General features: G+C 39.9%; 1 protein-coding gene across 1 annotated transcript; it reads left to right on the plus strand.

Moving 5' to 3' along the window:
• The first annotated feature begins 17,668 nt into the window (after positions 1-17,668).
• Positions 17,669-99,129, plus strand: FAM120A (family with sequence similarity 120 member A). Its single transcript, XM_083352227.1, has 18 exons — positions 17,669-18,708; positions 25,124-25,370; positions 33,141-33,223; positions 61,720-61,848; positions 62,151-62,250; positions 64,784-64,881; positions 65,011-65,291; positions 67,873-67,960; positions 71,865-72,089; positions 73,400-73,574; positions 76,181-76,430; positions 77,596-77,710; positions 82,251-82,460; positions 83,894-84,074; positions 92,160-92,297; positions 93,610-93,751; positions 96,537-96,633; positions 97,222-99,129. The coding sequence occupies exons 1-18, from the start codon at positions 18,235-18,237 to the stop codon at positions 97,531-97,533; spliced, it is 3,345 nt and encodes a 1,114-aa protein (XP_083208353.1). The 5' UTR covers positions 17,669-18,234; the 3' UTR covers positions 97,534-99,129.
• The last annotated feature ends 22,767 nt before the right edge of the window (positions 99,130-121,896 follow it).

Raw genomic sequence — 121,896 nt, forward strand, 5'->3', positions numbered from 1 at the left:
ATGTTTCCCCAAAAATAAGATCAAGTCTTTTTTTTTTCTTCCAAAAGAGGCACCAGGTCTTATTTTCGGGGGATGTCTTTTGTACTCACCACCGGCACCGACAGCCCCACCCAGCTGGTCCACTTCTTCTGCGGCCAAAGGAGCAGCTTCATTCTGCAGCTGGGAATGGAGCTCTGGCCTGCATTTTGCAGTCAGGCCTTTTTGGAAGGCCACTGCAGCCAATTCAATCCATAGCTTGGTTCTCGGCTGCAGAGGCATTGCAGAACTGAGCTATGAACTGAATCCATAGCTTGGTTCTCGGCTGCAGTGACCTTCCGGAAACGCCTGTGACTGAGAAATGCAGAAGATACCACAGAAGTGGGCCGGCAAGGAGAGGCCTGGCTGCAAGGTAAGTGGGTGTGGGGTGCATGGGGCAGTTCCACACCCTCACCCTGCCCTAGTTTGATTTTAACTAGGGCTTATTTTGGGGGTAGAGCTTACATTAGGTCCAATCCCCAAAATCAAGCTAGGACTTATTTTTGGAGTACGCCTTACTTTCGGGGAAACACAGTATATAGCCTATGTATATATTTTATTTATTTATTTATTTATTTATTTATTTATTTATTTATTTATTTATTTATTTGATTTATATACCGCCCTTCTCCTGAAGGACTCAGGGCGGTGTACAGGGCAATAAAATAAGAATACATTAGTTAAATAATTTTAAAACCCAAATCCATCAGGCCAGGCCGGCTTGTTCGAATAGATAAGTTTTTAGATCATGCCGGAAGGAGCGAAGGTCAGGGGCCATACGGAGTTCAGCTGGTAAGCGGTTCCAAAGGATTGGTGCACCCACAGAGAATGCTCTCCCCCTGGGGGTCACCAGCCGACATTCTCTGACCGGTGGTACCCCGAGGAGGCCCTCTCTGTGGGAACGTACCGGACGGAGGGACGTTGACGCCGGCAGTAGGTGCTCCCGCAGGTAATCCGGACCCATGCCATGTAGGGCTTTGTATGTCATCACCAGCACCTTGAATTTCACTCGGAAGGCAACTGGAAGCCAGTGCAGCTCACGGAGCAGAGGTGTAATATGGGAGTATCGGGAGACCCCCAAAAGAACTCGTGCAGCTGCACTCTGTACCAGCTGAAGCTTCTGAGTGGTTCTCAAGGGCAGCCCCATGTAAAGAGCATTGCAGTAGTCTAGACGAGAGGTCACAAGTGCATGGGTGACTGTACGCAAGGCATCCAGGTCCAGATAGGGTCGCAACTGGCGCACCAGACGAACCTGGGCGAAGGCCCCTCTAGTCACAGCTCCTATGTTATGTATGTGTATGAGTAGATATATACTTTCTTTTGAGACCAGGCAATAGAATTTCATTTTTAATGGGGACCAGTGTGCTCATAGTAAAAAAAAATGACAATAAAGCTTATCGATCTTATCTTGCCCTTTTCGGTGTCCTTTGTAGAAGAAACCTGCTCAAGATCTGTTTTGGGATTTGTTACCGGCCAATCACTCTGCTTCATTTTTTGTTTAAATCCTTAAGAGATTTGCCCTCTCTCAGTGAGTCTTCTGAAAGCCTGGTCAATCTGAATTAATCAAGATTTTAATTTGGGCAGTTAAATAAGATGCCAAGTTATGCTGGCACTGCTGTTGCCCTTTTTGAATCTGAGAGCAGCATCTGACACACTGGACTATTCAATATTGTCTAGTTATAGTCTTTGGGCATCATATGCTTGTTTGCTTTGAATTTTTGTCTTCTTGTTCTTTTGCAGTATTACATGATGGGTCTCAGCCATGGGAATTTCCTCTTGCAGAGGTGTATGCCAGACATTAGTCTTGGGTCCTATTTTTTTATTCTTGATATGCTTCCCTTTATATGGGTGCCCTGATCCACTATCAGGGCTTTCAATATTATTATTAAACTGATGATATTCAAGTCCATTGATCTTCTGTGGCTTTTCATGGTCAGTTGTGTGATGGAATGTCTTTTTCTTGGATCACTGCTTTAAATTAAAAGTGGACAAGAATGAGCTTGCTGTATTCAGTCTGTTCATCTTTCCCGTCCTCAGCTGTTTCCCCTCATTTGTCTGCAGGTCCCTCAGACTGCTCATTTTCTCTGCCCATTTATTGATTTTACCGCTAAGTTTGACAAACTTCCTGACACGGCTTTATTGGTTCCTGTCATGGTTCTCTTACGTCTAGATTATTGTAATAGTCTTCCAGTGGGTGTTCTCAGTTAGTTCATAATAGTGCTATTTGCATGTTATTCTCATGTGGCCTGGAGTTTTCACGGACTCCCAATTCAAGCCAGGGATTTGTTCAAATCACAAATGCTTGTTTAGGGGCCTCTGATCATAAGATTTATGATCAGTTTATTTTCCCCTACAATCCACTTTTAATAGACCTCTCAGCAGTGCCTTCCTTGGATTCCTTACTCCAGGGTCAAAATTTCCAGGGTTTGGCTTCTAGGCTAGTATTTTTCAACCTTGGCCACTTTAAGATGCATTGGCTTCAACTCCCAGAATTCTCCAGAGGTCCACATACCTTATAGTGGCCAAATTTGAGAAACGCTGCTTTAACCCTGCAGTTCTGGAATTATCACCCTTTCACTCTTGTGAAATTTTCACCAGGTTAAATGGGTTTTAGAAATATTTTATTCAAATAGCAAACTAATGTAAGATCTGCTTTCTCCACCTTATTCTTATATAATGTACTGGTAACATCTTTTAAAAAAATTTATAGACTTAAAATTTTAATATAGTGTTGCATTGATTCAGTGTTTATTGTTTATGTACTGGGTCATGACATAATTTTATTTGCATTTATTTTGGGGGGGTTATTTCTACTACATCTTGGTAAAATGTGTAATTGTTGCTATTTCTCTTATTATTACAGGGTTTTGAACTACCTAATCTTATTGGTAATTCATTATTTTAAACCACAAATGGATGGTTTAAACCTGCACTTAAAATTCCTAAACCAAGGTCAATCAAATCAATCAAGGGAATGAATATTTCTGGCATTCACCATTATTAGATATAAACAGAAGAGCATCAAGATCTTGCTAAACTAAACAATGTGTTCAATAATTTTGATCAAATAAAAAGTACATTTGATGAATTCATAATTAAAATATGCTTATCATGATTTGACACTTTATTTCATTGGAGATTTTTAAAGAACTGCTTGGACAGTATTATTATTATAGCTCATTGCAGTCACTTAGATGTTTAGCTTGGATTTCTCATTTTTATCCACCTATCAATCTTCCCAAGGACCTGGGATAGACATATGGTTGATGTTTGATGGTGTTAAAGGTATCATCACAAGATGTAAACTGTTCCAAGTAAAGCTGCCTTTTAACTGGAATTACTCAGGTGCTAATAGTCTTGATATTATTTCTGTCACTGAGGGTTAGATTTTTAAGATCTTCCTCAGTCTTCTGATGTACTCACTACTATTTTTTTTCTTGACTTCAGGGTTCTTGATGTTGCCAAGTCTGCACAGGTACATATTTGTAGTGATCTCCATCCAGACTTTTGATCTTATTTCCCTAAACATCTTGATTCTTTCAATTTTTACTCTTTTTCCCTTATTGATTGTGAGAGCGGCGCATTTGTCCAGTCCAAACTCCTTTGTAATAACCTGGCTATATACATTGACAGTGCTGAGCATCAATTATACTAATATTATTTTAATCTACCATTTCATATTTCAAACCCAGAGGAGAAAAAACACCCAGCAGATGCCAGTTTCCAGCTTGTTTAGCCTTACTTTCATAGGCAGAAGACAGATGAGAGTAATTTCCTTCAGAACCAGAAGATAAAAGAATGTTTCCCTATTGGGGAAAAACAAATAACCACTCTAATGAAACCATACAGTAAAGTAATAAATGAAAGGAAGAAAGGAAGAATGGTTCTTATATGTTCTTCAGTTCTTCTGAAGTGGCAGCATGTGGGTATTTACAGACACCAGCAGCATATCAGCAGGTAAGTTTCTAAAGGCAAATGAGGTACAGAAGACGAAGTTCACCATCATCCAGCACACTTGCTGAATAAGATCTGTGGCTGTCAGGAAATTGCTTTGCTATTTTATAGTCTTATCTTGGGACATATGGTTGATTCTTGTTACATCGGCAGGGAAATAGTCCAACCTCTGTCAAAATCTGTCTATTTTTTTAAGATTAAGTAGGATCCCTTGCACACTAAACTCTTAAATATAATGTATTTCAAATACATGTGCAATATCTATAAATCAGGTCCACCTAAAGGCTGTACTTGTACTTGGTCATTTGCTCTAAGATGCGTAGATGGAAGTCACGGCTAAGGGAGACTTTGCCTAGTTTTGGCTAGTGCACCAGTTGCAGTCCTAATGTGTGGAAGGCCATGGTGATAGTACCCAATGATTTTATCACCACCCAGAAGAACGAAGCCTGCCTGAAGACCATTCAGAAGATATAGTTAATGGGAAAAAGCTATAGCCAGCATGCTGGTAGCTGAAAGCTACTACAGCTATATAAAACTGGTGTTGTGGCCAGCTCTGACTGCCAGTAGATTTTTGTGTGTAACCAAAGGATCTAATTTTAACTTTTAAAATCTTACATCCTTTGGCATGTAGGAACCTTCAGGTGCTGCAGACTGAAAGTATCTGTCTAGTATACTTATCTGAGGTGGAGAAACTTAAGCTGTCTCACAGTCATAGGGCAAGGGGAATGGGGGGCTGAAATCAATGCTTCTCTGTTGTGGAACCTCTACCATCACCATTTGGGTTGCATCTACTTTAGCATTTTTTAGAAAGGCCCTGAAAACAAAGCTATTCCCCAAGGCATCTGAAGCCTAATAATTTATGAATGAATTGGGTGGCATCATAGATGCATAAAATGTAGTATTTTTATGTTTGTATTGTAAACTGCCACAAATTTAATAACTAAAATAAATATAGAAATTATTCTAGAATACAATTCTAAGTTTTACATAGGATTCAGAATTGGCTTAGATAACCCTAGTTCTGGCACCCAATGTATGTGTTTACAGGAAAATGTTACTTTCCTCCTAATATTTAGACACTAAGTTGGAAAATAAGGCTACTTTGCATGATGATGTCTAAGAGCATGGTCACATATTTGGATATCAGCTCTCATTCAACTTTATTCTGATATTATTGCACATTTCTACAATAAAGATATAGATAAGAAAAAAAGAAGTTACTTCAAGGACACAATAGCTGTCAGACTTAAACTGATTTAATGAGGAAATCAGTTGTATCTTTTTGAAGTAGACAGCAGTTGTGCATACTATACAGGTATGTGATCACTTCCCTTCACTGACCATTGGCAAATACAATTTTGCTCATGCAAATGGACAGCATCCTATTGTCACAACTTTTTCCCCTTAAAAATGTGAATCGTCAGAGGTAATGAAATAATAAGAGAAAGTTCTCTGGTGTCTTGCTATATAAGACATCTGTTATCTCCTTCTGTACTGTCAGAAGCCTCAAAGGATGAATTGAAAGCCTTTAAAGAATAGATACAAATTATAGCAATGCCAAAAAACCCATGTCTTTTCTCAAATCTGCAAGAATTTGCAAAAGTTACCGTAACTTCACATTAACAATTATTTGTCACTGGGGGCATGTGCCTTCTGTACTAGCCATTTATTTTGTTTTTTATTTTATTCAATTTCTATAGCCACATTAAGTCAACCAAATGACTTTGTAACTCTCATAACAAAACCCCCACTGAATCATATCTTAGGGCAAAATTCTCTCACCTTACTGTTCTTGCAGGAAATCCTTAAGCAAGACATGAACACCACAGCACCACTATGCCAGTTCCTTTCCAAACAGAAAACAGTGGTTTAATTGCCTCTGGTATTTGTATTAAACTACAATGAGTATATAAACTGTAAACTGGTATCTGGTATTAAACTATAATGAGAACATGTAAAATTTACTTTGATGGGGAATACTAACACGTTCTTAAGGTGGTCACTTGTTTATGATCATTTGCTTAGTGACAGTTTGAAGTTACAACAGGCTCAGAAAAAGTAAATGACCCATCCTTGAAGTTATGATTGTCACATTACCCCATGATTACATGATCACAACTGTGCCCCTGGCAACTGGCTTATACTTACAATGGTTGTTTTGTGGTCATGTGGTCATGATTTGTGACCTTCCCAGCTTCTGACGTCAAGTAAGTTGGGGAAGCTGGGTTCACTTAATGATTCACTAAGGACTTCAGTTACAATGATTATAAAATGGGTCTGATCATGTGATGAGTTACTTAACAACATTGCTTAGCAACTGAAATTCTGGTCCCAGTTGTGGCTGTTGTTGTTAGTTGCAAAGTCGTGTCCGACCCATCACGACCCCATGGACAACGTTCCTCCAGGCCTTCCTGTCCTCTACCATCTTCTGGAGTCCATTTAGGCTCACGCCTACTGCTTCAGTGACTCCATCCAGCCACCTCATTCTCTGTCATCCCCTTCTTCTATTGCCCTCAACCTTTCCCAGCATTAGGCTCTTCTCCAATGAGTACTTCCTTCTCTAAGGTGGCCAAAGTATTTGAATTTCAACTTCAGGATCTGGCCTTCTAAAGAGCAGTCAGGGTCGATCTCCTCTAGGACTGACCAGTTTGATTGCCTTGCAGTCCAAGAGACTCACAGGAGTTTTCTCCAGCACAATAGTTCAAAGGCTTCAATTCTTTGGCGTTCAGCCTTTCTTATGGTCCAACTTTCACAGCCATACATTGCAACTGGGAAGACCATAGCCTTAATTATACGCACTTTTGTTGGCAGTGTGATGTCTCTGCTTTTTAGTGTGCTGTCTAGGTTTGTCATGGCTTTCCTCCCCAGGAGCAAGTGTCTTTTAATTTCTTGGCTGCAGTGATCTTGGAGCCCAGGAAAATAAAATCTGTCACTACCTCCATTTCTTCCCCATCTATTTGCCAGGAATTGAGAGGAACGGATGCCATGATCTTGGTTTTCTTAATGTTCAGTTTCAACCCAACTTTTGCACTCTCCTTATTCTGACTCCGACTGTTCTGGGTGATATATCCCCTTGCTGAGACCCCTGTGCCTGGCCTGTATAAGTGGATACTATCACTGCTGACAGCCTTTACCAGATAGCAGAACTCATGAAATTACCTTTTTATCATCCACAAGGACCTTTATTTCCATGCAGAGATTACAGCAGACAAGATGTAGTAGATGATGAAATGGATGGTATTTCAAGGTCAAAGACAGTAATAGTCCTACCATGAGAGCAGACCACATGTAAAATGGTGCCAGGAAGTGATAGAACATTCAGGGTTAAGGAGGAGGAGGAAGTACGTCACAAATGGGAGGGATTGGCTGAACAAATTAACATAAATGTTGTAGTTCCCAAACAACCACATGGTGGCAGCACAATATGCACTGAATAATACTTTATGGCTGATGTAACAGCACACTCCTTCTTCACTCGCAGTTGTGGCTATAAGTTATAAATCTGTGTTTTATATTATAAAAATGGTAATCATGAAATGGAACCTGAAATTAAAGCTTTTTATACTCATTGCAGGGAACTATAATGATTCAGTGAAAATTCATCACTAATGCCAAATCATTCCAAAGAAAGCACTATTTGATTATTACAAGGTAGACCAGCTCAAGAAATAGACTCTACAGGAAGATTAGAATTAAGCTGTACTATGATAGGTCATAGTAACAAAATCTTGCAAGCCTTATTGTGTTTTATCTCCTCTCCCCCTTATATCCATGTGAATCAGGCAGACTCTTGTATGGGTCTCCTCAGACTACTATCTTCCTTTCCAGGACTTAAGGAATATTTCATCCTTCTTTGCTTATTCCCTTCAAAATTATTTCCTTAACTTGCTAGAGCCATCCAGTGCCATTGATGAGTGAGAAACCTAGAAACTGAAATAATAAATAAAGGCAGTAGACTACAGAAAGAAATCTCCAATTAAAACTATAGAACTGTGCAAACTGGTACTTAATATTATAGAAAATGTTCGGCCACAAAAAATAGTGCAGTTGTAGTGCTATGCTACATGGTTTCTGAAACTACTATTTTAATTAATGATATAGAACCAAAGCCTAAAAATCTTAGAAGGAAACCACACCAGAGGAGGTTAACTGGAACTCTCATGTCCAATCAGATCTGATTGTTCATATTCAAACGGCTCTGTTCCAAGTTCAGAACAACTATCCTAACTTTACATATATAAAAAAGACCGAAGGCTGAAATAATTAACTGCTTTGAACAGTTATAATAGTGATGGATTATTTCTGGTAACAAACCATTTTGAACATTAAAAAACTGTTTTGAGGTAAAAACATTTTGAATTAGAAACATTTTACACATTCTTATTAAAATGACTATGTGAGAGACAAAAGCTCTCTTTGCACTGGCAGTTAGCTTCCATATCAGTGATTCAGAATGAAAGAAAGCAACAGAATGAATTATATTTCTAAAGCATACTGGTTTGGCTGAAATAAGCAGACCTTGCAAATGGAAAAAATAGCTTTTATTTATAGCTTTTGCAAATCAAAACTGGGACAACGTTAAAGATGAATGAGTAAACATTCATTCTAGTTGCCAAGGTGAAATATGAAATATGAACTTGCTATCTCTATAATACAATACTTGGTTAGTTACAATTAGATCATAAAATCTCTTTTTTCTCCAAAATTCTACAAGTTGATTAACAAAACTGAAATGCTTCCAAAAATTAACTTGGCATTTATTAGCTTTTTTCCCCTGTAGTTTCCGATTTGATATAATTTAAAGTCTCATTCCTATGTCAGATTCCTGGTGAGCTGACGGACATGTTCATGTCGCTTTTGTGGCAATCGTAAGAGATTTACCATTGCCTCCCTCCGTTTTTTTTAAAAAAAACCCATTTAAAAAAAAACCCACAGAGTAATTTACGAACCTGAGATTTTCTGGTGGTCTCCAAGAATAATCAAGTTCAACCATGCTTATCTTAATGAACCACTGGGAAAAAAAGTAGGAAGGGATTTTTCCATCTCATTTCAATCTTCCACTAGTAGATTTCATAACATTTAACTTCCAGGCTGATAGCCAAGTCAATTACTGCAGAACAGTCAAAACAGTATTGTTGCATTTTAAGGATATGCTATGGTTATTGGACTAGACTCCCTTTCAGTGGATAACGAAAAAGTTTGCCACAAACACAATGTTAGTCTTTGTGTACCACAAAGCATTTTTTCCATTAAGACTCATTTTAATTGGTTCAAAAGCTATTGTACTGTAATAAGATGCAAATCTATCTAGAATTAAAAAAAGTTCCCAGTGCAAACAACAAACTCTAACCTTGATAAAAAAGTTAATATTTCTTTGAACTGTTCTATTTTGAACAGTTCTGTTCTTTGCCTAATTGTTGTCTGCTATGAAAAAACATATACACTCCACATTTTAATACAGCAAATCAGATCAGATTTTAGTATAAAAGAGGAAGGCAGATGGATGTTCTTGCCTTAAAAGATTGCATAAAATGGTCTTTGAGCCCCCTAGACACCTTGCTTTAGAAAACCGGAAATAATTTGAGTTGAAACCAGAAGTTATAAACGATTATGGCTTTATATAGGTCAACCCCCAATCAGAGAATACATCAATGAAAATATCAAACAATCCAAATTTGAAAAAAGATATAATATCAAACTAAGACAACAAAATAAGCTCAATGCAAAACTAAAGGTGATTATAGCAAATGTTATCCCAACAGAGCTGGTTTATTTACCATTCTGGCTCAATACACAGGAAAAATAAACAGGTTCCGGTATCTAGATAACTTCTGGTTGTTAGAAGCAAGAGTTAAAATAATATCTACAATAACAGTAGTGAAAAATGGAAGCTAGTAGTGTTAAACAATATTCCCATGCTGAATTCATCTCAGCAGGAGGGTTAATTTTACGTTTCTAACATTTGTGACATCTAATTCAATCTATGACTATAATAAATAATCTTCATGATTTCTTGATTTGTTACAATAATCCTATTTTAGATAATTAGAACATAAAATTCTTTGAAACACTTTGGAATGCATCTTATATTAATGTTTATGCTATGTAATTTTGAAAGGGTTTATTTCTGTAGTCTAGTTTCACCTTGATATAAAAGTCTTACTAATTAACTTACTAAGAAGTAATTGTAGGCATCCATTACAAAATGACTAATCTTCTAAGCAGTATTTCTTAAAATTTGTGAAACTTCATTTAAAGTGTGTAGGGGAGTAGAAAGGGAGACATTTTCAATTTTTAATAGGAAAATTATCAAGGTGATTATTTCTTTGGAATAAAATATTAGTATGGGATATCAGGAGACAACATTTGGTAGTAGTAAGATGTTACAATACACTGATATTACAGTGATTTTAAACGGTGTGCAATCACAATACCAGGTGCCATCTGCAGCTTTATCTAAGCCATGTGGCTGAAAGTTATCAGCCGTGATATTGAAAAGAGTTACAGGAAAGGCTGATAGCTCTGGTTATTAGCATCAATCATTGAAGAATCATTATGCTAGAAGGAAATGAGCCTGTTCTGGGCTGGGTTTTTTTTTTAGGCCTCAAGCAGTTTTTTATCTGGGAAGTTCACAGGTGTTATTTTTATTTATGAAGTGTTAATTGTAGAAATTGGTTGAATACACAACCATTCAGCCACAGCCCTGTTCAGAATTTAAAATATGAAATTAGATGAGACATAAGAAAAATAAAATAAAGAAGAGAGCCATGAAAACATGATATTTTACGACTATCTTAGGAATATCAAGCCAGAAAACATCTTAGTGGAAATAGGGAATTTTGAATCATGAAAACTGACAAAATATGGCCAGGCAGAAAACATCAGCAAAGATGGAGGAGAAATAGACTTTTAAAATGTAAGATTTTGAAAATTAAGTTCATGAGAAGTTTTAATAAGAAACAATTACATAAAGTTAACTGTAAAATGTAATGAAACTATGTTGGACATCAGTGGACAGAAACATTTCACAAACTAGTTCAAGATAGTCTTGGCGAGAAGGATAATTTATTTATTTATTTATTTTATTGAATTTGTATACCGCCCTATTCCCGTAGGAGTCAGGGCGGTTTACAGAGCAGTTAAAACCATGAAATACAAAAAATTAAAATCAATTAAAACAATTAAATTAAATTCAAGCCCCAAAAGTAAATCTAAAACCCAATTAAATTAAAAACCCCACAGTCTGGGCCAAACAGCTCAAAGAGCCAAGTTTTCAGGTCCCGGCGAAATGAGCGAAGGTCGGGGGCAGTCCTGAGTTCCGTGGGAAGTTGGTTCCATAGGGCAGGCGCACCCACAGAGAATGCCCTTCCCCTGTGAATAACCCGCTGGCATTCATTAGCCGGCGGTACCCTGAGAAGGCCCTCCCTGTGAGAGCACACAGGACGATGGGAAGATGATGCCAGCAGCAGGTATTCCCTTAGATAGTCCGGACCCAAGCCATTTAGGGCTTTATAGATCATTACCAGCATGTTAATGTTAACTGCTGCATTTTAACAGGAACTGAAAGTTCATCAAGAGAAAGATTGATGGTTGCACTAGTTTATGCATGAGAATGATTGTACTACCAAAGACTGTGAAGACCAAATTATGGAAGATGTAACTGATTTCTTCCCAGATGCCCCAAAGCCAAGTGTTCCTAAAATGATTTTCAATACTTATTTTAATCTAAAGAAAAAGAAAATAGAAAATCATATTTACACTTCATTCAATTGAAATCAACATGTACAATAAAATAAAATGTGTTGTTGCTGATTTCATACATTTATGAAAAAATACTCTAGAATCATGATCCTCTACCTGAGCACGGACCTCCACTCCAATATTCTATACAGCCCCAATGCCATGGGATACAACCCTACAAAACCTTTCTCTATGTTGTCACCCCCAACTGTTAAAAACAGTTGCCAGGAATAGCACTAAATACATATTATTAAATATTTATTTCTATTTCTTTATCTTGGTCCTATCTGTTTTTTGCAGTATGGCCCCTGGCATGCGGCTTTAAAGTCCAATGTAATATTACTTTCAAAAATACAAGATAAGAAAAGCATGAGTTTGTTTAAAAACATGAACATCAATGATGTTGGTGAAAGGAGTTTTAGGGTAAAGATGTTAATCAGGAAAAAGGCCAGATACAATTACAATTTAAGTTAGGAACTGAATTTCTTTTTCTTAGGCCATCTTGTTCCTTCTTGTCATTTCTTAAACTGATAGCTTAAGGGCAAGACCTACATATTTTGTATTATTTTGCCTATCAATGGATGCATGCAGTTCAGTTGTTTAAATAAATGCTAATATTATTTATAATGCAGATAATATACACAGTAAATAAACTGGCACTGCAGAGTGTACATGCGTATACATTTTTGGCAGATATCAATGATGAATGCCCTGAGTGTATACTGACAGAATATATTCCCAGTAGGCTCACCTAAGGCATCCTAGAAAAAGCAAACAGGAACCTATATCGGGCAGGGATCACTTTACAGCATACTATACAGCAAAAGCCAAAAATACAAAGTGATTGGCAGTACAGAGCCAAGTGATGGATGGCACCCAAACACCCCACTGAGGAAGATCTGAGGATCTATTGGAGTTTATGGTATTTATGAAATGAGTAGGTTAATGTTTTCAGGATGTATAAATGCTGATGTTGTAAGAAAAGAAAATTCAAAGTAGCAAAGATAGGATTGCAGTCAGAACATGGAGCATATGAAGCAAGAATATGGGAAACTTAATGCAGTAAAATAAATTAATTTACTACTCATTGATTTCCTAGATGTGAATGAACTGAAATGGGTTGATTTTCAACCAGAAGTGAAATGAAGTCAGCTTACACTTGAAGACACAAAAAACAAAGAGTGCTTTTGTTTGATTTTTGTTATCAGATTTTGGCCATGTCAATCTGGTTTGGGGGGAAAAATGGAAAAAGGAAAGGGAAGGGGTTCCTATTATTGCATGTTACTGCTGTTTTAGGCTGTTTAGTCACTACTTTTTAAAAAATTCATTCTATAGTACTGTTTTCTATATTCATAGATTTCATTAATACTCTAATGCCAGTCTATATAAAATGCAATGCAAAATTTCATTTACGTTCATGTTTTCCCTCCAAATATTTTGTCCCCCCCCCCAGAATAAGCCAATTGAATTGCTTCAGTAAGATATTCAGGATTTCCAAATATGGTTTGTCCAGAATAGGAAGTTGTCTGCAGTTTTCTGGATGTATTAACATCCACAATGTGCAAATGGCACATTTTCCATGTCTGATGGTGTTTCGATCCTGTTTCCCCGATGATGTGGACAGGATCATGGGAAGGCTGAGCTCCACCACCTGTTTGTTGGATCCGTGCCCCTCCTGGCTGGTTTATGCGGCCCAGGAGGGGACATGAGGCTGGTTCCAGGCAGTAATAACTGCTCCTTTGAAGGAGGGTGTCTTCCCCGCCGCCTTGAAGGAGGCGGTGGTGAGACCCCTCCTCAAAAAGCCTGCACTGGACCCGGCTGTTTTAAATAACTATCGTCCAGTCTCCAACCTTCGCTTTCTGGCGAAGGTTGTCGAGAGCGTGGTGGCGCATCAGCTTCCTCTGTTCCTGGAGGAAACTGATTATCTGGACACGTACCAATCAGGTTTCAGGCCCGGGCACAGCACGGAGACGGCATTGGTCGCGCTGGTGAATGATCTCTGGTGGGCTCGGGACAGGGGTTGCTCCTCTGTCCTAGTCCTATTAGATCTCTCAGCGGCTTTCGATACCATCGACCATGGTATCCTACTGCAGCGTCTCAGGGGGTTGGGAGTGGGAGGCACCGTTTTACGGTGGTTCTATCTTCTGGGCCGCTCGCAGTCGGTGTTGACGGGAGGGCAGAGATCCACCCCGAGGCCTCTCGTTTGTGAAGTTCCTCAGGGGTCGGTTCTCTCGCCCCTCCTGTTCAACATCTACATGAAGCCGCTGGGTGAGGTCATTCGTGGTTTCGGGGTGGGGTATCATCAGTGTGCTGATGATACCCAACTTTTTCTTTCCACCCCGAACCAACCCAGCGATGACCTCGCTGCGATGTCCCGTTGCCTGGAGGCGGTCCAGGTCTGGATGGGGAGAAACAGGCTTCGTCTCAATCCTGCCAAGACTGAGTGGCTGTGCATATCGGCATCTCGGACTAACCAGTCCATCCCACCTTTAACGATGGGGGGTGAGGTGTTACCCCCGTTGATAGGGCTCGCAACTTGGGCGTCCTCCTGGATTCACGGCTCAATTTTGAAGATCATATAGGTGCCGTGACCAGGGGGGGCTTTTGCCCAGGTTCGCCTGGTGCGCCAGTTGCGACCCTACCTGGACCGAGATGCCCTACGCACAGTCACTCATGCGCTCGTGACCTCCCATTTAGACTACTGCAACACTCTCTACATGGGGCTGTCCTTGAGGACCACTCGGAGGCTTCAACTGGTGCAGAATGTGGCCGCGCGAGTTGTGATGGGGGCTTCCTGATACTCCCATGTAACACCTCTACTCCGCGAGCTGCATTGGCTTCCAGTTGCCTTCCAGGTGAGATTCAAGGTGCTGGTGATGACCTATAAAGCCCTAAATGGCTTGGGTCGGGGATATTTGAGGGAACACCTTCTGCCAGCATCAAGTTCCCTTCGTCCAGTGCGCTCACACAGGGAGGGTCTTCTCAGGGTGCCACCGGTAAGACTGCCGGCGGATAACACCCAGGGGGAGGGCCTTCTCTGTGGGTACGCCTGCCCTCTGGAACCAGCTGCACGTGGAGCTTAGGACTGCCCCTGACCTTCGTTCATTCTGCCGGGACCTGAAGACCTGGCTCTTTGAGCTCTCTGGCCCAGGCTGAGAATTTTTAACTGGGCTTTTTATTTTAAGGGATAATTTAATCTTTTTAAATTGTTTTTTAACTTTTGTATTTTGTATTGCTGATTTTAAATTCCCTGTAAACCGCCCTGAGTCCTTCGGGAAAGGGCGGTATATAAATCTAATAAAATTAAAATTAAATTAAAATTAATGGTTTATTTTGGTTTTTCTTCCCTTCAGATTGCTAAAGATTCTGGAGACTGTTGTGTAAATAACCACTTGTAAGTTCCTTTATTATCAATGAAGTTCACAGAAAGCCAGTCAAAAAGATAAAGCATTCTCTGTCCTAATGTCCTTTGGGGCAGGTATTGCTTATAGAGTACTGTATTGCACACTGGATAACTGGGAAAGACAAATATGTTTAAAAAGTCAGCACATGCTTCATAGATTATGGAAAAAAATTACTTTGATCAAAAACATCAGACAATGGAATGTGCTTAGAAAAGTAAGAATCCCAAAACATTATCCCAATACAAAACCTATACATAGTCATGAATACGATAAGAGATTGATTCAAAGTTTCATACACTTCCCTTATTCAACCTTCAATGTTTATATATGAAGAGAAGCTGGATTGGAAGAAATGTTACTGTTCTCTAGTTGAGTGTTTGAAAAGAGGCTGCCATATTTATATTCTGCTAACTAGTGTTGGTACTCACAGTTATCTTGTAAGCCACTTACGACATGTAGAATTGGGTGATATAGAAATTCTTATACATAAAATTAATAAATATAGCAAATAATTATATTTTTCCCTGAATTTCTGGTTTCCTAGTTGAGGGAAAACCAAGAGGAATGGTGTTGTGGTGGTTGCAGTAGTTTCTGGAAACATTTAAATATTAATATTGGCACATCTGGTTGATTGCAGGGTCTTTGCTTTTGCTTGCTATAGTCAGCCAGATGTTTAGACTGGATTTAGCTTTTCTTCTCCATCTATTGAGTCCTTTCCAAAGACCTAGGATAGGTAGAACCTGTTGTTTAATATTAAAGATACTGTTGCAGGATTTAACTGTTCCAAGTAAAGCTGCCTTTTGCAATTGATTGTGATTTTGTCAATACCAATAGTGTTCAAATGGTGTTCCAGTTGTTTTGGAATATTATTATATTTTTATCCTACATATTTATATATAACTCAAGGCAGTGGACATAGTTAATACTTCTGCCTCCATTTTCCCACAACCACCCTGTGAGGTGGATTGGGCTAAGAGAGGGTAACTGGCCCCAATCACCTAAGGCATGAAACTATCTCCTACATCAGGCATGTCAAACTGCCGGACCACAGGCTGGATGGGTCACACCAAAACCACACCCACCCCATTGCTGGCAATGGGGAAAAAGTTGTGTGACGTCATGTGACATCACAAGTTTGACATGCCTGTCCTACATGGTCCTTAAGCTGTTTGATCCAAATACCCCTTTTCCCAGTCTTGAATATAGATAAAAAAAATCACAAACATCTCAGCAGTGGCAGTCCCAAACTGGATACTCAACTCACAAATAAGCAATTACAAATTGCTCCATAACCCCCAGGATATGCCAAATTATCCCTAATTTAACAGCCACTACATGGAAAATTCTTGGAAGGCAGTGATTTTTTTTTAATATGCAGTTCTATCCTTTATTTCTTTCAACAGTCTTAGCACAACTATGGTATTCCTAAATAGATATTCAAAGCAGTTGGATGAGCAGAACCAGAGGGTAGGACCAGTACCAATAATTAAAGTTAGATTATTAGGAGGAATTTCCTGATGATAAATTTTGTTAGCTAACGGAATAGACTGCCCCTTGAACTGGCGGTCTTCGACTAAACTGCGTAACATCTATCTGAAATGTTTTGCAAATCTTGCACTAAACTGGGTTGGACTAGATGATCTTTGACGTTATTCCCAACCCTACAATTTCTCGACTCTTTTTAAGTTTAGAGAGCTCTTTATGTGCACCACATACACACACACACACACATATATTATTCTTTAATCTTGTGCTTTAAGCTTCCCCTTGATCTTATAAAAGTATTTTGAATTCATTTTACATAAGTAATGAATTTACTCACACGTAACCCTGAATGGAACTAAGTTGCCCAATGTGTGATACGTTATTGTGCATTAACTGAGGCGTGCACTTTCACGGAGCGGGGTTCATGTTCTCAGGCGCAAATGCAGTCGCGGAAATAAGAGTTCGAAGTGAGGGTTTTTGCACGTACAATAAATATTAGCACTCGTACCCGTACTTATCGGCAGGAAGCCTCGCAGAGCAAGGCTTATAGAATTCAGGTCGACCGCACGGCCGCAGGTGGCTTGTGGATTTCCAGCCACCGAACGCCCGCTCCTCCTCGAACCCCAGGGAATCCTCACACACGCACCCCGCACTACCACGTCCCCCCCCTCCTCCTCCTCGCCGCTCTCAGGTCCCCTTCCTTCGCATTCCCCGCAGCCACCCGCCATTCACGCACCTACCCCTCCCTCATTTCCGCTTGCGCGCCCTGGCTGGTCCAATCCTCCTCTCCGCTTTCTTCCCGCCTGCCTGGCCGCGCGCATGCTTGCGTTATGCAACAGGCCATGCGCCCTAGCGTCCCAGCTGCAGGGCGGCGGCGCTGGGGCCGTTTTGATTGCTAGCCGAGGCTTTGTCGAGGGCGGTGGTGGAGGTGGAAGAGGAGGCGGAGGAGGAGGAGGAGACGGAAGGGGGAGCTGGCCTGGCCCGGCCAGCCTGCCCTCCCGCTCTGCCATCCAGGTGGAAGTGGCAGCGTGGGCCGTCGGCCCTCATCCAGCTGCCTTCGGCTGCCAGAGCGAGCTGGCGGGCGGCAGTGGCGGCCTGGGCACTCTGGGCCAAGTCCCGCCTGTTCCGCGACGGCTAGTGGGCTGGCTTCCTGCACGTTGTGCCGCTTCCCCCCCTTCTTCTTTTCCTCCTTTCCCTTCCTCCTCCTCCTCCCTCCCTTCCTGCTCTCTCGCTTTTCCCTCCCTCCCTTCCTTTCCCCGGCAGTCGGAGCCGCAGCGGCAGCAGCCACAGCAGCAATAACCCGGATCCCCTGAGCCATGGCGCTGTGAGAGCAGCACATGGCGGGCGCAGCAGCCATGAATCCCCCAGTAATCCATACAACTCCCCCCTGAAGAGCCACCGTGTAACTGCAGCCGCCGCCCGCACCCGCTCACCCATCTACCAACCAACCAGTACGACTTAGTTGAATAATATTAGACCACCAGCACCATCTCTGCCCAGCACTACCCATCGCAACTGCTCCTGCCGCCTCCACGTCCGGACCGAAGACGCTCTTCTCAGCCAGCTCTTTCCCTGCGCCGTCGCCGCCGTCGCCACCTAAGACCCCGCTAACAGCCAGCCCGGTACCACCGTCGCCATGGGAGTGCAGGGCTTCCAGGACTACATCGAGAAACACTGCCCCAGTGCCGTAGTGCCGGTGGAATTGCAGAAGCTGGCCCGGGGCAGTCTGGTGGGTGGTGGTCGCCAAAGGCCTCCTCAGACCCCTCTGCGACTCCTCATCGACGCCGACAACTGCCTGCACCGACTCTACGGCGGCTTTTACACGGACTGGGTGAGCGGCGGGCAATGGAACCACATGCTGGGCTACTTGGCGGCGCTGGCCAAGGCCTGCTTCAACGGCAACATCGAGCTCTTCGTCTTCTTCAACGGCGCCCTGGAAAAGGCCCGGCTCCACGAGTGGGTGAAGCGGCAAGGCAACGAGCGCCAGACCGCCCAACAGATTGTCAGCCACGTCCAAAACAAGGGCACCCCGCCGCCCAAGGTCTGGTTTCTCCCGCCTGTCTGCATGGCGCACTGCATCCGCTTGGCCCTCATCCGCTTCCACATCAAGGTAAGGGAGCGAAAGCAACGGCCTACTCAGAGGCTGCCCCTCGCCGTCTGAGCTGCCCCGGGGTCCCCTTGCGTGCCTCGCCCTGCCCCACGACACCAGGCCTCCCTTGCAGCTCCGATCTGCCCTCCAGCCCTGTTCTGACCCTGCCCCTGCTTTTCGCTCCTTTTTTACTCGCTTCGCACTATCCGGTTCCCCATCCGTCTGATGTGGGGGCCCTTTAGCAGGAGCCTGACGCCCCTCGGGGACCGACTCCAGAGCTGCCGTCTTCCTATTCATGGAAGCGCCTCGGCACCTTACTGGGTTGCCCCCCCCCTCCCTTCCCTGAGGTGGACAGAGGGGCAGCGTTAATAAAGATGGCAGCAGACTTTTCCCTCCCGGTTATGGTTTCACTAATTCCAGAGAGAGGCAGGGAGGGAAGTTCTGTTTTCCCATATCCGCAAAATGTCGTCGAAAACTGGCTGACTTCGAACCTTGGGCGGGTAGACGAGATTTCCTGGGATCGAGCGTGTTTCCCGCTGGTCGTTAATGATCATCCAAGGTTGGCCCGAAAGTACTGTACGGTACTGCGTTTGTCGGCTACAACTCTCCCCTCCCAGGAACAGAATAAAAATAAGTAAGTCTCGCTGCGTCCTCCCTAAGAGGCAGGGAGGTACAGGGTGCCCGAGCTGGCATAGGAGAGGACTTAGTAAGCAAACTGATGTCCTCAATCTGTACAGGGATTTTTCTATTTATACATAGAGCTTTCAAAATCAGATGAGAGGAACCTGGAACATCCAAAGGCTCCCGTCCACAATGTAAGAGGCCCTAATGAGTTGCTGAGATTAAACATTTCAACTAATCATCATTTTCTTGTTCCATTGTGCCTGAACTTGGATTTCTGGCTTGTTAATAATGCAAGTTTTTTTGCCATCTTTCCTCAGACCTTTTAAGTATAGGTCAGGTCCATTCTTTCCCCATACTAACAGCTATAAACTATAGTTTTAACTATAAAGGAAGATAATTGGTGATCATTGTACTTGATCCAGGAGTGAGAGTTGCATTGCCAGTTGGGTGGGGGGAATCCATCATTATATTTTTGTTCTGGGTTCACTCTAATTTTTTTAATTGTGTCTTTTGTGTTCTTTTTTTGAAAACAACAGGTTCAGGTGTTTTAATTCCATTGTTTTGATCCCTCAAATAAGCAAAATGACCCTTGAAAGTAGTAACCACTCTGAATCAGTTATTTTTTATCCAGTTGTTTGTTTTAAGTAGAATTATTTCTATAATTTGTTTAAATCATAAATGGGAAATTAGATATTTATCAAGAAAATGCACACAAGAAACAAGCTTTTTTAATGTATGATTTAGAAGGCAAGGAAACTTGTTTTAGACTAATACAACCATTGTAAATAATTTAATTATACTTTTGTAGAAGATACTAAGTTTTAAATTGTTACTATAACCGTGAAACAACACAATTAATTATATATGTGGTTGAATAAATTTATAATATGCTTTGATTTACAGACTTTATTGCATGTTGATCAATGACCATAGTTATTCCTCCATTTTTTCTTAAGTTTCCCCCCCTAGATAATTATATAGTATTGTTCTCATGATAATAGTTGTAATAGCATTTCATTTCATTTTATTTCATTTTGTCCTTAAAATAAATCTACTGGTGAGGTATCCTGCTTGAACTCTTAGTTCTCCTAAGTGAAGAGTTTTGTCAATTCTCAGTTGAGTAAATATGCGACCTTTACAGATAATGTATAGTTTAGTAATTGGAAGTTGGTGTTAGGAGGCTCTACTTTCTGGCAGATAAATCCATAGCTGTAGAGACAAAGGATCCTCCTCACTCTCAGCCCCAGAATATTTTTAGACATGGATATCAAAAGTTAGTTTTTAATAAGTTCAGTGAAACTAAAAACATAACACTTTTTTAAAGTGTGGGTTAAATTATTTTCTGACTGAAACTTAGCAGTTTAAGGCCTAGAATTCATTCTGTGTTATAGAATGGCTGTGATACTTCAGACTAAGTTGCTAGTGGAAGTCCCTCCCCTTGTTTCCGTTGTAACTGGTAAGAAATTTAGTAAGCCTACATGTCGACAAATCTGGTGTAATGATTGGCTTATATAAGTGACAGACATTAAGTGTAACATCATAGCAAACAAGTTAGATTGCTCTGTTCTTGTTACTCATCTGAAAGCTGCTAAGTGCAATCATATTTCTCTAAATCAGATGTGGCTTACATTTCTATTTAATACAGCTAGAAACCCATTTTTTCAGTAGTATTTGCAGAAAAAGGATCAGTGATTTCAAAGAGTATTGATGTTCTGAAATTTTTCCTAAACATTTTTCTTTCCAACACTTAATAAGAATTTTTCTTGTAAAATGGAAATAAAAGCAAATGTTATATTGTAATGCGAACTTTTAAATCCATTAGCAACAGTTCTTCTTACTCTAAATTTACAGAAAGTTGCAATAAGATATTTATTTCTATGCAGTAATCCTTTAAATATGAACTGGCTTAACACCATTACATCTAGTGGAATAAAGTTCTAGTGAACTATACTAAAGATAACATTAAAAATATAAGATAAATTCCATCATGATGACCGTTTATGTTATAATATGTACTGGGATTATTGTCTGATTAATGAACATAATTCACATTATATTGGAATCTCAAGTGCATAATTCTAATAAGTTGCATAAACAACAGAGAATATCTGTCAGTCTAAATAGTAAGAGGATCAAGGGAAGTTTTATTCAGAACACCTAATATGTCAATACATGACACATGCATTGTAACTGCCTTTCAGATTATAAATACATAAAGCAATTTTAAATAATTTTCAGTGAAATGCTGTGTTTCTGTCATTTGACACTCAGCACTACCTATTGGACTTTTTCTCCAATTTATCCATATGTGTCAGATTATACATTCTGTCACCTATCTATTCTGACCAAAGTTTGTACTTGATGAAGATTATAAGAATTTTATGTTCCATTACTGATAGAAAAGAATGTTTGAACTGTGGGGTATTTGGTGTTCTCTTGAGCTTGGTTATTTAGGCCAGGGCTTTTCAACCAGTGGTACGGGTACCACCTGTGGTACATTGACACCTAGCAGGTGGTACGCAACCATCCTAGAAAAGTGGTAGCAGGGGAGGGGAATGAGCTGAACCGGCGGTAGCACTGCACAAGCCTGAGTGAGAGATGGCTGGAGCTGCAGGGCTGTCAGGGCTCAGTGGAAGCACCAGGATCAGCGCCAGGCTCCAGCTGGAGCTCGGCGCTGATCCTGGCGCTTCCACTGAGCACAGAAGAAGCGCCGATCAGCTGGAATGTTGCAGCATCTCCAGGGTCTTGTGATTTACATTCAGATGCTTGGCAACTGATTCATATTTATGACGGTCACAGTGTCCCAGGGTCATGAGAAGTAACAAAAACCTGCTACACCCACCCAGCAGAGGGGGGGAATAAAAATCAAACAATCCCCCCACCCCCACTGCCAGTCCTCAACAGAAATGCTCACAACAATGAAAACCTTGGACAGGAGGAAGAGCGCCACCAGGAGGGCAGGCAGGTGTCTTGCTTGGCTGTGACTTGGGGGCACTTTTTTCAGTGTCATTGTAACTTTGAACAGTCACTAAGCAAACTGTTGTAAGTCGAAGACTACCTGCACTTCATCGCTTTTTCCCTTTTTGGTAATCAAGTTTTTGACACCTTGCTAGGTGACTGGTGGTACTCGGATGTTGCCATATCCTAAAAGTGGTACAATGGGTGAAAAAGTTGAAAAGCCCTGGTTTAGACATCCATGAACACCATCTAGGAGTCTGAAGACCTGATGAAAACTCCTTAATTTCACAATTCGTGGACCATAGTTTCTTGGAAACTCAGCATCATAGACCAATCTCAATCTCAATCTCAAAAAATGCTAGAGAATTCCTGGAAGCCTGATATTCCTTACAGATCTGCCATCCACCATCATATAGAGATAAACAACATCTACATGCTGTTCAAAAGAGATAATCAAACAGCCAAAAAGAAAACAAAAAATGAAAATACTTCCTCACCAGCAATCAGCAGAGATTAAAACCAAGATTAGCACTAGACCAGGGGTCGGCAACCTCGGCTCTTTTATGACTCGTGGACTTCAACTCCCAGAATTCCTGAGCCAGCTATGCTGGCTCAGGAATTCTGGGAGTTGAAGTCCACGAGTCATAAAAGAGCCGAGGTTGCCGACCCCTGCACTAGACCAACAATCAAGAAGTAAACAGTACCCCAATCAAGGAACCATCAACTCAAGCAAACAAGCTAACAGTAAACAACAGCCTAATCAAGGAACCACAAGACGACTCCCACCTATACTGACAGGGCAAGCCACTAGTATATAAAACAAGAGCAAACATTTTTTAGTATTGATGATGTTTTCTTGTTTGGTAATGAAACCAAGCAACTAAGCACAGTGAGCCCCAAGGACCCTACATAATCTATTATATTTGAAGGGGATCAAATCTGGGAGACCTAATATTCTAAAGGTATTTTGAACCAAACATTTAGGATATTGTACACAATATATTTGCTTTATTTTTCATGATTTTGGAATTCTTAAATCTCTGAGGAAAGATGTAATACTGGATTCTTTCAATTGCTTTGGTATTTTAATTAGCATTTGCTCATAAGATTTGATTTACCACTGGCCATCCCCTCTTCCCCCCAATATTGGTTGTATTGTGTGGGTATCTACTCTGATGCTCACCACCAAATTGGCATGCTTTTTTCTGGGCAATTGAGCAAGAATACTGTTTTTCTACCTATATATCATTTTAAGACATCTAGCAGTCTAGGGTAAATTTAACAATAAACAGTTAAATACAGTAAATTGCAAATATTAATTCAGCTTTTTAAAAAGATTGGTGAAAAAGGTGGTTTTAATTTTTTTAATGAATTTGTAGAATCTAAATGTGGAAATCAGTTCATAAATAAGAAGCAATGCAAGAGAAGCCCCCTGTTTGCTTGCCACAAAGCTGGACAACTGACATTGAGGCATTTTTATGGAAGCTTCTCTTGCTAAATGCTTAGTCAGGTTATTCTGAAATTCCTATGGCATGAGAGAATGGAAATTGATAAAATGATAAATAGGGTCTCGGAATCATTAAATGAATCCATGTTCATAATCATATCCTAACTAGCTACCTAGGTATAAACATTTTCCAGAAATGTAATTAGAAAAAAAATGCTATTACTCAGAGTTGACCAGCATTTTGAGGAAAATGGAAATATGAAATACATATTTTTGAAATGTAAAGAGTTTAAGATAAGTTGTGTTAATTTATAATTGTATGAAATATACTAATTAAAGTTGTGTTCTGTACAGTGGAGCATGTATTTTTATGAGAAAGTTAATGTTAGTTTTTTAGCTAGTTTGAAATAATTTAAATGTTGATAAATTCTAAATAAATAGAATTACAGATAGTTGAATTCTGAGAAATATGGAATCAACTTACCTTTTCTGGGCAAGGAGAAACCAGCAGCCAAATAGAAAAAAAATCACCACCACTATAATAAAGCTTTACATTTTTAATATATGCAACAAATATTGAAAGCACATATTTTCAGGAAAAAATATGAGAGTAATGTAGGAAAAAACCCCAAAGTTGAGAATATTTGTTTTGCTATATTTACTATCAGCCCCCCGTCCAGTATTTCTGGATCTGAAGTAGACATCTTCAGTTTTACTTACCCATTATATTTTTAACCTTTTTGAGAACTAAGGTTTTGCCTTTCTTGAGAAATTCCTCCCTACCCTTTCTAGCTCTAAATTATTTTGTATAACAATTGTATTATGTTTTTTTTAAAAAATAGGAAATGCTTCATAACACCTTTACAATTTTTCTGCTTTGAATTATCTAAAATAGATCACTTTCATTCCATAGAAATTGACCTAGTTCAAGTTTCAGGGTCATTCTGTAATGAGTAGAAATAGAATTGTAAGTGAATTTCAGGAAAAGTTGGTCAAGCTGTCAACCACAGAAAGCCATTGATTATTCTACCACCAGAAGAGTAGGCTGGAATATGATCAACCTATTAAGGCAGCTTTTCTCAAAAAGTAGGTTGTGACTTGCTAATGGGGAACAGGTCATAAAGCATTGGATGAAGCATCACTATGTAATGTTTTTCCTTACAAGTTCTTTCTAAACAAGCTTACTAGTTTCATCCAAAGGAATTGTGAATATGAAGCAGTGTGGTGTTGAAGGGCGCCCGAGTATTATTTTTCGTTTAATTGTATAATGTTTAGCAAGTTATAACTTCGTATTCTATATATGAACTTTTTAAAACTTGTGGTATTAATGTAGACTTGGTTTATATGTACAAATGGGTGTGCTAACTTTTAATATATTCTTTTGCATCTCCCTTTTCTTTTGTGTAGGTTGCACAAAGTATCGAAGATCATCATCAAGAAGTAATTGGTTTTTGCCGAGAAAAAGGCTTTCATGGTTTGGTTGCATATGATTCAGATTATGCATTGTGCAACATCCCTTACTATTTCAGTGCCCATGCCCTAAAATTGAGCCGTAATGGGAAAAGCCTCACAACAAGCCAATACCTGATGCATGAAGTTGCCAAGCAACTGGACCTGAATCCAAATCGATTTCCTATTTTTGCTGCTCTTTTAGGTAGGTAAAATAATACATGACAGTCTGTGTATACATGTGTGTGTATATCCTGAAAATTTGTTAAAGGGAGACTTGTATGTTTGTAATCATAAAAAGTGAATGTCCTTAAAAATTCCATTGAATCTGTGTTTTAGCTATTTGGAAATCAGCCTGCTTTAATTGGAAAATTGTCAAGCCCAAACCAAAATTTTCATATCACTTAAATTGAATGTTATATGAAATCTACCTGCAATTAAAATTTCTTAATTTAATTGGATGAGATTTATAAATGCAACCATTACTATGAAGGAATTGAATGTTATATGAAATCTACCTGCAATTAAAATTTCTTAATTTAATTGGATGAGATTTATAAATGCAATCATTAGAATTTTGGTCCTGAGTACTTTTAAAAATGGAGAATGTGTATAGCAAATTCTAATATCCTATAAAATAATTCTAGAGTAAAATAAGATTAATAGGGAATGTCAGCAAAATAAAAACTATCCATTAAAATAGAAATCTTTAGAAGGAGTTGTCTATAGAAGGAACTACAGATGTGTGGGATTTTGTGCTGATTGCAGTAAAAAAAGGCAGGAGTGTGCTGCTTTACATACAGACTGAAATATTGTTTAACTTATAGTTAGGTGTAACTGCCACCAAATTAGCTAGAAATTAAAGCATTTTATGCACTACAATACACTCTTGTTGAATAGACACTTAGTAAAATGTAGTATTACATTCCTATATATGAATAGCTTAATTCTAATCAAAATCTAACTGAATAAGACCAGAAATAGTGAAAGAATGGTTATTCCAACTATATATAAATGCTAAGATAATTACTAAGCTTACTCTAGTATCTGCAGCACCAAATTTGTGTACACATATAGTACATAGAAATTGAGATAATGATTTAGCTTGCTATAATGCTAATCAAGATGTATTTGTTTGCATATAATTTATTTGAAGATTTCAACAGGTATTTTATTGTTGGCAACCCTAATTTTAAATAATAGTTTCAAGGTACTTCTCAGCCTTATGAGGTATACAGACAGGAAACACAACCATATGAGCTAATTCTATTTTATTATAAGGTTATATTAACAGAATATTGCATGTGTGAGAGAAAACCCCATCTTTTTACAGCCCTAAAACTAGACAAGGTGCTTATTGAGTCTCATGCCCTACTCACATTCCTGCTGTGGGACAAGCTGCCTTTTATCCGACTGTTCCCTTGCCCTGTGTCCCAAAGGTTATTCCCACATACCATTATACTACATCGATGGACTGATTTATTAACAATATTTGTTAACTCACCCCAATCAACATGAATTCTGGGCAACAATAGTGTAACACAAGCTTCAAAATTCAAATTACATACCAGTGAAAATCAGTAAGTAAAGATACAGGCAATGACAGATTGCCAGATTCAATGAAAGACTGAAAGTGTACCAAATTGCTTTAACTTGCTTATGGAATATAAGGAGAGTTGGGACTGATACAGTTCTGGGAGAAGGATATCTCATTAAGTAGAAAGCACCATTGAGAAGGCCTATTGTCAGATCTGCATATTCCTTGTGAGGAGAAGGAACACACTCTAAATGTTCTTACCACAGACAAATTCTATTTGGACAAGTCTCACACATATCACAAGAAAATAGCCAATTCACAGAAGAGAAATCAATGATGCTTAGAAAAACTTATTTATTTATAAAACATATTGTTCAAACACATACATAAACATATACAAAATGAGAAAAAGGCACTCATGGACCCTAAACACAAAGACAGTCTTTTTTGCTCCATACTAAGAGAGTCATCCTACAAATACACCCTCTAACAGACTCTGGTTCAGATTGTTTGGGTAACCAGTTAGGTATTGGCAAAAAAAAATAAAGGGAAAAATCTTAAATCAATTTAAATCAATTTTTGATTTAGTGTTTGAAAAGGCAAGCAGCCACCACAAAACTAGATATACACAAAGATTGCTTTCAAATAGATCAGTTCTTCAGTTTTGTGTTTTAATAGATGAAGACAAGAATGATAACTGATTGATGCTATTAGCAAAGAAGATGGAATTTGTAGAAAAGCCGTACAACGTAGCTTACTTTGTGAATCTAGTGAGTATAAGGTTTGTAAAGCTCTTCTTGACTTTAGGAGCTCTCCATAGCAGCAGTGATACTGTATATCCTTTTTCCTGGAATAGTGACGCCATCTGGATTACTGAATTTAGCATTACTCAGTGATATATTTCTTATTTAGCTGTTTTCCACAAGAAAATGAGGATCGAGAAATGTTTTAGTACAGGATTTCCTGACTAAGAAAGCAATACTGTATTGGAGCTGAAAATATCAGTGACTCCGGTATCCCTACTAAATGTACAGTATTGCTTAAACAAAAGTGTAATTTTTGTATGATTGATAAGGCTTGCCTTCCATCTTATTTCTGTGTTGATCAGTTCTGTCTGTTTTTCCAACAATTGCTGAGTACTTTGATGGAAGTAACCAGTAGCATTTCAGTATGTTTTGATTTGACTGAAAGTACTGATTCAGTAACATGTTTTCTCTTAAACTGGAACATCTTTGACAGTGAACTTAAGTGTCTTGTATATTGTCTTCTTCATCATCATCATAGACCTCATAGCCATTTAGCTAATGTTTATATTTCCTGTTTTATGGGATGGTCTATCTCTATATTGCTTTCTGCCTTCTAGAGTGACCCCAAACTCTTAACAGAAAAGTTCTTACAAGTGTGAGAAGAAGACAAGATTGCAGTTGGTTTCAATATTTTACAATCTGAACCTACACTGTTTGCATGGTAGAACAACAATACCATGAGGATAGTACATAATGGAACTATGAGTATCATCACGTTTTAATCAGATAGATTTTTTTGAGATGTTAACATAAAAGTCGAACATCAGCATTTCATCTTTGCTGATTGGCAGTATTAGAAAGTTATCCATTAATCCCAGAAGTATGGGTAGATCACATATTGGAATGCTGTGCTGCCTGTTCTTATACTGATGCAGAACCATAATTTAGACTTTGCTATATCACCACCCCAGAAGTACAGGTATTGGCAGAAGGGAGGCTTGTGTGTCTCGTTTCCTTCTTCCTTCCTACTAAGATGCTTACATAGCTTGGAATGGTCTGAAAACTATTCAGTTTTTGCCTTGGTGAACCATAGAAAATCTTTAGATGTTCAATTTTTGTTTTATGATTGTTGTTTTTGTTGTAACAGAGCCCCTGTTTTTACATTATGTAGCTTAGGAATTGTTTCATTTTGTTGAAGTGGTTCATGTAGCAAGTGATGTCTGAAGATCTTAACTCCTAAACATTATTACTTGGAAATAGGCTTCAGTGGTAGGGATTTTACTTTCCGATAAACATCCGCAAGAATTAGAAGTGATATTAGAAAAAATATAGATTAATTATGTCTATTAGCATAATGGCATTCCATGATTTGGGAGTAGAATTTCAAGCTAATCTATCCAGCTTCAGTAATTCCAAACACTTATTTAAGTTAAGGCATATGCGGAGATTCATCTAACTATATAAACATACTTAAAATAAATTACCCGTATATACTTGAGTATAAGCCGACTCGAGTATAAGCCAAGACCCCCCAATTTTACCCAAAAAACTGGAAAAAGTTATAGACTCGAGTATAAGCCGAGGCTGGAAAATGCAGCAGCTCACGGTAAATTTCAAAAATAAAAATACAGGTAGATAACAATAAAATTGCTTTAATTGAGGCATGTGGAAAAGAGGGTCAACAAAAACAATATATTATCAGTATATTCTCCGCTCTGCCATGATGTCCCCGTTTTGGTCTCCTGGTGACGTGGGGCTGAGCCGGAAAAGGGGGAGGGGGAGACCGAGGGAGGGAGGAAGGAAGATAGAGAGAGAGACGGAGCCAGCGTCAGCCAGCGGGCTCACGAGGGGCAGCAACCTCGCGAGAGGCCATGCGCAAGCCATTAGGACGCGCGCGAGCCCTTGGGGAGGCAGGGCGGGAGCGCAGTCTGGCCGCTGGGCTTCCTTTCCCTCTTGTCCGCATCGCTGCAAGGAATTGCGTTGTTTGGGGACGGCGACGCTCGCCCATTCACACGCTGTCCAAACGCTGGTCATTTGCTGCGGGGCTCCCGCTTGGAAGGGAAGGGAAGATTTGTGAGGGGAAGATGTCCTATCGGGGTGGACATAAGGATCCTCCTCCTGAAAAATGTTACCCCAAGTATTCAAGCCAGTCTGTCCCAATAACCTGGGAAGCCTTTCCAAATCCCAGGCTGGTTGTAGTCAGGGTGACCTTCACGCATCTGGAAGGCACTGAGAGAGCGTTTTTTGTTGAATTGGAGCCATGGGCTAGTCGTGGTTAAGGCACTTGTAGGCGAAGCAAATCACAAAAGCCCCCAAATCCTTCTAAATGCAGCCCACGGGCGAGCTTCCCAAGTTGTTTTAATTTAGTTTGCATGTGGCAATAGAAATAAGCTTTTTTCCTCCTCAGCGGATCGGTGCGGTGAAGAGGCTGGGCTTCCTTCGGGGGGCCTTTCATTCCTGTACAAGGGGGAAGGGGAACTCTCTGCTTTTGTGTGTGTGTGTGTGTGTGTGAAGGAGAAGCGGGATACTGGTTGGGTGGAGAAGGCAGTGGCGGCGGCGGAGGCGGCCGTAGCACCGGCAGCCTTCCGCTTTTGCCGCTTTTGTGTGTGTGTGTGTGTGTGGCCTATCTGCAAAGCTGCCGAGGAAGGAGAAGTGGAGGAGGCAGCGGCGGAGGCGGCCGCAGCACCGGCAGCCTTCCGCTTTTGCCGCTTTTGTGTGTGCGTGTGTGTGTGTGTGTGGCCCATCTGCAAAGCTGCTGAAGGAGAAGTGGAGGAGGCAGTGGCGGAGGCGGCCGCAGCACCGGCAGCCTTCCGCTTTTGCCGCTTTTGTGTGTCTTTGTGTGTCTCCTTCCTCGGCAGCTTTGCAGATGGGCCACACACACACACGCACACACAAAAGCGGCAAAAGCGGAAGGCTGCCGGTGCTGCGGCCGCCGCCACTGCCTCCTCCACTTCTCCTTCCTCGGCAGCTTTGGAGATGGGCCACACACACACACGCACACACAAAAGCGGCAAAAGCGGAAGGCTGCTGGTGCTGCGGCCGCCGCCACTGCCTCCTCCACTTCTCCTTCCTCGGCAGCTTTGGAGATTGGCCACACACACACACGCACACACAAAAGCAGCAAAAGCGGAAGGCTGCCGGTGCTGCCTCCGCCGCCGCCACTGCCTCCTCCACTTCTCCTTTCTCGGCAGCTTTGGAGATGGGCCACGCACACACAAAAGCGGCAAAAGCGGAAGGCTGCTGGTGCTGCCGCCGCCACTGCCTCCTCCACACGCACACACAAAAGCAGCAAAAGCGGAAGGCTGCCGGTGCTGCCTCCGCCGCCGCCACTGCCTCCCCCACTTCTCCTTCCTCGGCAGCTTTGGAGATGGGCCACACACACACACGCACACACAAAAGCAGCAAAAGCGGAAAGCTGCCGGTGCTGCCTCCGCCGCCGCCACTGCCTCCTCCACTTCTCCTTCCTCGGCAGCTTTGGAGATGGGCCACGCACATACAAAAGCGGCAAAAGCAGAAGGCTGCCAGTGCTGCGGCCGCCTCCGCCGCCGCCGCCACTGCCTCCTCCACTTCTCCTTCCTCGGCAGCTTTGGAGATGGGCCACGCACACACAAAAGCGGCAAAAGCGGAAGGCTGCTGGTGCTGCCGCCGCCGCCGCCACTGCCTCCTCCACTTCTCCTTCCTCGGCAGCTTTGGAGATGGGCCACACACACACACACACACAAAAGCGGCAAAAGCGGAAGGCTGCCGGTGCTGCCTCCGCCGCCGCCACTGCCTCCTCCACTTCTCCTTCTTTGGCAGCTTTGGAGATGGGCCACACACACACACGCACACGCAAAAGCGGAAGGCTGCTGGTGCTGCGGCCGCCTCCGCCGCCGCCACTGCCTCCTCCACTTCTCCTTCCTCGGCAGCTTTGGAGATGGGCCACACACACACACACGCACACACACACAAAAGCGGCAAAAGCGGAAGGCTGCCGGTGCTGCCTCCGCCGCCGCCACTGCCTCCTCCACTTCTCCTTCCTCGGCAGCTTTGGAGATGGGCCACACACACACACGCACACGCAAAAGTGGAAGGCTGCTGGTGCTGCGGCCGCCGCCACTGCCTCCTCCACTTCTCCTTCCTCGGCAGCTTTGGAGATGGGCCACACACACACACGCACACACAAAAGCGGCAAAAGCGGAAGGCTGCCGGTGCTGCCACCGCCACCGCCACTGCCTCCTCCACTTCTCCTTCCTCGGCAGCTTTGCAGATGGGCCACACACACACACACACACGCACACACAAAAGCGGCAAAAGCGGAAGGCTGCCGGTGCTGCGTCCGCCGCCGCCACTGCCTCCTCCACCCAACCAGTATCCCGCTTCTCCTTCACACACACACACACACACACACACACACACACACAAAAGCAGAGAGTTCCCCTTCCCCCTTGTACAGGAATGAAAGGCCCCCCCAAGGAAGCCCAGCCTCTTCACCGCACCGATCCGCTGAGGAGGAAAAAAGCTTATTTCTATTGCCACGTGCAAACTAAATTAAAACAACTTGGGAAGCTCGCCCGTGGGCTGCATTTAGAAGGATTTGGGGGCTTTTGTGATTTGCTTCGCCTACAAGTGCCTTAACCACGACTAGCCCATGGCTCCAATTCAACAAAAAACACTCTCTCGGTGCCTTCCAGATGCGCGAAGGTCACCTTGACTACAACCAGCCTGGGATTTGGAAAGGCTTCCCAGGTTATTGGGACAGACTGGCTTGAATACTTGGGGTAACATTTTTCAGGAGGAGGATCCTTATGTCCACCCCGATAGGACATCTTCCCCTCACAAATCTTCCCTTCCCTTCCAAGCGGGAGCCCCGCAGCAAATGACCAGCATTTGGACAGCGTGTGAATGGGCGAGCGTCGCCGTCCCCAAACAACGCAATTCCTTGCAGCGATGCGGACAAGAGGGAAAGGAAGCCCAGCGGCCAGACTGCGCTCCCGCCCTGCCTCCCCAAGGGCTCGCGCGCGTCCTAATGGCTTGCGCGTGGCCTCTCGCGAGGTTGCTGCCCCTCGTGAGCCCGCTGGCTGACGCTGGCTCCGTCTCTCTCTCTCTTCCTTCCTCCCTCGGTCTCCCCCTACCCCTTTTCCGGCTCAGCCCCACGTCACCAGGAGACCAAAACGGGGACATCATGGCAGAGCGGAGGAGACACAGGAAGCGGATCCAGGTACCGGGCTGGCTTATCTCCTCCCTCTTTTCGCAACTGCTCTGCGGGATGAGTTTCCCTTTTCCTTCTGGCTCACCCCCTCTCCCCCACCCGGTCACCCTTCCCTCCCTCCTCCCCCTCCGCCTCCTCCGAGGCCGCCGCCAGTCAGCATCTCTCCTACCGTTTTTGCGGCTTTTCCGCTCCCCCTTCCCCGCGTAGCCAGCCGCATCCAGCGCCTTCTTCCTCTGGAGGGAAGCACCGAAGCCTTGGCCGCACGCAAGTCCTCGGTAAATTCTTTTTTTTTGTTCACTGGAGTATAAGCCGAAGTGGATTTTTTCAGCCCAAAAAGTGGGCTGAAAAATTCGGCTTATACTCAAGTATATACGGTACTTTCATATTCCTATAGTTTAAAAAGTTACATTGACCTGGTTTTTTAATACTGTAAATAGGATATTTTAATTTTCCAGATATTGATGTAATTCATATGTGTATGTATTGTATTGTATATTTTAGGTAATCACATTCTACCTGATGAAGATTTGGCTTCATTTCATTGGAGTTTACTTGGTCCAGAACATCCACTGGCCTCTCTTAAGGTAGAACTTCAATACAATTAGTTTCATTTGGGGGGAAAAAACAGGATACAAATAATCCATAATGTGAGACATCTTTTATTATTTTTGGATATTTCCTGAAAAATAGTCTACTTAATTAGAAGAAGTGACAAAGACTTATAGAGTACTAACGTCGAGATAACAGATTAAAACGGCAGTTGCTTGCTTTAAGGTTTTTTTTGGCACATATGCACTAAATTCTAAACCCTGTTTTTTCTCATTTCAGTTCTCATTCTCTCATTCTAGATAGAACCAGCAGTATGTTTAGACCTTTTGATTTTCACTTTTACTCCCCTTTTATTTAACAGTCTGAAAAAATGTTTTCACGTATACTACATATATTTTTAAAAATACAAAATTTAAAAGATTTGTGTAACTATAAATTATCTTATGAAGATCCAAACACTTTAAAAATAGAGCACTTGTATGTTGATGAGTCAGAGTTCACGAGTTACGATATTTGAAAGAACAACTGTGGATTGGGAAGAACTGGATTTGACTGGTTATGCCTCCCTTCTAATCTGGTTTGGCAGCTAAAGGATAAGTTAAATTAATTCAGTTAGATTAAAACATTTTAAGTATTTTTCCTGTTATCTATAACCAACATTAAAAAAAACCACCAGCAAACTGGTGTTTCACAAATAATTTGGACAAAGTCCTTTGAATCCTGCATGAAGACTAGCGCCTATCTGCTACTCATTAAAGAAGTCTATTGCTTTCTAGACTTCTAAGTGAACCTGAAGAAATCGCAAGTATATAGGAGTCATATTTACATTAACTAATAGATTTTTTAAAGCAGCTGCAGCTTTTTCCCCCTATCCTCATTTAGTAATTTGAAAAATAATAGATTTCTTTAATGCATAGTAGTGAACTGTACAGAAATTTTTCTGAATTAGTTTTCAAAATACGCATATTTCTAATATAGCTAGTTTAATTCAGATTTTGTAGAATTTTCTAGTTTCTCTACTGGGCATATTTTTACAGTGAAGGAAGTACTTATGGAAAGAAAGTGTAGTAGGAACTAAAGATCCCTTTATGGCTTTTAGATTCTCTCATTCTTTATTTCAGTTTTTTAAATACTATTATGTTGGATAATGGCCATTTGTACCCTGAGGAAAACTTCCATTTCAAGAATGATTTTTAAATAGGATATATTGGAAACACCAATCTTAATTATTAATAATTCTCTGTTAACATTTACTTGAAAATAAGTACTATTGATTATAGTGAACTTGATTTCAAGTAATTGTGCTTATTATAGTTGCCTAAGCAATCAACACAAGTTGAAAAAATATATTTTATTTTATTTTATTTATTCAACCTTAACAAAAAAAATCTTGGAAGAAATAGAATAGTCTTAGACCAGTCCTCCAACATCACAAGATCACAAGCATGATAAGCCATGGCATCATATGTAGATAGGATACTTCAAATCTGCATGCAGGTTGCTTAACTTGATTTTACTATATATTGATGGGGCAATTTACTTTCTGATTAAAAGCACCAATAAAATGCTTTTATTGGGAAATTCCACACAATGCATTGTACTGAAAAGGGGATCCAATACGTGCAAGATTTAATATATCTGTCTTGTATACCTTATTGAGTCAGCAAGTTTTAATCACTATCCAGCAGCCGATTGCCTTTTATTCTTTTGTAATTTTGAACAGAAAAGAACACCAGTTCCCATGTCTCAAGATGGTGGGCCAAACCTTTTGCAACAAAGTTCTTAACTCTTTGTCAATGAATTTAAGGAGTAAAAGCATGTTTTGATTTCTAAGTAATTTATTAATTCAGAGATTCAATTAGAAGAAATATGGACAGCTTTGTATATATGTTTATGTCTCCTCTGATGTACAAAATGGAGTAGAGTAAATCTAATAGCAGCAAAGAGAGATGTTTGTTTTAAGGGAGTTGTATCCTTCCCAGTATTAACTTTTGCAGTTATTTTGCTGGGTGCAATTTTACTTTGAGATCATCTGATTTCATGAGTTAAATCTGTGCCCATAGATGTAAGCAAGGTAAATAAGCAAAAGTAACTGCTCATTTCCTGTATCGTCATATTAGAATTTTATGCCACAGAGGTCTTAATTTATAATTAAATATGGATTTAGAGGTTTACATTTATGGATGGCTGTATTTTTCAAAGATGAAACTTGCCTAGCAAAAGCGTACGAGGTTGTAGAGAAGGCCTGATACAAAGGTATTAGTATTGCAGCAAATTCTTTTTTTCCATTATAAAATTAACAAAAAAGGAAAATGCTAAAAGGAATTTATAGCATTTGTTTCACTCCATTGTTTTTTTAAACTTGGGATCATGTAGACAGAGAATATAGAAAAATATTTTTTAAAAAAACTAAACCATGGGGACTTGAGTTTTTATATATTGGTTCTTCAAGAGGAAAAGTGGAAACTTTAGAAAACTAAATGCAATCTGGACTTCGTCACTTTAAGAAGATAAAATGAAGTATGCATAAATTATATTAAAATTGAAAATACATATTCTTCAAGCCACAATAATTATACTCCCAAGGTTACTATGCTTATATTTTACTTAATCAGAATTTTGTTATAAATATGGATGAATAACTATTTCTGCCCATTTATAGGCTGATTATAGTTTGAGATTGGGATATTTGATAGAATTGATTGTGCTATATGTATTTGTTTCATTTATCTTACAGTACTTTTATACCACCCAAGAATGGAAGTTCTTTGGTTTGTTTAACAATAAAAGTTAAAATCATAAATAAAAATGGAACCAAAATTTAAAAGAAAAGCAACAACATAAAAGCAGCATATGACAGAAATAATAAATGGTATATTTGGCTTATGTAGGCAGCAAGTTTACTCACCCCATCCGTTCTGTCCTCCACCCAATACAGCAGAGAGCTATGTAAAATATAACAGCTATTAAAATGATTTTTAAAATTATAGCTTTAGATTTTCCTGTTTTAGTATACCTCAAAAACAACATTTTTTCACTTTTTTATGCTATAACAGTGTTAACATCAAAAAAATGGCTTGATTCACACTTATTAAATATTATATGTTTTTAGTGCCATATGTGACTACAGCCATTGTTGTTTCTAAACCAAAGTTTATAACTTAATATATTGTGTTAACCAGATCTCTAAGCCTTGTTTGAATGGACTAGCTCAGAAGGAACCATGAATACAGCCATTGTCTGATATCTGAATTACTTCAGATTTTTCCATTCAAGATCAATAAGATATTTTACTGTTTTGCAAACCTGGATAATTTTACTCTTACTACTTTTACTGCATGGCATATTTTTCTATATTTGCTACATATAATGGGTTTCTACATTTACAAAAGAAAAAACACATACCGTACTTGAATTTAGCAACATCATGAAGCATTTATGAATATATATATTTGCTTATAAAGGGTCTTGCTGGATCTGAACACTTAGTGTCTATGAGTTTGGGATACTTTGCCATACTCAGTACTTTATGGGCTACTGTAAATTGACCAGCTTTCTTTTGGCACATCCTTCTCCACACTAAAGTCTATAAATATTTCTAAAGTAAATAAAACATATTAATGAATAGAACTGGTGCTGCAATTTGTCTGTCCTCTAACATTACTGTGAAGTTCTTTGTAATGAACAAATGACATTCTATTTTTAGCAACATTCTCCTATGATTTGGAAAAGCATGAAATAGCATGCATTGATTTTCATGCCATCATGATAAGATCATATGAATCAGTGCAGCTCTTGTTTGACTGATTATGGCAGTTCCTGCTATTGTTGAATTACTTATGGCTTTCTCAAAGTTCCATTTTTATTGTATAGTAAGAACATTGTATATGAAATTATGCAACCTGTATGTAGATTATCATATAAAAGTTATACAAGCATGTAACCTTTAATCCTCAATCTTCAGTTCTAAAATTAATCCATTTTGTCATTGGTTGTATTATATTAGTTTTCCTTAATATAATCTCTTGGTTCCCTTTTCTTTTTATATTGTTTTTAAGCTTCTGTTAACTTCACAATGATTTTGTTCTTTTGCTCCTCTTTATTACCCATATTTTTATGTTGTTGCCTTTGTTCCTCTAATACTTACATTCTCTGTAAACTAAATATTCATTCTTTTTGTGTGTTTTACGCCTTGCTGCTTCATTAGAAACTTTTACCACTATAAATATGTCTGACTCCTTCCATATTTTTAAATGAGTGATGAAAACTCATTTCTTCACTGTGCAATTCTTCTGCTGATCTCTCATTGTTACCGTTTTTTAACCACTGCCTTTTTCCTCATCTGTCTATTTAGGCGTCTACTGGAAAAATTTAATGCTTAAGTTGCTGGCACATAATGCCATTTGTTTAGACACTTTGAGAAAAAAAAGAACTATACTGTATATGCATTGCGATGAAATATACATATATATGTCTACACACCTATATATGTAAATTTTCTTCTTCCATAGTGTCATTGCTGGAAATGGCTCTTGGGGGAGTCCTGCTGGTCAATTAATGTCCCAGTGGATTTGCATTTAGAAGGCAATGCAAATGTTTCCATTCCTTAGCAGGAAGTATCTTTCTGTAAGACTTCAGCATTTCACATTGCAGATGTGGCATTTTATGTTTCGTATCTTCTTCCATACTCAAGATGTTCCCTCTACAAAATAATGTAAAATGAAACATTAAATTAGAAATCTTTCAAACCTGTAGCTTTGTATGCAGAATTATTTATATGAAGAGATTTACAGAAAATGAAGCCCACTATCTAGAGTAATACAACTATAGCATAATTCTATAAAATGAAGTCAGATGAATACTATAACGTGCTGTTTCTTGTAAGCAGGACAGGAAAAGTTGGATAAATAGGGAAAGTTATACAAAACAAGAGAATGAAGTTGTATGTAAAATATGCTGTTAGGAGATAATATAGTGAAAATGACTGTTTTTGTCTGTGAACATGCTTGCTCATTAATTTTCGCAGAAAAGGAGAACAACACAACATGTTTGAATTAAAGATTTTAATTTAATAAATTAATTTAATTAAAGAGTTTGAGATCAAGAACTTTCTAGTTGACCTTTCTCCCTCAACCCCCCCCCCCCGCCACTCTTGTGCAGAGTAGAAGAGTTGCTTACTCTTGTCAACATGCGTATTGAATTAGGAAACTGTTAGCAAATAGTCTAGTCAAGGCAAGAAGACATAATGATTTTTTTGAAACAGAAACAAAATAATATTTGGTATTGGTGCAGTGATTAAATATATTAAACCTTACATAAATATAATCTTTGGGGAGTTCAACTCAAATGAGCGGTTTGCAATCAAATTTGTTTCTCATTGTTCTTAAACCACATTTGTTGTAGTTTGCTTTCCTGTTTTACATTTTAGACTTAACAATTTTGGCTATATTCTCAGTAACCTTATTAAAACGTGACATTCATTTTAAAATCATCTAATGAGCTTAAACATCAGCATACTTGTGTTTTTTTTTTCTTTGAAAAATCTGTAACCATTTTCTTTTACATGATCTTCTCTTTGGCTGTGCTTTTATGTCCTTTATGAACTTCAGAGCATCCTCATTGTGCTAGCAGAACTTTTTGAGGTATTTCTTCTAGTAGTTATAGAATAAAACTCTATTCACTGCCTGTCTTTTTCAGCCACTTAATCTGCTGCTGCTGCTACTTTCTTTTGTGGACTTCTCGGTTCCAGTTACTGGGTAAAAAAATTAAATCTTCTCCAGGATTGCAGAATTCTCCTTTCAAACTTCCATTGTCCAGGTGTGATGTCACTTCCTCCACCATAATTATAGTGCTACCCAGTTAGATTTCTTTTTTAAAAAATAAATCACTACCCATTTACGTATGCTTTGTAACTGACTGCTATGTATTAAGTGCTTTTGTTACAGCATCTCTTATGTTGTGGCTGTAAGAACTGTACCATAATGAATTCTGCCTTTCAATTTCAATAGAAATGTGTTTTCAGAATTGATTACAATACGAAGTAAATCTAAAGTTGATGACTGACAAAAATTGTTATCTATGATGTTGAATTTCTGATAACTGTAATAATGGACAAAGTATAGGTATCTTTTTAAAATTAAAATAAAAAAACTCTTAAATCAGTGAGCATTTTTAAGTGGTATTTCATTAAAAATATCCCAAATAAAATTAAAGTCCAGGTTATTCCCTTCCTATAATCTGATCACAGTAATACTTGTTATAAGTTCTTTTCCATTCATTACTACCTTATTTTGGAGGTTTTAAAAAAGGAGAAAAAGAAGTGACTTGACAATTAAAATTTTAAAACTTGTCAGCCTATAATTTTCTGACAAATACTGTTTAAAAAGAGTTTATATTAAATGCAGTTGGTACTATTCAAATAGTGTGTTTTTGAGTAAAATGGAGTTAGTAACTGAAATGGATTTATCTTCCTGCATCCTGAATGAAATACGCCCTCTGGAACAGAATGTGAAGGGAAAGAGACTATAGGGAAGAAAAGCTGTGGAAGAGTAGAAGCCACTTCATTCAATGTTTGATATCACTCAGTGTGGCTTTGGGTTTTTTACCTTTCTTTTCTTTAAAAAATAGTTTCTTCACCTTATGTTATTAAATAGTTTTACATTATTACATTAACTGTTTAAAATTTCTTGTACTGACAGAATTTACTTTATTCTACACTTTGATTAAAGTTCAAAATTGTACTTCAACCAATTTTGATTTTTCAGCACACTTGGTAATAATTTTACTTTGTAAGCATAAATTCACATAGGAATCACACCATGTTGATATGGCAAAATAATTTTGCAAATAGGTATCCATAGAATATGTTCCAAGAGTTCATTGAAAAGGTAGCCTTATTAGGCAGCTATTGACAATATGATAGAACTTTTAGATTATGTTAAAACGTTCCTCTAAATATGTGCCAAATTCCAAAAGTTTGAAATTATCCTAGTTATATCACCAACAGTATTAAAGAGGATTTGTAAGATTTTGTGGCTGTTGTGAGGCCTGTGTCTTAAAAATGAAACTGTGTTCCCTTTTGCTTGCTGTTCTGGAGAGCAAGGTATTTCTCCCCACAATCATCTAATGTTTTAATAGCTCTTTGGTGTATTTTTATAGGTCAATGCACTTCACTTTTTTGCCTCCTTTTCAAGTTATCCATCTGAATCTCCAGTTGCTGATATGAAAAACTAAAGGTCTTTCTCCAGGACCCCGTTTTCATAGTAATATACTTCATTACTTGGCAAATGCAAGATTCAGGCTCATCAATTTAGTCAAAGGTCACCACCATTGGCAGCCTCCAGATTTTTTTTTCTTACTTTGCAGATTTTTTTTCTTTTAATTTTTGCTGGAAGTAAACTTTCATAAATACCTGTGATAAGACATTGTGATCACAATTCTCCTTGATATGAGAGATATTTTCAACCTTACTACCCATAGTCTATTTATTCATGTTTTCAGTATGAGCCCCCTTTTCTAATAAAAGTTATAGTAAAGATACCAAACTATTAGAGAGTGATAGGAGTAGACATGGTATTGCTTAACGTAAGCACTGCTTCTAAAAAGATATATGCATATTTGGGTTGAACAAAGATAATTTGTCTCTTTCATGCTGTGCTTTAGGAATTCTGCCTACGTTACTTTTTATTATTTTTCAGGATTGTGCTATTAGTTATTCACTTCGATATTTGTGAGATTTCTTCCACATTGGTTTAAAACTTCAAAAATGACACTTAAAAAAGAACTAGATTTAATGAATTACACAAGATTTGGAAAGTTGTGCCAATATGGGGAATGTAGATATTTGTGTACTATGAAATTGTTTAAGATGATTCTTTGGTTAACAAGACTGCAATTGGTTTGTGGTTTTGAAGTTTCTTAAATTTTTGTTTAAACTCCTGGGACATCTCTAATATAGCCATTTGTCTGAAATGGTATAGGATTTCCTGCCTGAGCAGGGGGTTGGACTAGATGACCTCCAAGGTCCCTTCCAACTTCTTGTTGTTGAAGGTTGTAATATGCTGTATATATAGTGCTTGTCAACCACAACACCGTTCTATAATAGCAACTTCATAATACGTCTTTCTTACATAATTTGTATATCTTTTCTTGACTGAGGAGCCCATGTAAATAAAATAGATGAATAAAAAAAACGTATAATCCCATCATTAGAAACATGACACTCATGACAGAATTAATATATATATTACTCAGTTCCAACTGCTTGTAGAAAAGCCAGGTGCTTTCTGTTTCAGTGTAGAAATTAGATGACATCTGGCTGTCTTCGTGAAGATTGTTCCAGAATGGCAGAGACACCACTGAGAAAGATAGCTTCCAATCATACCCACTAATCTTTCATAGAGGAGACCTACAGCATTCCTGAAATTGGCCTAGCAGCACAGATAGATTGCATTTGCAGTGATCCTTTGGGAACCTTGTCCCAAACCACATAGAGCTTTGTAAGTCATCACCATCACCAATAACTTGAATTGTATTTGGAAACTAAATAACAATCTATTGTTTTTCCTAGCATTTGGTCTGTATGTTTCAGGATCTGCTTGTTTTTGCATTATGCTTGCTTAGTTCTTAGGGCAAAGCTATCACTGAATTATGGGACAAGAGCTTTTGATTGTTAGCTGGCTTGTGATCCTAATTAATGCTGAGAAGTGACTGTCCAGTGGCAACTGGTATAACTTCCAGAATATTGGTATTAAGTGGCTTTTATTTCACAACATGCAATCTGTTGTATTTTGAACCAGCTTCTGAGTAATATTTAAAGACATTGCTAAATAGATAGTTATGGTAATCCAGTTTTGAGATAACAAGGGATGAGTATGGCCCACAGGTAGTAAAAATCATTCCAAAACAAACCCTATCTATTACAAGTAGTCTTCGACTTACAAATTCATTAAGTGACCAGTTTTACAATGGCACTGAAAAAAGTGACTTATGACCATTTTTTACAGATATGACCTTTGCAGTATTCCCATGATCATGTGATTGAAATTCAGATGCTTGGCAACTGGTTCCTACTTATCACCATTGCTATGTCCCAATGCCATGAGATTATCCTTTGCACCATTCTGACAAGCAAAGTCAATGGGGAAGCCAGATTCACTTAACAACCGGGTTACTAACTTACCAACTGCAGTGATTCACCTAATAACTGAGACAAGAAAAGTCATAAATAGGGCAAAATTCACTTAACAAATGTCTCACTTAACAGAAATCTTGGGTTCAATTGTGGTTGTAAATCACGGACAACCTGTATTTAATCATCCTCAAAATAATCCCAGATGATCTTGCAAACAGTCCTAGCTACAGTAGTCCTTGCCATATACCATTTGTTTAGTGACCGTTCAAAATTACAACGGCTCTGAAAAAGGGACCTATGACTGTTTTTCACACAAGATCATTGCAGCCACTGTGTTGTCATGTGATCAAAATTCAGACACTTGGCAACTGGTGTGTATGTATGACAGTTGAAGTGTCCTGGGGTCACATGATCACCTTTTGCAACCTTCTGACAAGCAGAGTTAATGGGGAAGCTAAATTCACTTAACTGTAGTGATTCACCTAACAACTGTAGCAAGAAAAGGCATAAAATGGAGAAAAATTCACTTAACATCTGTCTTGCTTAGCAATGGAAATTTTGGGATCAGTTGTGGTCATGTTGAGGACCATCTGTACTTTATTTGATTGTGCAAAGGTGGGTCTAGGTAGAAGAAAACCCAAGTAACCTATCTGTTTTATTTATTATATTTACATGCTGCTCCCTTCACTATTTAGAGAGTCTGAGCAATAAGCATACAAACATACATACTTATCTTTTTTATATATAAATAACTCAAGGTGGTGAGCATACCTAACACTTCTTCCTCCTATTTTCCCCACAACAACATCCTGTGAGATGAGTTGGGCTGACAAGAGTGACCAGTCCAAAGTCAGCCAGTGGCTTTCATGCCTAAGATGGGACTAGAAAGCCTACCAACTTAAACTGCTAAACCAAACTGTCTTTCAAACCTCATCAGAAAAGGCTTGAAGAAAACTTGACTACTGTCATTCCTAAAGAGAGTGCTAATCATAATTTTAAGCAGATAACGTTCTTACAATATCAGGTCTGATGGGCCACGTACTGTTTAGTTTATTAAAACTAACACAGAGCTTGTGGTTCGCCTTCCTTCCTTCCTTCCTTCCTTCCTTCCTTCCTTCCTTCCTTCCTTCCTTCCTTCCTTCTGAACTAATTAACTAACTAACTAACACCCAAACAGAAAGAACTGGAATTTGGATAATTGATTAGAGTTTTGTACTGTATCTCTCAATAGCTGGGGATGGGGGGAGATCTTATTTTATAAAGGGAAGCTTACAAATAAAAAAAGTTAAAGACTAATGTAGAAATGAATCTTAAAACCTTTATATTTTTGCTGTCAAAGTCTTTATCTTCATCTTTTGTCTTTTGTTACTGGCTGGGCTCCTTGATTTTTCACCTCTTCTTTGCAATCTTTACTCCATATGAGGGAAATGCCTTGAAGAACTTTTACCTCAGGCCACCTATAATGGAAAGGAGCAAGTGATACATAATTCTTTGTGTATCATTTGTCCAAGTGCTCTCTGGTTCATCAAGGTACTAGTTGCTTCAGTTTCAGCCAAAGGACAATGCAATAATTTAAAATTTGCAGCTTGGAGTTAATCTACAGTACCAGTATAAATGTAAAAAATGCTAAAAATCCAAACACTCCTATCACCTTCAGCCATGATCTTACAATCTATAAATTTGATTTTCCCTATAGAAAGTGATTGCTATTGTAGACTTTTAAAATTACCTGTTATCTAGTTTTTACCAAAAAGTAAACTGAGTCATCAGTTGGTTCCTTTAGACTAAACCAGTCAGTTCATGGAAGTGACACTATAGTACTTCAGTAACCCTAATAATTGACTTGTTATAGTTCATAAACTGTCACAGATTCACATAATTTCCACTTGGTGTGGTTATGATTGAAGATTCTAAAATTTTGCCATCTGGACTTTTTTTTAAACAAGTTTTATTGATTTTTTAATATTTACATATACATGTATTTGTGAAACAATATGGTGGTTGGGTAGTTAAAATAAGAAATAACCAGTTGTAAATAGTTCAGGTTACATCAACAGAGATGCCCTCTCTACTTCCCTTAGTTATTACATAGTCAAAATAGGCAAGTTAGTACATTTCTAGTTGTAACCTAGTCAATCAACAAAACTTAAAATATATTTTCAGTAATACATATCAATATCCTGTTTTTAAATTTTATCTAATTGCAATAGAATATTCTGGAATGGCCTATAGTATATAGGAAAAGGCTTGATTTTTGGGTGACCCGCAATTCCCTATTTCAATAAAGAATAATTCTTTTGTCTACAAAACTTACATTGTTCATTACAAAGCATTCTTATGTTTTACCATTAAAGTCTAATTTTCATCTTAACAAATCACCAGTTATTAGAAGTATGTTTTTTGCCTTAACCATTCAACAATTATTAAAATACTATCTTTTATATATAAAATTCTAAATTCTATACTATGGTTCAAAGGTAAAGGTTCCCCCACACATGTGTGCTAATCGTTTCCGACTTTAAGGGCTGGTGCTCATCTCCGTTTCAAAGCCGAAGAGCCAGTGCTTGTCCGAGGACGTCTCCGTGGTCATGTGGCCGGCATGACTAGACACCAAAGGCGCACGGAACGCTGTTACCTTCCCACCGTAGTGGTCCCTATTTTTCTACTTGCATTTTTACGTGCTTTCGAACTGCTAGGTTGGCAGAAGCTGGGACGAGTAACAGGCGCTCACTCTGCTACGCGGCACTCGGGATTCGACCTGCCAAACAGCCGACCTTCTGATCCACACGCTCAAGTGTGCTAACCCACTGAGCCACCGCATCCCTTTTATGGTTCAAAAGTAACCACTAAATATTCTATAAGTCATCTTAACCATACATCAGTTATTAAAATACTATCTTTTGATATGTCATTCCAGGTTCTAAAATATAGTTCGGAGTTATAGTCTAAAAGGTTACATTTGTTTTCCTTTACAGATCTAAAAGCTAAATGTAAAATCAGTTATATTTTTTAGGGATTCCCCTTAATCCATAAAAAAGATAATTTTATAGTCTATCTTTAGGAATCCCAAAAGCGAAACAAGTTCAGGTGTTTTTTTTTTAAATCTAACTTGCTTTTGTGCCAATCATGCTTCCCTTTTGACATCTTTAAAATTTTAAATGTATCTTTCTTTCTTCCTATACCCCTTACTTGAATCCAGGGAGCGTATCCAAATGTCAATTTTGCAAGGAAGATGTCCCCTTTGTAACCATTGTATTTTTGCTTCGATAATTCAATTCTCGGACTCAGCATAGCTGCTGGGATCACCTCTCTCCGCCGTTGAAGGATGGTTTGGACTGGTGGATGGACATTGGGGAGAGAATGTTTTGTTCTCCCCCCCCAGACTGGCGGTGTGGGCTGGCGGTGTGAGGATCGACAGAGGCCTGGCCTGCCTGTTCCTTACTTCTTTTGTTGACAGGCAGGCACTATGGCTAGCTCCGTACCTGATGGGAATTAAGATCTCCCTATGGATAATCCAGTGTGGACGGGACCGAACCGTGGTGGGAGGACGGTTTTGGACTGGTCAGCGACCACCTCACTGGTGTGGGAGACCAGTTGGGGTGGGCCTGGCTTAGGACTCCCCTTTTCTCTCTCTGCTCCAGTTAGACTCCTCAGCCGGAGTGAGAGGACGGCTGAGGTTGTCCCTTGGAATTCCATCTCAGGTGAGAGCTGAGATGGCTTTGCAGATTGAGAGATATGCCCACTGGACCTCTTCTTTTTCCATCTTTGTACCATCAACGAACAATCCTTTGGCCATATTTACAACATCGGCCCTAAGAGACTATTCGAGCGCAATATGATCTATCGTTATTCCGAAGCGGACTTGTATGCCCTTAGGGCGGTTCCTGCTTCATGGGCGCAACCTGTCGCCTGTTTCCATACTCCCCTTAATGATGGGCCCAAGCTTTGGGACTCCGAGAGGTGGTTGGGCTTGGATAGGGGCCTCGAGTTAAGACGCGCTAAGAGGCCCCTGATCAGATTCTTAGCCGGTTATTTTAAGAGGTTAGGGAGGGGGAGGGAGGGGGGGTGGGGAGGGAATCTGTAACGGGCACTCAGTCTGGACCTGTTAGAGGTCCTGACGGGACGGGGTCGGGGGAGGTGGCTGCTGACGCTGGGAATGTGGGGGTGGGGCATCAAATCCCCACGGCGATAGGGTATGGCAGCAGGTGTTTGCGCGGAGGGTCATATCAACATCTGGGATCGCGCCCCCGCTATCTCCGAGCGGTGGCGCGCTCCAACCCTCGGATTAGCACCCTCTTACCCGGGGATGAGGGTGATCAGGCCCCTGAGCTCAGGCTGGTCTATTTTAACGCTAGATCCGTAGTTAATAAAGCTCCCCTCATCCGTGATCTGATCGAGGAGGAATGTGCGGATCTAGCGTGCATCACGGAAACTTGGCTGGGCTCGGAGGGAGGGGTGCCTCTCACCGAGTTATGCCCGCCGGGTTTCTGGGTGCTGCACCAGCCACGGGCTCAGGGCAGGGGTGGTGGGGTGGCAGTGGTTATTCGGGAGACTTTGTGTCCCCGGGAGGCCACCATTGTCCAGATGGCCGGGAGTGAATCCCTCCTCTTGAGGTGTGGTCCTCGGGTTCAGTTGGGCTTGTTGCTTACATACCTGGCGCCCAGCTGTGTGGCAACAGCCCTGCCCGAACTGCTCAACACCCTCTCAGGGTTGGTGGTGGAGTTCCCCAGGCTTACAGTCCTGGGTAACTTCAACCTGCCATCACTGGGAGGGTCGTCGGAGTTAGCTCGGGAGTTCATGGCTTCCATGACAGCCATGGGCCTGACCCAGGTTATTGAGGGCCCGACTCATGAGGGGGATCACACTCTCGACCTGGTGTTCCTGTCTGGACAGTGGTTGGATGATCTGGGAGGGGGTTCTCCATCCATCACCCCTCTGTCATGGTCAGATCATCACCTCCTGAGGCTGGTTTTCCGTCATGCCATCCCCCGCCGCTGGGCGGCGGAGCCGACCAGGTGGTTCCGCCCCAGGCGCCTAATGGACCCAGATCGGTTCCAGAGGGCGCTTGGGCCTATACCTATCACCCTTACCCACAGCCCAGTCGATGCCCTGGTGGAGGCCTGGGAAACGGCAGCCACCAGGGCACTCGACTGCGTTGTACCCATGCGACCTCTGACCCGTCGCAGATCCCGCTGGGCCCCATGGTTCTCTGTGGAGCTCCGGGAGATGAAGAGTCGGAGACGAGGTCTAGAGAGCAGTTGGAGGTCCAGCCGATCCGAATCCGACCGATTGCAGTTAAGAACCTTTATAAGGTCTTATCTTGCGGCGATAAGGACGGCGAAGTCTAACTACTTTGCCGCCCTTGTCGCGTCCGCAGATAATCGCCCGGCCGCCCTGTTTAGGGTGACTCGCTCCCTCCTTAATCAGGAGTTGAGGGAGGATCCCTTGCAGGGACGAGCCGAGGAGTTTAGTCATCATCTGGCGGACAAAATCGCTCGGATCCGGACCGGCTTGGACTCTGACTGGGCAGAGTCTAATGTGGAGGAATCAGGCGGTCTTGATCACGTTATCTGGAATGAGTTCGACCCTGTTTCCCCTGATGATGTGGACAGGATCATGGGGAGACTGAGCACCACCACCTGTTTGTTGGATCCGTGCCCCTCCTGGCTAGCTTATGCGGCTCGGGAAGGAACACGAGGCTGGTTCCATGCAGTAATAACTGCTTCCTTGAAGGAGGGTGTCTTTCCTGCCGCCTTGAAGGAGGCGGTGGTGAGACTCCTCAAGAAGCCTGCTTTGGACCCGGCTGTTTTAAACAACTACCGTCCAGTCTCCAACCTTCGCTTTCTGGCGAAGGTTGTTGAGAGCGTGGTGGCGCATCAGCTCCCTCTGTTCCTGGAGGAAACTGATTATCTGGACCTGTACCAATCGGGCTTCAGGCCCGGACACAGCACGGAGACGGCATTGGTCGCGCTGGTGAATGATCTCTGGAGGGCTAGGGACAGGGGTTGCTCCTCTGTCCTGGTCCTATTAGATCTCTCAGCGGCGTTCGATACCATCGACCATGGTATCCTACTGCGGCGTCTCAGGGGGCTGGGAGTGGGAGGCACCATTCTACGGTGGTTCTCCTCCTACCTCCAGGGCCGCTCGCAGTCGGTGTTGACAGGAGGGCAGAGATCCGCCCCGAGGTCTCTCATTTGTGGAGTTCCTCAGGGGTCGGTTCTCTCGCCTCTCCTGTTCAACATCTATATGAAGCCGCTGGGCGAGATCATTCGTGGTTTTGGGGTGGGGTATCATCAGTACGCGGATGATACCCAACTTTTTCTTTCCACCCCGAACCAACCCAGTGATGCCCTCTCCATGATGTCCCGGTGCCTGGAGGCGGTTCAGGTCTGGATGGGGAGAAACAGGCTTCGTCTCAATCCCGCCAAGACTGAGTGGCTGTGCATATCGGCATCTCGGGTTAACCAAGTTATTCCATCCTTAATGATGGGGGGTGAGGTGTTACCCCCCGTCGATAGGGCTCGCAACTTGGGCGTCCTCCTGGATTCACGGCTCAATTTCGAAGACCATATAGGAGCCGTGACCAGGGGGGCTTTTGCTCAGGTTCGCCTGGTGCGCCAGTTGCGTCCCTATCTGGACCGAGACGCCCTACGCACAGTTACTCACGCGCTTGTGACCTCCCGTTTGGACTACTGTAACGCTCTCTACATGGGGCTGCCCTTGAAGACCACTCGGAGGCTTCAGCTGGTGCAGAATGCGGCCGCGCGAGTTGTAATGGGGGTTTCCCGATACTCCCATGTAACACCTCTACTCCGTGAGCTGCATTGGCTTCCGGTTGCCCTCCGGGTGAAATTCATGGTGCTGGTTATCACCTATAAAGCCCTACATGGCCTGGGTCCGGGATATCTGAGGGAACACCTGCTGCCGGCATCAAACGCCCTTCGCCCAGTGCGCTCCCACAGGGAGGGTCTGCTCAGGGTCCCGCCGGTAAGAGATTGCCGGCGGGTGACACCCAGGGATAGGGCCTTCTCAGTGGGAGCGCCTGCCCTCTGGAACCAGCTACCGGTGGAACTGAGAACTGCCCCCGACCTCCGATCATTCCGCCGGGGCCTGAAGACCTGGCTCTTCGAGCTCTCGGGCCCAGGCTGAGGAGAAATTTTTAATTGGGGTCCTTTTTAATTGAGTACAGGGTCAATTTAATATTTTTAATTGGGTTTTTAACTTTTGTATGTTGGATTTTTAATTCCCTGTAAACCGCCCTGAGTCCTCAGGGAATAGGGCGGTATATAAATGTAACTAAATAAATAAATAAATTTTTGATGGTTGATATAATATAATTAAGTCAGTCAGATCTTTTTGTTCTTCCAATTCTATCTGGGTTAGGTAGAAAGTGGTAGCTGGTATTATGATTGTCCTTTGATTAATTGAATTCTCAATATATTGTATTTGAAGGCCTTTAGTGTCTTCAGTCTTGGTGTTGTTTTCTTCAGGTGCTGCTGATTTTTGGGTTGCAAGTTTTGTAGTTGCCATTAAAGTTTGAACTTAAAGGTCTTCTGTAGGTAGCTTTTGTTGTTCTTTGAAATTTCCTATTTTAGTGTTAGTTTCCACTTCTATTTGATTTTGGGTTATCTTTTCCTCATTTAAAGCCAAAAATTGATTTGGTGGCTTTTAAGTTGTCAGATTTTCTTGCAGTTTGGCTTTAATTTGCTCTGTCATTGCCAATATTGTGTCCAGTATCAGTTTATAATCAAGTGGTGGGATGTATTCATCCATTTCGTTGTTGTTTGTAGTTAAATCTTCCATGGAGGCTGTTTTAATAATAGTCATTGATTTTCCACCTCCTGAAGAGATGTATTCAGTGCCAGGTGTTCCCACCCTTATCTTAGTTTCAAGGACAGCTCTGTTATTCAGTGAGCTCTCACAACAAAAAAAGGAAATTTACTTGCTGTACCAGGTTTCGCCACAAGATGTCATCAGTAACATATAACATGCAATGTAAGAATTTTCTTTTTCCAAATTAATATAGAACTTTTGTAGGATTAGTCCAATTTTTTTCCTTAATTCACAGCTTAGAGAAAGGATAGGGTAGTGGATTCCCAGCAACAAACAGAAGCTTTTTAGTAAATACAGATGAAATAACTTAATTTCTTTGCTGAATTAATTAAAGTTCTTTTGTAGTTTTGAGGCTTTAAGATTTGTTCCCAAAGTGAATATTCGCTGTTTTCTCAAAAAATGGGGAAGGAGATTTTCAGGAAAGTCCCACAGGAAGATGGTTAGGGAAGAAGAAAGGTACAAGCTCACCCAGGTCTTCCAGATTGCTTCTTAGTGCTAGGTAGTGCTTTGGCATTGGGCAGGGAGCGGCTTACTGATCGGCCATCTTTATGGCCGGTCTCTTCTTCTTCAGGCCAAAGGAGATGATCCTGGATTCCAGCGGAGGGCTACCGCCCTTCCACGATCGCAGGAAAGTCCTCCTCTTGGTAATTGCCCCTCCAGGGCGATTTTTGACCCTTTTCAGGGTCCTCCAAACAAGAAAGAAATGGACAGCAGGAAGCAGGCTGTTCCTGCACATCCGGAAGCGCTGCGCGCGCAAACCAAAAGCCACCATCTGGACTTTTAAAAGGCTGCATTTACAATTTTAAATTTTAATTTTAATTGGTTCGCTTCCAGCTGCAGTTCAGGGTGTTGGTAATCAACTTTAAAGCACTTCATGCATGGGTCCAGAGTACTTGAAGGACCATCTCATCCCACTGGGATTGGCCCGCCTCACCTATGCCAGCAGAGGAGGAATGCTGCAGGCCCCATTGGCCAGGGTATTGCAACTGGTGGGGTCCAGGAGAAGTCCTTTCTCTGCCATTGTGCTGGCCCTTTGGAACATTTTTCCCCCTTCCCCCCCACCGGAGATTGGCTCCAATCCTTTGACTTCTTCAGGAGCGTGAAGACCTGGCTCTGCCAGTTGACTTGCAGCTTCAGTGGAGCAAGGTGGTTGATAGATTAACAACATTCCACCCTGTCTTCTCATGATTCTTTTAACTAGGTTAATCTGTCTTTTAATTAGGTTAATTATCAGGTTTTTATAGTATTTATACTATTGGGTTTTGTACAGTTTTAATTTTTAATATTGTAAACTGTCCAAAGTTACCTTATAGTAAGATTGGGAGGCTAATAAATTTTGCAAATAAATAAACTTATTATTGTAACATATGCAGTTGGAAAATGGGAAGTAGAATTGCTTTCTTAAGGAAAACCAATTTCTTATTAATGTAAGTTCCTGGATTAAATTGGTCATAAATCTTTATCTATTTTTCTAACATGGCGAAGATGGAAGCAGAGAAAGTTGCTGTTTTCTTTAAAAATTGCTGTGTGACTCATCACATTCTTATATAGCAACTTTCAACATGTGAAGGCATGACTACTCAAATGCAGGTTTTAAGTCTTGAATGTATAAAATTGTGATCATTGCTTGTTGCTGAATATAACCACTAGTAGGTAATTTGGGGTTCTTTCTCCTTGCATAATGCAAGATTCTGATTACCATATGTTGGCAACTATAATTACTAACAGGGATTTTTTTCCCCTCTGGGCATTAACTTTGTTCTGGAGCAACTGAACAGTTTTATAGCCACACTAAGCTGTTTAAAATGCAATCTTACAGTAGGCTATTTTCTATGGAGAATTCTTTTCTTAAGTGTGAATAGCGGTTGCCTTGCCACTTAGCTTTCTAAATGGATTCTAATGTTCCCTTTGCTTTTCAGGTAAGATTTTGCTCCTAGGTTTCTCTCTCCCTCCCCCCCTTCTCTCACACTAGAATTATAGATGTTTTAAAGGTCATTTTAATTTACTTTATTTTACATTCTGATTTCCTACACAATAAGTGTTGATATTTCTTTTTACAAAGATGGAGTTATTTTCATAACTTGTACATTTTTGAGGCAATGAATCAGGGTTAGAATTGAAAAAATTTCATTTCTGAAGCATATCTGACTAGTTGGAATAAATTTAAATTATTATTTAAATATATTTTGTAATATTTTTATCAGGTATCAAACAAATAAGCAAAATACAGGTATTCCTTGATTTATGACTACAATAGGACTGGAATTTCTGTTATATGTCAGTGCAGTCACAAAACAAGTTATCACGTGAGCAGATCCAATCTTATTACCAATTTTACCATGGTCATTAAATCTCATAGTGTTAAATGTGATAGTATGTGTGCCTGGACAATCAGTAGATAGGAATTTGTGCAACACAAAATTTTCTCAGAGAGAGGTCCAGATTAAGGAGACTGTGCAGTACCAAAATAGATGGAGTAAGAGCTTCAAGGCAGCCATACCCTAGAACAGGGGTCCCCAGCCTCTAGTCCATGGACTGGGCTGCACAAACAAGCAAAGCCCCATCTGCGGGATGCAGGCAGCACACAAAACCACGCTTTCTGTCCGCGGAAAAACCTCTCACCATGTAACCGGTTTCTGGTGCCCCAAAGTTTGGGGACCCCTGCCCTAGAATCTCTCAGGATATTTATAGTAGATTTGAAGGTTATAGCTTTAGTTTGGCAATATTCTGCCCATTAGGTATAAGACAGGCATGTCAAACTTGCGAGATCACGTGACGTCGCACAATGTATCGCAACTTTTCCCCCATTGCCGGCAATGAGGTGGCCGCAGTTTCGGCGTGACGCATCCAGCCTGCAGGCCAGCAGTTTGACATGCCTGGTATAAGCAAATAAAAGGCTAGACTCAACTGGATTTTGCTGTATTCTTTTTGGCCTTGGGCCTGACATTAAACGAACTATATAGTCATTAAGCAAATCTTCCTGTACTGACTTTGCTTGTTGGAAGCCAGCTGGGAAGATTGCAGATTATCATCGCCTGACTGCAAGATCCTCCAACCATTGTTAAATGTGAATGGCAACCAAATTACAAAATTGCAACCACCTGACCATGGGGGTGGTAAAACAATCATAACTTCAAGGAAAGGTCATAAGTCACTTTCCAAGACCATTATAATTTCAAGTGTTGTTAAAAAGTCGTAAATCAAGGACTAGCTGTACTCTTGTATCTGTCTAGTCAACTATTATTTTTTTTCAAATTAGCAATGGCTATTCCTTCCTGGACCATTATGGCTACAGATATTGGAAGTTTTAATCTAAATATCTGGAGGTCATTGGTGTAGAAACAATGTAGCATTGGTGAATATTGTATTTGTAAATTTTTGTAAATATTTTATTTGTAAAAAATATATATTTCTAATACATATTGTTGCAGAATTTTCTATCAAAACTTAAAATAGCATCTACAATTATATTTATTATGTATTTTAAATACATTTTAACAATTATTATGCCCCATTTTCTTTGTTACCCCCAGGTAATTAAAATAATTGTTAACACCAAATTACTAAAATTAAGAATGCCATTGCTAAACAGTCTTATTAAAATTAGTCATATTTCCATAAATCCCTCTGAAAAAGAGACTGTTTGTGACATTTATATGAGCTTTTTAAAAGTAAGTTCTCCATTTTTTTTCTTTTTATGACCCTGTATCAGGGTGGAATCTGGGTGTCTGAATGGAGCTGAGCATTTAGTGGTTGGATGCCCTTCCTGACACCTACGTGGAGTTCACAACAGATATTTTATCTTTGTGCCTTGATAGAGTAAATTCTCCAAATACTTTTAAAAATTTCAATAAGTGCTTCACGTATTCATGCTATTTTAGCCACTATCCATGCAATAATTTCATGAACGAGACATCACATAATGATTGAGCAAAGCAGTCAGGCAACTGTAATTTTACGAAATTACATGGATATCTGCACAAAAAAATATTTATGATGGGGTTTGGTCATATGTTAGCTGGAATTTGTTTCAGAATCCTAGATTATGTGGAAATTAACACAAGAAAGGGTCCTTGAATACGCTTCTTCAGTACTGTTTTCAGGTGAACATATAGTAAACAGGATCAAGATTGACAATTCAGCCCAGTTATTAGACAGACCTACATAGCATATAATGTATATATTGCCAAAATTATAGTAATTCTGGAAACAGAATTTTCTGCAGGTGTTGAAGTGAAGTCATGTAAAGTAAATGCTGCCGATAAAATATATGGTATGTGAGGAATGATAAATTCTAGTATCTCTAATCTATTTGAGAATCATCTTCATTTGCAGATACTGTAGTTTCATGTTCTTTTTATTTGCAACTTCTCAAAGGGAGAAACAACTTTGTATTGCATTTTAACACTAGATTGAAAATGACTTTATCATTCATTCATTCATTCATTCCCATTGGTTTTAAGAGTGCCCTCTTGTGGTTTTATATAACTAAAGTAGCACTTGTACAAGACATAAATTTTTAGGACTGAAATAAAAAATTGAAAGTGTAGACCAGGGGTCAGCAACCTGAAACAATGAAAGAGCGACTCGGAACCGGTTCCCTCACAAAAGGAAAAACTGCACGTACATGCGCACATGCGCAGAACAGGGTTTAACTGAAGAGTGGAGCCAAGGCGAGATATGCACCTACCCTGCATATTTGAATTGATTGGTTGAACTTTTTTACTCCCACTTTTTTTGGGGGGGACTGCACATGGCAGAGGACTGGGAGCTGCAGGAGACGGCTGAAAGAGCCGCATGTGGCTCCGGAGCCGCGGGTTGCAGACCTGTGGTGTAGACCTTTTCCCTTGAAAGAATGTATCACTGGAGTATGAGCAACCATATAAGACTGTTGCTGAACTTGTTCAGCTGGTACAGAAGGCAGCAGTCTATGTTCTAATGGGTGTAAATTGCTTGAAGCAAGTTATTCTAATTAGAATAATGACTGTCAAGTTCTTACCTTAATTCCAGAGTATAAGCTTTTTATTTAGAACTCTCCGTTGCATTGGATCCATCATGAAATCTGCCTCCTTTTCAATGCCATGTAACAATCTATACTGTTAACTTAAGCTCCCCTCCCCTCACTGTACGTCTCTGTGCAGAATCCATATGACAGAGATGCAGAGAGAGGCATTCTTGGTGGCTGCTCAACCAGTTACAGAACTTTCTTCCCTTGGAGACTTGCTAAGTTCATGGACCTTTCGGAAGCCTTGTAAGATGTTTTCATTTGGTCTGGCTTCTAGTGACTGGGGTTAAGCCATTAATAGGGTTATTAAAACTTACATTAAAACAACTTGAATGTAAAAGTAATATTGCTGTGTCTTGATTTTTTAAATATTTTTTACAAATGTCATACTGGGTAAAACTCCCTTTTCAATTTTCTGTGTCTTAAAATCTGATTTGGTGCAGAAATACAATGCTTGAAATGTCTACAAAAAGATTTCATTGCAGTCCTAAATTTAATATGCTTGTTTTGAAATTAGGTAAAATGTTTTCTAGGAAAAAAAGCCTATAGAATTTATGATGTCAGGCAACAGAAATAATCAGACGTTAAAGCTGTACCTTGGAAAACAAGAAGCTTTCCTCTTTTTATTTAATTATAAATGTATTTGTCACTTGGCAATTTTCTTTTGAACAGTTTAGCAAAATAAAAAACACTGCACCAAAAATGTAATACTAACAGCTATAGAAAACAATAACTACCGTATATACTTGAGTATAAGCCGAATTTTTCAGCCCACTTTTTGGGCTGAAAAATTCCACTTCGGCTTATACTCCAGTCAACAAAAAAACTTGCCGAGGACTTGTGCACGGCCGAGGCTTTGGTGCTTCCGGGATCGCGCGCACCTCTCCCAAGCCACCACCGTCCGGAGACCTGCCGAAGTTTGGGGAGGTTTGGGGAGGTGCGCGCGCACCTCCCCAAACCTCCCCAAACGTCGGCAGGTCTCCAGACCTCCGCGCCCTGCCTGCCTGCTTCTTTCCGCTGCGGAAGCAGGCAGGCAGGGCACGGAGGTCCGGAGACCTGCCGACGTTTGGGGAGGTTTGGGGAGGTGCGCACGCACCTCCCCAAACCTCCCCAAACTTCGGCAGGTCTCCGGACGGCGGCGGCTTGGGAGAGGTGCGCGCGATCCTGGAAGCACCGAAGCCTCGGCCGCGCGCAAGTCCTCGGTAAGCTCCGGGCGGTCACTTGCTTCGCGTCTCCTGAGGGAAGGGTGGGCGACTGGAGCGGGCGTGTTTCCTCGCCTGCTGGGTGCCGCAATTTGCCCGGGGAACGCGTGGGCCCCGAATGGCAGTGTGGAGCGAGGAAGCGGACAGCCAGGGCTTCCCCGAGAGCCGCGGCCACACAGGGTATTCCTGTGTATTCAGGCTTGCAAAATGGCGGATCGAGCCTCTGCTGGCGGCAGAGGCTTGCAGAGCGCGGATCCAGCCTCCGCCGGCGGCGGAGGCTTGCAGAACGGCGGATCAGCTTATACTCGAGTCAATAACTTTTTCCAGTTTTTGGGGGTGAAATTGGGGGTCTCGGCTTATACTCGAGTCGGCTTATACTCATGTATATACGGTATATTTATTTCAGGCCTGGAACACTAGAATGGCCCTTGCCTGTCATTCAAATAATGATTATCTAGGTGCCTTTAAGAATTCTGTCTCCTTAGTCATCACCCACCACATGTCATTCAGTGGAGAGTCCTCTAGTAATGATGTTTTACGGTATATCTCCGCTGTTTTTATATCTGAAATTTTAAAAAAGTTTAGATGCGTTACCTTTATTTTACAATAACTCCCAAAAAATTTGGTTGATGGACAACTTTCCTAAAAGACAGTTTGGATGCAAAAAATTAATTATATTTTCACACATAACTTACATCATTTGCAGAATCTAATTATGATGGGTTTGCTTTTTCTGATCAATTCCCCACAGTTTAATAAAATTATCAGATAAGTATTGGGAGTTGCTAGGTTAAAATTGTGAATCACATTTCTCTCTCTTCCCCAGATTTTTGCAGCCATTACTACAGAAGGCTGTTATTAACATACAAATAGGATTATTTATTATTAGGTAAAATAATAACCAGCTGTGAGAAAACAGCAATAAATGCAAGTTTGGGATTATCAGATGAATGTGTGTGTTTGTGTGTGTCCTTACTTATTCTGGCACATAGTAATCTATGGTTTGATTTTTTAAAAAACTTATAATACAGGTAGTCCTTGACTTATGACCACAACTGAGCCCAAAATTTCTGTTTAAGTGAGACATTTGTTAAGTGAATTTTGTCCCATTTTACAACCATTCTTGACACAATTGTTAAGTGAATCATTGCAGTTGATAAGTTATTAACCCAGTTGTTAAGTGAATCTGGCTTTCCCACTGACTTTGCTTGTCAAAAGTTTGCAAATAGTGATCACATGACCTTGGGACGCAGCAAGGGTCATAAATATGAACCAGTTGAATTTGGTCATGGGGATGCTACAAAGATCATAACTCTGAAAAACAGTCAAATCACTTTTTTCAATTCCATTGTAACTTTGAATGGTCACTAAATGGAACTCTTGTAAGTCAAGGACAGCCTGTACAATCCTACATATCTGCCCACTAAGTTCAGTGAAACTTTTTACTCTACCACTAATTGTGTAGGAATGCATCCTTATGGTTCTATTTTTTCATGTTTTTGAATAATAAAAATTATGCGTAGTCCAATGAAATTTTACAAAATGTGCAGTGTGTTAAAATCAGAAATGTAGGGAATATATTTATTTAATATATTCTTAAATATGAAACACTTTTCTATACTAAATTTCATTCTGATTTACATATTTTATCAGCAGCAATTAACATAATTTGCTGTAAGGTTTACATTTGTAGATTATCAAAGTAAGAATAACTCTTTTGGTCAAAATTATTAAATTGGACATATGTATGCATGTGTATACCTGTAAGAATTAGTATTCCGTTGTCTCTGAAAGTGTTGACCATTTTATGAATTTTGATATTTAAATTTTTACATTTACAAATAGTGTGTCTTTCTCAATTTTAAATTCAGGTTTTCATTAGGTAGTTAATATATTTCCTGAACAAATATGCATACTCTAGTTGCTAAAATCTGTTAAAATTTTGTTTGAAATGAAATAATAGAATTTAGGAATATGTACTAAAATCTTTGGTCATATATATGCAGGAATTGTAGAATTAGATTTCCTTTGATTTGCCTTATATTCAATTGGAACTATATTTAAAAAATTACTTACCTGTAATTGCATGCTTGTTAAAGAAAGCGAGACAGTTGTTTTGTAGGAAACATGCATAGGATCCAATTGTTTAGTATCCAGAACTTTCAGAAGCAGTAGGAAAATAGCATTTTTATGAGAGGCATTGGGAAATTATAATTTATTAAAATGTAAACATGAAGATAAGAGGAAAAATTCACTCTCATAAGTTCAGAGACTTTAAAAATTCTATGGCATTGTACTATAGTACAAGGAAGTCTTAATACTGCTACTGCTAAGCTTGTAAGCCGCCCTGAGTCTTCGGAGAAGGGCGGGATATAAATGGAATTAAAATAAAAATAAAAAAAATAAAAATAAATAAATCAGCTAGGGACTTCCGGGTGGCTCTTCAGCAGCACGGACGGTTGGGATCGACCGCCAGCCCCTTGATCTCGTTAAAGCCGCAGAACAGCGACGATCAGCTGTTCTGCGGCTTGAAAACCCTTCCCCTCAGGCGAAGAGGGTAAGGGGAGCGCTCTGGGTAGGGGTAGAGCTCCCCTAGAGCCCTAGAATATTTATTCTGGGGCTTGAAGGGTGGGAGCTTCCCCGAAGCCCGGAGTTACTCGGATCGGGAGGACTTCTCTGCTATAAGCAGAACAAGACGCTGAATCCATTCCTGCTGGATTTGATTGTTATCTTGAGCAACTGAAGCAGGCAGAGCGGATGCGGGAGCTGTATAAATAGCAAGTATAAGACTTTAACTCTGGAATTTCAACTTTTTTCCTGTTTCAACGATCGTTTTAAAAAAGAAGGGGAAGATGGCGCCTGAGTGATTTTTTTTGTAACAAGAATTGAAAGTGGCTGGTGTTTTTTTTCTCAAAGTGAAAGTGATTGTTTGGATATTGAGGAATATGCAAAGTGGATTCTCAAAACTTTAAAAGATTTTGTTAAACTTTGGAGCTGTTTAAAAGTGATTATAAGACTTGGACATTTAATAGTTAAACTATAATAGCAAGTGGGGCGGAAAAGTGAAAGCGTGTAACGAAAGTTAATTAGGTGTTAAAATGGCTTCCAAACCGCCTAGAATTCACGTTTCTAAAAGTCCGGGGGCATCGCCTGTTCAGCAATCTGGAATTCAATCTTTGATGTCACCTTCTGCAGCTGCTGCACCTGTATTGACTTTAAAAGATTTACAAGATTCTTTAAAAGATGCCTTAAACCTTCAGTCTGAAAAAATATCTGAGCAGGTGGCAGAACTTATTGAAGAGAAAAATAAGGAAATACAGGAGGATATTCTGTTGGCATTTCAGGGGCTCTCATGTTGTATTGAGAGTCTGGATGAACGTGTGGAAGAAGTGAAACAAAATAATCTGATGCTGGAGGCTAAAATGTGTGAAGTTGAGAATAAAATGGATAAAATTGGTGATGAATACAATATAGAGACATGGAGTTTGCCCTGAGGATAAGAGGTTTAAAAGAAAATCCACATGAAAATCTGGAGGAGATGTTGGTGGATGCTCTGGCGCCTGTTTTGGGAATTCAACCGGAAGATTTTTTTGTGGAGATAGATAAAGTATTCCGTGTTAATTTGCTTTTTGGATTAAAATTTGGTGGAATATGCAGAAGATATTTAAGAAAAAGATAAAGTTTTCTCCACAATTATTTTTGCTGGGTATTACTATAGTCTGTACTGCTATAGAAACTAAATTGATGTTGAATTTAATAACGGCAGCAAGACTTTTGGTAGCGCAGTATTGGAAGAAGGAGGATTTGCCTACTATAGAAGAATGGACTTTAAAAGTTTCGAACCTGGCAGAAATGGCAAAAATTTCAGCATATTTGAAAGACCATTCGCAACAAAGATATATCTTGGAATGGAGAAGATGGATTGATTACATTCAGAATAAATATGGGACTAAAAAGTTTCATTTAGCATTTGAATAAGTATTAGATTTATAAGATTTATTATTATTTAGTTATTTTTAAGGAGAGTTAAAGTGCAATAGGATTTAAAGTGTTATTATAGTTAGTTAGCATATTATAGTTTAAGATTGTTAGGGTCAATACCGTGTATTATGCTCTGGAAAGTTGGGGGGAGGGGGAGGGAGGGGAAATTGGGTAGGGGTGGGGAAGGGATGGGTTTTATGTTTAAAATGTATCTGTAAAACTCATAAATCAATCAATCAATCAATCAGCTAGGAAGACCCCTGTTAGTAATGCAGGTAATCCTTGACTTAACAACTAATTGTTCAGTGCCTTTCTGAAATTATCATGGTGCTGAAAAAATGGAGTTAACGACCTGTGCCCAAGGCAGTAATGCAAGATGGCCAAAAAGGCAGAGATGGGGAGTTGGGGTCAGGAGGGAGCTGGAGGCAGTGCTTTTATTTATTTTGTTTATTTATTTATCAAATGTATTGGCCACCCATCTTACCACAGGGTAACTGGGTGGCTTACAATATAGTCCTTTATTGTACTGAGGCTCAGGCAAGGCTAAGAGGGACCAAGTCAAGAACGGGTGGATGTTCACTTAACTACTTGCAAATCTGAGTGAATGACCACAGAAGGAAAAGCCAGGCTTGCCCTCAGAAGTCAGTGTAGTCATGTGACATCTTGCTTTATGACTGTGCCAGTTTACAACAGAAATTCCTTTTCCGGTTGTCATGAGACGAGGACTACTTGCACATTTTTATGTGGCTTATTGTGCCAATTATATTTTTGTCTGTAGAAATTAGATGTTCCCTGTGTCTTTGTGCCTCTCCTTTAAAAGAAAAGTAGCTTTTAATAGCTCTTTGTAGTTGGCTGAAATTAAAAGATATTTAGATATTAATGTGCTCTCTGTGTATTTTAACTCCATTTTAAATGAAGTAACTTTAAACAAGATACTGTACAATTTAAATGTTAAAATCTTTTTTTTTAAAAAAAAAGCATTGATTTTATCTGGTTTGCAAACTTTCATAATGCTCTTTTTCCATTAACTGTCTTCTTGCTCATTGCCATCAAGTTTTAAAATGTGGCTCCACTTGATTATGCTCACATATCCCTTATGGAAATACTTCAGTAGCTGCCATTTAATTATCAAATTACTACTGTGAATATAGAAACATGCTTCACATCTGCCAAATCAGAAGAATAGCAACAATATAATTTGCTCTCATTTTAAAAAAATACTGCAGAAATATCTCAAATGATTTATTTATTATTTATTAAAGTTGTCAATAGAATTCCTTGTTAGCATATTCTACAGTGGAATTTAATTCAAACCCCATTGCTTGTTGTAAATGTGAATGTGAGTAGGACAATTCTAACATGTGTTTGTGTTTCTAGGTACGAGCACACCAGTTAGTTTTACCACCTTGTGATGTAGTGATCAAAGCTGTAGCTGACTATGTCCGTAATATTCAAGACACCTCTGATTTGGATGCCATAGCTAAAGATGTTTTTCAACATTCACAGGTAAAAAAAAAAGTTCATGGGTACGAACTTGTTGTGGTACTTGTGAATTGCCTTACATGAATATGGCTTTTATTTTTACTTGTGTTTATTATTCTCTTCGTGAAAATTGCTATAGATGATCAAAACTTAGGAAAAAAATTGCTTATTACTTATTACTTATTACTTGTTCATAAAAGAAACCCTTAAGTTGGCTGATTGCCTTTACACAGTTGCAAAAAGTTTATAACTATAGTTATGCTGGTAGGACTGATGATAGTTCATTTGTGTATTTAATTTTAATGTTCATTTTAACATTCTTTTAGTCTAGAACGGATGACAAAGTTAAACGATTTAAGAGAGCAGTTGCATATTATTCAGCAACTAATAAGCCTATGCCATTTCATCCACCACATCATTATCTAGGTAAGTTCTTATACTCGTGTAAGTTATTGAAGGATTTTGGTTAAATATGAGCTGTTTCTCCAACCTGGCAACTTGCAGATGTATTAGAACCCCAATTTCTAGTGATCAGTCTAAATGAGAAATATTATCTTATGACATGTAAAATAATAGATAGGTTATAAGTTGTACCATACTAATCCTGTCAACTAGTTGACCATTACTAGTATTTTAAATGTAGTAATAGTGTGAAACGCAGTGTCAGAATCCATTTATATCACATTCATAAATGTATGTTTAAAACATCCCCCTCCCCGATGGATTCTGCCATCTCCCGAGGAAGGAGGAGCGCTTGTGGATTCAGCCTGCCTTAGGTTATTTCAAAGACCAAGGGAAACCTTTTGAACTGGGGGAACAAAAGGGAGGGTTAGAGAAGAAGGCATCTGGCCTGTGTCTCCATTTGAATCTGTAGAGCAGGGGTGTCAAATTCAATTTCATTGAGGGCCGCATCAGCATTGCGGTTGCCCTCAGGGGGCCGGGTGGGTGTGGCCTGGGTGGGCGTGGCCTAGGTGGGCGTGGCCTACTGGGTGGGTGTGGCTAAAGTGCGTATGGCCTACTGGGTGGGCATGGCCAGCTCTACATCGTTCGCATCAAGGGTGCCTATGGGGGCCTGGGCAGGAGTGGGACAGATCTGAGGGTCTCTGGCAGGAGGAGGGTCTCTGGGCCAGGGCCAAGGCAGTGGGGGCCGTTCCCTCACTGTTTCCAGGATGCCTTCGTGGGCCGCATTAAACCACTTTGCGGGCCGGATCTGGCCCCTGGGCCTTGTGTTTGACATGTCTGCTGTAGAGGAAGAAGGCAATAACCATAAAGATTCGAAGTTCCTTTTTCCCACAAAACGGATGACACGAAATAAAATGATGGGGGGCTGACCAAATGGGGTTGAGGGAAAGGGGGGTTGAACCAGGAACTCTTTATAAAGTTTCAATTTGTAAAACAATACCAAGTCGTGTCTTGTATTTCCACAAGCAAGCATGTCCTAGTAAAATTCATTTTGGACTAGAACTAACTCCAAGAGTTTTTATTTTCCTAAGACGTAGATTGGGGTGGGTCCTGACACGCAGTATATATTTGTATTTGAACTGTATGTATGATAAAGCAGCCATATTGGCCTCACTGGTCAGTGTAGTACCTCAACACGAAGCAAAGGAATGCAAACAATTTTATGTGGACTCAGAATGAACTCTGTTATTAATCAAGACAGAACATTTTTATTCCATATAACCATACAAAAATCTAAAGCTAGAGCTTTTACTATTAATTGCATTAGTAGAATAAGTTTTTTTTAAAAAAATAGAAGCACAAAACTAGAGCAAATGAGTAAATGTCAGTTTTCATTGGTTGATGATCTTACTTCAGTTAACAGTTCAATTTGCAGTCACTGAAACTTATTCCCAAAGGCTAGTAGATATTTTGACATTTGTCTTCCTACTTCACAATAGTCTGGTTATTCTGAGATTTATTTATTTAGTGTATTCTGAGTTAAGTCACCATGACAAAGGATGCAATGTTGGTTTGTTGCATGGATTGTCTTCTGTATCTCTTAAACCAGGGGTCCCCAACCTGTGGGCCATTGCCCACTAGTGAGCTATGAGGGATTGCAACCAGGCCGTGGTAATGGCCGATGAGCATGCGTACATGTGCATCCTCGCTTGAGCAGTGGGCAAGCACGTGCAGTCCATTCGTGTGAGCGACAGGTGTGTGTACACACCACTTGCACATCTGGAGCTGCGTGCACACTTGCCAGCTACTTGTGCAGAACCATCCCCTCTTCCCCCCTCCCAGCAGTCTGCAATGCCAGAAACATTGGGGAACTCTGTCTTGAACTGAAGACTGGAAGAACAATCTTCTGTTTATTTTCTTTGGAGTGAGACCTATTTTTTCAGCTTTAGTGGATTAGTTAAAAACAAAAACATCAGTAGCTATAAAAATACTGCTTGATCACGGTATGCAAAAGGAGGTCGTCTTCATGTGCTTTATTCTTTGTCATTTTAAATCTTGATTTCTGACCACCGTAAGATAATGTTATTCAACTCAAGAGAGTTATGAATTGTTTACTGCTAGAATAAACCCCCTAGATTTTATGTTTCTATTTCTGCTTCTAGTTCTAAAAAAAAACAGAATCAGATGCAGTACCTGGAAATGCGAACAGTAGAGGCTAGAATGGTGGGACTAAATCTATTATGTAAATAGAAAAGGGAAGTGTTTTGGAAAGAACATGATGAGATTGCCAGAAAACTGGCAGTCATCATACAAAATGTTTCCTGAAAGAGGCAGTAATGAAACAGAAATTGACAAAAGCTCTGAAACTGAAGTAGGAAAAAAAAAAGAAATATCACTTTAATCAATCAGGTCGGAATTAAAAACATAAAATAAATGCTTGACATCATGACTTTGATCTTTTGTTTTCATATTAAATAATCATCCAGATTTACGTTTCTACCACACTTCATGTAAGAGAAAAACATCTTTTTGTTTCCCCCCCCCATCCCCCAAACAGGCAGACCAAATCAATTGGGAATGCCGGGTATAGTGCCACCATATGTGTCTTCTCAGATGCTTAACATTCCACAGTCCGCCCTGCAAGCAAAGCAAGCGGCAAGTACATCCCCCCTCCCCTTTCTGCTTTATAATCCTTCTGCTGTTGGAACTCATGATGCATGTATATGCGTGTGGGCAATGTGCACAACTTTAAGAAAACATGGCCTAATTTATATTTTCTTTTAGGCCCAGCCTATCTCTAGTCATGGTAACGCCCAGGGTCAGAGCACATATCCTTATAGTCTGTCAGAACCAGCCATCACATTGGACACGAGTGGAAAAAATATTTCTGAGCAGAATTACAGCAACATTCCTCATGAAGGAAAACATACTCCATTATATGAGCGATCTTCTCCAATAAACCCAGCTCAGAGTGGGAGCCCCAATCATGTTGATTCAACATACTTTCCTGCCTCTTCTACGTCATCTTCCTCAGATAATGATGAAGGCAACGGAGGTGCTGTGAAGTAAGTACAACAAAAGACAGCAGGATTGGCTAAAACAACCTGCTCTTGGCCTCACATTTGCTAAGATGGATCCAGATCTGGCCAAATAACTCTCTCGTGTAAAACTTCCAAGCTGTCTCCTCAGCAGATCTTCAGCATGAAAAATATTAAAAGAGTAGAAGAGGGATCTTGGGGGAATAGTAGGAGCTGAAGAATTTGATGAAGATAGAGTGGGAATTGCTTTATTAGGTGATCTTTGACGTGTGCCCTTTGGCTTGAAATAGACTTTTGAACATCACGCTGATATAGGTAAAACAGAATAAAGTGTGCAAGATCACACTGTGCCCATCTGTTTCTGTGAGATCCCCCTGTTGTATATTAATCTATATTTATGCAACAATTTTGCATATGGAGATCTCTTTTAATTAAAAAAGGAGGATAATTTTTAAAAGTGGCGTTTTCCTAGTTGTCTCATCAAAATATTTTACCCTGGTCCTATTACTGAAAAATTATGTAGTGTTTATGAAGTATTTTATATATTTTAAAAGAATATTTTGCTCTTAACTGGTTGAGGTGTCAAAAACTTTAAACTTTGGAAAAAAACAATATTAAACTAAAGCCTTCAGAAGATTGGGAGCAAATTTTAGAGTAATGATGACATACCATAGTTTGCTCTGTACTAAGCAAAATAAGTTAATCAGTCAATCAGAACAGAGCTGGAAGGGACCTTGGAGGTCCTCTAGTCCAACCCTCCTGCTCAAGCAGGAAACCCTACCATTTCAGACAGGTGGCTGTCCAGTCTTAAAAGCCTCCAGTGATGAAGCACTTACAATTTCTAAACACCAGCTGTTCCATCGGTTAATTGTTGTCGTTGTTAGGAAGTTTCTCCTTAATTCCCAGGTGCTTCTCTCCTTGATTAGTTTCCAAGTATTGTTTCTGGCTTTTATTAATAAAGTTAGTAACAAATAACATTCATTAATTCAGCAAAGGGAGAAAATCCTTTCTAATGCTTTTTTGATTATTTGCATCCATAATTGTGACTTCTAAAGCTATTTTTGTCTTTTCTTTCTTTAATTCTTTATAGATATTTATAATCCATCCCCCTCTATATTTTCAGAGTACTTTACTGAAAATTAATATGATGCCAACAAATCATGCAAATGTGCAAAAGTAGCCATTCTAAAAGAGCAGTGTAAAACAAGCATATTAAAATCAATTTTAAAAAATTACAAGAACTTACCTGGCATTGTCATGTCATCAGCTTGGGGGCAAAATACCAAGAATGGTCCTGAAAATACTATTTCACCTGCTGGCTAAAACTCGAGCATAGGTAATCCTTGATTTACAGCCACAATTAGAACAGGAATTTGAGTGGCTAGGCAATGCGATCATAACACATGAACACATTGCTTAGTGACAGCAATTCTTGCAGTCCTAATTGCTGTTGTAACTCCAGACATACCGATCATTAAGAGACAGAAGACCAGGTAAGGGGAACAGGACCACCGTAGGGGTGAGGGAAGCTAGTTGGGATACTGCAGTACAGTTGATCTCCGGGAGGCTGGGGAAAGAAGGTGTTGAATCCTTGCCAGTGTTCCAGCGCAGGAAGACTGGAAAAAGACTTTGCTGCTGCTCATGGGTTTCTTGGCACTCTGCAGCTCTCAAACTCTTAATAAGAGTCCCTGAACTGCAGCATAATATGATGCCTAGCCCCAGCCTGATCCAGCAGGTGGCCAAAGGGGCTTCTTTGTCACTCTGGGAAGGGCGCCGCTTCCAGCCCAGACCAAGCTGCCTTTACCACCTTGCACTCCAAGGGCCCTATTGCCCTACTGCACTCCGCTGTCCCAACTGACCTTTTCCATTTCTTTCTTTTGCTGCTGATGAGGTGTGCCTGGCTTGACCCTTTGTGAAGTAGCTGTTGGCCACATAAGGCCATCTTCCCTGATCTTGCAAGGAAACTACTGTGCGTGACCTTGGGAAGAAAGCCTCCTGCGAAGGGCTAGGCCAGGCATGCCTCATTAGCAGCTGTACAGCGAGAAGGCAGCAAAGGGCAGCTAGCGTTGTAGGGCTTTGAAGTGCAGGGTATAGATGGGAAGTAGGCAGGTGGGGATAGTTAAACAGCCTCACTGGTAAGCAACCAATTTTGAACACATAACCGTAGGGTTGCTGCAACAGCCATAACTTTGGAGACTATTTTTTTTTATTTTATTTTTATTCCATTTATATCCCGCCCTTCTCCGAAGACTCAGGGCGGCTAGTCATGAGTCATAGTTCAACACCATCATAACTTTGAAGAATCATTAAATGAATGGTCATAGATCAAAGACTATCTGTAGAAAGAGAATTCTAGGGCTTTTCAGTATGCTGCCACACATATTGAAGGAGAAAGAGAGAGAGAGAGAGAGCCCTTTTAGTTACCCGTAATCGAGCCATCACAGTCTTTTCAAAGAGAAGAACACATTACTTTATCTTGAAATAGATTGGAGTCAGCACAACACAAAAGGAATGTGTGTTTTGCCTGGATACTTTTTATAGAATCTTGCATTATAATCCTGACTCTCAATATTTTGTTTGTGTGGGCTTTTTTTCTCTCTCTCTTCAGTCATGTTGGTGGAAACAAATTGAACTGGGAAAAAATAGGAACTCAGTCAGAAAATCAAGTATGTGGGGATCCAGGAGACCAAACAAAGGTAACTTTTTGAGCACAATAGTTTTTGTAAATGAGACTTGAGCTGCAATATTAAATTTGTGTATGTATTTTAATGATTATTTGGTTGATAGTAGAGGACCTGGAATCACCAAGAAGATGCACTCATCATTTTTCCTGGATGACACAGTGAAGCAATGTTTTTGCTTCCTTCTGTGCAAGAAAAAATAATCTTCTCTGACTGCTATTTGACTAGTAGTTCAGAGCAGAACAAAAGTAGTCTCTAGTCTACATAAATGCTTAGAAGTCTGGGCGAGTTGTAACCTAAACTGCCAATGAAGTAGTTTTATTAATGTGATAGTTCTATGCTTACTGGTGTAGAACTTTAAACTCATTGAAATCTGTTGTGTTTACTTCTGAGTAAAAATATGAATTAAGTTGCCTGAGGTAAAGAAGAATGAGGTTGCATCTAAGTGATATACTTTTCTGGGCATAATAATGAATGTAATTTTAGCTGAAGTGAAGAAATGACTTGAGATTCTGATACATATTTATTCTTTACGGCACCAAACAAATAACTGCAGTATGTAACCAGGTTTATTTTCCTTTTCCTGCTGAGAATAATGTTTATTGTGGCATGGGCACAAATGGAAAAACAAAGTACAATACGTTCATTCAGAAAATGTAATAAACCAGTTTTCTTTAAAATTTGGCTTATCTAAGAATACTAGTTTATGAAATTGAGTCTTGTTAGGTGTCCCAGTTCAGCTGTTCCTGCTAAAGAACATGATTAATGCAAGTTTTTAAAATCAGTTTTTTTACTGATAAGAAAATCACTTAGCCAAGATATCTTCTTTAAAAAAAAGGAAGGCTTAGTCTATTATCCGAAAAGGCTGTGGGAATTTGACCATGATTCACCATATAGAAATACTTAGTATAGGATGTATCATCACCACCCCTAGCAATTGTTGTTGTTGTTGTTAGTTGTGAAGTCGTGTCCGACCCATCGCGACCCCATGGACAATGTTCCTCCAGGCCTTCCTGTCCTCTACCATCTTCTGGAGTCCATTTAAGCTCACGCCTACTGCTTCAGTGACTCCATCCAGCCACCTCATTCTCTGTCGTCCCCTTCTTCTATTGCCCTCAATCTTTCCCAGCATTAGGCTCTTCTCCAGTGAGTCCTTCCTTCTCATTAGGTGGCCAAAGTATTTGAGTTTTAGCTTCAGGATCTGGCCTTCTAAAGAGCAGTCAGGGTTGATCTCCTCTAGGACTGACCGGTTTGATCGCCTTGCAGTCCAAGGGACTCGCAGGAGTCTTCTCCAGCACCATAGTTCAAAGGCTTCAATTCTTTGGCGCTCAGCCTTTCTTATGGTCCAGCTTTCACTGCCATACATTGCAACTGGGAAGACCATAGCCTTGACTATATGCACTTTTGTTGACAGGGTGATATCTCTGCTTTTTAGTGTGCTGTCTAGATTTGCCATGGCTTTCCTCCCCAGGAGCAAGCGTCTTTTAATTTCTTGACTACAGTCCCCATCTGCAGTGATCTTGGAGTCCAGGAAAATAAAATCTGTCACTACCTCCATTTCTTCCCCATCTATTTGCCAGGAATTGAGAGGGCCAGATGCCATGATCTTGGTTTTCTTAATGTTTAGTTTCAACCCAACTTTTGCACTCTCCTTCTTCACTCGCAACAAGAGGCTCTTTAGTTCCTCTTCACTTTCTGCCATTAGAGTGGTATCATCTGCATATCTTAGGTTGTTGATGTTTCTTCCGGCAATCTTAATTCCAACTTTTGATTCATCTAGCCCTGCCTTTCTCATGATGTGCTCTGCATATAAGTTAAATAGGCAAGGTGACAGTATACAGCCTTGCCGGACTCCTTTCCCAATTTTGAACCAATCAGTGGTTCCGTGTCCAGTTCTCACTGTTGCTTCTTGGCCTGCATATAGGTTTCTCAAGAGACAAATAAGATGGTCTGGTATGCCCATCTCTTTAAGGACTTGCCAGAGTTTGTTATGATCCACACAATCAAAGGCTTTAGCATAGTCAATGAAGCAGAAGTAGATGTTTTTCTGGAACTCTCTAGCTTTCTCCATGATCCAGCGTATGTTAGCAATTTGATCTCTAGTTCCTCTGCCTCTTCGAAATCCTGCCTGTACTTCTTGTAGTTCTCGATCCACATACTGCTGGAGTCTAGCTTGTAGAATTTTAAGCATAACTTTACTAGCATGAGAAATGAGTGCAATGGTGCGATAGTTTGAACATTCCTTGGCACTGCCTTTCTTTGGAATTGGAATGTAAACTGATCTTTTCCAATCCTGTGGCCACTGTTGAGTTTTCCAAATTTGCTGGCAAATTGAGTGTAGCACTTTTACTGCATCGTCTTTTAAGATTTTGAATAGCTCAGCTGGAATACTGTCACCTCCACTAGCTTTGTTGTTGCTCAGCTTTTCTAAGGCCCACTTCACTTCACATTCTAGGATGTCTGGCTCGAGGTCAGTGACCACCTCATTGTGATTATCAGGGACATTAAGCTCATTCTTGTATAGTTCTTCTGTGTAATTTTGCCACCTCTTCTTAATCTCTTCTGCCTCTGTTAGGTCCCTGCCATTTTGGTCCTTTATCATGCCCATTTTTGCATTAAACGTTCCCTTCATCTCTCCAATTTTCTTGAAAAGATCTCTGGTCCTCCCTATTCTATTGTTTTTTTCTATTTCTTTGCATTGTTCATTTAAGAAGGCATTCTTATCTCTTCTAGCTATTCTTTGGAATTCTGCATTTAATTGGGCATATCTTTCTTTTTCTCCCTTGCCTTTCCCTAGCAATTACACAGTCCTAAATCAGAGAGGGACGCGGTGACTCAGTGGGTTAGGACGCTGAGCTTGTCAATCAGATGGTCGGCAGTTTGGCGGGTTGAATCCCGAGTGCCGTGTAACAGAGTGAGCGCCTGTTACTCGTCCCAGCTTCTGCCAACCTAGCAGTTCGAAAGCACGTAAAAATGCAAGTAGAAAAATAGGGACCACTACGGTGGGAAGGTAACAGCGTTCTGTGCGCCTTTGGCGTCTAGTCATGCCGGCCACATGACCACGGAGACATCCTCGGACAAGCGCTGGCTCTTCAGCTTTGAAACGGAGATGAGCACCGGCCCCTAGAGTTGGAAACGACTAGCACGCATGTGCAGGGGAACCTTTACCTTTACCTTTTAAATCAGAGAGGCGACATCCTGCTTTAGTTTTTTTTTCTCTCATACCTTTCTTCCCCCTCAAGTCTACTTTGTAATGGTTAGAACTGATACCTTTAAATCTAGTGTTGAAAAACGTGCAGTGGTTTCCAGTTAATTTTATGCATAATGCAAAAACATGCATAAATGCAAAAAAAAAAGAAGAAGCACTGACCTCACCTTACACAGTGGATGGTCAAGGCTTTTAGCATTTGGTCTAACATCAAGATTTCTTTCCCCCATTGGCAGTGAAGCTGCCATCCCTGCTTCTCTAATCCATAAATTGGTTCAGTCAGTTGAAAATGGATCACTTCTTAAAAATTAAAATAAAGAATGCAGAATAAAAGCAACAGCACTTGATACACATCAATGGCAATTCAATTTTTATCAAAATATTAATTTTGATAAAATATTAAAATGTTAGAAGTTTAGGACCTTTATTTCAGATGTGAGATTCAAAACAAGGAATTCAAACTGTTTGAGCTGTGTTTTAAGATATATCACTCATGAATATTATAGAATTATAGAAGAATGAAGTCATTATCAAGACACAGTCTCTTCATTGTCAGGTTCTAGTCTTCTGTACTATAAAATTGAATTGGATTGTTGGTTCTGTTTTCTGTAAATGTGATTAACAGCCTTCTGGCTCTTAAGATTTCACAGTATTTTGTCATTCTCGTAAAACTGTTTCCCTGGTTCAAAATGACTTTATTGTATATTGTAGGTGGAAGGTTCCTCTACTGTTTCTTCAGGAAATCAGGCAGCTGAAGTTAAAGGGAACCAAACCAGTAGTTCACAAATCCCATGTTTGTTGTCAATGCCCACCAGGAACCATATGGATATTACCACTCCTCCATTACCTCCTGTAGCACCCGAAGTATTAAGAGTAGCAGAACACAGACACAAAAAAGGGTTAATGTATCCCTACATATTTCATGTCCTAACCAAGGTAAGATTTTCAGACAAGACAAGGAATTCCAAAGAGATTACTGTTACCTCTTGCTTTTAGTCTATATGTGGGAGAAAATTTGATTCAGTAAAATGAACAATATTTTTTGTTCACAGTTATTCACTTTACGTTGTACTTTTTAAAAGAACGTGGGATTCCTTTGACAGTGTACTTCCAGCACCATGCCATTTGTCTTGATGGATGAATTTATGGAGGTTATTGTGAATAGCAAAATATCTTTTAAGTAGTGACATTCCAAATTCTGAACAGTGTATGAATGATTAAACAGGAGAACTACTTATTTCTCATCCTATTTTTCTCCAATCTTGTGGAACCATTGAGGATGATTCGTCTCACAATTTGACTCAAGGATGTGTGTTGGGCAGCTCTTGAGGTCTGCTCTAATGCAGGGAAAATAGTGGAGAAAGCTGATCAAATGTGAGTGAGATCTGATCTCCACATTTGTAATATCAAGTATCTATGGAAAAGCATTCAGTATCAAATATTGAATGATTTTCCATTGGAAAGGTTCAACTTTGCTTTTCTTGTTATATTTCCATGCATGAATTAGTTATGTGAACCTGAAAAAGTGGATTCCCCCTTTTGTCAATTATTTTTTGGGGAGTTGGGGAACCTTTACACTCATATATTTTGGTAACATATGCATTTCTAGTTGATATGCTCCAAGTTTTGTATGAATATAGGCTCTTTACACAGTTCATTATTACCCAAATCCATTTCAAATGAAGAGCTTCCTATAGGTGAAATTTAATTATTCCCTAATTGCTGACATTATTTTGATTTGATTCTTTGACTAATATATAGAATGTATTGATACAAAACAAATTTTATGTTAGGTTGTTTTTAAGTCCGCATTTTTCACCCAGGACAAGTCTCAAAGCTGCCTCTTCAGTTTATTTTCAGTTAATCACACTCCTTTTCAGTGAGATCTACATTTTTAATATACTTACTTGAAAGCAGTGGCTTTGTAGAATTAGATTTTAGCAACATAGCTATATTATAAACATTTATGTACAAACAAGACATGAAATTAGGTAAACTGAAGTGGAAATTAAAAGGACAGTGGCGAATGAGGTTGGGGTATTAAAATTATTTGTAAATACTAAAGAAACAAGGAACCAAATTTTGAACCTTGGGTTGTTCATAAAACAAAATATGTATTAAGGTTCTAAGTACCATTTGTGTGTCATAGAATTATTTACTGAAAGCTAAGTACATCTTTCAGCAGGAAAGATACCATGCCATAAATAAGATCCCTAAAAGCTGCTCATCATTTTGTTCATCTACAGGGTGAGATTAAAATTGCAGTTTCTATTGAAGATGAAGCCAACAAAGACCTGCCTCCTGCTGCTCTTCTTTATAGGCCAGTTCGTCAGTATGTTTATGGAGTCCTGTTTAGTTTGGCAGAAAGCAGAAAAAAGACAGAGAGGCTGGCTTTTAGAAAGAACAGACTTCCTCCTGAATGTATGTATTTGTCTTTTATTGTAATGGTGAATTCACTTGAAACATCACTAATCTGTTGTTTGCATCTGTTACGATGTAAAATAAATTGTGATTTCAATTTGCAAATATAAAAAACTGTAATTTGACGGCATAGTTTATTTTCCAGTTGCTCAACATTTCTATATTTCTTGTATCTATAATACAAGAATTTGGGAATATGAAGCAATATTTAAACAGCAGGTAGCACCTCAAGGTTTGGAAGGTTAATTCAGCATTTTGAATCATGCTCTGGACAAACTCTAGAAGCACTGCAATATTTTTTTAAATAATAAGATACAGTAAACATCACACCCAATAAACTGGGCCCTGTATCCTGGATTGGTTGCAATGGCTGAATATTCATCAGGAGTATGGACAATTTTGCATAGGCTGTCTATAGCCAGGAAGAGATAACATTTAAAACTATGTATTTTTCTAAATGCTTCAAATTGGAATAATGAAAGTTACATTTCAGTAGTATCAAGTAGGCATGTGATATTAGTCTATACCAGGGGTAGGCAACCTCGGCACTTTTATGACTCATGGACTTCAACTCCCAGAATTCCTGAGTCAGCGTAGCTGACTCGGGAATTCTGGGAGTTGAAGTCCATGAGTCTTAAGAGCCGAGGTTGCCTACCCCTGGTCTATACATTCTTACCATATAACTTAAATTATTGTGGGGGGCATAAAACTACTTTTTCTTCAAATAGTTTATATCGTGCTTATAAAATACATGATTCATTTCTTTCTCATGAGCTGCCAGAACCAGGGCTGCATCCAAGTTTAATAGTTACATTATTTCCCATTAGTTTTTAGTCAATGATGCAAGGGAAGTTGCTGATATTTTGAAAAGAATGCATTATCATGTTTTAGGTACAATTCTCTTTATTTTCATTTAAGCTACTTTTGAACAAATCAACATATTTCAGTCTCTTAAGCTCCAAATGTAGCTAAAATAATACATGAATTTTGCACAGCCTGAAATAATCTTTTGTTTCTTATATGGCATTTTAAAAAAAATATAAAGCCTTGACAGCTACATACTAGTCTTATTGTGACTGTCACTTGAATTTGTACAGAAATATCAGTTATATCATTTACAAAGTTGCAGCATACTTGGCTATAAAGAAACATACATACTTTCTGTATTTGATAAATTCAGTGACCTGGGAATCATAGAACAGTCCAATCTAGAGAATTGCTTTGCTTTGTTGAATGTCTTGTATGATGCTACATTCCAATTTATAAATTTAAACTAGTATTATTTTCACTTTTAACTGGAATGAAGATCTTTGATTGTATAAAGTTTGCGTAGCCACAATTTGATATAATTTACTAGATTTGTCCTTACTTGTTCCTAAAATAAATGTACAGTAATTGTTCTGATAAAATTTCTGACAATATTCTAGTTATATACCATCCCCACGTTAAATAGGAACAAACCACTTCATTGTATAATGAGAGAGTGATAGAATTAAGCTACTCTTTGGGAACAGATCAAGTTATTAATGGCAGGAATGGGGGTTAACACATGGTCTATCCGTCTAGATTTATTTTAAGCACATCTGGCAAAATCATACTTTTAGCTGGACTTTTGCCACTTTTCAAATACAAATTTTAGAGTTTTTGTTTGTTTGTTCTAATTTCTAGTTGTGAGACCAGGGGTAAGTTAGGGCAGAGAAGCAGATGAAGGGGTACCAAGAGAATCCCTATCAAAAGGAGCAGTGAATAGGTTGCCAAAATATTTTATCCAGGACTCAGAAGAGATTAAACCATTAAAGGACAGGAGCAACATTTATCTAAAGAGAGAGAAACAAGATGCCAGAATAGATGATCACTATTATTTATTACACTAATTTGCTCACTAATTTGCTCTTCCTCTTGAACATTTTCTGTAACCTTTTTTTAGTAAAAGAAAAAAATTCATGAGAAAGTAGGTTATGGAACTTGGCATTTATATAAGCTGCAGTTACTATAGCTTTGGCTTGAACACAATCCTTATCAAATCAAGCTTTGAACTTATCAGAGCAATAATGGGTTGGAGTTTAATTAGATTTTAAATGGCCCTTTTTTGAAGGGTGACAAAAATTTCATGAATATCACTGGTTGTGCCAGTAATCACTCTTCTGAAAAGAAGAAACAGACAGAACGGCTATGCATCTTCCTTTCATTAAACTGTGCTCCTTTCCAGAAGAATACAATAAATACAGGTGAAAAAGCACCTTTGGGACAACAATGACTTGGATGAATGAGAATTTCCATAGACACTAGAATCTAAACATTTGCATCTGATTTTAGTTGGAGCTAACACATAGCATTCTCAGGCGTAAGGGCTCCAAGTGAGTGGTGGGGAGTCAAAAACTGATTTAATCAGTTTATGGGATCACTTTGCCATAAAGACAGAGAAAGAAAAGAAGTAGATGAATACAAGTGGAGTTCAGGTTCAGTGCAAGAAAGCAAATCTTTTGTGGTTGATTCGCAATAAGTCTAAATGTTATAAATGCAAATAAAATATACTGACAAAAGATATTGGCAAAACAGTATTTGTGCACAAACTATTTTGTTTCCTTTTTAAAAAAATTCTGCAGTCTTACCGGTGATAATTAAGGAATGGGCTGCTTACAAAGGAAAGTCTCCCCAGACTCCCGAGTTAGTGGAAGCTCTTGCATTTAGGGAATGGACTTGCCCCAATTTGAAGAAGCTTTGGTTGGGGAAAGCAGTAGAGGACAAGAATCGACGAATGAGGGCATTCCTGGCCTGTATGAGGTCAGACACACCAGCAATGCTAAATCCAACTAATGTGCCCACTCACCTAATGGTGCTCTGTTGTGTATTAAGGTGAGTATATTAGTGATTAATGTTAACTTATGATAAAATTTCCTCTTGATAATGCTGTATATATGTAATTAGGTAAGAATGTTATTGTTTTATTGATATAACTTTTCAGCATCAAGCTCCCTTCGTCCTGTGCGCCCAGGGGGAGGGCCTTCTCTGTGGGTGCGCCGGCCCTTTGGAACCAGCTGCCCGTAGAGCTTAGGACTGCCCCTGACCTTCGCTCATTCCGCCAGGACCTGAAGACTTGGCTCTTTGAGCTTTCTGGTCTGGACTGAGAGTATTAATTGGGGTTTTAAATTGGATTTCAATTGGGGTTTTATATTTATTCAAGGTTTAAATGTAATTATTTTAACTCTTTTTAATTTTTGTAATTGTTGTATTGTTATTTTAATAAAACCTTGTGAACCGCCCTGAGTCCTACGGGAGAAGGGCGGTATATAAGTCTAATAAAGATAAAGATGTAATTTACAGCATAAATAAGTAATAGAACTGACATTTTTCTCTAGACTAAACACAAAGCAAATTAAGACGCAAAAGTTTGTTATTCAGTTTACTTTACAAAACTGTTGAGAGAATTATATGGAAAGACCTGTTGGGGTGGAGAAGGCAACAAAGCATCATTTCTTTTTTTAGGGAGAATGGAATAAACAGATTAGTTAAAAGAGAATAATTTTAGGGATTTAATCCATTCAAATATGGGGGTATAGGTTGAAAATAGGTCAAGTGAATAAAATAGAGAACAGCCAGGATGGTTTCATTCTAGCATTGAAAATTACGTCCTTAGTTTAGTTTCAGACCGTTTTAAGCCTCTTCTGCCATAATTTTAGTTAGATTAAATAATTTTAGTTAGATTAATTAATTTAACGAAACCACGCCCACCCCATTGCCAGCAATAGGGAAAAAGTTGTGATTCGTTACACGATGTCATGTGATGTTGTGGGTTTGACATGCCTGTTCTAGATTATGCTATGGGCTCTGGAGCAGTTTTTGACTTTTCTGCCTCTTGCTCCATAGGCTAAATTTTCCACTTCAATAGTTTGGGTCCAGTTTGGATGTAATTATAGTGCTTTAATTAATGCTATACCTTATTTAAACATTATTGTATACAAACATCAGAAGTATTACAACTTTTCAGAAATTATTTACCCAAGGTACTTTGTCTTTGTAGATATATGGTGCAGTGGCATGGAGTTCGGATACTTCGTCGCCAAGAACTTGATGCCTTCTTGGCTCAAGCTTTATCTCCAAAACTCTATGAACCTGACCAACTGCAGGAACTAAAGGTGACTTCTGAAGTTGGCCTTTGTGGAGCATTTAATTCTTATTAATTCAAGCGCTTTGCAAAACAGTATCATTTTCTTTTGTCAGTATTTTCTATTTTCATCCACACGCTCATCAAAATAGTATGTGGACAGGAAGAGTTTCTGCCTTCAACACCAGCTCAGTAATAACTTGCAGATAATGAAATCTGCTTCAATTTTCAAAGGAAATGTGCTGGGTTTTTTTTGCTTTTCTTTACCTGATTAATGTATTTATTTTTGTTTTATATCAATGGCTTTCAGACATCTAACCTTTAAATCATCACTTTCATTTTATTTTATCTTTTCCTGAAGAATACCTGCATGGCTCCACAAGATTCCACCTCCACATATGTACTCCTAAATAAATAATATCAGAGAAATTGTTCCTTAGGTATATTGATCATGATTACCAGTAGACTATACAGTAATGGGATGGGTAGAATTAAATCCTATTACCAGTTTTCATTTTCATTTGAATTTTTCCATTTAAAGTAATTACATTAATATTATTAAAATGATAATTTACTACCACATTTTAAAATTCATTCATAGCCTTGTTCAAATAGATTGAGCATCCATTTTCAGTAAAATATTTATAGATGGATGCATGGTAGATACTGAGAGCTCTTGTTGTATTTAAGAACTGTTGTTTAATTAGCACATCACCTAAGAATTAATGATATCTCCAAGATATTATTTTTCAAAATTCTTAGAAAAACACTATTTACCCATTTTTGATTTAAATGTATTCATGTGGCTTGCTTTAAAGTCCCCAAATACTTTGTAATGAAAATTAAATAAGTTAATTTTTAATTTGTCCCCCTACTTTGTCAATAACCAGATACAATTCCTTAATGGAAATGACATTCATAATTAAAATGTTTAAATAAATATGTGATAGGCTAAAGGATCTGTACAAGGGTATGTGTACAGCTTTTATTTATAAAAATCTGATTTTCAAGTAAAAGTTTGAAGTACAAGTATTTGGCACTTTCAGCTGAAAATGTCTGCATTTCCTCCACTGAAATAGGGCAGCAGAGAGGAGAGAATTCCACCCTGGACTTCATCCAGTTTTTGGTGGGTTTATTTAAAACGGTATTTTTCAGTCAGTTTCTTAAAAAGTTATTTGAATTGGCCCCTTTTACCAAGGAACCCAAATATGGTTATACCCATGTTGTTAGAAACCATGAATATCATTTTCCATTCCCAAGGTTATTTTGGAAAGTCTCATATAAGACATAATTAATGTATAATCTCAGAAGATTCTCATATTTAGAAAATAGTAACATTCAAATCATTCAGCAGAAAGAGTTTGTGATTTTTTTTCCTTTTTGTTAAACTGAACTTTTTGATGAAGATTTTGTCCCATCTATATAGGTAATTTTTGTTTTTGCTTGTCTTGCTTCTTTCTGTAGAACTTCCCTTTCCTCCCCTTCCCCCCTTTTCTGTCTTTTTCTCAGCAACCGCTCACTGCTTTCCTGCTAACAACTTGTACTTCCTTAGGGAGGCCTACCTCACACCATGGCTCTATCGTCTGATATAGGCTAGCGTTGAAGACAGGATGCTGGGCTAAATTGATCATTGGCCAGACCCAGTAAGGCAGTATTTGTATTCTGAATGTAAATTACCCCAGTTAAATCAGTATGAGCTTAGAATTACAGGTGAGTGACTTGGAAAAGAATCATACTGGATGACAGTAAATCTCAAATTTTGTCCAACAATAAAAGGCTGAATTCATCTTGTTGACCTGTACTTTCATTTTCAAAATTCAAGCATGTAGAATAATTATGTATACACAGTCTATTTTATTAGCAAGCTAGGTTTGACAGAAGTAAAATACATTTTTCGGTCAATAGTAATGCATGCTATATAATATTTATGGCATGCTTTGCACATCATATAGGACTTCATTTTCATAATGCTACTGTATTTATTGCAGTTACGACACTGTCACCATAAGTTTCTTTGTATAGGAGACATTGGAAGTACTTTGAAAATCTGATCTAACTTCTCTTGTTTGGTAAACCCATCCCTGACATACATTAAACTACATTTGAATGTTCTGGCCTAATCAGTTGTTCCCTTCAAATGTATTAGACTTCAACTACTTGTATTTCCTAGATAGCTTGGTCAGTGCCTGTGCTGGTTAGGATGTGTGGATGTTGAAGTCTAAAACTTTTTCATAGCATCTAGTTACTGTCCAGTTTCAAAACATAGGCTGATATTGATGGATTGTTGTACCAGTGTAAATGGAATTAACATTTGACAGGTGAAATCCAAATATATACCTATGACAATGGAAGAGTCTTTGGGCTGTTGGAAACCTTTGCTAATGGAAGGTGAAAGGAACTGATTGTTAACATCTCCTGCTTCCCAAAGCTACTTCCCATTCTGTACAAATCCTTCAATGTGTGTTTCCAGAGCTACAGCAAGGCAAAGAACAGACAAAAATATTTCCTTCTCTCTTTCCAAGAGGAAAACTTGATAATACAATTGTTGATTCAGTTCTGTAAACTATATCAGAGATAGTTATGGTACTCCAAACTACCAGTGTTTATGGATATCTTCTTATCTTTAATTTTTAAAGGATTCCTTGCATTTTAAAGAAATGACAGCTCCAGCATTAGCTTCATTTTTCTTAGGATCATGTCTCTGTCCTCCGTGCAGTCGCCACAGACATTCTTAGAAAACAAAAATGGCAGGTAAATGTAGCTCTATGCTAAATTTAGATGTCTATCTTCCTGCTACCCAAAGCTAAAGAGATTTTGCAGACCGTACTATTTGACAAAATTTTTTGTTTGTTTGTGATTTGGTAAGCCCTCCTATAGTAGCAGCCATTTTATAATTAGGAAAATCTTCACCCTTGGCACCCATTTTATAAATAAGAAAGCCTCTACTCGTGGCAGCCAGTTTTTGAGAATACATGCAGCAAAGTTTCAAGAATCAAACATTCCCTGACCAACCTGAAAAACTTGCTTAACCCTACAATAGACTATTAGAATTCTTTCACATATAAAATAGTTCTAAGCTATTTTTCTCTGTCTAGAAAATCCAGTCATATCTTGGGCTTCCTGAGGAGTCTGAACAGTGGGTCATCCATCAGTTGTACAAAGTGACAGTTCCTCTGGTTTTTAACTGAGGAAAGGAGAGAAATAATTGGGTTTGGCTAGAAAGCTACCCCGATTTTCTTTCATAATAGCAGCCTTGCTCCATAGACTTAATTAAAAAATGTGAAGACATGCATTATGTTTATTAATGTTGCTAAATATTGTACTTAAGATGACAAAAAAGGATATGCCTAAACCTTTACTTCAGATATTTGCTATTCTGTTAGTAGGGATAGTGATTTGCATCATTAATTTCCATAATGTGTCTGTACAAGCTTTTTCTACAATTACATCAGTTTTTTTCTTGCCTACTAAGGCATTGAATTTTTCCCTGCCTCTGGGATATTTTTTCCTTCAGCTTTATCACAGCAGCAGTGCTATAGCTAAACTAATCACACAATTGTTCAGGATTGTCAGTAATTGGGACAAATTTTATTCCTTTGAAAGAGGTGATAGATATGCTATATTCCAATAACTAAAGCAAGCATGGGTGACTTCAGTATCTACAGACAGCAGGTATTGGGGAGAATCAACGCAGCAGAGAACAGCATTGCAGATATGAACGGAACTTGTGGGGATTTTGTTTTTGAACTCGTAATTTTGTCTATTTTATGCAATTTAGGCGTGTCTTTTAGTTTTCATGTTTTGAGGCATTAATTTTCAGCTGTGATGGTAAAAGTGGACTTCGGTGGGTACAAAAAGAGGGTTTGGAAACCTCATGTAGTCCCGGTACTGCAGTCTGTCTATCTTTAAATAACTTAAGGCTCCTTCTCTGGTAGGGGAGGGACAAGCATCTCTTCTTAAAGTCAGACTTGTGCAGGATTGGCAAAAGAGAGAGACAGACATCCTAATAACATGGATTGCTATTTTAGATGTGCAAATGTCTCTTTTGTAATGGGCTAGTGATGGAAGAAAGTTAGAGGCTCTGTTAAGTCAGGTATGACTCCACAGACACACCCATGTATTTTGGCAATATTGAAATGCTATAACGTCTTCCATAATAGTTTTTCCCAGTATACCTTATAGCTCTGGTGTAGTTTTCCTACTAATTCTCTTATCTAGGTACTAACCAATTTTATTCTGCTTAGCTTTGGGTGAGGTGCGGAATTAAGCCTTAGTTGGCTAAATACTGTGAATATTAATACACAATTTCCAAATTCGTCTGCACTCAAAAATTCCTGTGGTATTTCTCACTAATGTACAGAGAATAGCTAAGCAAACTTAGGATATATGGGCTGTTTCAGAGTTCTAAACAAAACTAACTGCTTAACTGCAGTGACTGCAAAAATTCATGCCTGTATCTTTTAAAAAGTATTATATAAATCTATTTTAACACTTTGTCTATAGTTTAATTCTTTAATCTTCAATCCTTGTATAGACTTTAACCAATAAAGTTCTACACTTTTGTTTTTAAGATTGAAAACCTAGATCCTCGAGGAATTCAGCTCTCAGCATTGTTCATGAGTGGTGTTGACATGGCATTGTTTGCCAATGATGCTTGTGGGCAGCCAATTCCATGGGAGCATTGTTGTCCATGGATGTACTTTGATGGGAAATTGTTCCAGACCAAGCTCATCAAAGCAAGCCGGGAGAAAGCTCCCCTCATTGACCTCTGTGATGGTCAGGTAATGTTGGTCCTGTGATGGGTGTGATGTCTAATTGAATGTGTATGTGTATGGACAAATAGGTAGAAGATCGGTGTGATTGTTTTTGGTAATGAGCTCAAATTCATTTGTAGGCAGAGGATTTTAGCCCAAGGGCAAATGTATAATTAAACATAATAAAATGTATTATTTATCTGATAGGTTGTATCATGCTAAAAGCTTGCTTGAATGTAGATTGCTATAAGTAGGTCTGTATGCAAGTAAAGGGGTTAATCCTTGATTTTTCATATCCTTAAAATGGTGATTTTAGTTGATTTGGAAGAGTATTGTTTTAAAATTTACTTCCATTTAAATGGCCACCCTTCTCAAATTCATGAGTCTGTGTGCTAACAAATGTTAATTTGTAGCAATTTGGTATACAGTATGAGCATATGTGGGTGATCTGTGAAACATACCAATTTTGTATTTGCTTTTTACCACATAAAGTCAGACATGTCAAACTCGTGACATTGTGCAACGTATTGGAGCTTTTTCTCCATTGCCGGCAATGGGGTGGGCGCAGTTTCTTCATGACGTGTCCGGCCCGTGGGCCAGCAGTTTGACACCCCTGACATAAGTGATCCAGATTCTGCTCTTTTTTTTGTTGTTAACTTGGATGCAGTGTTTTTTTAAAAAAGTTTTCAAACAGGTGGGGATGGTATGTTTCACATACAGGGGACCCTTTCTTTCTTTGACATTCCTGTACAACTAAAATTCAAATAATCCAAATTTTGTGTATACTATTTTGAAAGATTTTTAAAACTTGCAAATCAGTCTGGGTATTCTGACAAACTTTTTATAAACAACGAACAGAGGATATATTGCTTTAAATACTTGGTTAAGAAAATAAAACATTATATGAGAAATAATTTTATGTTAGGTAAAGGTAAAGGTTCCCCCGCACATGTGTGCTAGTCGTTTCCAACTCTAGGGGGTGGTGCTCATTTCTGTTTCAAAGCCGAAGAGCCAGCATTTGTCTGAGGTCGTCTCCATGGTCATGTGGCTGGCATGACTAGACACCAAAGGCGCACGGAACGCTGTTACCTTCCCACCGTAGTGGTCCCTATTTTTCTACTTGCATTTTTTACGTGCTTTCGAACTGCTAGGTTGGCAGAAGCTGGGACAAGTAACAGGCGTTCACTGCTATGCGGCACTCGGGATTCGACCCGCCAAACTGCCGACCTTCTGATTGACAAGCTCAGCGTCCTAACCCACTGAGTCACCGCGTCCCTTAATTTTATGTTACAGGGAGATAATTCATTGATGTCTTGATTTTCTGTCCCCTAATGTTTAATGTTTGTAAATATCATCAGTTACCTGGCTGGCTGCTTTCAAAAATGTCATTTAGAAATGTATGCATATGCTTGATTTATATTCATAATATAACTATGTTTTTCCCATATTGTTTGTTGTAGGCTGAACAAGCTGCCAAGGTAGAAAAGATGCGCCAGAGCATCCTTGAAGGCTTAAATTTCTCCAGGCAAAACCATCCACTCCCTTTCCCACCGCCACCTGCCATGCCTTTCTATCCAGCTTCTATTTATCCTCGGCACTTTGGGCCAGTTCCACCTCAGGGCAGAGGCCGAGGCTTCACTGGTAAGACCACTTCTCTGCTAGGACCTTTGTGTAGGAAGCATGTATTGGCTAAGATTTTGGACTATACTAGGGAGAACCAGGTTCACATCTCAGACCAACCTACCTCATTGTTTTGATGTGGAAATGGAGGAAGAAATTATCACCTACAGCTCCTAGTGGAATAGGAATATTGATCGATCAAGCAGATCAATAAAGATTAAGACAATTGAACTGGCAAAAATAGTTATCAGTTGACATTTACCCTGATCGCTGTTTATGGGAAAAGAGATGTAAGTCTAAGTAATAGTCAAATTTAAATACGTAATGTAACTACACATTTAATTTTATATATATATATATACATAATTACACATAAACAACATTTATACACCATTGAAAGAGATGATAGAAAGCTAAAAAGGAAACAAAAGGACCTGAACATATCTCCAGCAATCAACAACCAGGTAAGCAGGGATTAATACCAGACAAACAAGCAGTAAAAAGAAGCCCAACCAAGGAACTACTGAGGAGAAAATAACATTCCCCACCAACACTGAGAGGGCAAGCCACTATATAAACAGCAAATCCCTCCTAGCCCTGAAGAAATTACCAAGTTGTGTAATTGAAACATCTGCAGAAAAACAACCAAGTTTACAGCAGAGAGCACTAAGGACTCCATATGTAATTTAATTATGCTTTAAGTTTTAAAATATAAATTATCCATCTCTTCATTTGTTGTTGTTGTTAGCTGCGAAGTCATGTCTGACCCATCGCGACCCTATGGACAACGTTCCTCTAGGCCTTCCTGTCCTCTACCATCTTCTGGAGTCCATTTAAGTTCACGCCTACTGCTTCAGGGATACCTCATTCTCTGTCGTCCCCTTCTTCTATTGCCCTCAATTTTTCCCAGCATTAGGCTCTTCTCCAGTGAGTCCTTCCTTCTCATTAGGTGGCCAAAGTATTTGAGTTTTAGCTTCAGGATCTGGCCTGAAGAGCAGTCAGGGTTCATCTCCTCTAGGACTGACCGGTTTGATCGCCTTGCAGTCCAAGGGACTCGCAGGAGTCTTCTCCAGCACCACAGTTCGAAGGCCTCAATTCTTTGGTGCTCAGCCTTTTTTATGGTCCAGCTTTCACTGCCATACATTGCAACTGGGAAGACCATAGCCTTGACTATACGCACTTTTGTTGACAGGGTGATGTCTCTGCTTTTTAGTGTGCTGTCTAGATTTGCCATGGCTTTCCTCCCCAAGTGCAAGCGTCTTAATTTCTTGGCTACAGTCTCCATCTGCAGTGATCTTGGAGCCCAGGAAAATAAAATCTGTCACTACCTCCATTTCTTCCCCATCTATTTGCCAGGAATTGAGAGGGCCGGATGCCATGATCTCGGTTTCTTAATGTTAAGTTTCAACCCAAGTTTTGCACTCTCCTTCTTCACTCGCAACAAGAGGCTCTTTAGTTCTTCTTCACTTTCTGCCATTAGAGTGGTATCATCTGCATATCCTAGGTTGTTGATATTTCTTCTGGCAATCTTAATTCCAACTTTTGATTCATCTAGCCCTGCCTTTCTCATGATGTGCTCTGCATATACTGTCGCCCTCTGCAGGGCGACAGTATACAGCCTTGCCGGACTCCTTTCCCAATTTTGAACCAATCAGTGGTTCTGTGTCCAGTTCTCACTGTTGCTTCTTGGCTCACATATAGGTTTCTCAAGAGACAAATAAGATGGTCTGGTACGCCCATCTCTTTAAGAACTTGCCAGAGTTTGTTATGATCCACACAATCAAAGGCTTTAGCATAGTCAATGAAGCAGAAGTAGATGTTTTTCTGGAACTCTCTAGCTTTCTCCATGATCCAGCGTATGTTGGCAATTTGATCTCTAGTTCCTCTGCCTCTTCGAAATCCTTCCTGTACTTCTGGTAGTTCTCGATCCACATACTGCTGGAGTCTAGCTTGTAGGATTTTAAGCATACCTTTACTAGCATGAGAAATGAGTGCAATGGTGCGATAGTTTGAACATTCTTTGGCACTGCCTTTCTTTGGAATTGGAATGTAAACTGATCTTTTCCAATCCTGTGGCCACAGTTGAGTTTTCCAAATTTGCTGGCAAATTGAGTCTAGCACTTTTACTGCATCGTCTTTTAAGATTTTGAATAGCTCAGCTGGAATACTGTCACCTCCACTAGCTTTGTTGTTGCTCAGCTTTTCTAAGGCCCACTTCACTTCACATTCTAGGATGTCTGGCTCGAGGTCAGTGACCACCTCATTGTGATTATCAGGGACGTTAAGCTCATTCTTGTATAGTTCTTCTGTGTAATTTTGCCACCTCTTCTTAATCTCTTCTGCCTCTGTTAGGTCCCTGCCATTTTGGTCCTTTATCATGCCCATTTTTGCATGAAATGTTCCCTTCATCTCTCCATATTTCTTGAAAAGATCTCTGGTCCTCCCTATTCTATTGTTTTCTTCTATTTCTTTGCACTGTTCATTTAGGAAGGCATTCTTATCTCTTCTAGCTATTCTCTGGAATTCTGCATTCAATTGGAAGTATCTTTCTTTTTCTCCCTTGCCTTTCGCTTCCCTCCTTTCCTCAGCTATTTGCAAAGCTTCCTCAGACAGCCATTTTGCTTTCTTGCATTTCTTTTTCTTTGGGATGGTTGCTACCTCTTGTACAGTGTTGCAAACCTCTGTCCATAGTTCTTCAGGCACTCTGTCTATCAGATCTAATTCCTTAAATCTATTTGTCACCTCTACTGTATATTCAACAGGAATATGATTTAATTCATACCTGAGTGGCCTAGTGCTTTTCCCTACTTTCTTCAGTTTAAGCCTAAACTTTGCAAGGAGAAGCTCATGGTCTGAGCCACAGTCAGCTCCTGGTCTTCTTTTTACTGACTGTATAGAGCTTCTCCATCTTTGGCTGCAGAGCATATAGTCAATCTGATTTCTGTGTTGACCATCTGGTGATGTCCATGTGTAGAGCCGTCTCTTGGGTTGTTGGAAAAGAGTGTTTGCTTTCGCCATCGTATTCTCTTGACAAAATTCTATCAGCCTGTGCCCTGCTTCATTTTGTACTCCAAGGCCAAACTTGCCTGTTATTCCAGTTATCTTTTGGCTTCCTACTTTAGCATTCCAGTCCCCCATGATGATAAGGACATCATTTTTTGGTGTTAGTTCTATAAGGTGCTGTAGGGCTTCATAGAACCGGTCAATTTCATCCTCTTCAGCGCTGATGGTTGGGGCATAGACTTGGACTACTGTGATATTGAATGGTTTGCCTTGGATTCGAACTGAGATCATTCTGTCATTTTGAGGATTGTATCCCAGTATTGCTTTTCCTACTCTTTTATTGACTATGAAGGCTACTCCATTTCTTCTGAGGGATTCTTGCCCGCAGTAGTATATCTGATGGTCATCTGAATTAAATTCACTCATTCCTGTCCATTTTAGTTCACTGATTCCTAAGATGTCGATGTTCAGTCTTGTCATCTCTTGTTTGACCACGTCCAGCTTTCCTTGATTCATGGATCTGACATTCCAGGTTCCTATGGAGAAAAAATCTTTACAGCATTGGACTTTCCTTTCACCGCCAGACACGTCCACAGCTGAGCGTCCTTTTGGCTTTGGCCAGTCGCTTCATTCTTTCTGGCGCTACTAGTACTAGCCCTCTGCTCTTCCTCAGTAGCATATTGGACACCTTCCGACCTGAGTGGCTCATCTTCCAGCGTCCTATCGTTTTGCCTTTTGGTACTGTCCATAGGGTTTTCATGGCAAAGATACTGGAATGGGTTGCCATTTCCTTCTCCAGGACTCTCTGTCAGAACTCTCTACTATGACCTGTCCGTCTTGGGTGGCCCTGCACGGCATAGCTCATAGCTTCATTGAATTATGCAAGCCCCTTCGCCACGACAAGGCAGTAATCCATAAAGGAGTCTCTTCATTTAAGAGTAGGCATTTTTAAAAAAATTACTTTCAAATTTTAATCAGTCCTTATATATAACATCTGCATTTATCAGAAATTGACAACCCAAAAGAGATTGATTGGTTGGTTTTTTGATTAATTGATTGGATTGATTAGATTTAGCTGCCACCTGGCTCCAAAATAAGTCTGGGCAGCTCACAATTTTTAAAACTAGCAGTAGTTTAAAAATGCATAATACAATATATAATAGAATGTATTGAATATAAATAAACAATACATATCCATCCAAATGATGCTATAGAGAGAAGGACACACCTGTTTAACAGGAAAGCAATATCAGTTACTCTTGCCCTGCTCATCTCTCTCATGGATTATTGCAAGCATTCTACATGGAGCTGCCTTCGAAAAGAATCTGGAAGCTTCAAGCTTCGGTCTCAGGGAAGGCCTCTCCGCTGGTTACAAGCGGTGAGGCACTCCGACCCTCTGGTTCCGCCCCGAGGTCCCGGGAGTGAGGATGTGCAGCCTCCTGAGCTCCGGCTGGTGTATTTGAATGCCAGGTCGGTCGTTAATAAGGCTCCTCTCGTTCGAGACTTGGTCGAGGGTGAGCAGGCTGACCTGGCTTGCATCTCGGAGACCTGGTTGGGCCCAGAGGGCGGTGTTCCTCTGGTTGATCTTTGCCCACCAGGTTTCCGGGTGCTGCACCGGCCTCGGGCTCAGGGTAGGGGTGGGGGAGTGGCTGTTGTTGTGAGGGAGACCTTGTGTCCGCGGGAGGCCACCGTTCCCCAGACAGTCGGGTGTGAGTCTCTCTTTTTGAGATGCGGCCCTGGTGCGCAGTTGGGCTTGCTGCTGGTGTACCTTTCGCCTAGTCACGCAGCAGCAGCCCTGCCTGAGCTGCTTGATGTCCTCTCGGGGCTGGTGGTTGAGTTCCCGAAACTTATAGTTTTGGGGGACTTTAACCTACCATCGCTGGGAGGATCATCTGAGTTAGCTCGGGAGTTCATGGCCTCCATGACGGCCATGGACCTGACGCAAGTAATTACGGGACCGACTCATGAAGGAGGCCACACCCTTGACCTTGTTTTCTTGTCTGGACGGTGGTTAGATGATCTTGGTGGGGGCTCTCCAATTATTATGCCCCTGTCATGGACCGATCATCATCTCCTGCGGCTGGTCTTCCGTTTTGCCACCCCCCGCCGTGGGGGTTTGGAACCACTCAAATGGTACCGCCCCAGACGCTTAATGGATCCCCAAAGGTTCCAGGCGGCGCTGGGGTCCCCACCTGCCTCCCTCACTCACAGCTCGGCCGAGGCCCTAGTGGAGGCCTGGGAAAGGACGGCCACTGAGGCCCTTGACCGAGTTGTACCCTTGCGGCCCCTGACCCGGCGCAGATCCCGTCGGGCTCCATGGTTCTCTGCGGAGCTCCGGGAGATGAAGCGTCGGAGACGGGGCCTAGAGAGCGGTTGGAGGTCCAGCCGATCCGAACCCGACCGATTGCGACTAAGAGCCTATATTAGGTCTTATCTCGCTGCAATTAGGGAGGCGAGGTCTAACCACTTCGCCACCCTTATTGCGTCCGCAGATAATCGCCCGGCCGCCCTGTTTAGGGTGACTCGCTCCCTCCTAAATCAGGAGGTGAGGGAGGATCCCTTGCAGGGACGTGCCGAGGAGTTTAACCAACATCTGTCGGACAAAATCGCTCGGATTCGGACCGGTTTGGACTCTGACTGGGCAGAGTCTGACGATCAGGACACGGGTGGTCTTGTCGATATCATCTGGGAGGAGTTTGATTCTGTAACTCCGGAGGAAGTGGACAGGATCATGGGGAGGCTGAGCACCACCACATGTTTACTGGACCCGTGCCCTTCCTGGCTGGTTTATGCAGCCCGGGAGAGGACACGCAGCTGGTTCCAGGCAGTTATATCGGCCTCTTTGAGTGAGGGTATCTTCCCCGCCGTCTTGAAGGAGGCGGTGGTGAGGCCTCTCCTCAAGAAGCCTGCCCTGGACCCGGCTGTATTGAACAACTTTCGTCCTGTCTCCAACCTTCGCTTTCTTGCGAAGGTTGTTGAGAGTGTGGTGGCGCATCAGCTCCCTTTGGTCCTGGATGAAGCGGATTATCTAGACCCGTACCAATCGGGTTTCAGGCCCGGGTACAGCACGGAGACGGCATTGGTCGCGCTGGTAAATGATCTCTGGAGGGCTCGGGACAGGGGGCATTCCTCTGTCCTAGTCCTATTAGACCTCTCGGCGGCTTTCGATACCATCGACCATGGTATCTTGCTGCGGCGTCTCAGGGGATTGGGAGTGGGAGGCACAGTTTTACAGTGGTTCTCCTCCTATCTCTTGGGACGTTCGCAGTCGGTGTTGGCAGGGGGGCAGAGGTCGACCGCGAGGTCTCTCATTTGTGGAGTTCCTCAGGGGTCGGTCCTCTCGCCTCTCCTGTTCAACATCTACATGAAGCCGCTGGGTGAGATCATTCGTGGCTTTGGAGTTGGGTACCATCAGTACGCTGATGATACCCAACTTTTCTTTTCGACCCCAAACCACCCCAGTGATGCCCTCAACGTGATGTCCCGTTGCCTGGAGGCGGTTCGGGTCTGGATGGGGAGGAACAGACTCCAGCTCAACCCCGACAAGACTGAGTGGCTTTGCATACCTTCGTCCCGGGTTTATTCGGACATTCCACCTCTAGTTATGGGGGGTGAACTATTACCCCCCGTAGATAGGGCTCGCAACTTGGGGGTCCTCCTAGATTCACGGCTCACTTTGGAAGACCATATAGGAGCCGTGACTAGGGGGGCCTTCGCACAGGTTCGCCTGGTGCGTCAGTTGCGGCCCTATCTTAGCCGGGACGATTTATGCACGGTCACTCATGCGCTCGTGTCCTCTCGTCTGGACTACTGCAACGCTCTCTACATGGGGCTGCCCTTGAGGACTACTCGGAAGCTCCAACTGGTACAGAATGCAGCCGCGAGAGTGGTGTTGGGAGTCTCCCGATACTCCCACGTTACGCCTCTGCTCCGTGAGCTGCATTGGTTGCCAGTTGTCTTCCGGGTGAGATTCAAGGTACTGGTAACGGTATTTAAAGCACTCCATGGCATGGGGCCGGAGTACCTCAGGGAACATCTGCTGCCGGCATCAAGCTCCCTGCGCCCTGTGCGTTCCCACAGAGAGGGCCTCCTCAGGGTGCCACCGATCAGAGAATGTCGATTGGTGGCCCCCAGGGGGAGATCCTTCTCTGTGGGCGCTCCGGAGCTGTGGAATCAGCTACCGGTTGAGCTCCGGATGGCGCCCGATCTTCGCTCCTTTCGTCGCGATCTTAAGACATTTCTGTTTGTACAAGCCGGCCTAGCCTAAGGGGGAGTGTTGGGGTTATTTTATTTTTGTTTTTTTAACTTTTCTGGGGGTTTTTAGTGTTGTATTTATACTGTTTTAATTAGGGCAATTTGTTTAATCTTTTTTAATGTTTGTATTCACTATTTTATTCTGCCCTGTGAACCGCCCTGAGTCCTCAGGGAGAAGGGCGGTATATAAATGTTATTAAATTAAAATTAAATTAAATTAAACTAGTGCAGAGTGTGGCTACGAAGGCAATCCTGGGTGCCCAAAAAATGATGCATGACCTATAAAGCCCTATATGGCATTGGGCCAGGTTACCCTTTGAACCATTTTTTCCCCATTACATCAGTCCTCCCAATCCTGTCAGGCATGGAAGGTATGTTGCAGTTCCCATCAGCCAGGTAGTCCTCGACATTTGACTGTAATAAAATCTGTCCATTACGGTCAGACATCATAATGATCATAAAGCGACTGCTGTTGTCATTAAGCAAACATTGCAGTTGTTAAGCAAACAAATAGTTTGTTATGGACGCTATAAATGTGACCACGTTGCTAACTGCCCAAAATTCAGTGACATGACTGTGGAGGGGGCCCGACCATCAGAACTTTGAATCTGGGTCGTAAGTGGCCTGTTTTGGTCGTAACTTTGAATGGTCATTAAGTCGAGGACTGCCTGTACGTCCCAAAGCACATTAGGAAACAGATCTTTTGCTTCTCATAGATCTGCAAAAGATTGGATTTTTTTTTTATTCATGGTAAAAAAAAACCCTGGACCTAGGATTTTACCCATTGGTGTCCTGAATCTTTTATTAGTCTGGGAATTAATCCTTACAGAGGGTCTTTCATTTTCACAGGAGTCTATGGCTTTGGGGGTCCTTATGGGGAAACGGTTGCAGCAGGCGCGTATCGGACCTTCCGAGTGACTGCCACAGGAGGACACTCCGGAGCTTTCTCTGGCAGCGATGGCAACAGGACTAGCAAGTTTCAGGGCGGTAATACCACCAATCCCCTTTTCTTCTTGCTCACAGCAGTGGTGCACTAACCGGACCTTTGCAACATTCATTGTATGAGTTTGTCTTCCTATAAAATAAAGGAAATACTTGAAAGAAAGAGTGCTCCCACTTTTTTCATTGTATGTATGTGAAAAGGTAGAATAGGAAATTCCTACATTTTAATTACTTTTCACAGATTGCTATGTGGTTTCTAAATCAAAGATCCACTTAATGTCACTTAAAGTTAAGGCTGTTCTCAAACTGCTGGTGATTATAGCCATGCAGTTTTCTTGGCAGAGTGGAAGTGATTTGCCACCATCTTTTGCTGAAATGCTTTGAAAATTCCTTGGTAACTTCTCATTCATGAACTAACTAGCCTAACCTTGCTTAGCTTTTGAAATCAAGTTGGCTAGATGCTGCATTTGCTATTTGTTGCTTAGTAGCCTAATGTAGCAGCTATGTGTTATTACCAGATAATAAAATACAAAAAAAGAATGAAATCCTCTGACTATATCAACCTCGCAGTCATTAGTAACATTACATTTACATTACTTCTGATTCTAACTACTTTTAACCTTTTTGCCATTAGCTCAATTAGTGATGTATAGCTAATGTTCTTTAGATCATTGGAAATGCTTGCTTGAAACTAAAATAGCAAATTGTAGTAATAAATACAAATGCTCAAATTTAAAATTAGATGTATTTTGAAAGAAAAGCTTTCTGAAGGTTTTAGAATGCATTTATAGTTTGTTTCAGTGTTTTTAATATTAGTTAATTCAACTTTCCTTTTTCATAAATATTAAACATTTCAGATTCTCATAGCACTTTTTTTTCTCTCAAGTTATTTAATAGGAAAGCTTGAAATGACTGGATTGAAAATCCAAATATTTCCTTTGAAATATCAAGTCTATCCTGGCTAGTTTACGCGTTAGCAGCCCCTAGTTATTCACTTACATGCCAGCAAATCCCTAACTACTCTTTTATTGACAACATGATGGGGGTTGTGGAAGCAAAGTTTCTGTTGGACAGGAACGTCTTGTGTCCAGAACAGGTCACTTAAAGTAGTTTACCCAAGTGTGATTTCAGAATGGTAAATTTACATTGTACCACATTCATTTCACAACAATGAATGAATTGGATTTTGTTTGCGCTTGCTGATCTCAGTAGCCTTAAATCCTTCTTTGACACAAAGGCTATGCAGGTATGTGCCAGAATTCACTCTTGCAAAGAAAAAGAATTTTTTTCAGAGATAATAACATTCCTCCATTTAAATTTCCATTGGAGAGTAACACCTTTTTAAATCTTGCTTTAGGTGTCCAACCCATTCCTTCTCAGGGAGGGAAGCTTGAAATAGCTGGCACTGTGGTGGGCCACTGGGCTGGAAGCAGGCGTGGTCGAGGAGGAAGCAGGGGACCGTTTCCTCTGCAGGTGGTTTCTGTTGGAGGGCCAAGAGGGTAAGCAAATACCAACATTGCAGTTATGTTTGGATTAATTAAAAAAAGAAGTCTGCTCGACTTTTACTTGATTATGACACAGCAGTGGTGATGGTCTAGTTCAGAGTATATTGGCTCAGCTATTTATTTTTTCAGAATGGAAATGTAAAGACTAATTTTATTTATCAAATACTGCCCATTGCATTTGTGTGCCTAGGCAGTTTGCAAGATGTGTTGTTGATTGCTGTGAAAACACTATTGGTTTTATTTGGGAGCCTCCTTCATGGGACAATGAAATTGACATAAATCTGTGGACCTTTTCTCAACATAAAAGGCCACATTGCTGACTGTGAATTTATTGGAAACTCATTTTTTATTAATTTAAAAGTGTTATACAAATATTTAAAGACAAAAGGCAATCTAGGGAGACCTTTAAAAATTGATATTTCATGCTAAGTAATGAGAAGAGACAAATTGATCTACATATTTATTGTGAATGTAGAACCCAATCCAGGCACATACTAAAGAATGCAGATTCTCAGTCCACACCCCTGTGAGCCAGGGCTGGCTTCTTGTCACATACAGAGTAGATCACATTAGCCCCTCCCTTATGGATATAGGTGTGTGTGTGTGTGTGTGTGTGTGTGTGTGTGTGTGTGTGTGTAAATTTTTTGGATTGCTAACAGGGAGATTTGTCCTGTGTGGGGCCTAGCAAGATATTCTAAAATACTTAACAAACACTTAAAACACACATATCTATATCTATATCTATCTATCTATCTATGTCTGTCTATCTATCTACCTATCTATCTATCTATCTATCTATCTATCTATCTATATAGGTAAAGGTTCCCCCGCACATGCGTGCTAGTCGTTTCCGACTAGGGTCTCCGTGGTCATGTGGCCTGTATGACTAGACGCCAAAGGCACACGGAATGCTGTTACCTTCACACCAAAATGGTCCCTATTTTTCTACTTGTATTTTTACGTGCTTTTGAACTGCTAGGTTGGCAGAAGCTGGGACGAGTAACAGGCGTTCACTCTGTTATGCGGCACTCAGGATTCGACCTGCCAAGCTGCCGACCTTCTGATCGACAAGCTCAACGTCCTAATCCACTGAACCACCATGTCCCATACACACACACACACTCACACACACACACACACACACACACACAGCCTAATGTGCTATCAGCCCAGGTTCAAATCTCAGAAGGGTGTGGCTGACTGATGAGAACAAATAAGTTTGAAATGGCTATATCAGTCTCCCTTTAATTCTTTGTTAGCAATCCAAAAATATATTAATGTATGTGGCCAGGGATTTGTGATAGGTTTTTTTTATTTCTAAAGAGTTTTATCATGTTCAGTATAATCCAACATGCATATTTCAAATTAGTTTCATGAAGATACTTTTTTTATTTAGAATTATATTGTGATTCGTAATATTTAGGCAGAGTCTTTTTCATCTATAATAGACTATCATCACTTTGGGTTCTGTAGAAAACTTTAATTGTGACTGTTAGGCTACATGGTTAGGAGGTGACATTATTGTAACTTTTGGATTTTGGCATTTTAATTGCAAGAAAGGCAGCACAGGGAGGGAGAGCTTTGTCGCTCACAGAATACCAGGCTAGACATGGACATCAAGTATGGTACTCCCAAAAGATTGTGGTTGCCATCAAAAAAGCTACCGTACTACCTCAAATAAGATATACAGGAGATGGGGTTAGGGTATGAGGAGGCTCTGGGATTTGAGGTTGGTATATATTGCTTTTTGCCTTGCAATGTCATTACATTGGACTACTGCGCATGGGACACCAAAAAGTACATAGGCTACTGGAATGTTTCTTGGTACAATTCCAGGTGCTGGAATTCACTTTCAAAGCCTTTCATGGCTTGGAGCCAGGAAACTTACAGGACCATCTCTGTCCAGTTGTTTCTCCTCATCCTATCTGATCCAGTCCGGGGGGGGGGGCATATGCCCAATCCCTTCTGTTAAGGCATGTTGTATGGCACAGCTCATGTGGAGAGCCTTTTCTACTGTTGCACCTGCCCTCTGGAATGCCATTCCTCCAGAGAGAGATTGTCCTTGCCCTACTGGCCTTCTGCAAGGCCTTGGAAACCCGATTCTATTTCAAGCCTGGAGCCCTGAGTGTGTAACAGTCCCATTTCCTGGTTTTGTTGATTGTATGAACTTTTTTTTAAAAAAAAAATCTTGGCTGCTATGTGTTTTTAATGTGATACTTTGTATGTAGTTTTATTATTGTTCACTGGCCAATTACATAATTTGAGATGTTCAACCATGTAAATCCAATAAATAACTAAAAGTATATTGTATTATAATTAGGAAATTAATGCTAGAATAATTAGGAAATTAGTTAGAAAAACATAGCAACACTAGGGTGAGGTTGTAAAAATGGAGTGGCAGTTAAGAGTCCATAAAGAAGTACAATTTAATCTATTCAGAGGAAGTTTCTTCAACTCTAATTTTACAGTTAAGGCTGCTTAAGAATATGTTCTAGCAATGAGCATAATTTTGTTCCAGTATAAAATATATTGCCAATTATTATTCAATAAGCATAAACTTTTCTCTTGCTAGGTTAATTAGCTGGTAAGTGAGAAATGCATAATGTAAGGAGAGGAAATACTGCAAAGATAGAATTCATTCTATTAAAATAATGTTTTAGTTGCTTTCTGAAAATAAGAAAAACCTTTTTGGTTATGCACAGGAAATTGAATTCTGCTGTATCTCCAGAAAAATTTATGAAATTTAAATCTGTTTACCTTTTTTTCTGGTTCTACAAAGACGTCCAAGAGGAATTATTTCCACACCAGTGATAAGAACATTTGGCCGTGGAGGAAGATACTATGGGAGAGCTTATAAGAACCAGGGAGCTATTCAGGTAATGGAAACAAAATCAGGGATCAGCGTGTGTGTGTGTGTGTGTGTGTGTGTGTGTGTGTGTGTGTACGTGCGTTAATGCATCAGGATTGTGTTTTAGAAAATAGGTGCATTAAGCCAAACAGAGGGTTAAAAAATTCATTTTCCTTGTGTTTTTCGTTAAAGAATAAAAAAGCAGTGCCAAATAGTTGACTGAGATCAATGTCCTGCTTAGTATTCTATTTCCACAGAAAGCAGTTCGATAAAACAGCACATTCTCCACTATGTACAGTATAGTAATATAATATATAGTAATTGTTTAAATAACTTTTTTATCAATAGTGATATTTTATTATCAGATACTAAGCCAGGTAATACCCAGATGATGTGGATTGCAAATAGGTAGCTAGCAAATGCCAGTTATTAACACTTTTTCTTAAACTACAAAGTGCTCTTAGTATCACAGGCATTATATTCTGTGTAACAAAAATCCCAAGAAATGCTGAATTTCAGTAATTTTCCTAAGCTGGTAACTCTTTCAGTTATGTTTTAACTAATTTCATTATTTCTGTTTTTTATCATTATTTTATTTTTTATGTTTAAAAAACAGGGCAAACCTCCTTATGCTGCTTCAGCAGAGGAAGTGGCCAAAGAACTTAAATCAAAATCCGAGGAAAGCAAGTCCTCAATTGTGTCTTCAGAAGGATCCCTGGCTGAAAATGGCATAATGAATGAGGAGAAACCAGCTTCCCATATGAATGGGAGTACAGCAGATGTCAGGGCTTCCAACCAGTCTGAAAGTGCCTTGAGTAATGACTCTAAAATGTGCAATACAAATCCTCACTTAAATGCACTAAATGCAGACAGTGTTTGCCGTAAAGATGATGCTCTTGAGGCTACTGTCTTAAAAAAAGAAGAGTAAACTTATTTTTTATAGAGGGTGAAGAATGTTGGAAGGGTCAGGATTAGGAATATCTGGAAAGAAAGAGAGCCTACAGTTACGTACATTTTTTCCTTTCCGTAAGAGAAAAATGAGGACTTGGAAATTCGGATCCCTCTTGGATGTCAGAGATTTAAAGAACACATTTTTAGTTTTAACCAGTTGTAGTCAAAATGCTACAATACAATAAAAATGGAAGAGAATGAAGAGCATTTGACTCCCGCACTTAAAATGATATATACACAAAGTTTTAACTGGTTACGACAAAAGCTTGTAGTTTTTGTTTCTTGAAATATATTAAAAAGGAAAAGAAAAACAAATTTTGACAGTCTTTCAGTATATATAGCTTAAAATATAATTTTTAGTACTTGGCACCATATGTATGCCATTATATTTGATTTTGCATTACTGTGTCACAAAGCTTTCCTTAAGGCTTTGATTTCATGATTATGGGGGGGGGGGGGAAAGGCACAACCACAGTTCTTTCTTTTCTTAAATTTCATCACCGTTGATGTGGTTTCTTTTTATGTTTAAAATGTGCAAACTATCAAAATAAAAAAAAATTATAGAGTAATATTGGAGTTCTGCTGATTTTAAATATACATCATAATACTTTGCAAGCAAGTTAAAATGGATTTAACTTGAAAATCATAGAAGATGCAAATGACCTTTTCAAAAGAAACACAATGTGTTCTGATACTTTTTGTGAGTAATACCATGCATCCGTGATCAATGAACTATGTGGTTTTTGAATCAGACGTAGACCATTAGTACTACTATTTGAGCTAAACTTCTGCATGGTTCATAATTTTAAAGTGTGTAGTTAATATTATGCATGTTCTTGTCCTCTTTCTTCCATTCTTACAAGTACTGTGCCCATTTGCAAAACAAAAAAAGCTAATAATCAGTAATAGTCCTATAAAAGATGTTAACTATGTTTAGTCATTGACTGATCTTGCTCTAACCTTAAAATTTTGTGATTATTGACCTCTGTTGCATTTATTCTAAAACAAAAAAAAATTATCTAGCCGTTTTGAATATCAACGTTACCCTGGTGTACTCATTGCTGTATGCATTATTGTTCTCTGTTGCTGTTTTATGCCTTCATATTAGCAAATATGAAATTCTGTGGAAAAACACAAAAAAAGCTTTGATCTTCAAGAAATACCCCCCTTCTGTAGCAGGAAACAAATGGCTTGTTCTTGAAAACTTTCCCATCAAGAATTTAGTATAAGCAAATATACCTGTATCATTTTGATGTTTTTGTTAGTGTTTCCAAACTTAATGTACTTCAGAATCAGAATCATTTCTTTATATTCGTTTTCATATAATTCTCCTGATGCTCTTCATCACACATTAGTGATCAGAAATGAGGTGTAATTCCCCATTCCCTGCCCGCAAGAGCTAAGTAGGTATCTTAATGTAAGTTGAAGGGAGTTCTGCCCCAACTCATGGATTGTGCAAGAATGAACTACTGTTGGGTTTGATTGGTTGTAGATGGATTGTGGTGTGGTGTATTTGAAGGCTATTGAATGCAACTTACAATGCTTAATAAAAATCTTTATTCTTTTAGTATAACCTTGTTGTATGGTGTCTTATGTTTCCCAGTAATTTTCTTCTTCTTTTTTTGTCTTTTTTTCCCACACAAATTTGAAGTCTTCAAACATCAGCAATTTTAGTAGTTGATGATGAATTCTAGAAATAAAGATAGTAATGACAACAAGGTAGAACCATACTGAGCAGATGTTAATTTTTTTCAGCTTCCAAGATGTCAGTTGCAACTGATGGGCACTTGGTTTGAGAGCAAACATGGTGGATGGTCCTCAATACACCACCTCTGTGGTGTTTTATATAAATAATAAAATTTCCTATTGCAACATAATCTTTTATTTTGCCATCCCCAAAGCAAAAATTGGAGTTGCAATTTTGCAAAATTCTTGAATACCCTGGAATATAAAAATGAATTCCACATTACTTCTCCATTATTAGAATTCATAACCCTGAGAAATCTAATGAATAATAAACCTTGCTATTTTGAATTTGATAATCTCATTAAAGCATCTTAACTGGTAGCAACCAGTGATTTTGAGAGGACATATAACATAATGGCACAACTTGCTATGGAACCCAAGCTAAGTGAACATTCAATTTCTGATTTCATTTCAGACAACAGCCTCAGTGCTCTTATATTTAATTCTATAGCAAAGCTGTGGCATTCTCAACATAAACCAGGAAAGGATTTCTTCGCGCATATCTGAAGTGCAACTTTCCTAATGACTGCCTTTCAATGAAACAAGGCTAATCTGCAAACCTTTTAGGTATGGAAGGTTGCCTCCTAGTTCTGTAGCTTCCCATCTTGTGTGAAGCTCATTTTGTGGCAAGGATAACATCTTAAATGTGCATGGGATAGGGACAGAAAATGAATTTTGCAGCAGCGGCTGCCATTTTCAAAGTGATGTGTTCACCTTGGAGATACCAGCAGTTTTATGTTAACTAGTGCCTGGTAGTGAGGATCTCATCTTTATTGTCAAAAGAAGAAAGCTTGTTTCGTTTAGCTGGATAAAGGATTGGAGTTAGGCTGCTTTCTGCCAGTTTTCTACTTTTTTGAGGCTGATAGGGGGGGAAAAACAGGACAGAATCAGAATAGATTTGTAATACAGCATATAGCTATTACTAGAAAAAAGTCAGGAAGGGAAAGACTACTAACGATAGTGGAGCATCCATTCCCATGGTCTTCCATATATCGTTTCTGATTCTCAGTTGTGTATTTTTCCCCATCCTCTACACCTGCTCTTTTGCATTGTCCCCAAATGGTTACTATTAGTGTGCATGCATTCAGTTAAAACATGAATAGCTATTTTGTACTGACTGTGCCAAACTGCTTGTTTTTAGTCATACTATTTTAGTCCCTTGCCTCAAACTGCACTGAAGCAAATCACCAACCATCTGGTCCAGATTTGTGGTATGGCACTGCAAGGTAAAGGAGAAGTCCATTCCTCTTGTTTCTACCATTCTGGTTGTGGATGTGTAACAGTAAATGCTGCCTAATGAATTAATAACAACCTGCTTACAAATACTCTAGAGCAGATAGATTCATTACAAGAACAGAACAACTTGGATCCTCCAATCAAGTGCTCAGTAAAGTGTTATCAGGTAGATATCCAAATTTTCACTTGAACATAGCCAGTGGACCCAACCTTTCGCCTCTTGGCTAATTTTATTGTGGAATTATTACTACATTAAGTTGGCATCTGGTCTCCTGTAACTGAAAATAACTCGGTCATCATGACTCATATACTGTAATACCACTGCTCCATGAGCTGCTTTGGCTGCCAGTCTGCTTCTGGGTGCAGTTCAAGGTGTTGGGTTTTTGTTTTTGTTTTTTTCTGAAAAGAGAGATCCTTCCAACTTCACTCCCCACCCTTTGTCCCCTGTCTCTTTTCTTCGTGTTGCACTTCAGAATTTATTTTATGGATTCATGCTTTGCACTTACCCAAGTAGTAATATAAATCCAAGCATTTGGTCAATTTTACTCTGTCTTCATTTGCAGAGATAAAAAGGGGAGAGAAAATGTGAAATTGACCAAATTCACTAAGGCTCAGTAGTATAGAAAGATCCTGGAGGACTGGCCTACAGGGCCTAAATTCATGGAATGGCCTTGTATTTATTTATTTATTTAATTAATTAATTGATTTTATATACCGCCCTATTCTCGAAGGACTCACCTTTTAATATGTTCTAGCTGATGGGACCCTTTTTTTGAAAAGCAGCCAATGATTATAAGCCCCACCCTAACCCTGTCTAACCACCCCTTCTTTGCATTCAGTAGCATGACTGGTGGTAACACAGGAAGGGAGAGAAACAGTTGGGAACTCATCAGTTACTGCCTTGACACTACAACACATTCACTTGTGGGCAGCAGCACTGATCTGCTGAGGTGTGTGCAAGCTGTGCTTCGTGTACCAACATGTACCACTTTCATGACTGGGGAAAAAAAACATTGGGTTTGCAGCACGGAGGATATGCCCTGGCTTCTCTTTTTTTTCTGTCATGTTGACACAGATTAAACCTAACTTTGACCTCAGCAAACACACGAGGGACTGACTTCCGTTGTTCTAAGTTACTAAATTGATATTAAACTGATATTTTCCATCATAAGAGACCAAGTGCAATCTGATGATGTATCAATTCTGTTAGCCTTTGTGCCCCATGACTTTTGAGGAAAATTGGGAAAGATAAAGAGAACAGGGATTAACAATGGAAAAAAGAAAGTTCTTGCTATTGTAGTTCTCTTCCAACTCAAGGATAGGGTGGAGAGCACTTATCTCAGCAAGAGGAAAGTCCCTCTGTCTTCATACCCTGAGATAATTAAGATCAAGAAAACAAGCAATCAGGTCGACACAAACCCTTCAGGTGATATTGTGCAAACAATACATTTCACAGGGTTATGAAGATTGTCCTTCACTTATAAGCCTTCCTGAATAAACTGAATAAAATGTCATTTCAAGACAATATAGTTGGGAAAACATCTATTCAAGTTCCATCTCTGGCAATTATGTGCAATAATGAAAGCCATTTCAGAGTCAACATTTAGAATGGAAATAAGATGAACAGTTGATTATACGTATGACCAAGTGACCAAAGATGAAAGACCTTACATCCATTTTTTCTCCCTTTTTACTTCAGCTTCTATTTTTCTCTCCTTTCTTTGATTTTAGAATGTGGGTCTTTGATTAAAAAAAGGCAAGGATCATGATTATTACAAAAATAAAATGAAAAGATTAAGTATTATGTGCGTTCACCAACTTGAGTTATTTATAAAAATATTAAAGGATAAAAAATAAAACGGGAATTCACTGGCAAGCCCTTTTCTTCTCCACTCTTAAACAAATAACCCAGATTTATGGTCAATATTGAGATGACAACACAAACTATGGAAGATAAAATATGATCTATTATGATACCATTAGTCCTTTTTTTTTAGCAAAATCTGCATTTTAAAAATTTAAGTTTTTTTTTAAAAAAAACTGCATTGTGATCTTTGAGCATATCAGGAAACATTAAATAAAGTCAGTTGATGAAAGTATTTCAGCTTGTCAGTACCCCATGGGCAGAGTTAAAGTTTAGATAAATCTCCATGTTAAGTTGATGAATTGTTCATGCTTACATAAGATGTTGGAGGAAGAATCTCTTAAGAGCATTGGTTTGGCATTCAGCTGAAGTATGGATGTTAGAAATGTTTAGCAGGGTAGAAGAATAATGTTTTCTTTAACAAGACAGCAATCAACCTGCAGGAGGTCTTTTAAGTGATCTTGGATGTGCTTAGCTGTTTTAGCCATCCCAACTTATTTAATAATTATTTATTTATTTATTTATTTATTTATTTATTTATTTATTTATTTATTTTATTACATTTATATACCGCCCTTTCCCGAAGGACTCAGGGCGGTTTACAGGGTAATTAAAAACCAAGATACAAAAGTTAAAAACAAGTTTAAAAAAATTATATTTGTCCCTGTATAAATAAAACCCCAGTTAAAATAAGATTTTAGTACTTAATTATTTTGAACTAAGCTGCTAACCATCTTATAATGATTTTTTTCTTTTATTTTGTGAATCATTGTAATCTACAATTCTGCTTTTGCTGCTTGATGGGGTTTTAAAGGAGTGGTAGAAGGATTTGATTGGCTAGGTGGCAAACATATATAAATTAATTTTATAAGCATTCATTCTCATTATTTCTTTACACATTTATTTTAACACATTTCCAAAAAGCTTTTCAAGGAAGCCCTTCTAATGCAATTTACAAGCAACGATATAATTAATGATGCATATACATTTAGATAAATGTAAAACATAAAAGTTCAGAAACACCATTTATTTTTACATGTATTTATCTATTGTCTCAATTTCTACAATGGCTTACTAACTATGACTGTGAGCCAGGGCATTAAAAATCCAAGTCATAAAACAATTAGTTGAAATCTATTAAGATTGCTAAATTTCAGACTTTGGTCATTATGCCTCATGAGATTTCTGTTTACTGGTAAATTTGTAAGATTTCTGCATTTTGCTATAAGTTCTCATGAGATTTGATGATTGTTTTTCAATCCAGGGGGAGGGCCTTCTCTGTGGGCGCCCCGGCTTTGTGGAATCAACTGCCGGTTGAGCTCCGGATGGCACCGGATCTCCGCTCCTTCCGGCGCGGGTTAAAGACCCACCTATTTGAACAAGCTGGCCTGGCCTGATGGGGAGTTATTTGGGTTTTAAATATTTGTATATTTTATTGTTTTATCTTGGGCATTAATTTAATTCTATTTTAACTTTTGTAGTTTTGTATTTTTATTATATGCCCTGTTCACCGCCCTGAGTCCTTCGGGAGAAGGGCGGTATAAAAATTTAATAAAACTAAACTAAAACTAAATTCCAGTCATATCCATATGTATACAAGTGTAGGAAATGGGAAAAGGCACACAAAATCAGAGGAACTTCCAGGTAATCACAAAAGACTAGGTCTGTCTCAAAAAAAACCAAACCTAAAGCTCTGAAGAAACGGACTCCGTAAGACAATTAAAATTACACTTTATTGAGAAAGGCTATTGTAACAGAATCTTGCAAGCCTGACTAAATTTTGTCTTTCAAGTCTCTAATATCTCAGGGAATCAGGGAGGGGCCAGTCTGAGTCTTTTCCTCCTTTGCCTGTTTCCTAGCCTCAAAGCATTTTTTCACATGTTGTGAAGCAGTCCCTGACTACTTTTTCCAAAGTCATCGCCTGAACTTATAACCATATATTTAGTGTCCATTTTAAGTTATAATCTCTGGGCAGTGATATCAATTATGCCAAAAATCAACAGTTACTCAGCCTCAGGGTTAAAAATCACAATCTTTAAACCATGGGGAGAGTGGGGGGGGGGGGGAAAGAAACACCCCAATAGGTATAAGAACGGACTACAGTTTTGTACTGATAGAGGCCAATCTATTATTTCAACTGGATCTTTAGTAGAGAATGAAGCTTCTTACCGAAAACCATGCAGTGTCTTGAGCATCCAGTTGAGATCAAGCTTAAGAGCCAAGTTATGTCAAGCCATGCCACCAAGGCCTGTGTGGGAAGCTCTGCTGAGGTCTTGTCAATGAGCTGATAGCGACTACAATGATTGATGAGCAATAATAGGAATAAGAAAAAGAACTAATAGATGTCCTCCTTCCATCTCTATTAGAGATGGAATCCTCTGATTTAAGACTGTATTCAATCCCCCATAACTTCATAGGAAGAAATAGTCTTGCTACATTATTGTGAAGACACCACTTTCTTACCACTCCAACTGAAAACTATTTTAATGCTTCCTGGAAAGCCATCACAGTGGGGCTAATTTAATATTCAAAGGGAGGATATTTCAAAGTGTTGGTGCTGTGATTAAAAACATCCCCTCCCCACCAACCCCTACTGTCATAAAAATATGGACTTATTGTCACCTTCCCCAAATATAGATAAATTTAAAAGGAACTTTGGCAAATTCCTTTAAAATGTCCCTATTTTCTATTATTGATGTGTAGATATACAAACAACCTGTAGAGAAAAAAAATACATTATTACTATTCAGTTCATAAAACAACCTTGAGAACAGACAAATACATTTTTGTCTACTAGCAGTTTTGTATGAGTTCTCGTGAGATTTGATGATTTTTCAAATTTAAGTCATATATCTATATATACAAGTGTACTGGATTTCTACCTCACTTTTTAATCAGTTTCTTATACATGGAAGTTGCATTTCATTCATATGAAGGTCATAATCATAATTAATAATATTAAGAAGAAACAGAAGGAACCTCAGGTCAAAAAGATGAAGATTTAAGAAACTTCTATTCATATGAAGGTCATAATCATAATCTAATAACTAAGAATAAACAGAGAAAACGTCAGGTCAAAAAGGTGAAGATTTAAGAGATTTCTTTCATTAAAGGAAGACATCAAACTGAACTGTCAAGAGGAATGAAAAGGCCTCTTCTAAAATAATTTAACTTCTGATGTTTGAGACCTATAAAAGGTTGAATTTTGTTAAACATATGTACTTCGGGAAGTCAGATGTCACTGGTTTATAAACTGCATAAGTAATAATATAAGCAATTCTCACCTCCATTGGAAGATAAAAGTAATAATAAATATAAAAACAATAAAAATCTTATTTTATAATTGATATGGTGCTGACCAATGCTGTTATATATTACTTAGTCTTTATTCATCTGTCTGTCTGTCTGTCTGTCTGTCTGTCTGTCTGTCTGTCTGTCTGACTCTCTCTCTCTCTCTCTCTCTCTCTCTCTCTCTCTCTCTATCTATCTATCTATCTATCTATCTATCTATCTCTATCTCTCTCTCTATCTTATACATTAGCTCCTGGCTCTGCCAGATGGCTTAGGACCCAATGGGAGAGCTTCATACTGGAAATGGTTGACTAATTAAATTTCAATCCCACCTTCCCACACTCCACCCCCATGTCCAGCTCCCTTCTTTGCCATCTTGTGTCTATGATTTTGTTTGTTAATGTTTTCATGTGCTGTGTTTTTTAGAATGGATGTGTCAATGAATATGTGATGGGCGGCAAATAAATGTTATAAATAAATAAAAATTAAAGTTTAGAAATACAGAAATAAAAGACTACAGCAATACAAACTAAGATGGTCTATAGCAGGGGTCGGCAACCTAAAAAAGAAAAAGAGCCACTGGGAACCGGTTCCATCACAAATTAAAAAAAGAGGGAGCCGCGTGCGTGTGTCCATGCACGCGCATGCGCAAAAAGGTTTTTTGCGCATGCGCGGACGCACGCGGCTGCCATTTTTTTAAAAATGAGATGGAACCGGTTCCCGGTTGCCTGATGGCGACGGCCCGTCTGCAAAGCTGCCGCTTTCGGCAGCTTTGCAGACGGGCCGTGGCAGCTTCCGCAAAGAGCGGCGCCCCTGCCCATTCCGAGAGGTGCGCGCGCACCTCTCCGAACGACCGGAGGTGCGCGCGTACCTCCGCGCGAATGGGCAGCGGTGCCGCTCTTTCAGGAAGCCCGCCGCGGCCCGTCTGTGAAGCTGCCGAAAGCGGCAGCTTAGCAGACGGGCCGCGGCAGCTTCCGCAAAGAGCGGCGCCCCTGCCCATTCCGAGAGGTGCGTGCGCACCTCCGGTCGTTCGGAGAGGTGCGCGCGCACCTCTCGGAATGGGCAGGGGCGCCGCTCTTTGCGGAAGCTGCCACGGCCCGTCTGCTAAGCTGCCGCTTTCGGCAGCTTCACAGACGGGCCGCGGCGGGCTTCCTGAAAGAGCGGCACCGCTGCCCATTCGCGCGGAGGTACGTGCGCACCTCCGGTCGTTCGGAGAGGTGCGCGCGCACCTCTCGGAATGGGCAGGGGCGCCGCTCTTTGCGGAAGCTGCCGCGGCCCGTCTGCTAAGCTGCCGCTTTCGGCAGCTTCACAGACGGGCCGCGGCGGGCTTCCTGAAAGAGTGGCACCGCTGCCCATTCGCGCGGAGGTACGCGCGCACCTCCGGTCGTTCGGAGAGGTGCGCGCGCACCTCTCGGAATGGGCAGGGGCGCCGCTCTTTGCGGAAGCTGCCGCGGCCCTTCTGCTAAGCTGCCGCTTTCGGCAGCTTCACAGACGGGCCGCGGCGGGCTTCCTGAAAGAGCGGCACCGCTGCCCATTCGCGCAGAGGTACGCGCGCACCTCTCCAAAGGTTTGGGGAGGTGCGCGCGCACCTCCGCCCATTCGGGGAGGTGCGCGTGCACCTCTCCAAACGGGCGGTGCCACTCTCCATTTGGAGAGGTGCGCGCGCACCACTGCCCGTTGGAAGAGGTGCGCGCGCACCGGGCGGCTGGGAGCCGCAAGAGACGGCTCAAAGAGCCGCATGCGGCTCCGGAGCCGCAGGTTGCCGACCTGTGGTCTATAGTTTTCTAAGTAATATTTTAGTCTAAATATTAGAAGTAATGAAATATTGAATATTCTACCCTAAAAAGTAGGATTGTCACAATTTTCTTTCTTGATCATTTGTACTACACAAGACAGTTTGGGTGGCAAAAGGTAGACCTGGAGTAATCTTAGAGCCAAATCATGTAGTAATTACTCATCAAGACTTGTACTTTGAATTGCATCCAAATCCTATTAGTAATCAGTACAAAGCCATGAGCACCAATGTAACCTGTTCCTGTCGGTTTAGCCAAAAATTGAGCTTCAGTAATAGTCACTACCAACTGGAGCTTCCCAGTGGTCTTATTTTACACTATAAGTGGTCCTTGTTTAGCTACTGCTTTGTTTAGTGACTTTCACAATTACAGTGGTGATAACAAAGTAACTTTGTGACCAATCCTGACATTTGTGCCCTTTGCAGATCTGTAAAGCAAAGGGAACCTGAAGAAAGATTTATTTATTTGTTTTTATTTTAATTCCATTTATATCCCGCCCTTCTCCGAAGACTCAGGGCGGCTTACAAGCTTAGCAGTAGCCTTCATTCTATGTATATGCCTGCTTATTAGGGCTTTCACACACACACCCCAAGCGGCATTATTACAAAGTCAGCTTAATTGCCCCCAATAAGCACAGTTGAAGTTTCTCTTAGTGACTGTGTCACTTAATGACTAAATTGCTGGTCTCAGTTGTTGCTAAATAAGGGCTGTCTTTATTTATTTTATTTATTTTATTTAGATTTATATACCGCCCTTTCCTGAAGGACTCAGGGCGGTTTACAGGGCATTTAAAAAACAGTCAATACAATCGTTAAAATAAATTAAAAGAGATTAAATAAAACTCTGAAAAAAATTAAAACCCCAGTTAAAATTAAAATTAAAATATTCTCAGCCTGGGCCAGAGAGCTCGAAGAGCCAGGTCTTCAGGTCCCGGCGGAATGAGCGGAGGTTGGGGGCAGTCCTAAGCTCCACAGGCAGCTGGTTCCACAGGGCAGGCGCACCCACTGAGAAGGCCTACCCCTGGGTGTTACCCGCCGGCAGTCTTTAACCAGCGGCACCCTGAGGAGACCCTCCCTGTGGGAGCGCACTGGACGAAGGGAACTTGATGCTGGCAGCAGGTGTTCCCTCAAATATCTTTAGGCTGCACACATGAGTTACTTGTGCAAGGTCCTTCATTTCCAGGGATAGCAGGTACTGTGATCCCCCAGCCAAAGCTTGATACAGTAGAAAATAAAGCAGACTTTCTGCAGAAGAGAAAACTGAGAACTTGTGTGGGAAAAATGATAAAAGGAAAGGAAAGTTTCTCATTCCTATTTCTGCACTCCACATGCTATTTTCAGAATGCAACTTCATTTTTGTTTACTTCTAAGCACATTAAGATGGCATGCACCCATGCAGCTTACCTCTTAACTGGAGTATCCTTGGAAATTTCTGCTGAAGTTTTCAGCATCAGACTGACAGCTGTTAAAAGGAACTAGGTAGATGAACGGTTATTACAACAGGTAGAAAGCCTGCATCTAAGGCTAAAAAAGGCAAGGAAGAATCGTTAAACTTTTCAGCTACAAGCCACGACTCTTGCTACGACATCTCAGGAGCTCACAGAAATGAGCTCAAATGAATGGATAAATAAAATAATGAAAAAGCCTAGATGAGAAATGCATTAATTCTCATGCGGAACCTGAAGAGGGCTGCCGAGTGTTATCAGAGTCTGCTTTATGAAGTAGGAAGGGCAGAAACTGATGCCAACAAAAAAGTTGCAAGGGATTTAAGGTGTCATTTTTATAGCTACCACATTTATAGCTACCAGTTTCCAAGGGCAGAGTGCTTTTATTTATGCTTTTAAATACATATGAATCTCCTCCGTGACCATTTAACAGCCAGAATATGCCATCATTTATTAGGGAAAATTATTTTGATGTTATTTCAATTGCTTAAAAAACATGTGCATGTAAGGCCAAGCTACAAAGCAAGAGCGCTCCCTTTGGTAACTTTGTTTGTTTAAGGGCAAGAAATTTTTAGGATAGGATTCCCGGTCACCAGGTGAGTCTGGAGGTGTCCAAAAAAAATCAAGAGCATGGACACAACCACGTGGATAAATTTCTGCCCTCTTTTTACATGTGCCACGGGTTCCCCATATTCTGCCCGTCCCAGCTAAAGATTTCACATTCTTCTTTTTGAAAATTGAGCTTGCAAAAAGGACAGATGACAAATAGATGGTGGTCCTCATATCAAATGACTGAACAGCTAGTATTTATCTTTTTGAAGCATTCATGCATGGAGACTGAGAAGGTTTGGGTTTATCCAGTAACATGTTTTGGCTAGCACTGCTTAAAAAAAGTCACAGTCATGTATGACAGTATAACATCCTCATTAGAAGAAAGGTTGCTTCAAATCACCTTGGAAACATCTGGTTATACTTACACTATGTCAGATGAAACCTTTAGCTTCATTGTCCCAAAGATGCTTTTTCAAAAGGCAACTGGACTTTCTTGTGTTTTTTTTTCCTTGAAAACCTTTCACTTCTCATCCAAGAAACTTCTTCAGTTCTAGACTGAAGAAACTTCCTGGATGAGAAGTGAAACATTTTCAAGGAAAAAAAACCCCAAAGTCCAGCAGCCTCTTGAAAATCACTTTTGGAACAACCATGACCTGGATATTGAGAATCTCCCTAGACTTTTAGCTTCATTGCAAGAAGCATAATTCTTATGAATTGATTCATATTCCATTGCATTGGATCACCCATACAAGGACACTTTAGATTGTTGCGCTTAATAACCAACAATTAAACATGCAGCTTGCCTCATATTCTGTCAGATAGTATTTTTAAATGTGAAGGATTTCCTAATAATTAAGGGAAAAGGCAAAAAGCAGAAGGGAAAAGATGAAGAAGGAGTTGTTTACACTGAGTGGCTTACACTTTTGCATCAGAATGTAATGTAATGCTGTATCATATTAACTTTAAGGGGGGAGAGCAGATAAAAATTCCCCTTGAAACTGCTCTCACATTGTTGTTGTTGTTAGTTGCGAAGTCATGTCCGACCCATCGCGACCCTATGGACAATGTTCCTCCAGGCCTTCCTGTCCTCTACCATCTTCTGTAGGAATTCTGGGAGTTGAAGTCCATGAGTCATAAAAGAGCCGAGGTTGCCTACCCCTGGACTAGATGATTTGTAATATCCCAATGATTCTATAATTCTATAGATCTCTATATTTCCATGACAAGAAAAGTGCTTGGAAATGCAGTAGCCACTGCAGTGAAGACTTCCTAGGAGTTTTCCCAACACCAGCAACTCAATAGTTATGCTCTCAATTGGCAAGGGCTGAACATTGGAGCTGAGCTTGATGGAAGGTTGTCTGTCCCTACTGGTGACAGACAAAATAATAGAATAACAGATTTGGAAGGGACCTTGGAAGTCTTCTAGTTCAACCCTCTATACCAGAGGTGTCAAACTGCCGGCCTACAGGCCGGATGCATCATAGCGAAACCGCGCCCAACCCATTGGTGGCAATGGCAAAAATGTCACGATATGTCACGACACGGCACATGGCGTTGCGAGTTTGATACCCCTGCTCTATACCATTTCAAACAAATGTTTGTCCAATCTCTTCTTAAAAACCTCCAGTGATGGAGAATTAAATGAAACTAAGTTTAGCCTTTTTTTCTAATGTGGACTTTCTTGTCCTATTTGGACACTTAACATTGTTATCTTTCCGTCTCCCCGGAAATGACTTGCATGTCATGTGCAATAGATGAATTACTATTTTTGTATACTTAACTTTGTGACATGTGTTTGGGTTACCCAGGAATGCAGTATTTAGTGCTCCAATGCTACTAGTTAGCTTTACAAATATATTATAAATGTTGTAATAAAATTATACAAGCTTTCCAGGTAAAGCCAACCTGATAATTAAATGACTGACATTTCAATTATTATTATTTTTAAAATTTCAGTAAATAAGAATTGACGGCATCCTTATCTGGGTGAAAAATTCAACCATTTGCTTCTGGGAAAGTCCCAAAATGTCCTATCCTTCAGAGCGTCCTCCTATATCATACCCAAAGGATCCAGCTTTCTTAAGAGAGCTATAATGATGGGAAAGGTGGAGGAAAAGAAAATGAAAGAAGGGTGACCTGCAGCAAAGTGGATGAACTCCATTACACCAGTAATGAAAAATTTGAAGTGCCAGATTAGGGACAGATCATCCTGGAGGTCTGTCTATGTGTACCAACTTGATGGCACATCCTAAAAAATAATAATAATCAAATTTATGCTAAGACAAAGTTCATGATATTTCATGATAGCCACTGCAGACACAGAAGACTGCATGTCTAACATTGAACCGCTTACAGATCCCAGCTCCTGCCTGCAAAGTCACAACTTGAACACATTGCCTGGGTCCAAAACCTCCAATGTCAAGAGGATGTCACCACTTTGAATACCGTGGATCAGCAATTCTTTGTTCATGTGGGTTTGGGCTTGAATCAAAGAACAGCTTCAGCAGCATTTAGAGTATTCTAAGATCTGTAGAAGAAATACAGAATAAAGTAGATACTACCTCATTATGTAAAAATCATTTATCAATTTCCTTCTCACAGCCAGTCATAATGAAATCATTACTGTTTTTTATAATACAGCCACCGAGGTCCAGTTTGGTGTAAACTAGAAATTCTCTCACCCTATCATATTATATTACAAGGGTCTATGAATTAATAAACTTATCCTAAAGAAATAAAAAGGGAGAGAAAGCATCCATTTTGTCAATGAAAGTCTTTACCATTAAAAGGATAAGACAGGGCAAAAAGAATCATCATCCCTTTGGTCATAAATCCCCAACTGGTATCTTTAGCCTATTGGGTTAGAAAAGAGAGATTCCTGCTGTTAGTCAGTAAATCTAGAATTCTGCTAGGCACAAGATCAGTGATACTACTGGAAAACTACTACAATGAAGCCATCCATCAGAAATCTTTGATCATATCCCTGTGAATCCAGGAAGAGGTTTATGTGCCCTTATTCCTGGGAGAGTTACTTTTAAAAGCACCATAACTGTTAGGCCATACTCTATCAAATAAAACATCCCCTGCAGTCCTGCAATGTAATGTTTACTACCAAATAGAAATACCCAGGATAACATGTTTGGCTTATGGATGGGAGGACAACTGATGTACAAGCATTTTAGAAACCATAAATTTGCAACTTTGAGAAAAAAGACATATTGTGCAACCAGTTAGGAAGCAGGTCAGATAATTGCATGTAATACAATTGCACTGTAGTACGATTTGTCAGTGTTTGTATCAGATATAGTTTTATTAAAGATAAGAAATCAAACATATAGAAGAATGAATTTTGCGGAAAAATAACTAAAATGGCTTCTTCAAAAGAAGTGCTTCACTTACTCTTCTGGATTTCTTTTAGGGCACTCAATAAAAATGTAAAAAAGGGGGGGCAGTCAAACTTGGAAATACGGTGGGTTTTTTTGCAATGCTTCTCAATAAAACTTCACTGTCAACACTCAGCACCCATAGAATTAGAAAAAAGATACTTTTATGAACTAGTAACTTGCTTAAGAAACAGCAAGGAAAAATGCTTAAATGCACAGTTTCACAAGGACCAGTATGGTTTCTGACTTGTTTATAAATGACATGGAGTTAAGAATATGTTGCTAATTACATTACATTAAATTATTCAGGATGGTAAAGTAGAAGAAAAAAAAGATAGCAAGGATCTTTAAAAGCATCTCTCCAAGTTGGCTGAACGGGATTCAAAATGCCAAACGTAATTCAATGTAATCAGGGGCAGAGTGATACACATTGGCATAGGTAAAGGTAAAGGTTCCCCCGCACATGCGTGCTAGTCGTTTCCAACTCTAGGGGCCGGTGCTCATCTCCGTTTCAAAGCTTGTCCGAGAACGTCTCCGTGGTCATGTGGCCAGCATGACTAGACGCCAAAGGCGCACGGGACGCTGTTACCTTCCCACCGTAGTGGTCCCTATTTTTCTACTTGCATTTTTACGTGCTTTCGAACTGCTAGGTTGGCAGAAGCTGGGACGAGTAACAGGCACTCACTCTGTTACATGGCACTCGGGATTCAACCTGCCAAACTGCCGACCTTCTGATCGACAAGCTCAGCGTCCTAACCCACTGAGCCACCACGTCCCTTACACACATTGGCACATAAAGTCCAAATCTCACATATGTGTTAATGGAGCTGTGAGTTGACAGTGCCTGGTCAGGAAGAGAATCTTGAAGTCACAGTGAAGAGCTCAATGAAAATGTCAATAGAGCGTGCAGCTGCTATAAAAAGTAATGCTAGGAAATATATTGAAAATAAAACTGCCAATGTAGTAATGACCTTATAAATTTTGTTGCAACTGCATTTGGAATACTGTGCCTGGTTCTGGCAACAGCAACCAAAAAAGAGCATCGCAGACCTGTAAAAGTATGAACAAAATTATTCCACAAGAGGAAAGATTACAGCAGTTGGCCTTTTAACATAGAGTAGCAGTGGCTTAGGAGACATGATAGAAGTGCAGTACAGGTAAGTGCTCAACTTACAACAGTTCACTTAGTGACCGTTTGAAATTATAACGACACTGAAAAAAATGACATGACCATTTTTCAAGTTACAACCTTTGTGATCATTCAGAGGCTTGGCAACTGGTCCATATTTATGACGATGTTGCTGTGTCCCGGGGTCATGTGATCCACTTTTATGACTTTCCGACAAGCAAAGTCAATTGGGAAGCCAGATTCACTTAACAACCAGGTCACTAACTTAACAACTACAGTAATTCACTTAACAACTGTGACAAAAAAGTCATAAAATGGGGCAAAATTCACTTAACAAATGTCTCTGTTAACAGAAATTTTGGGCTCCATTGTGGTTGTAAGTCGAGGACTACCTGTACAGAAAATGCATGATGTTTAAAATATGGACAGGGGGAAGTTGTCTCCATCTCTCATGATGTAACTGTCACTGCTTTTTTAGGTTTTGTAAATTGTTATCTTATCATTGTAACCATGGTGAGTGTCACATGTTCAGCCATGTATTTTGTTTGGTTTTATATTTATTACTGTGTGCGCATGTCCAAAGCAAAAGTTACTTTCTTTTTCCTTTCCTTTGTGCTCCCTGGGGAGATAGACATGTAGTCAGGAGTCTTTCTGTGTTTTTACAAGTTTCTTTGTAATTAAAAGGTTAATGGTAGAATATATGCTTCGGGTTTTCTTTCTTTTACCTGTTGTTTGTCATACATCAAAATGAACCACAGTTCATCGCCCTCTGATAGAGTTTTATTTTCTCTACTGACATGGTAGCAGAGTTTGGTTTGTTGTTGTTGTTTTTTTGATGCTAATAAGTCAGTTAATTAGTTCAGCGATTGAGGAACGCTGTACTCAATTTACTGAAAATGCCAAAGAAAGACAGAAAGGAGTCTGATGAAGAACAGACTTTATTTGCTTCTGCCATGCATCTTGGAGAAGAAGATTTAAGGTCAGTTACACCGTCTTCTGATATGAGTAGCTTTCATGCAGCCGTCTTAGACAGTTTTCACACTCAAGGAGATTATGCTGAATATGAGTGGTTCGGTGCCAGACCAGTGAAACTTGGGCAGGATGTAATTTATTATTCTCCTCGTACCCCTGAACAAACTCTGCCTGAGAAGGCTGTTCACAGTTATTTTGAACAAATTGAGGTTTTTGAACAGAGGCTACAACAAGCAAAAGCATATGCCTCAATGATTAAGCAGCATGAGAGGGACTCTGCTGTTATTCAAAGCCCAGATTTGGCCATATTGCCTTCTCCTTCTAAGCCAAAGCCACTCCCACCAGTGGGTGTTATGTTAGACGAAGGGGAACAGAAAGATCAAATGGCACGCAAGGCTACAGTGATGCTTGAATCTAATGTTATAACACCATCTGCTGATGAATCTGTTTTACAAGATAGAAATGAATTATTATATGGAATACAGGAGCAAATACAAAGAATGCAATCTGCGTTTACACAGATGTCTATTCATCAATCATTGCTCCAAGCTGATGGTGCTAGAATTGCTATTAATACTGCTACTATTCAGGTTCCTGTCCCAGATAGAGCACAGCAACAGTCAGTCCAAGTGCAGTTACCACTGGGTTCACAAATACAAAGACCAGTGCCAACTGCAGGCCGACTTAATGTAGCAGCTCAAGTGCCAGCGCCTCCTGCTGGCCAGGGTGGAATTGCAGCTCAAGCACAGCCACACCCAGTACCGGTACCAGCGGCAGTCCCAATGCATCTGCCCCAATTCTTGGCACAGGCACTACCGGTGCCTCCTGCAGGTCAATTCCAAATTGCGCACCCTGCACAGCCAGAACCTCAAATGTATGTTCCTCAACAGGCATCTCCTATGTTCCTCAACAGGCATCACCTGGCTGGTGATTGAAAATTGAAGTGATCAGGACAAAATTACAGGCCATGGGTCAGTGAAGTTGGACTTTTGCTTCACAGAGAAGGTACTCATTGCATGGTATTTAATCCTCCTAACCAGCCATGGACTCCTGATATATGGGACTTGAATAATAAAGCATGCACAACATTATTGATGTCAATGGACACGGAATTGCAACTTACGTTTTCACAAGATGCAACTGCTCAACAAATTTGGACTCAATTAGAAGCATGTTATCGGCCTACGTCAATTGAGTCTACATGTTTGCTTTTGTCCAAGTTCCATGGCTCTAGATTAAAACCTGGTGAACATATTGGAGAACATTTAACTAAAATGAAAGAAATAAGAAGAGAACTGGGTGAAAAAGTCTATCCTATTGATGACTTTCAAATGATCAGCATTATTATTAGCTCATTGAACTATGAATGGAAAGATGCTATTACCAAGATTAATCAAGTGCCCATTGCTCAACGCACAGTGGATCATGTATGCAGAATTTTAACCGAAGAAGAGGCACTTATGCAAGCCGTGCCACATTTGAGAGGACCACCTGCATCAAGAGCTCCAGCGAGGCATCCCTTCCGTGAAAGAGCCTATGTTCCAAGGATGCCAAGATGTTACATCTGCAATCATGTGGGACATGCCACCTGGGATTGTCCCCAACAATTTCCAGCGCCTGCCATGTACCAGCCCAGAAGAACAGATTCCAGAGGAGGCAGAGGTAGAAGCGGACGACAAGGTCATGGTTGTGGTCTCAGGCATGATCCGCAAGCTCCACTTGCCACATTGGCTTTAACCAACAATCCACAACTTCAACCAGAGTATGACAGACGACTTCTTTGGACTTTGGACAGTGAAGCAGCATTACATGTTACCTATAGAAAAGAACTTTATACAGAGATGCACGAGCCTGAACCTGAACTTCGTGAGCTTTACTCTTTTTCAAATCATTCTGTTCAGGTCATGGGAAAAGGAACTGTTTATATTGAAGAGCTCGATGTGTTTATTCCTGATGTTTATTATGTACCATCAGCTAACAGTAATTTGCTTAGTCAGAGTTACTTGTCTAGGGTATCAAATTTCCAGGTTCATCATCTTGAAAAAGCAAGTTATGTAGTTAAAGACGGAGATATTGTTGCTGAAACCATGTTGATTGGTGGTGTTTATTACTTAAAGCCAAAGTCTAAACTGCAAGAGCAGGCAAGTATACAATATCCAAAAAGGGGGAGTGCAGGCCCAGGGAGAGATGTCCCAGAGATCCTGTTACTATTTCAAAGGCTCCTAAAGCTAACAGGAAGACAAATAAGACACAGGTTGCTCACAGCAATCCCGAGGTTCCTAATAAACATGCTAATGTTGAGAATTAACTAACAGGTAAGCCTTTGCATTACAGGTGTATTCATAAGTGGCATAGAAGATTGGGTCATGCCAGTTTCTGTGTTCTGAAGAAGATGCCAGAGTTCGCAAGAGGTTTGGATCTAAAGGGGTGTAAGGTGTTCTTGGATTGTGCTGTCTGCAAAAAATGCAAATCCAAAGCAGCAGCAATTTCAAAGCGTGCTACACGCCTGTCAACACACATTTTTGATTTGGTACACACTGACATAGTGGGTCCTTTTACACCAACAATTGGCGGTAAAAGACATTTCTTGACAATTGTTGATAATTACTCTAGATATGGATATGTATTTCCTATGAAAGAAAAATCTGAGACCTTTCAGATCTTTAAAGACTTTGCCGCTCTTGTATATACCCAACACGAAGTCAGCATTGCCAGAATTCAGAGTGAATGCAGTGCTGAATTCATGTCTGAGCGTTTTCAGGACTGAATGCATAAGAATGGCATACTACACCAGACCTCAGCTTCTTACACTCCGGCTGAAAATGGAGTGGCAGAACGCAGAAACGGGGTTCTGCAAACAATGATGCATTGCCTACTTGAAGATGCTAACCTCAGTCTCCCATACTGGGGTGAGGCTATTAAATATGCTAATCATATTATCAACCGTACTTGGAGTAGTGTAATAAATCAGACCCCTTATTTCATGTTATATGGACACAAGCCTGATCTCTCGCATCTCCATATTTTTGGTTCATACGCTATGGTGAATATTCCTTTAGCTCAAAGAAAGAAAGGGGGTCCTGCAGCAAAAAGAATGAGATTTATGGGTATTGATGAAAATTCAAAATGGAGCAAATACATCGACTCTTCTCATGTAATAGTGATTTCACAATCCGCTACTTTTGAGGAAGATGCTGACTGGTCCAGGATTCATTCTAACGATCCTGGAGTTTATTTTTCTAGAGATGATGCTGATAATGCCACACAGCCTGATGATCAAAATTCACAGGCGAATGTTCCTTCCATGAGTTCTTCTCAACCTACTGTTCCGTCTTCGCAAGCCGCCGATGCTGCCACTGGCAATGATGATGAAGATGAGGACGAAACGGAAGAAGAATGGACAGTTGTTCTGAGACGTTCCAAGAGGACCACAAAGGGAATCCCTCCAAAACAGTATTCGTGGCAAGTAACGAAAACACCTTTATCTTTGATTTGTAATGTTACACTTCCTCCTGATAAGTTCACACAAATCAAACATCTTCCTGAATCAGAGCAAGATAAATGGTATGAGGCAATGCAGGCTGAAATGGACAGTCTAAAGAAACTTCAAGTGTTTACGCCTGCAAGCCCTCCAGCAAACAAGAAGGTTATTGGCACTCGATGGGTCTACAGAATTAAAAAGAAGCCAAATGGTGAGTCGTTGTATAAGGCCAGACTTGTAGCCCAGGGTTTCTCTCAACGTTATCCTGAGGACTATACACAGTGCGGACTGAGAGTGTGAAAATCGCCTTAGCCACTGCAACTATCCTTGGTTTAGAGGTTTTCCAGTTTGATGTTGAAACGGCTTATCTACAAGCTGATCTAGATGAAGAAATCTATGTGAAAGGTCCTCCAGGTTTCCGACAACAGGAAGGGGATACTTGGTTTCTACACAAATGTCTTTATGGTCTGAAACAGTCTGGTTTAATGTGGTAATTATGTCTTTCTGACAAACTAAATTCAATGGGCTTTATTAAGTCCAAAACAGATGAATGCGTGTTTACTAAAAGATCTGATAATAGGTATAAGATAGTTCTTGTTTATGTTGATGATATTGTTTATATTGGTCCAAATAAGCAGATGAGTGAGAATTTTGCTAAAGCTTTACAAAAGTTTTTCACATTGAAGTCTTTAGGTTATATTAACACTTATTTGGGTGTTCAAGTTGTCAAAACTCAGAAGGGGTCCAGTCTCACACAAGAAGATAAAATTGAACAACTATTGCATCACTGCAACATGAAGGATACTAAAACAGTGAGTATACCCATGCAAACTGATTTTCACAACTCGGCACATGAACCAAGTCCTGAATTCGAAGATCAAACACTTTATCGCTCAGTCATTGGGTCGCTGCTGTATATTAGTAGTTGGACTAGACCTGACATTGCACTTAGTGTTAATCTCCTATCACGACACGTAGGCAAGGCAAAACAGTTTCATTGGACATGTGTTAAAAAATTATTGAGATACTTAAATCACACTAAAAACATGAAGTTATTATTAGAACCGACACACACTGATTATGCAGAGTTATGTTGTTATGCAGATTCTGATTGGGCGAGTGATAAGAAATCACATAAAAGTACTTCAGGTTATAAGCTGTTTTTAAATGGATGTCCTGTGTACTGGCATGTGCGCAAACAGAATTTTGTTTCTTGTTCATCTACTGAAGCTGAATATGCTTGTGCTTCAGATGCATGTAATTCTCTAACATGGTTTGATGCTTTAGTCACAGATATCTGGACACAGCCGATTCATCCATCACTGTGATGGAAGACAACGAATCTGTGGTTTATATATCTGAGAATCGATTTACAGGTTCAAGGTCTAGACATATCGACATCCGTTATCAAAATATAAGACAAGTAGTTAAACAAAGTTTTGTAAAATTACAGTATGTGCCTACACATGATCAGATTGCTGATATGCTGAACAATCCACTTCCTGCAGCCCAGCACGAGTATCTGCGTAAGAAAATGTGTCTTATCTGAGTTCTGCCTTACTAACAAAAGAAGGGGATGTCACTGTGTTTTTAGGTTTTGTCAGTAAATTGTTATCTTATCATTGTAACCATGGTGTCACATGTTCAGCCATGTATTTTGTTTGGTTTTATATTTATTACTGTGTGCGCAAGTCCAAAGCAAAGGTTACTTTCTTTTTCTTTTCCTTTGTGCTCTCTGGTAAGATAGACATGTAGTAATGAGCTTTTCTGTGTTTTTACAAGTTTCTTTGTAATTAAAAGGATAATAGTAGAATATATGCTTCGGGTTTTCTTTCTTTTACCTGTTGTTTATCATACATCAAAATGAACCACGGTTCATCACCCTCTGATAGAGTTTTATTTACTCTTCTGACAGTAACAAGTAGGTTCATCCACTAAAACTCAATATAGGAGTTTTAGGAAAATTCAGGACTAGTCAATAAACATTTTTTACACAATGCATAGCTGGAATTGGCCATTAATTTAAAAGATCAAGGTAAAGGTTTCCCCTCTCCAGTTGTGTCTGACTCTAGGGGGCAGTGCTCATCTCTGTGTCCTAGCTGAGGGAGCCAGTGTTATTTGAAGACACTACCATGGTCATGTGGCCAGCAAGACTATATGCCAACGTGCACGGAATAAGGTTACCTTCCCATCCAAGTGGTGCCTATTTATCTACTTGCATTTGCATGCTTTTGAACTGTTGTTTAAAAAGGAACTCTGTGTGTGTGTGGGTATGTGTATGTGTGGGGCTGTGCCCGTGCCTTTGAACTGATGATGACAATTCCCTGCAGTGCTCTTGGCAAGGTTTTCACAAGTGGTTTGCCACTGTCTGCTTCCAAGGTCATCCAGCTGGTTTCATGTCTTAAGTCAGAACTAGGACTCACAGTCTCCTATTTTCTAACCTGATGCCTTAACCACTACACCAAACTGCCCCCTGTATTAAAAGGGAATAGATTTATTTTTTTAAAAAAAGGAATACTTAAGGATGATACGTTGTCGATCACCTACTCATGAGTTATCAACCTCCTGTCCGTGTTTCTGAGATACTTGCATGTTCATGAAATGACACAAATTTTGAACTAAATGATCTTTGGGCTGAGCCTAATCTAGAAGAGCTCATCTCATTTTCTGATATCATAATTCAAATTTATTTTTTTCCAGAACTGTTAATTGATAACCAGAGTCCATTCACACATGCAATTATGTTCACATGCATGACAGGCTGTTGAGCTGCAATGATTTCTGGGGTTATGGTGGTTACATAATTTGCAGTCCTATAGTTCAGAGTAATATTTCTCTGCAATGATGTGACTGCAAAGTTACTGTGAGGAGAATATTATAGTTTAGATGTGCAATTGTCTTCACACCATCAGAGATCATTGGAGCCATAATTTTCCTTTGAAGGAAAAGGGGGAAAATGCTATGGAATACTTATTCCTCCTCTTGATCAACTTTTCAACTGCACCAAGTTTTACACAGAGAGAAAATATTTCAACATACATTTTAAATGGGAAAACAAATGAATATATCAATCATTATGAAAGACCTGTTATTTTTCCACAGCATTTTTAATGAGAGGGGAAAATATTGCTAGAGTGGTTTTTTTTAAAAAAAATCCTTTCTTTTGAATCACAGAATTAGTTTGTTTTTCAGGTGAGCAACTTTTCAGAAAAGAAATCTTTTTTGTTTAACCTGAGTGCACACAAATGTGTTATTATTTAACTACAAATGGGTTCAGAACAGATCCTAGAGGGTTAAAGAATTTACCAGTCTTAGTTATTGCTGGGATGCTAATGAACTTATCTCAGGAATTGTGAAAGAACTGAAATAGAATTCTGTCACTGTTTCCATATTTCCTACAAATCAAACCCTGAACCCCCTTTTCCTAAACTGTATTTGGTTGTTCTTAG

The sequence above is a fragment of the Vipera ursinii genome, assembly GCF_947247035.1.
Source record: "Vipera ursinii genome assembly, chromosome: 2".
Taxonomy (NCBI): Eukaryota; Metazoa; Chordata; class Lepidosauria; order Squamata; family Viperidae; genus Vipera; species Vipera ursinii.

What these genes read in the sequence shown, in the direction of transcription:
- FAM120A (XM_083352227.1), top strand. Translation starts at nt 18,235, where the DNA reads ATGGGAGTGCAGGGCTTCCAGGACTACATCGAGAAACACTGCCCCAGT. An exon ending in TCATCCGCTTCCACATCAAG is followed by an intron (nt 18,709 to 25,123) that starts GTAAGGGAGCGA and finishes TCTTTTGTGTAG; the next exon opens with GTTGCACAAAGTATCGAAGA. An exon ending in TATTTTTGCTGCTCTTTTAG is followed by an intron (nt 25,371 to 33,140) that starts GTAGGTAAAATA and finishes TGTATATTTTAG; the next exon opens with GTAATCACATTCTACCTGAT.